At 39.1% G+C, this 128,067-nt stretch overlaps 3 protein-coding genes across 9 annotated transcripts; all 3 read left to right on the top strand.

Annotated features, from left to right (window-relative positions):
• Positions 1 to 41,288: 41,288 nt before the first annotated feature.
• Positions 41,289 to 43,876, top strand: LOC121960019 (transmembrane protein 250). 2 transcript variants are annotated; one of them, XM_042509608.1, is made up of 2 exons: positions 41,289 to 41,450; positions 42,523 to 43,876. In XM_042509608.1, the coding sequence occupies exon 2, from the start codon at positions 42,707 to 42,709 to the stop codon at positions 43,124 to 43,126; it is 420 nt and encodes a 139-aa protein (XP_042365542.1). In that variant the 5' UTR covers positions 41,289 to 41,450; positions 42,523 to 42,706; the 3' UTR covers positions 43,127 to 43,876. The 2 variants fall into 2 exon arrangements, with proteins under 2 accessions (XP_042365542.1, XP_042365541.1); XM_042509607.1 differs by having other exon boundaries at positions 41,289 to 41,479.
• A 4,209-nt stretch (positions 43,877 to 48,085) lies between these two features.
• On the top strand, positions 48,086 to 83,051 carry LOC121959476 (nucleus accumbens-associated protein 2). Of its 5 annotated transcripts, XM_042508761.1 has the most exons (9): positions 48,086 to 48,461; positions 64,326 to 64,348; positions 65,986 to 66,025; positions 71,640 to 71,821; positions 71,935 to 72,702; positions 74,374 to 74,550; positions 76,326 to 76,431; positions 76,655 to 76,752; positions 76,844 to 83,051. In XM_042508761.1, exons 4-9 carry the CDS (start codon positions 71,710 to 71,712, stop codon positions 77,374 to 77,376), a joined length of 1,794 nt encoding a protein of 597 aa, XP_042364695.1. In that variant the 5' UTR covers positions 48,086 to 48,461; positions 64,326 to 64,348; positions 65,986 to 66,025; positions 71,640 to 71,709; the 3' UTR covers positions 77,377 to 83,051. The 5 variants fall into 5 exon arrangements, with proteins under 5 accessions (XP_042364695.1, XP_042364694.1, XP_042364692.1 ...); XM_042508760.1 differs by lacking the exon at positions 65,986 to 66,025; XM_042508758.1 differs by lacking the exons at positions 64,326 to 64,348; positions 65,986 to 66,025.
• A 1,255-nt stretch (positions 83,052 to 84,306) lies between these two features.
• nup214 (nucleoporin 214) lies at positions 84,307 to 121,265 on the top strand. 2 transcript variants are annotated; one of them, XM_042508900.1, is made up of 36 exons: positions 84,307 to 84,477; positions 85,233 to 85,428; positions 85,587 to 85,741; positions 86,309 to 86,507; positions 86,601 to 86,671; positions 86,757 to 86,820; positions 87,015 to 87,118; positions 89,732 to 89,838; positions 89,998 to 90,067; positions 90,621 to 90,744; positions 93,930 to 94,088; positions 95,895 to 96,342; positions 96,446 to 96,582; positions 96,704 to 96,792; positions 98,675 to 98,758; positions 99,496 to 99,645; positions 101,739 to 101,897; positions 102,008 to 102,111; positions 102,203 to 102,382; positions 102,802 to 102,890; positions 102,984 to 103,067; positions 103,540 to 103,848; positions 104,394 to 104,561; positions 104,986 to 105,097; positions 107,164 to 107,227; positions 108,619 to 108,688; positions 108,889 to 108,961; positions 109,518 to 109,570; positions 109,673 to 111,223; positions 112,222 to 112,289; positions 112,429 to 112,603; positions 112,780 to 112,932; positions 115,197 to 115,368; positions 117,657 to 117,805; positions 119,051 to 119,084; positions 120,447 to 121,265. In XM_042508900.1, exons 1-36 carry the CDS (start codon positions 84,436 to 84,438, stop codon positions 120,481 to 120,483), a joined length of 6,003 nt encoding a protein of 2,000 aa, XP_042364834.1. In that variant the 5' UTR covers positions 84,307 to 84,435; the 3' UTR covers positions 120,484 to 121,265. The 2 variants fall into 2 exon arrangements, with proteins under 2 accessions (XP_042364834.1, XP_042364833.1); XM_042508899.1 differs by having other exon boundaries at positions 112,426 to 112,603.
• Positions 121,266 to 128,067: the final 6,802 nt, after the last annotated feature.

Here is a 128,067-nt window from a genome sequence, read left to right as displayed (position 1 = left end):
ATGAAGAAGAAATGACCCAAAAATTAGATTAGTAAAAAGTACAAAAAATGCCTGAAAATTATTTTTTTTTAAAAAAACAATGATGAAACTGAAAAAAAAACCCAAATATGGATATGACCTGAAAAAAGTCCCAAGCTTTTTAAAAATCATTTTCGAAATATACTAATTTCTTGCAAATTAAAATTGCAAAATTTTTTCCCATGTTTTGACAGAAATCACACCAATTTGTTCAGAGTTCAAAGGTTTAAATACTTGTGAAAGACATCTGAAAACAGCATGAGAAAAGCAATGTACCTCTACTATGATACATTTCAAAGTCATTTATAAACTTTTTTTTTCCAGAGCCAAGAAACCTTAGTTAAGTAGTCATCCTTGGCATTTATCTTACATTCATGTATCCTCCTTTACATTTATCTTGCAAATCTATAGCATATCCCAGCTTCCATGGTGAAACCAGAGCAAGCCTGCAGTTCTGCCTGTGTCTGCAAATTGAGTATCTGGCTAACTACCAACACTGTATCAGGGGTTCAACAGCTCTTTAGTGGAGAAATTTGATGCAGACAGAGAGTCAACTCATCAATTCAGAGATTACTGGGTCTTGTTTGCCCAAATGCCCCTATGGGAAAGGAATCTCCAATCCATTAGCCGAGAAGGGATCAAGTGCCCCTTGTGAATTTCCTCATTTGTTTAGTTATTCAAAGTCAGGTTCAATTAAGTAGATTAAACAGTATATGTGTAGGTGAGTGCATGAATGTGTGTGTGTGCGTGTGTGCGCACACGCATTTGCATGTTTATGTGTCTGCTTCTATAAAGGCTTATGATATATTTTTTTAACATTTATTGTGCATTTATTTGTTTGTTTGCTTATTTATTTATTTATTTATTTATTTGTGGAGTGTTTCTAAAGCCAAGACTAAAGACTGCTTGTGGGACTCCATATTTTAATTTCAACTGAATCAGCACAAATATTAGATTGTACTGAGATGACAAAGTCACAGTTTAGCATGAAACCAGAAATGCAAAAAGTGAAATACTGTACAGAGAATATACAGAATTAAATAAGGAAAAAATAGTATGAAGGATAAACAGTAATGTACGTGTACCCTTGATACATACTGTATGAGCACTATGAACAGAATTAACAATCTGTATGAATACACTAAGATACAGAACATGATGGGCAATGCGGGTATAAAAAATAAGTACATATTGTGCAGAGTACACAGTTTTACAGTAATGCGAGTAAGACAAAAAAAAGTAGATCACTTTTCCTTATTTTGACAACCAGAACTGGGAGGTAACTAAGATAGATTAGTGTATTTAAGTGCCATTTTGAACTAACTGACTAAAAAGTATTTAGTTCTATATGCAGCCATAACAAGGAAAACTATATTACTTAGTAGATTAAGATTATACAGACAAAACATATGGTCCACAAAACACACAAGACACATAAAAAGTCATTGGAGTAACCCGATATAGTCCAGCTACAACACGAATATGCTGCTTGCACATCGATGCATCATCTGTTGCATGGGTCTTCAACAAGGGGTCCTTGACCCTTTGGGTCCTGAGAGTTAATACAGGGGGAGTTACCATTTTTGTTTTCAAAACCTAAAATAAGTCTTAAAATACACATAAGATTAGTCCAAAATATCAGTATCAACGAAAAATTGACTTATTCATGGAAAAATAAATTGATTTATAGGACACAACACTGATGATGGGCTTACTGTTTACAATTTAATTATACTCCCCTTTACTCATGCAAAATCAGACAACTGTGTACAAAGTAGCTGATGTGCTCAGAATCATGTTTAGTGTGTTTCTAGACAAAGCACTCAAAGTAAATACTGTTGTGTGCTCACTGTGTTTTTACATGCATGTTTGCCTGCATGACTGTGCAGCTTTTTGTAAGTACAAAAGAAAGTATAATATGTATGAAGGTGATGGCCAGCGTCCTCAAACCTTTTGTTTTGGATTGCAACCTCCAACTTCCTCCTACATTAATGGCTACCTGCACTGCTCCTCAGGTTCCCAGAACAAGAAAAGAAACACCAGACAGGATATCCAGCTGAATCCTTCCAGCTGAGTGGCAGGTATCATTGTTGCCTCGCAAAAGCGACAGGTGTGTAACTCGACCCAAAGAGAGTTTGGCCAAGGCAGTGAGGGGGTGAGAGTGAAGTGTCAAAGGCTGTGTTAATCTCCTAGATACCTGTTTTGGCTAGTTTACTAAACTGTTTGTATTTGGGGTTAGACGGGCTGATTTGTTGCCGACTAAGAGCAAACAGGAAGTACTGCTGTTGATCGTGCATCTGTTCACCTGTCCTGCAATGGGCCACTTATGAAGCTACATGCACTTGCACCTCTTTAAATGTGTTGACTGCTAGGAATTTTTAAAATGCTGCACAGTGGATGACCTCCGTCACACAGCAGGTGTGAGATTTTGGTGACCACTGGATGAACTCTTCTAAACAAATAACTGGGATTAACCCACCGCACTCTTTCAGATTGAGTTAGAAATCCACTGTTTTTCTGTGTAAAGAATTAGATTAAGTTGGGTATGCAATTTGTCAGATGGGTTGCGTAAGACTGGCAGAAGGTGTGAAAAGAAGTTTTCAGCGAGGTGTTAGTGTCACCAGTAGCTTTACAATAATTTAGTAAATGGTGGGAAAACTGTGTGAGAAAAAGGATGCTGACATACAACAAACAATGGCATCAGTTAACGTGTCAAATTCAGTTGCATGTGGAAGTTATTGAAAGCAAATATGAAGGGAGGAAAAACTTTGAGAAAGAAATAAAAAATAAAACAAAGTGCAAAATTTTTTTGATGTGATTATTGTCGTTCTTTAAGGGCCGAGTGCTGCCTGATTTCGAATATGGCATTATTCCTATAAAGAGCACAGCTGTTCTGAGATACTGCACATTACATATATAACGAATAGGGGAAAAATACAGGCAGGATTAAAAAAAAACACTCATGAAAATATGTTTGATTAATCAATTAATTCATACATATGTGATCCACTAAGGTGTTACCTGATTAAAATTACAGAACCTCAGTTTAGGTGAAAAACACAATACGTATGATTTAATATAAACTTATTGTAGTGGTGTGGGTTTTGTGTGTTGTTGTTTTTGTTTTGTTTTTAATTTGTGTGTGCTTTCAGAGTTTGGGCGCGACTTCCTGATGCTGAAGCTCTGCATGCACACCTGTTACTCATTCCACACTCATTAACTCAATATTTAGAGCAAGCACATTTGTCCCCATCAACACAAACATGAAAGTAGCAAAGACATTTACATCATTAATTGACAGGCTATATAAAAATTTTCCAGAATGCAGGAAATTAAGTGTTTGATGCTCATAATTTTCTGGGGGAGGATATCCAAATCCCCCATTTCTTATCTGTTGCCCCCAATGTTGATACAAAACCTACTTCCCTAGTTATTGGCAGCTTACACAAGGATGAAGAGGACAGTTTAGTCCCAGCCTTAATTTTCAACCCCATAATTTACTTATTTTGCATTGCAACTGAATGTGTCACTAAAATTGTTATTAAATATCATATAATGTTGACTTTCATGTCCTCTCATACACAATGTTGCATAAAGAGAAAAAACTCCACAAACACTTTTAGGTTTGCACACATTGTAACTCCGCTTTGAGAAGAAGATTTTGATTGGTCATCAGAGAGACAAGTTTGTGATTTGATTAGCAATAAAAAATGATTGTACTGCGCTGTTCTAAAGGTAGGCCTTTTTATTAAAACAGCTTATTCTCTAATTGTTGAAATAATATGTGGATAACACAATATCAATTGTATAAGCATTTAATTCTAAAGATAAGACGTTTGCTTTAATGTGCAGTGTATTTTAGGTTGATGTAAGATGTAGTAGTAATGTACTGTGAGCTGAGATTGTTTAAAAAATGTTTTATGTAAGCATTTAAATTTTTTTGTGAAATTTAAGATTTTAAGGTACAGTAAGTCATTTGTGTATTCATTGCATTTAAATTCATTACAGTAGTGATTTTTTTGTTTCTAAAATAAAATAAAAGTATAAAATATAGAAATATATTCCTCATAAAATCACTAGTGCTGACAGTGTAACAATTACGCAATATAAACTACAAGGTGTAAATCATGAAATATAAATTCATATTCCAGTGACTGTTAAGGTTGCCTATTGCTTTGCAGTTACTGCTAAACTGTTGCTTTTGACTGTCCTTTCTCTAAAGGACTTTTAGCCTGGCAGCATGCCTGTTGTCTCTCATATGCATGCACGCACTAACACACACACACACACACACACACACACACACACACACACACACACACACAGACAAGCCCCCCCCCCCCCCCCCAGCCCCATGTCAGATGGTGCTGAGTAAATCAGGTCTGACAATAACACCTCCCTTGGGTCCCACACATCACAGCTACAATTCAGACCTAATGGAGCAGCAACGGAGGGGAGGCTGCTTGGTGCGTGCATGTGTGTGAGTGTGTGTGTGTGCAAATGTATGCATGGTAGCAGCGTTTCATTTTGGGACCTCTGGAGGAGGGGAGGGATGTCGAGGAGAGGGGAGGAGGAGGAGGAGCACAGGGGATTATCTGTGCTACAGATATCAATCAATTAAGGCAAATGTGTTAATGAATAAGATCCTGCCGAGGTCGGGGCTTTGTGGTTGTATAGAGGCTGATGTGGAAAAGAAAAAGATGCTGAGAAAACTGAGAGAAAATGTCATTTAGTCATATGTAAACAGGAGATATGATCTGTGATTTGGGTTTTTGTTTTTCCATTAGATTATCAGAAAACAGTTTAATGTACCTAATAACAACAGAAAAATGGAGATGAGTGGGAAGGAAAGCTTATGAGTGGAAGGTGGATATAGGCCTTCTGTGGGCTGAAGAACTGATTGTATCCAGGTGTGCGGTGAGCTGGAAGGCTGGAGAGCTGATGAGCTGACTGTCAGCAGGTGTGTTAGCAAGCTGAGCGCACTAAAGCGGCAGGACAGGAACGAGACTCACACACACACACACACACACACACAAATACAGACACAGACAAAGACAAAGACACAGACACAGACAGACAAACTGGGTATATAGAAGACACAAGAGGAGTGGGGAACACAAGGAAACACAAGTAAAAGCCAAGAGCATTGTTGTTGCTGTGACACAGTGGCACCCCCAGAAATGTTTCACAGGGGTGAGTTGACACACCAAAACCAAAAAGCCATAGCTGAATTTCAGGAATTCTCTTATGCTACTGAAGTATATAAGCCGGTAGAAAAATATGTCAACATGAGAGTTAAGGAATTGTAAACTGATTTACTTTGGTTATTTTGCAGTCAATATGAAGATGAGACAAGACAATTAATCCCACAGAGAAATTCACACATTACAGCAGCTCCAGAGAGTGCTAAAAATGGTTAAAAAATACACAAGAATACAAATCAGATCAAATAAAATAAAATCAAATCTTTTTACACAACATACACCTTTCATTGATAAAGATATTGTATGTCCATGACTTACTGTTGCACAGTATGATATTGATTGATAGTTATTAATTATAGTTACCAGTTATCTGATATGCATAGATTAATATCTATAATTAATATATTAATAAATTAATATGTAATATATACCATAGACTGTAAAAAAAAAAAAAAAAAAAAAAAAAAGACATCGTCACAGTAACGTGATCTTCCATTTTTTTGCCATTTGGCCGTCACCATCTTTTTGGAGTCAGTAGTGACAATATTGGGCGAGAGTGAGGAGCTGTAGAGGAGTGGATCTGAGAACTCAGAGACTCCAAAGACAACCTGTCAAAGCAGCCATGTCCTTAATTATGCATAACTTTAAGCCTTGGTAACATTTAAATGGGTGAGTTTTATAAAAATGCACACCCTGTAAAGTTGTCATGAATGTTAAAATTAGGTATAGAGACCAAAATTGTTTTTTGTACCAGGCTGGAAAGCTGGGCATTTTAAGATGGGGGTACTAGCTCCTGAAGTCAGCCTCAAGTGGCCATTTGAGGAACTACAGTTTTTCGTTCTTCCACATTGGCTTCAGAGGTTCTCTGCATGATATCTACATGTGTTAAGTGTTTCACTGTTCTTCATATATGCTGGTTGGCTTTTTCCTTAAGTAGAAAAATACCTCTTTTCTACCAAAGTTAGTGAGTGTATGCGAGTTGTGTAAACGTGCCATATATTTTCCAATAACCAGTTGACTCCAGCCCTGTACCTGGCTCTGCAGTAGACGAGTATGGCTCTCTGTTGTTTGTTTTAGCACTGCTTAGGCAGAGGCAGCCAGCGATTTGTGGCGGCCCGTCATTGCATCTCACCAGTTATAGGGCTAAAAATAACGTGTCCACCCAGGTATTTCCATCACTGCCAATGAAAGCCAATCGGAGCAGATAAATACTCATGACTACTGCAGAGTTTTTTGACCTGGGTGTGAATGCCAATTGTAACCATTCCCATTAAATAAAGAAGTAAGATCTTATCAGGTGTCAGTGGGTTTGTTGTTTTTTTTTTGTTTTGTTTTTTTAATCAATGCACTACTTCAGTTTGAAGAAGTGCGTTGATTATAAGGAACAAAACATTTATTGGGAAAGGCCTATTCAAGTTTAAAAACATCACATGGAGGCTTCAAAATATTTTTGATTACTTTCAAGGAGGGGAGACCAGCGAGGGTGGCCGTGGCACCCCCTGGCCACCCCTTGGCAGCTCCACTGCTATAACAGCAACAGCATTAAAGCAATCTAACTAATCAACACGGTCATTAGCGTGTGTTTTTACTGACATCTTTAATCAAATCCATCACAGCTCCACCTCTCCATTACCCGCCAGCCGCATAATTATCTCTTCATTTCATTCTTAGACGGGAATGCAATATCTGGTAATCTGTCTCCAATGGCTGACTGAAATGCATTCAGGAACATTCATATTAGAAATGTATTGGTTAATGTATCACTCGGCGCTTCTTCTCACTGCAGGCATTTACTGTGGATGTTTGTCATTTTTTATGCAATCCTCAAGGCACTTCATACAGGCATTAACCCGGGCGTGTGGACATGAGAAGCATACTGATTTTCAGATTGCATGTTTGTTCAAGTATCGTCATTAATAACTGTTTTATGGTTTTATTTTAGCTGTATGTGAGCACAGTTGTATTTACCAAATTACATGCAGAGTTTACTTAATTCTAAAAAAATATTATTTTTATTATCATACTGATCAGTGGAGTTGATGATTTTTCTAAGTTATATTATGAGTTAGCAGAACCCAAAAGGAAATTCTAATTAAAAAAAATGTGTACTTATTTTTACCAACACTCAAAAAAGCATTCTATTTTTTAATAATAGAAAACAAATAAAGCAGCTATTTTGCATTCTGAAGCTGTTTTGACAAATGACTAAAACAAATGCTTGTCCAATCTGGATTTAATTAATTTCCCATGGATCCGCTGAATAATTGAGTAATCATTTTAGCATTAATTGTTTTCTTATAGGTGATAAATCATCCACCTACAAATCTGTTAGTTTACCACAAACTAATTCTGTTGTAGAATATAACAGCAATGATTTAGACTGTTATTTTGGACAAACCTGTGTTTGTTCAGGCACTGGCAGAAATTTTCTGAATAATTTTAAATGGTGTTTCACCATATATCTGTTGAATATTCCCCTCGTATTACTGTTGTCGAGATTCATAAAAGGACGTGTTTATATTTGCCTCACAGTGTGATTATCACCCCTTTTCTCATTAGGAACCTTGGCTCTGAAAAGGGCCATCTTGGGGCCTTTCAGCATCTATGAGGTGTTAACAGCTCCCCACGGGAGGCTGTCTGGCTCTCACATAACCCTCGACCTCCCCGCCCACGAACGCAACACTCACCAAACCACTCAGACTCACAGATGGTCGCTATACCAGCAGCCAGCCATCATGCTTTTCAATTATCGCCCAGGAAAGACCATTGCTCAGCTGTCAGCACTCAGCCAAACAGGGGGCAGGGGTGGAGCCAGAGAGGGCTGGGAGACACAGAATTCCTGCATCTAAAAGTTGGAAAAACACAATATGTGAGGAAACACACACACACGCATGATCATTGCTACCAACAGAAATCTAACCGACAGTAATGCTTGACAGTGATCATCAAAGAGGGTCTTCCTGATACAGAGTCTGATCTGATCTCTGGCTGAAAGAGGCGATAAATCACTTAGTATAATTGTTGTCTTTGAAGCCAGCAGTTGAAGTGGCAGGGAAAGAGAGGCTAGCTGAAGCACTCGCAGCTCACTTTTGTTGCCTGCATGAAATGGAGGGAGGGGAGGAGAGAAAAAGGAGGGCAAACCCTACATGTTTGCTTGTTAGCGTTTTAATTTGAATATTGCTTCACGGTGAGGAAAAGAGGGCAAGATATTGCAGATCTTGAGTGTTACCTCTGGTTGGCTCTTTCTATGGAGGCCAAAGAGAGGAATGTGCTACAACAACCCAAAACATTTTCATAAAGAAAAACATGTTGCACCTTCAGAAACAATGCTAAAAATGCATACACAAATCCAAATCAAATGCAGCAATGAGAATGTGCTGCAAAAAAATGAAAAAAAACTTGCAGCAGCAAGCCAAAACAAATAGGTTGCATTAGCATGCCTGGGATTTCAATGCTAATGCTAGCCTACAAATCTGCTGCTCTTTTATAATGTTATAAACCTAGGCCAAATGTTAAAAAGAAAATGCACCTTTTGTGTTTTCTCTCTGCTCTTCTTCCCTATTTGAAACCAAACACACTCTCTAAAGAGCCCCAGGAATAACGTTTGTCTGCAGGCTGACCAGGAAGTTAGCTTCACCCTGGTTCCCTCTTCAAAAAGGCTATGGGATTTTTCCATTGCATTTTGGATTATTGCAGAAAATAAGATCAATGTTAAACAAACCTTGACGATATTTACACATTTTGTTCAGCAGGATAATCCTCACAAATTAACACCACTTTCAGGATTTTTGAAGCCGTAAAAAACTATCGTTAGGCTAAAATTAACTACACTACAGTCGCATTGCTTCCACTGTAAAGCTTGACATTCTGCAGTCGCATTTAGCCACTTGTTAACCATCTTTTTTCAGACACATAAAAACATAAAAGTTTGCAAGTGGTGTATTTTCTGACATATTTTGTGCTGTAGAACAAAACTTGAAGTCTCTTAAAACAGTGTTAACCACAGACCTTATTTAAGTCTCCTTACTAAAAACCCATTAAAAAAAAACATTGACTTAGATGCCTTGTCCTTCTCCATACAACATGCTATATCACCCCATATTATTGCCAATCATTTGCCAATATCATTAAAATTTATGTGACAAGTGTTACACAGAGTAAATCAAGTTCATGCTTACAGACATTTTCCAAATTAAACTGTCAGTTTTGGATTTTCTTTTCACATTTTCCAACAGCATCTCTTTAGAGTTCACCTTATTCCTCCCCTGTGTATGCACTGGTTTATCCCTGTTAGGTGCTGCATCTGGGAGGCAACAGGTAATCAGTGAGGCCAGAAACGTGGCAGGCATCAGGTATTCTCTCATTAGGCCTGCTAAATCTGTCACATGATGAAGCAACAAGAGTCCTACAGTTTATTTGTGTATACAGATCACAGTTTATGGATTTATCTGTCTGTTTGTGGCAGTTTAAACCATTTTTAGATGGATAATAAGTTTATTTTTTTTACGATCATGTATAATTGCTGCATGATTGTGGTTAATATCCCACTTCATGTTCAATTAATTAGTTCTGATATTTGTATATAGAGTATTTTTATTTTGAATAAAGTGCTTTTGTTGAAGCCATCTAAAAAAACGGCACGTCTGTAAATTCATTTATTTCACCCATCCTGAACATGAGTGCCCAGGTTTCCATTTGACTCTTTCCAGCCGTGCTATTTGTCTTTACCACAGAGAAGAAGTAATCCCGCCTCTGCCGAAGGGGCCCCCAAGGTCGCCGCCATCAGTCGCCAATGCTCAATCCAGGTTGGAACATTTGTTCCATCCCCTCTCTGCCTCAACCCTTGGCTGTTGTTTTCTCTCCTTTTTTTCATAATTCATGTCAAAGCATCTCTGGAGAGATGAGTGAGGGTGGTGTGTTGGGGTGGGAGGGGGGGCGATGGGTGGAGAGGACAGGGGGTGGAGAGGGCACACACTTAATCCCTGGGTCAAGATGTATTTATTGAAGATTAATAACCGTGCAGCAATCTCATCATGCTCTCGATGGATTTTATAATTTGGTTTCTGGGGGTAGGGAGGGTGGGGAGGAGATCGGGGACAAAAGGAAGAGGGAGAAGCTGAACTATTGTTAACACAGGAGCAGAATACAGTACAGTGTATGATTTTCATGTAGTGATTTTAAGCTTAAATATTGTATCTAAAATGTTTTTTTACCTGGAGAGCAGCACACACATTCGTACGGAGCTGATCTTGCACACCAGTCGTAGTGTAGTCTTTTCGAAAGACATCGCCCACCATGCATATTTCAACAGCACTGAAAGGAATCTCTCCCAAAGTCTATTTAAACCAAAGCAACTTCTCATTTGACCTGTTGTAACCAAACCTTAAAGGTGTAGGACAGCATTATGCTCTCAATTTCTGTCCGCTGTTTGAGATGTTATGTCAAACAACTTTACAGATCGTGGATTTTCTGTAACAAGATGGTCATTTTTTTCCTGCCAGTCACCTGGTTGTGTCATTTTTTGAAATATATAAATACTATAAAAGCTATATGTAAATCCAAGCAGACCGTTTTTTAGTATTAATCTAAAACCTACTCATGTTAAGAGCTTTAAAGATTCATTTAAATTTTTTCAGGTATACAGTGTTTCATGCCAGTGTAAAAACAAAAAAAATTAAATTAAATTAAATTAAATTTAAATTAAAAAATTAAATTAAATTAAATTAAATTAAATTAAATCTGGCCAAGAAAAATCACTTTAAATGTAGATAATTTTTTATCTGTTTCATAAATTAAATTAAACAATATTAGTGAAACTGATATTAAACTGATGCATCTGTCTAACTATATACTGGAACAAGACATTTGTCGATAGGGAGACCGTATTTCTGAATATTGCATATGTAGAGTGGCAGCATCCATCTCATTCAGTTAATGGATTTGTTGCACACTTGGGCCAAACACCACAGGAGAGGGAGCGATAGAGAGGTTCGGGAAGAGACACCTTTTGTCACCAAGCAACAGGGTTAAAAATGGTAAAAAGATAAATTTCAGCGCAGGGTAAAGGTTCAGGGTTCAAGGTGCAGTCTCCCATCCAAATTTATTTATTCCCCTAATAATAATGAGTGGATTGAATAGATTGTTCGTCCCTGACCTTGGTGATCAGGCAAACCTTATGCCACTATATCAAAGCAGACAGGCAGACACGTCTGCACGGCGTGACGGCTGCCACTGTTGGCCTGGAGATGGAGGGATGTATGAAGGGAAGGAAAGAAGGGAGGAGAGGTGGAGGAGGAAAGGAGGGAGTATGTAGAGCAGTAGTGATGGGAGGTGAAGGGGCACTGTGTTTGCATTTTGTGCGGAATGAGGAGTGTGTGTGAAGGACACTAAGGAAGGGCAAATGGGATGTGTTTTTATTTTTTTATTTTAGCATACGTGTGTATTTTCGAAAAGGTGTGTGTGTGTGTGTGTGTGTGTGTGTGTGTGTGTGTGTGTGTTTGTGTGATGTGGAGTGATGTTGGATGATGTGACACCTAGGCGAGATGCATGCCAACCTGCAGACCACTCTTCAAGACCAACAACCAACAACACAGTTTTTCCACCTGCTTTTGAGACACCAAATATGGGAGTATTTTAGCGACCTATCGCTGTTTTCCCAGTGGGGACAGTGCCACGAACAGCAGTTGTTTTTACAAAGACATCCCTGTGTGTGGGATTGTGCCCCTAAAATCTATAGTTTTTTTTACTGAGACATCACTGTGTTTCCAGCCAGGATAGTGCCACGGACAGCCGTTGTTTGACAGAGACATACGGGTTTCCAGCCAACATTGCTGCATTTTCAGCCAGGACTGTGCCATAGAAATCGGTTATTTACCTAAACATCACTGTGTTTCCAGCAAAGATAGTGCAACAAATAGCTGTTGTTTTACCAAGATATTGTTGTATTTTCAGCTGCCATTGTGCCACAAAAAAGTGTTTTTTGTTTTGTTTTTTTAAATTTACAGAGCCTTTGTTTTGTTTCCACCAGGGAAAAAAAAGCTGCACGAAAGACAGTTGTTTTTACAAACATATTGCTGAGTTTCCAGCCAGGAAAGTGTCGTGAATGGCCAATATGTAAAGCGAAAACTATAATCTTTTCCTAACCATAGGTGGGGTTTTTCCCAAAAAACTAACCACTTGTTAACCACGGTATTGTTGAAACATGAAGTTTCAACATATCTGCTACATAATAACATACACATGTAACATTTTTTGGAGAAATGCACAGTGCTAACATTTTTGGGGGGAAGATTGGGTTGTTGTAAAAGATGCACAGAGAAGAGGCCTGGTAATTCTTCCACACTGTAAACACTGTATTGTCGACTAATAAGAGATATACAAAGGAAATACCATTCTGTTAATGCAATCCTTTTTTCTTTGTTAAATTACTTTTAAAAAATCAGTATATAGTTTTATGAGGCTAAACAATTTTAGTTAAAATTAAATAAAATACAATATATATTTTCTTACCTTGCTCAGCATACTAGTGAGGTTTTGATAATGGTTCGTTGTAAAACTTATTTATTTTGTGTACACAAGTTGAAAAAAAAGCACTTCTTTTTGCACGGATGAGTACAAATTTCCATTTAGATCAGGCTCTTCTTGCATATATCCCACATGATTTCAGCATCAAAACCATTTTCCAACTTCCTCCCCATACTGACTGAGTTAACCTGCCTCAGCACTTCCCTCCTGAGACAAGACCATCGCTTGAATCTCCGAGCATTAGCCATCAAAGGGCCATCCCAGGATACATTAAATGTATTTAGATCTTACAAAGTGCTCCCCCTTGAATCCATCACTTCTTTCAATGACTTAAGAAGGAAGGGGGAAAAAAGAAGGACAGGGATGAGGGGGAGGCGAACAGGAGAAAAAGGAGCTTGGGGATTTACGGTGACAAAATGCCGGGGTCAGGCAGGGTGTGTGGCGGCGGTATTGATCAGTGAGGCATGCAGCGTACACGTGGCCCGAACCCTGACCCTTAAATAGCGAATGAATCTCAATCCAATAGACTGGAGTGTCTGGTACAGCTTACACACACACACACACACTAACACATAAAAACACACACACCACACAAATATATATGTTCAAATACACTCACGGTCTCGCTCCCATTGCTGCTAAACAGCTCACCACCCCAATCAATACCAGCAGAGCATGATTTCCACATTATGGATTGGCAGTTCCTTAATAACAGAAAAGGTGTGCATCTTTATAAGCCCCAACGTTTACTTGTGTGTGTAGTGTGTGTAGAATATATGCTTTTTTATGTAGAGAGATATTTCCAGTAGCAGCAAGTTTCCGCAACTGCAACTTAATTATAAGGTTTCTTTTTTGGATACATAAGAAAATCCAGAGAGGACACATGGGCACAACAAAATGAAATAAAATTTGTTTTTGCAATCCTGAAATACCTCTTAAATAATAGGCTGCTTCACACACATGGATAGAAAATGGTTAATGGGTAAAAAAAAAAAACAATGCAGAAAAAGATAGAATACTCAACTCAACCTTTAATTACACTAATTGAATGGAATCCACACAAGGACACATATATATGAGAATTATGGCGTAAGCAGAGCAGCATGGAGAGATATTAACATGCAGCCACAAGGACACACAGAGCAATAAAAACACACTGAGAGAGTCATACACATGAATTGTATATGCACTGAATATTGTATTCAGAAAATCTATTTTTGTGAAAAGTTTGCATGGCGCCAACAGAGAAGCTAGTGAAAACAGATTATGTGTAAAATTACAAATAGATGTTTTTGCCTTAATTTCAAAAAATGAAAAAGAAAAGACAAAAAAATCTTGTTGACCATGATTATATTAATTTATATTCTTTTTTGAGTGACAAAATTATTATAACTTTTACATTGATCTTTCACAGCTTGCTTTATTTCAAGACAGTTATTTTAATGTGTGAGAGGGGGAACACATCCCTCAATATTTAGATATTCTAGAAATGTCCCCCACAATATTGATAAAAACTATAGATTTAAAAGGAGTGCCATTCAATAACAATATACCACTGTCAAAATATAATCATTACAATTATTATGTAAAAAGAGACATTTGTTTACTTTTTTTAAAAAAAAAAAAAAAGTGTTCAAGCTGCCTTAAATTTTTAAGTTGACTGAATTTGAGAAAACAAGTTAAGACAATTTTGTCATGATTCAAGTTGTCTTCTCAAATTCTGTCAACTTAAATTTTAAGGCAGGGTCAAATTTAATTTAATTTTCTCTTAAACTATGTTTAAAAAAAGACAAATAAATCTACCTGGTACCTTGTACACTAACATTTTGAATCATAAATTAACTTAAAAGATTGCCAATTTTATTACTACTAGTTCTAGCACTGCGGTGTAGCTTACTGTAGTTTTTGTGTAAACTGTAGTTTTTGTAATGTCTTAATTGTATTATGTTTGTCAGATAGGCCACATAAAGTCTGAAGTGTCGATCATTTATGCTGTGCTGCATGTTTAACTTATTTATACAGAAGTGGCTTTCATTAATTGCATATCCATAACATGTACTGTGTAGATGTACTTGCTTGAGATAAATAAGATAGTACTAAATTACTTTTTTTAAATTTTACATACATTATTTTGTTGGAGGGGGCCTTGACAAATTTGTTTCCCCTAATTTTGGCAATATTGCTACGGCCCTGCTGTATTTACTTTTTTCTTTTTTGGAACCGTGAATATGAAGCATCTTTGTTTTGCTATGACATGCAGTAAATGTCATATATCAAACTGTCAAATAAAAAATCACATAGCATATGATCTATGAGATCTTTATGACAGAATGTAAAACAAAATACAAAAGCATTTTCTTACACAAAACATAAAATGGTACATTTTAGAATACGCATGATTGCATGGGATTACTGTTATATGGAAGTACAGTCTTTAAACACCATAATAAAACATACTTAATAAAATAAAGCATATTTCTAATTTTCATTTATGCTCCTTGTGAGGTTTATGAAAGTTGAGATCAGCATCTGTTTTACTTAGAATATTATAAATTATTGGGGCTCTGACCTTTTCAATTCAGGCCCATACGTAGATTGGTGGCCCACATAAAGTGCACGATCAAATCTCCAAACAAAAAAACAGTTTGGATTATTCTAATGTCAATAAAAGGTTCTCCTCTTTATTTAATGCCTCTACTCACTTTGCATTTCTGCTATCTTGACGCTCACACACACACACACACACGCACACACCCTCGACCCCACACAGTATGCACAGGCATGACACAAACATAAGGCTTTACTTATAATCACTTCTTCTATCTTCTTAAACCCCCAACCACAAACAGTACACGTGCCCACACACACACACACACACATACATATTCCTCCAGCTTTCCAACAAACACAAAACCCTTTTTACGTAATGAAATTACATAGAGTCATATGTTACACCGTCGACTAGAGTTATGGGTACGTTTTACATAAAATTCACATCGGGGGCATTGTCCAGGATGCATGTGTGCATACGGATTTACATTTTAGAGGGTATTAAAGAAATGAGCGGGATGCAGTAAAATAGGAAGGGGGAAAAAAATGAAAAAGCGGCCCAATTTCCTGTTCTATCATCTCAAATCCTGGCAGCCATAAATAACATGAGCACACACCCACATTCTCTCTCGATCAAACACACACACACACACTTGCACAGAAAAATAAAAAAGAATTACAGGCACATACAGTCTGTGTGCAAGGTACAAAAACACATTTGTATTTCTGCTTGGAAAAATGTGCTTTTTTTTATTTAAGTGCTGATATTTGCCAAAATGTAATCACTGCAATTTTTTTTAAAATAAATAAATAAACTTTTTTATTAGCACTGCTTCACCAACACTTATCCAAACTTGTCCTTTTCACACTTCCCTCCCCGTCACTCCGTCCAGAGCCGTGATCACCAGGGGGCTCAGATCCACCGCCTCTGGGCCAGCCTAGGCCACCCTTAATCCAACATGGCTCGCTGGATTCCAACGAGCAAATCTGATATTTCTAAACACTGGATTATGCTTTTCTTTTATTACTGCTGGAGCTGAAGGAGAGTTGTGGGGTTAGGGGGTAAGGCCGAACTGATAGGATTACCAGAAAAGCCTGTCGACTTAAATATGAAGGGAGGAATAATAATAAAAAATCAAAAAATACATATATGTGTTCATTAAGATGATGACCGACTGACAAACCTGAATAAAAGAAGGGCTAAAAATACTGATAAAAGGTAAAAGTAGGTCTGACGGCAAAATAATCCCCAAGATAAGCTCCAAAGCAGTTCAACAATGACACAGAAGACGATTGCATTTGATTACACGCAGAAACTTAGTGCACACACAACTAAGCTCCCCAACAAAGAAATGTGCATATCGGCTGAACCAAAGCAAAAAATGTACACACAAACACAGACACACAGATCATCCCTTGCTTGTGAATGTGGGGCAGATGCGACGAGGCTACAGATAACCTTGTCACCGTGCAGCCCTCTGCTATTCCTACATGTGTATATTTTCTCGATGCTCACACCTTTATGAGCGTAATAACAGCATCGTGCCTCGGTGTCACGGCATGCAAAGAGGAGAAGCTGAGGGAGAGCGACGGTGATGTGTACTGTAAGTTGCAGAGGAAAGGGGTAAAAATGACCTTGCTGGAAATAACAACAGCAACCCTTAATGTGTTGCATTACAAGATATGTGATAAAACACTTTTATGGGGAGGGCTGTAAATGCGGCGGTCTCATCCCACACTGTGCCCACTCAGCGGCCCATTTCGTCTGTGTGTGTGTGTGTGTGTGTGTGTGTGTGTGTGTGTGTGAGTGTGTGTGTATGTGGGGAGGGGTTGGTGTCCAGTGTCCAGATCCAGTGGGGCACAATAGGGTGGGGCAGCAGGACTGACTAATTGTCTTTGTTCTCACCTTGGTTCAGGTTTGCTCTGGGTAAATTAATTTGTTCTCTCTTTTCAGTCATGCAAACACTTATGTTACGTGTGCACCATTACTTTAAGGAGATTTTTCTTAAGGCATTTTAACATAATGAGGGTTTTGTTGTGCTGCTAAGACATGTGATGCATATACTGGTTTCTCAAGCTGGCTTGAAGAGGTGTATTTTCATGTTTTCATGATGTTTTTCTGCTCTGTGTGTGGGCTGATTGAGGAGCACAGAGAATGTGGACTTAAACTCAGCATTGCCCCCTAATGGAATAGTCCCAGAATACCAGTGTCCTATCCCGAGCTACAGTATAATAGGTGTTATATAATTAAAACAGGGCAACTACTCACAGTTATTGTTAATGTTTGTGATTCTGCTGACCATTTTCTTTATTAGAATATTAATTGTTTGTTCTATAAAAAGGCCAAAATTTGTGAAAATCACAATTACAGAATATGAGTAGAACTTTTTTTTCTGCTGGAAAAATGATTACTCAATTAAACTTATGATTGCAAATAAATTTAAATAAAAACTGACAAATTACAACCCAATTGCTAAAAAAATAAATAAAAGGTTGGCAGTCTACATTTCTGCATACCACTGATACATTGTATGGAGCAGAAACATAGAAACTTTAAGTTTCAAAAAGTTTAGGCACCAAAGCCACTTGGTTATGATGAGGAAAGATCCTGTTTAAAATAATAAGCTCAGGAGAACAATCCCAACAGGGAAAACAGCACTGACTCTGTAAAAAAAACTTTTCATTCCACTACCCAGAAGAAAATGCAGTGGGTTTTTTTTAAAAAAAAAAAAAACAGCCATTCTTCCTGGCACTATCCGTGGTGGACTGATGAGTCACTAAAAAACACCCATGTTTGATGCTTTTTAAACAGCAAACTGGCTTTATTGTTTAAAGGTCTCCAACAGTTGTCCGCAGCTTGGCAGGTGTCTCACCTTGAAGTCACGCCATCCGCCATGCCCTCCGCCTCCAGATGATAAAGTCAGATGAGTATTACATTACTTTAAAAATGTTGATATTAAATGTGGAAATTAAACATATTTTTGATTTGCAAAAACCCACAATATCAATGTTTTCTTCTGGCGCCTGGGATGGGTAAATAATTAATCACTTCAATTAAAAACACTTTGTAAGAAACAGACATTGTTTTAAATCACTAATCATTTTTTTAATGCACCTTTTCAAGACTATAAAGCCTCAAAGACTGTGAATGTATGATGGTTTATTTACCCAAGAAGGTGCTACACAACAGTGATTAATTTTATTTTCTTATGGCATTTTGATCATGATACATTTCCACTTCACTAGTTTTAGATAAAGTGTTAGAACAGAATTTAAGAGTCATACGAAGGCTAACAGGGTTTCTGTAGTAAAAGCACAAAGCTTAGTGTTAAACTTATCTCACCTCTGTCCTTCTTTCACTCATTTATACATGATTATGCATATCCTTAAGCTCACTTCCCAGTTAATGTTCTCATGTCATGCATCAGTCTTTTACATGACTTCAGCTACATAATCCATCCTTTTTTCTCCTTTATTTCTGAACATGCTGCATCTTGTCATTCTCATCATGTTTCCAATCTCTGAAAATATGATTTCCGCACTGCCCTCTCTGTGCTTCCATCACCAGTTTCTGTCTCTGTCTGCCACTATCAATCTTTCTCTTTCTGTCACTCTTTTCTTTTTCAACGTTCTTGCCCGTTTGTGGACCCTGACACTCCTTCCGGCCCTCATATCCAGGCAGTGGAGATGTTAGGGCAGGACTTATCGATCAGACTATAAATTACCCATGCATCACCTCTCCTCTCCTCATTGCGTGTCTCACAAGCCGTCTGAGACCTTATAGAGAGAAGAAGAGAGGGGTGGGGATGGGGAGTAGAGCGGGGAGGGAGAGAGAGTCTCCAGCAAATTGTTAATTAAATACGAATCAATCCTCTGCCATTTATCAGGCCATGCATCCAGCTCACCTTTAAGAGGGGGGTTGAGAAAGGTGGGGGGAGAGAGGGACGGGGAAAATCAATAAGGCGGACTGAGGGGAGGGATAAGTGTTTAATCCACCAATCAAACTATATCATGGCCATTATAGAGAGACAACTGGACATTATGGGGTGAACAAGGTGGGTTCACGTTTTAGCATCTTTTGGCCTACGATGGTGTGGTGCATTCAGAAGGTGTTGTCCTAAATTGTGGCAAATCAAATGTAACAAGACATTTCCATTTGAAAGTATTATTCTATATTTTAAGGAACTCTTGGTAATAGTAGAGATAAACTAAAATCCATATGAATGGCACAGTTCAATCAACAAACGTATTTGGACTCCGTTCACTCATTTTTGGCTCTGTTTTTGGTCTCTACCAACTCCTGAGGGAATTATTCAGCTCCTTTAGTTGTTAAATGCTCCATTATGTTCACCAGCTATTTGTTAACTGTGTTTGTCAGCCGTTTGCAACAGGCTCCCACTCCCGAGACATCAAATACAGCAGCACGGCTTCAAATTATGACTCTCTAGATACCCCTCTAGCGTCAGTTTTGGACACTCAGTGACGATGTGTCAATTTCTGCTCATTACATGCATGGTGTCTTTCCAAAATAAACTTCAACATTTACAGAGAATGTGGATTTCAAAACCAAAATTACTTTAGGTTTAGGTGACAAAACTACTTGATTAGGTTTAGAAAAAAAAGATCATGGTTTGGGTTAAAATGAGTACACATAACTTAATTTGTGCAGGCAAGTTACCAAGATGTGACATAGATGACATATGTCATGTGACACATAGGCCTATGTAACAGACACCAGCCTCCTGAGTGAAAGTCTTGTGTTTGTTTGACTCACCATCACTCCTCCCTTCCAGCCTCCAAAAACTTTTTTGCTCTTTTCTTAACTATAGTACACATTAAATTTTGGATTTATTTTAGTCACTTATGTCCCCATACTAATTTGGGTGTTACAGGAAACTGTGGAAAGATGAACCTTTTTGCAAATATTATCCCGCATTATTTTGGACTGAATGTGTTGTATTACATACTGCCATTATTCCTTTCTGAGTAGCAGCATTTGAACTATTATTTTATATATGTATTTTCATGTGTACCTTTAAGTTGCTGTTTATGTCCCCTTAGCCGCAAGTGAGAGTAAGAGTATCATTAGTTCCTACCTGCTGTTGTTTGCGGGGACAGGTGTAAGCGTACCAGACTAGTGGGCATGCACTAGAGATGAGTGAACAGAGCAGCTGGATGTCCAGTGTTTTGCAATATTGGTGTCAATTAAAGAAGATTAAATCAAGAGAAATTGTAGCCTGCTTATTACTCACACACCAAAAGGACTGGAGGACGCTACTGAACAAGAAAGAAGGGTTACACTGTTGTTGCCACAAATGGTTTTACATTGGAGATTACTGAAAACAGTGCATCTCACACAGACTTTCAAAGGTGCTTTGTAAGTCAGAATCACAAGCCAACCGCTACTGTCCAAGCTGCCTTTGACACTCTCTGAATGAGAACAGGTTGCTGTTTGGTGCTCAGCAAATAGACTACAGCAGGGGATTTTTTAGAGCTTTTTGCTAAAAACAGCTGCCTGCATGAACCCAAATAAGTTACCATGGGAGCGGTAAGAGTCATCCAAAACAATCAAGTTGCAGGCTTTATGCTTACTGAATTTTATTGTGATAACTGTCCATGTGTGTGAATTCTCAGCGGTGTGTTAATTATTTCAGTGCTGGCTGACCAAAGAGACTCACCCAAACTCCATAAATCTGAATAGACTGAGAATAACAAGTGATCTGACCTCCCCAGCTGTAAATCTGCAGGGGAGTGCTAAAGTTAGCAGAGACAGGAAAACGATCCTGATAGGAGTTTTTGCACGTTTACATTGACTGAATGTCTTACACAGTAGGTCATTCTGTGGTTAAAAAACAGCCGACTGATGTAAAGTTGGATTTGATGAAGCAGCAGAGAAATTTTTTTCTGACCTGAGCTCCATTGTGACCTTTTCTTGTTCCAACATGAAGATGTACAATGAAAGTTTTGTCCACTGACTTGATTTAATTCAGAAATAAAATGCTAACATTTTGCTAAATGTACAATGCAATACACAGCAATTTTTGGGTATTTGGGATATAACATATCAAATTAAATGTCAAGGGTCCTTATTGTCCTTAACCTATCATGCTTTTCTGTTGTTTTTGCAGTTTGCCATTAAAATAAGGCAGATTAGGTTAAAACAGTGTTTAGCCTTTGAAAAAACATCATGTATAATTTACGGGTGCAAATTCACAGCCAAGCTATCTAGATGCTTTGTGAAGGTTTAGCACAGAGTTTGAGTTGAAGGCTAACATCCAAGCCATGCCAAGATACACGATGATGATACATGATACTGATTGCGTTACATGGACTCAATGCACGAAGCCAATATTTTTCAATTTCCCATTGTGACAGAGACTATAGACTTTGTTGTACTTCTGTTGTTTTATTTTGCGCAAACAAATCTTCATAAATCTTAAAACTTCAAAACTGTAAAAACTCAAGCCTGTCCCTTTTGTTTTGAAAATGTCATCATTCAATCCTTTAAGCAAAGTGCAGACATTCATGTGCATTGCATGTGAATGGGAAACACAGTGAGAGCTGAATGGAGCTATCACTATCTGGTAAAAACCAAGCCTATATTTAAGAGTACTGTCTATGGTAGAGACACTTTACAGATCTAGGGTATTATAACATGTCCGTAGGGGTTGTTACTGATTCTAGTGGTACTATACCCAACGTCTTTGGTGGAAAACGTCGATAAAGATAATGCTAACATCCTGATATTCATCAGCTGGAATGTTTACTGTGTTCACCATCTTACTTTACTGTGTTAGCATGCTTACAAATTGCAATGCTTACAATGCTTGCAAATTACCCCAAACACAACAGCTAAAGCTGATGGCAAAGTCAGTCATTTTGCAGGTTTTTGGTATTGGACAAAATCATTTTGACCTGATGATGGCCTAAAGTTAAGGGAAAGGGGAACTTTAACAGATCAATAAAATTCATACAAGTTATCCTGAGAGCTTTGTGAATTTCATCCAAATTTTATGGAGATTTGTTCAAAAGCTGCCAAAACATATACAAACCACAAAGGTCAAGTTCATGGTGGTGCTGGAGGGACAAAAAAAATCAAGAGATTACCAAAGTTATTAGGTCATATCATCAACAAACCAAATATTAAATGTGCCAAATTTTGTGCCAATCCATGCTGTACTGTTTTTAAGTAACTGAGCCTGAAGGAAGGCCAATATACCAACATTGCTATCCACAGACAGCGCTACCATGGCTAAAAAAGCAGTTAAGTTTGTTGTGACCCCCAAAGACAAGAAATAGCTGCAAAGACCATGACCTCAGTGCCCTCAAAGGGAGATTCAACCCTTCTGTATAAAATTGAAAAATCATTTTTAAAATATTTCCAAAACCAACTTCATCACATGATCTCTGAACAAGCTTTTAATCCACAGAAGACAACACTCCCCAGTATCTATAAACCTTTCATCATACTTAACATGGCTCATAGACAAAGAGCTATTTTAGGACCACAGTCAAAGCATGGGCAAGTCTCACTTCTCCTTCCCTAAGAACCCTGGGAGCTTAACAATCATCCAACATCTGTCTGGAGCCCAGAGAAAGGCAGAGGCCCAGATGTCAGAGAGATTGGTCTTATGGGAGTAGGCTTCATGGCCCCTTCACTGGGCAGCCCAGTTAGTGAACTAGGATTAGAGTTACGACATTTCCTGGAGCCAAACATAGCTGGACAGACTCTACCCTCAGATTTAGAGAATGTAACTGTAAGAAAAACTCTGCTGTTGTTGAAGTTTTTGCTCCTTTGATAAAAACAAGGAAATCTAAAAATCTTTTTTCTTTTTCTTTTTCCTTTTTTTTTTTTGGACAAAATTAAAAATGTCTAAAAGCATCTGGTGAAGTTTTGGCACATTTTTCACTCATTCATGATGATCTACTCATGAATGCGTAGATTATCTCTACTGTTATGTCCAAGGGTGATAGCAGTGGAACAATGTCCTCATAAAAGACAAATGAATAAAGTGTTCCAGATACAAAACAGTCATGGTAATAAATAATGAGCCTGATTTATGATGTGTGCATGAACAAATACTTATCACTTGTCTTCCAAATATTGCTCTTGGCCCATTGCCTCATTGCTGCTGAATCCAAGAATTCTTAAATCCACTTTTAATATATGTATTTTTTTAGTGTGCAGTTTAAGTGCATCTCTCTGTGTCTGTATTTCTTCTGTTTTTTCTTTGCTAATGTGTCTTCCTGGGTGGGTGGCAGAGCTCGTTCCTGGCAGCTGGATTGTCCTCTATTAGTGTTGCTTCTGTTTCGCAGGCGTAATCCTCTCCACTGGAGCCTGGCCTCACTCCTAATCTGAGGCAAAATCTCTCCTGCAGATGGTTCTCTCCTTAAGCACCGCAAAAGAAGTGAGCTCATCCCTATCTCTCCTGTTATCTCTTGACTCTCTCATCCCTTTCTCCCAACATTACTCTCTCATTTCTCATCCTGAGCACTTGATTTTCCCCTGAACCATAAAGCATAGAGCACTTTCAAGTACACCATCAGACGGTGTGAATGTGCCAGCCTTACTTTCTGCAGTTCTTTAAACCCACACAGACTACAAGGGAATAGCAAACCAAATAAACTTCAAAAGAAACTATGTATCAAAGAAAAATGCTGTGGGTCTTATTGTCAGCCTTTCGATTAAGATTCACCAAGTGAAGCTGAGTTCTGGGGATTTGGCATACAGCAAAGTCTAGCAGGACAACAATGCGAGTATTCAGTTGATCAGGCACATTGTAGATAAGCCAACACTTTTTTGAGAATATCTTAACCACTTTATTTGAGGGTAAAACCTCGCCTGGCTGCAGGCATTTGAACTCCATCGAGTTTGAGTTGACTAGAAATTGAGTGTAACGAGTTTGTAATTCTGACTGATATCAGGCAAGGTAAAATAAAAAAGAATACTTGAAATGGATATAATTTGTAACACATGAATTTACTTATGTGACGTCCAAAAGTTTGCATACCCTTGGCTATTCTGTATGTAAGGTACAGATGTACAAAGTGATTAGATTTAAAACATGAAAAAAACATAAGTTTGGCCAGATAACTGTATGTACTATTTAAAACATTCTCATCCCAAGTCGTCACCTGTTGCCACTTTGCAGTGGTCTTTCATGTCTTCATATTACGTTTCAGGTATCCATCTGCATCTGCTGTTGATGTTCAGGGATGCCGCTACCGTGAACAACATATGCACATAGTGGGATGGTTATGTTTAGACAACACAAGCACAGTGCAACTAAAGCCAACCAAAGGCCTACTCAAGGCCAACCCAAGGCCTACCTACATCTTAAAACACACTGATGATAAGAAAAAATGTGAACTGTCCAAAGAATTTGTTGTTAAAGTTGTTGTTAAAAAGCTAAAGTTTTAGTAGCTAGTTTTATAACATATTTTAAAATGTAATTATAATCATTACAAATCTAGTTTTTCCCTGCCTTTTTAAAACATAATTGTCTAAATCTAGTCATTTCCTGCAATTTGTGTAACAGTTCTTGCCATGTTGCTCATTGCCTTTTCTCCCATGACTTAAAAATAAACCACACCAATTTGGTCAGAGTTCAGAGGTCAAATACTTGTGAAAGACATCTAAAGCCAGCACAAGAAAGGTGATGTCGTTCCAGGATTCAAAGGGTTAATCACAAATTTTCCCAAAACTGCATTTTAAAATGACTGTATTTGAAGAATCTGCACAGCATGGCTTTTCTACTACCAAATTTCCGCATCATCCCACTCAATTAGAGAATCAGCCGCCCTCTCCCTGGAGGACTTTTACTTTTTCTTCCACTCCTCCCCCAGCAGCCACACTAATAGTCCACAACTGATAGGTAGTTTTCTCTGAGTGCTGCGCCAGGAGGGGCAAGCCAAAGAAAAGGATAAATGATGAGGGGTGATGAACAATAATCCAAGGCGGGTTTCTATGGCAACAAGGAAATGAGAGGCAGGTATACAATGTGAGCAGAAAGTCAGGAGGCTGGTGCGGTGCAGTGATCATCTGCTGTCAGGATACCAGGGAGCGGGAAATAACGCTGTGGGTGTTGGAAATGGATTGCAGGGTGTGATTCACTGCAGAGAGAGAAGCCCGAAGAGAGACCGAAGAGGGGGAGGGAGGAGGGGAGGAAGGGGAGGCAGTGGAGATGAGAGTTGCGGCACCATTTTTCACAGCAGACAAAAACATTTGCTGGGATATCAATTTGGAGCTACGAAGCAGTCTTCCCCTCCTGCCCCATCATCCATCATCTTTTCGTACAAACCACCACTTGGGCACTCCGCCTCCCCCTCTCTCCTCCACCCTGCAACCACCCACACACATGCACACCCTCTGTTTTCCTCCCACACTCTAAGCCACACATACAAGCACCCTTCATGCAATTACACAAAACATACATGCACAAACACACGCTGGATGCCTGTCTCAAACAGGCCATAAAAGCATGACCTGTAGATGCTGTGTGTGGGAAGAAAATGCAAAGCAGAGCTGAAACGCAGAACTGGGTTGGGGTTGAGAAGGCGGGGCCGAGCGTCCGTCTCCCCTAGTCTTCTCCCATTAGCGCCAGTAGGGGAGACCCCACCCTCCTGCTGCCCCCTTATTGGCACCTTTGCCTGCACCCCATCACTCATCTCCCAGCCATCATCCATCACCCATCGCGATCAATAGTAGGCCACGCATTCATCAGCCCCTGGGTGCTGATGGGAAAGAGGAGGGTCGGCGGGGGGGAGAGAAGGAGTGAGGGATCACATGGTACATAGAGGGAGTGCAAAAAGAGGAGAGAATATTTGAAAGTGGAGAAAAAAGGAGTAAAAGGGGAGAAATGAAGGAGGTGGGCCCATGTACACTGTAAAATCTGACAAGTTGATCTTACTTAAAATAATCTCACAAACCGATTGCCTTGAGAAAGTTATGTAAATATAACTATTAATCTGAATTTGTGTTTACTTTATATCTAATTGTTAAGTTTAATTGGAATGTAGCTGTATTTATTTAATTTTGGGAAGTTGGTGCAACTTAAAAACGACAAATTAAATTACCTTGTTATTGCCAAGTGCTGGCAACTTCGGTAAACCAAGTTACTCTGACTTAATTTGATCATGATAAAGAGGATTTTGCCAATGATGAAGCTGGAAGATCTGCAAATTCTGTTTTGTTAACATGTTTGTCATGATTTTAGGTTTGGAGTTATACTGGGCTTTGTTGTTTTGGGGTTTTATTATATTTTCATGTTACTCATGTTCCTGCCACACCTTTATTTGTTAGCCAATCCCTGCATTTCCCTCCAGTTCCCTGTGTCTACCTACCCTAGCTGTGGGTCTCTGTCTTGATTAGTTCCCTGTGTATAAATACCCGTGTGTTTTCCTTTGTTCTGTGTCAAGTTGTCTGCCATCCTACCCAGTTATCCTTCATGTTCAAAGCTCCCTTTTTGTATACCTGGCGTTGCAATTTTGTTCTGTATATGGGTCCTCATCCTGACTTCACCTGTGACAATGTTTAAGAAAACACTAATATAACTGACTAGCACAGTTAACTTGGTTTACTGAAATTGCTAAAAATTAGAAAGATGGATTTAATTACACCTCTTATTCTTAAGTTGCAACAACTTTACAAATTAAATGTGTTAACAAAATGTTAAGTAAACTTTTAAATTTTGCAAGGCAATTGGTTTCTTAGGTTTTAAGTAAAATCAACTTTTCAGATTTTACAGTGTGAGACTGACACACACACACACACACAGAGACAGTGGTACGCTGATAAAGCAGCAAGATGACAGCAGAATTTAAATTTGTTTATTTGTTGTCATCAAGAGAGAAATTAATATGTTTTGGGGTGTAAGATGTGAAAATGTAAAGAGGTGTATTAAAATGTAAAAAGAAACAATTATATGAGCCTTGGGAAAGGATGAACGCCATTACTGTGCAATGATTAAAGAAGGCTTGTCCAATTTGCTACAGTCACATTCCCAGGTGACAGCGCTGAAGCCATCATAATGATAAGTGGTGGTTGTGTGCATTGCTTCACTACGCAAAGAGTGGCATAAAAAAAAAGATCCTTCAGTGCAAAGAGAGAAACCGAAGGGAGGTTTAATGTGCATGATTATACACACAAGTATCCAAACATGCATACACACACACATCGTGAAACATAATGGCAAAACGTCCCTGTCAGTCATTCAGTGGTTGTCAGTTTCCAGCAAGGCTCTGCACTTTGTGCTGACAGCCCATAAGTTGTGCCAACACACACACACACACACACACACACACACACTCACACACTCACACTGCCTCAGGCCTTTCCCCTCCTGACTGAAGGTGGACCGGAATAGATCGCACTTTAAGATGATGGATGCTCCCTCTGCCCAGAAAGGTTAGGGACAGGGCGATAAGTTACTGAGCACCACGTTCAGGGCGAGTCGTAGAGGTGGCCAACAAATATACAGTAATTGTGATTGCTTGACAGCTGGGACATGAACCTCTGTGGCTGGGCCACACCATGACATACTTGAGTGGGAAATGTAGGAAAAAAAAGGTGCAACTCTGCACTTTTCAAATGCCTTTGTGTATTCATTTATCATACATTTTAATAATTTTCACAACCTATTTACAAAATGTAAAAACAAGCGCATCAGAGCTTAAGGTCCAGATGAAACAGTGCTTCGGGAGTATCTGGCTTCAGTATCCTGACGTATTTCCATGTGAAACATTATAGGCAGGAAGAATGTAACATTGGGAGGACTTTAGGCCACTGTAAAGACAGTATTTTGGGGAAACGAAACGTAAGGTTTGGGGTGCCGAATAATCAAAGACACATCGACATACCATGCTGTTGCTAACTGCAGATTGATGGATTGGTGTCATGACATTATTGGTTGAACTTGGTTGTTACTAGCTTACTTTTTTTTTAAGGATGAGAACATAATTGGATTTTGACCTAAAAATACTAATAAATGTAATTTTTCATATTTTCCTTTAGAATATATTGTTCAATAGGTGCACAATTTGGTTAGAGATGTGATCTTAAATAATTAAAAAGGCATTTTTAAATTTCATCTCGACCTTTGATCTCATCTGTTAGCATTTCGTCTTGCACACACACACACACACACACACACACACACACACATACACACACACACACACACACACACACACACACACAGTAGAGATAAAATATCTAGCCAGACCACAAAAAGAAATCAAAACCAGAACAGAGACTCTCTGCTAGAAATTGGACCCTTCAAGGCCAGGTGAGAGAGTGTGTTTATTCCAACCACTATCCACTCTGCCCCATTTAAGCATCAACAAGGGAGCATAGGCGAGGGGGCAGAGAGAGCTGTGGGTTACGTGACGTGTCCATAAGCCACACCACCACCACCAACCACCTGAAGTCATCCACTCCCCAGGTCCCCTCTGTGTGTATGTGTCAGATGTTGCTCTCAGGTTTCGGACCCCAGGCCTCCATCTACCGGATGCTCTCTTTGGATTATTCAGGAGAGGCTAAACGCTCTTTGTAGCGAGCTGACTGAGACAAAACCCCACCTGGGCGGGATAAGCCACCGCAAGCTGTGAAGAAAGTCTGCTCTTGTAGCATGAAAAGCTTGTTACATGCTGGGAATTGTAGAAAAAAGTAATTATGTGGTTCGGAATCATCTCTTGGTGTGCAAATGCTGATTTTATGAAAGTTCCGATAACTTTTTATAAAGGCACTTTAGGAGTTTACCAGAGTTGGAGTTTTTTTTGCATTTTTTTTTAGTAAGAGAGGAAACGTCCTAAATATTGTGCTAAAGCACATGTGCTAAAAGCTAAGGTTAACATCAGAGACGTCTGCAAGAGAGGACAGGAAGTGAAGGTTGTTCAGTTTTAAGCACATAACGGCAAAGTTTGATGTTACCTGTTTCTTCCTCCTCTCTCTCCCAGCGATGTGACCTCTCACACCTGTGTGCTGCTCTTTCTTAAATATTTCATTGTGAGCCCATCCATTGTCCTTTAAGTTCACACAGACACACCACACAGCCAAACAAAACATGCGTGCACGTGGAGAGGCGGATGCTTGTGTATGTGCGTGCATGTGTGTCTCTGCGTGTGTCCCCATGTAAAGGGAGACCAGTCGCAGATAATAGACGTCTGTGTTTAATATTGGAGGAGTTTGGAGGTAACCGCAAACCTGCAAACCTGGGGTCACCGTGTGTGAAGCTGGACACCCGATCTGCAGCACTGCTGAGCACAGCTATTGTCAAAACAGCAGCGTGGAGGATTGATATCCTTAACCTGATTTTTGTTCCATTTGCTTCACTTATTGATACGTTTTATTTGTATTAGATGGTTGAAATTATGCAACTTTCTTCGAGTCAGAATATTTTGCTATTCACAGCTGTAACTGCTTTTCCTCTTTTGTGGAATATTTGAGTGTAAAAGAGCAAAAATGACAAAAATGCAGCATCGGAGAATGCTAACAAATATGTTATCTCTCTTCTAATAAGAAGCAGGTTGTTCAGGGAGTTCTAGGAATCCCTGTAACACTTTTGACATGGGTAATCTCCAGTCAGATGGCAAAGATATATGAGGCACAAGAATAATCAATCAGATACTTAACCCTTTGAAATCTGGAGCACCATCACTTTTCTTGTGCTGCTTTCAGACAAGTATTTAAACCTCTGAAACCGCAGTAAATGAGTGTGATTTCTTTCAAAAACATAGAAAAAACAGGCAATGAGAAACTTGGTCAGAAATGTTCTACAAATTGGAAAACGTCTGGGTAAAAATTATATTCAAAATGATCATGATGCATATTTAAAATTATGTTACAAAATTATTAGACATTTTAAGCAGCATGTCCAGAAATCAATTTGCTCAGGTCTTTACAGGTTAAATTCCTCTGCTGACGTCTGGACTAAAGGTGGAAAAGAGAAATGTAGGCTAAAAGTGTGGCCAGCTAAACAGGAAATAAATTTGCTGACAGGTGGAGGAATAGTAAAGAAAAAAAGGCCCTAGAATGATTAACACCGTAATTTGATCCAATCTCTGGTTGAAGATTTGGGGGTTTTAGGGATTTTAAAGTTGCTGATCAATGTTTTTATATCAACACTTTGTGTATGAGAAACATGCTGCTCATAGTGTCCAATTCACATATGCAACTCTTCTCAACTATATGCAAATTTAAAGTGTCTTTTAGATCATAGATATTTTGGTTTTATCACCCTTTTTGAATTCACTCTCACTGCTTCCATCAGCGTTTTTTCCACACACAGTGAGAAGCTGTTCTTGAGGAAAAGCTCTGATAAACTCACTGTAGCCTACAAGCCCAGCAACGAGCAGCAGACGCACAAAGTTAGCGCTATAGCTGGTGATCATAGTGGAGCATTTGGCTGCTAAAGAGCCGGATATTTCCCTGAGGAATTTGAGATCAGAGCTAGAAGCAGCAGCAGCAGCAGCAGCAGGGAATATTGGACTTACATTAATCAGATTGACACAAGATGACTCCAAATGAATGCTAATTTTGCTTTGTATTTGCTTGCTGGATGTGTAAATAGGCAACTGTTGCTAACATGTTACCCATATTGACTTTCTAAGATTATAATATAGAAGTTAAAAAACTGTTAATTTGTTTGTTTACAAAAGAACTACATTTCCTATGAAAACTTACAAGTGTACTAGTGTGCATACATCATAACTTTTCTTTCATATCCATGATATCTGCACTTTTCAAATGTCATTTTTCAATAGTGTATTCAGTTTTCTTTTCTATCTAAAGCACCATTCATGAATGTCGGCTCCACAAGGGGGCACCATATTGCAGTCCCCCCCACACACTTCAGTCAGACTTATAGAAAATACTAACCCTTTAAAACCCTTCAAACCCTTTAATACCTGAGCAAATTGACTTGATTTCTTTCAAAAACATGGGAAGAAGGTAATGAGCAAGTTGACACAAAATTACTCAAAATAAATTGCAAGAAATTTGTAAAAAGCTGCAAAAAAAATATACATGAAATTAGCAACAAAAAAATAGAAAATGACCTGGAAAAAGTGTTTAAATAAATCAATTAAACATATATAATCTAATTTTAAATATGATTATAATTATTTCTCCCTCGTCATTTGATAATCATCTTTTTTTTGTTTTAAAAATGCACCTTACTTATTTAGAATTTACATTATGGTATTGACCAAGGATATGTTTCATGTCTGGAAAGTCAATATGATTTTGAATCAGATTTTTTTTGCAGATCCCATAAATTTCCAATTTGACTTTCAGTCTCTATGTAGTCAGATAATTTAAAAAAAGGCAGATTGACAAACAACAAAGGGAGAAATTTAGGTAAAGAAGTTTACTATTTCCCCCTTTTAATCCTTTCATTGCTGTGTCAGTGGCAATGAGGCAATGAGGTGAGGTCACCTGCTTTCCTGACCCTTAACCTTTCGACCCCTGACATCATGTCGCTAGGAGCAGCGTGTGGAGGTATTTCAATCTGGTGGCTCAGGCAGATCTGGATCTGGCAGGTTAAAGGAAGAGTGGTATCCGAGCTGGGGTACTTTTGTACTTGCTGTATCATTAATGGGGCGCCGATAAAGACACGCAGATCCCCTGGCACTTTGCTACAGATTAGGAGACAGGCTTCGAAAACTGATGCGTTTATCTTGTGTTTTCTATCTAGGCCACGTTTTGGTTCAAATCACATGTAGGTCTGGCTTTTTTAAAATTGATTACAGTAATTGATACAATAATGAAAAGACGCAGAGTGACAAAAGTGATGTGTTGTTTATGAAAGAAATCACACAAAACATTGGATTTCTTATTAAGTTCTGGTTTGGAAAAATCCAACACAAACACGCTGTTCAGATGTCAGATCTCACACACTCGTATTTTACCACTGTGCAGTAATTTGGAGCATAAATCTTCCTGCATTAAAAACGTTCTCTTGAGCTGGTCAAGAGGGTTGACGGGGCAGTGCGGTCTCGGCGTAAATCAGCATAAGTGATCGGATAGATTTTTCTGTGTTAATGTAACGTAGCCCTGGTGTGCACAATAACTCAGACGGAGGGAGGGAGAGTGTGTCCAGCTTCCAGTCCTCTGTTTGCCAAACCAATGTGGTCAGGTCATCAAATCGACAATGTGATTGACCCATCAATTGACCCTTGCTGACCTCTCAGGCCAATCAGGCTAATGGTGGCTAGTGGTTGGAGCTTTACCTCACTGGTATCCTTTCACTTGCACTCCTTATTTGTGTGTGCAAACACACACAACATGGACTGACATCCAGTCCTATCTCACACCCGGGGTTTCTAACCCGTCTCAATTTTAACTGCCTGTATCGGCACGCCCTTCACTGAGGGACTCTCGTTAGCATTGACCTTTCTCTCTCTGTATGCTCGTTAAAATCAACACACCTTTGATCATCTCACTTTATGATACAATAACACAAACTGCCTGTTTTGGAGCCACAGCTGACTTTTTCTCAATCTTGTGTAAAATGTACAAAATACTACACTTGGGAGCACTCGCTCATATTAATCATGAAAATGCCGGATCACCATATTCCATCATAACTGCCTCATATGGATCAATATGTTTCTGCAGGCTGAATCTCCATTAATCAATTATATAGTAAAACATTGTAGATGGGAAGTGGCAGTGGGCTTTATTGATCAGATCATCCAGTATTTGCTAACTGTATCATCTTTCCACTTATTTGATGTAATGGTCGTCTATGGATCCGTAATTGACAAGAGGCTTTACATCAGAGGGGTCACTCCAGACAGTGTGAGATGGACAGGCTAAACTCAAGTTAGATAAAAAAAGAAAAAAAAGAAGAAGCTGAAAGTTTAGAAGCCAGACCCTCATGATTTTTAGTGGTCATTGTCACTTCGTAGACATGCTGGAATCACAGCATCATATTATATAATGGTACAGTAGTTTGCTACGTTTCTTGAGCTTTGAATTGTGTCAAGATGCAGCCTGTGTGTGGGATTTACACAGAAACATTTGGCACAGGTGTTTTGCCTTGAGAAATGAATAACTTGCATTCCATAAAACATTAACATTTCCCATCTCTACATTCCAGTATGTCTTTGGAACAGTTAAAAGTAGAAATACCAGGGAAATTTCCCTGATTTTTTATTTTTTTATATTATTTCTCTTCATTTATATATAAAAACATCATAAAGGTTGTTTTTTTTTAACTTTGAACAATAATGGGGCTATATCTGAGTAACCATCTTTTGAGATATGGTCTTGGCACCATATAAAACAAAAACAGCTCCTTCTAAAATAAAAAAATATATATATAATAGTTATAAATAAATATAAAGAAAAGTAACAATTCTGTTTGGTGTGAAAAAAAATGATGGTGGAAAAACAATTTCATGGTGGGAAAAAATGTTTGTTCCCCTGGGAGATTTTTTTTCATAATTTTTTTCCACCGTGTATTTGTCCCTTTAGGGTCTCTGTGTTTCTGTGTCTCAACCTAACCATATGTTAAAGACAGCAACGCTGAAATGTAGAGGTTCAATGTCTCCGCTACATAATAACGTGCAAATGTATGGTGTCCATGGTTTGCAGAAACATACAATGCCAACATTTTTCCCGGCAACTGGAGTGAGCTGAGTGTGCTAAAAACATACTGCAGTGTGCTTGCACTGCACTCAGAATTATCTCATTTCATTTTAATCTAGAGACCACACACAATACTTAAAAAAAGCATGTGCTTCACCTGCATTTCACCGTACAATGAGAATAAAGTTCACCTAACCAGTCTTACAGTAACCTCATCTCAGCCCTCTTTCTCTGCTCTCTCTCTCTCGCCACAATATCAACTGAAATAAATTGCACATCTTTTCCAAACAGAGCAATTTCTCCGCCATCTGTTCACCAACGTAAATCAGGGCTTGTTGATGTAAACCTCCTCCTTCCTCAAACTCCCCCCAGTGAGGACTGAATCAGGCCTAATCCCCCCAGTCTCCCCTGCCCTCTAAATCATCCCTGCATATTAATGGATCTATGCAGATAGAAATAGGTCTATATGCAAAATATGTAAAACACAAAACCCAGGCCCCAGTCTTATTGGGGCTCATGATGAGCAAGGAGAGAAACAGATTTATTTATTTTTTTTAAATTGGCAGTAAAGTTCAGTTAAAAAAAAGACAATAAATATCCTGAAGCAAATATATATTCACAACTGATCTCACACAACACCATTAGCTCTTAAATTTGATTTTTAAAACATGTAGGCTAATATATCACCTTGCTTACAATATTGCAATATACTGAATCATAACCCTTGTATCATGATATATATCGTATTGCCAGATAACTGCCAATACACAGCCCTTAAAACATAGCAGACCTGTTTGAAATGTGGTTGAGATTTTTTTTTTTTTTTTTTTTAATGTTTTCCTCTTTTCCTCTTGACGTATTCAACTTTATTTTTATTTTTTCCAATCCTAGTTTTTAGAATGATGACTAAATTCTGATCTGGTGATGATCTTTACGATTTATGACGTCTTGGAGATTCAAATGTAGTTCCACAGCCCTCTTTCATTCATGCATGCAGATGTTTCCACATCAGTCGATAATCCAGCCTAGCCCCCTTATGCCAAGGATTAACACTAGCCAAACCCAATCCAGCCACATGTGGGGGACAAGAAACAAAGACAAGACAAACCAAAAAGAAAGGATCTGCATTAGCGTGAACTGTTCAACAATTTATTTTATGATTCAGAGGCAAAATCTACAGACACAAATGGCTTTATTGAAAGGAAAATGTTAAAACATTCTCATTATCCAAACTGATGCATTTCTCTGAGGTGTAACTCCTCTCAAAGTACTACAGAAACCCTTTTGGACACATGAACTTTTAACATGTTTGACTTAGCTGTTCAAAGTTGTTGAGGTTTGCGCAAAACAACCCACAAAACTTTGAACCACAGTAGTTCAAAGTAACATCTGGCCAGATGAATGCTTGGGATCTGTGGTGCAACAGGAGCAGGTTTTAATGACAACAGATGGCTTGACAGGATTATGAAACACACACACACACACACACACACACACACACACACACACAGATGCATGCACTTAACTGAAACACATGCACAAGAGATGATGAAGCAACAAGAAGAAAGAAACACTGAGGGAGATTAAAAGTGTTTGAATGTGCTCGGGGCTACTTCCTTAATAATTCAACTTTATATAGCAAAGAAACTTGGAAGCAACTGTGTGACCTGACTGCCTGCATTATAGTTTATTTTAATTAGTTTAATTGGGTACTTAATTTGCTCTCCAAGGCTTGGCATCCTCTGCACACCTAAATGTCCTGCTGGATCGGTGTTCAGCCCTTTTCTCATCTTTTACACTGTAAAATCTGGCAAGCTGATGCTACTTAAAAGAATCTTGGAAACCAATTGCCTTGAAAAATATAAGTAAATACAACCATTAGTCTTAATTTATGTTTACTTTATATCTAATTGTTAGGTTTACCTAAAACTTATTCACTTCATTTGGTGAAGTTGCAACTTAAAAAATGACAAGTGTAATTAAATCAATCTTTTTTAAGTTTTAGCAACTTCAGTAAACCAGGTTTACTGTGCTGTATGTCTGTATTTCTCTGGTTGCCAACTAGTCAGTCATATTTACATTTCATTAAACATTTTACCAAAACAGAACTTGCAGATCTCCTAACTTCATCATCTGCAAAATCCTCTTTGTGATGATCAAGTTAAGTCAGACTAACTTGTTTTACTGACGCTGCTTACATAACAGCAAAGAACAATGTAAATTCAATTGTCATTTTTAAGTTGCAACAACTTCACAACATTAAATAAAAACAGCTAGATTTTCAGTAAACTTAATAATTAGATATAGAGTAAATTAGAGTAATACTTATATGTACTTTATTGTTTCAAAGGCAATCGGTTTCCAAGATTATTTTAAGTAAGATTAACTTGTCAGATTTTACAGTGCCATTAAGTCCAACTAACTTGATTTACTTAAAAAGTTGCAATTACTTACAAAGAACAATTTTATTCATTTGTCATTTTTAAATTGCAACAACTTCACAAAATGAAGTGAATACAACTAAAATGTAAATAAACCTAACACTTAGGTGTGAAATATACACAAATTAAAACTAATAATTCTATTTACTTACCTTTATCAAGCCAACCATTTTTCTAAATATATAAAATTGAGATCCGCTTGTGAGTTTACAGTGCAATTTTATCTATTTTAAGTTTTTAAGTCAACAGAAAACATCAGACACGTGCATTGAGATACAAATGAAGTGGAAGCGACATATGAAAATATATGTGTCTCCCTGTTTTTATGTGCTTATATATGTAGCCAAAGTTTGGTCTGACAGGCCTAATGGATCTTTCTATAGGAGATCCATTGAGCTGCTTCATAACACGGCACAGCCCAAACCTTCCTTTGATTAAACTTTCACTAATTAAAGTCTCCCTCATCTTATTAGCCCGACTAATTGATTTAATTTGTCTTAGCTCAACTATTGGCTGTGACCTCTACTTAGTTAATGAATTAATTGATTTAGCCCAAGTGTATTTGGAGGAGTCAAAGAGGATTTTGACATGTTGCCCCTTTAATCTTGCTTACTCTAGACACTCTTTGGGTCATGATGGCAATGTATTGGCAAAGGTTTGAGGGGGCGGAGGGTGGATTGCAATCGCCACAAGGCTATGAGCACAGAGTAGATTCGGCCTTTTGCAGTTTGTCAGTGAATGAAGACCTTGGCAGTGACATTTTAAAAGCACCATTCTTCAGTTGCTCTCAAACTCGGAGAAAAGAAACTTAAAGCTGCAGAGAATTTGTTCCTCTGACCAGCCTCCACCTTTCGGGAAGATGAGGCAACACTTCAAAGGTCTTCATGTTTTGGAAGGGAAAAATATGAGTCAATAATATTGCCATAATGCATGATTAGAACCAGTATACATCCTTTACAAGGGCAGTTGGATGCCTAAATCACAAGCATCCACTTTATTGACATCGTTTTTCTTGATAATGGTACGAGACAGAGGAGCCTCCTCAGCTTGGATGCAGTTATTAACCAGATGTAGCGGAAAGGCAACATCGAAACTTGGCACTACTTTAGAGGCATTCGCAACTGTAATGCTGCTGCATGTGTCCATTTATCAAAGACAGCAGTAATGTAGGAGCTGGATTTTGTTCAAATATGCCTATATAAGAAGGAGGAGAGATTTTTGGTGTCATGCCCTTGGGTGTGCTGTTACTCATGAGCATTGAATTGGAAAGCACTGTTAGTGAAAGCTGAATAAACAGCTCCCTCCAGTGGTGGGAAATGTTTTCTTTCGTGTGCTCAATCTCCAGGCCAACTTCCAGCAGAAAAACTTCCATCCAAGAGTTTCTCAAGCATAAATGAAAATGCAATTAACTGCCTGAGACAATGGAGATCAATATAAAAAGGAAAACAATGGCTCTTTGACTGACATTTATAGAGATGAATTTTGAAAAACCTGTCTTGGCCCGGGCACAAGCAGATTATATTAAATCTCCAATTGTAAAACATTAATTTGGAACTTGGCATCACAGCTAAATTCAAACTTTGCTTTGTCCTGTTCTGTTCAGTGAGCCTTGTAAATGGGTCAATTCGTGTGATTTAGACTCATTAAAAAGAAACAGCTGATCTTTGTTGGACAAGTAGAGGTCGTGTCCTTGTCAGTTTTGACAGGATATTTTTACAGTATGCTCTAACTTGCGCTTTGACAGTCAAGGTGTAAGCAAATAAACTGCAATATATCCTTTGACATTTATTGGAACCCATTTTATGGAAACAGCTGAAGGAAAGGATTTATGTTTTGTTTCATCATTTGGAGTCATAAATACATATGAATACACATAAAAATGTATGTATGGATATATATATATAGGTGTGAATATGTGCTTGAATGGTTGTCTGCCTCTATGTGTCAGCCCTGTGATAGTCTGGAAGGTCTGGGATAAGTGTTTACCACCAAGACTGTATGAGTGAATGGTAATTATGTAATATATATATCAGATTTTATTTCATGAAATTTTTTTTTCAAATATTTATATCCATTTTGCCACTTAATCACTATTTTGCTTTTTTTTTCTGTTGCTTCTGACTCTTGAGTTGATTATCTTATCTTATCTTACATATTTGCATGTTTTTAATGCTAATGTTTGCTTGTTGGTCAACATAAATGTAAAGTCACGTGGAGATCATTCTGATGCCTTCTCTTTTACCAACCTGAGTCCTTTCCCACTGGGCCAATACTATTTATCCCTGAGAGAGGAAACTAGTTCTTCTCTACCCGACAAGCAAGGATACCCCTCAAGGTATTTTTTTTTTCTAAATGACCACCATTAATCTTCCAACCAGAAAATAGTGCAACCCATTATAAGAACACCTCTCTGGGGAGGTACGGAGGAAGATAGACAGGAAAGTTTTCTCACCAAACTGAATCAACTCACTTTGAACCAAGAAAGTAAAACAACCTGTACAGCAAGTTCTGCTCCCAAATGATCCAAAGATCCAAAAATCCAATTCAGAGCAAAGATAGAAAAAAAAGATTCCTGCTGGGAGAAAGTGTCTGAACTAAATTTCTGACAAACAGGTGTGATAACTCAGTGATTTCCAGTATTTTGTGAGTTTAAAATTACAGGGTTTGACAGAATCAGCCCTGTTAGATATTGAGTTTCAGCTCATCCAATTTAGCAAGTTATATTTGCTTTTTAAAACTAAAACTATTCTGCAGTTCACAAGCACCGACAGAAATGATTTGTGAGGCAGGTTAACTTTTGTACGATGTATGATTAAACCGGTTGTCAGGATAAATGAGCTTTAATGGAATAATACAAAGATGGATTTTTAGACTGTACTTTTGACTGACTAACATTTGTGTGAGGACAAAATGAAAGTTCAAGGTTCCTATGCACTGAAAGCAGCTTTTCCAGTGAATTCAACACATGTGCTGGCCCGACCCTGAGCTGTAAGAACTCTACCAGAAAGCATTCATAGAGAATACTTAAGAAAAATAAGCCATTTAGGTTGATAGATCATGCAAAACTATCGTTGACAACACACTGAATAGGCCTATAGATGGCTAATTTTCAGGTTTTAAAGCTACTGTCAGATTCATCTGGCCAACACATTTTATAGCTTTGATGAGGTGGCAGAAGACACTTCAGACACTTTGTTTTTAATGAGAATCTATATGATGAGCTGATTATTTGTGCAGCTGTAAAGTATTATAAAAGATGTTTAGATTTTGTTGTTAACAGTGAGCGCTCTCTTGTGGTCAAAGAAAACACCCTTCATTTTCATAAATGCACCCTTTTTAATTTGTATGGCCTGAGCTGACTTCAGACTTTGGCTGCCACTCAAATTATTATGCTATGGATTTCATTACTAAACTCAATCATAATGTGGAAGCAAAGTACACAGATTAATATATTCAGTCTGTGTGGCAGCTTTATGTATGTTTGATTAAATAATATAAGGCTTGTTTTCCTAAGTTTGTTTAATACACCTTTAAACTCACAGTAAAGTGATCCAGTGCGCTATTAACAACTGTAATAAACTTTTTTTTTTTTACATAGCATGTATTTATTAAGATTTATCATCACATGCTGCCATCTGGCATGCTGACAGATAGCGGGGTGTAATCATTCGGCCGATACATAAATCTGCGCACTGAAGGTTACTTGATACACTTGAGGCCTCACACACTTCTGTGCATGTAGTCGCTCTGTAACCTTGTGTGTGGTTTATAGACACATGATTACAGTTGCATGCATAACCTTTGTAGTCCAAGTCCTCTTCTTTTTTTTCCTTATAAATAAAGAGGAAATGTTACCACGCCCTCTCCCTCAGAAGTAACAATTTTCTAAAAAAGAAAATATGGAAGAGACATTTCCTCGTATTTAGATTGAATCAGGTGGTGTCTTTTTCTAATCTTCGTGATGTTTTAGTCCCTGAATAAATGTTTTCATATACTGGAAATATAAATAAATGTCTTCTTTTTTTATTCTTTGTTGTATTTCCTTTGTTTTTATTGATTTATTGCATAGGTGTAGATTTCAGTGGAGGGGATACACAAGTATTTTAACATGTGTATATAATACAAATATAGAAGTAGCAGAGGACTTTCATGTCAACGAAATTAAAGTGTTTTACACCATAAAATGATGCAGAAAATAAAATAAATAAATAAATAAATAAAGTCCATAAAAATTAACCAGAATGCAGAATTTTTTCAGGCAGATTCCCTTCTCATATGTGCCCCACGATGAAACATGCGCCTGTGGCATAACGCTTAAATTAGGCCACGGGTCAAGTGTGTGTAAAATTGACCTAATATGAAATTTCTATTTCATATTTCTTCTATTGTAAATTTCTAAATTTCTATTTCATATTTCTTTTATATTTGCTACACGTTAGGCATTCTGTGGACAGCAAAGTAAGAGTTTCATTGTACAGGGAAACATGTTTCCATACTGTGCATAAGACAATAAACACTTCGAATCTTGAATCTTGAATCCTTTGTTTTAGGACAGTATCAAAATGAAGGAAAGTATCACAAATCACTGTTTCCAGTACAGTTTTAGATAGATAGATAGATAGATAGATAGATAGATAGATAGATAGATAGATAGATAGATAGGTACTTTATTGATCCCGAGGGAAATTTAAGATAAAAGTAAAGAGGAGGAAAAGTTGAAAAAATAGCGATGAAAAACACAAGTTTTGAACTTACAAGCAACCTCATATCATCTTCCCAACGTACTTTGACAAAGTTACACACATGCATGCAACATATGAGCCCTGCTTGATATTTGCTGACCATATGGTTGTCAACAGTCAACACCGGCGCGAGCTTGCTTTCTAGGAGCGCTTCCCCTTTAACTCTGCAGCTGTCGTCACAGCGAGATGACTCGTATATTTTGCGACAGGACGGAGGCTACAAGCACCGGCTCGCCGTCGCTGCCTCGTCTCTGCAGCCATAAAATAGCGTTTTGTGGAAGAAAAACAAAACAAATCCTGTGTGTTTATGTCACAGCCAACTGATTATAATGTGATACAATGCTCCAGTCGTCTGAGACTCAAACACCAGCTTTTCTTGGTGAGGAGGAAGACGTCGTAGTGTTGCATGTAAGATTACCATTGGTTCTGCACGATCACTTATTTCGAAGACCAGAATATGGATAAATCGTCCTTTTGGGGCGGCGATACTGCGAGACTGTGAGCTTTACCACAGACATAGGCTTCAACCTGTCTCTAAAAATGTATCCATACCGGTTTTGCAACTTAAGAGAAACCTATAAAGCAGGAATACCCGACTGGCTTTGCTGGGGGCCAGTTTTGCAAAATAACAGAAAGACAGCAACCCCATACATGTTTCTATGATTTTAGGACAGTTCTAGGATTTAGGGCATCTCTAGGATTTTTGGACATTTCTAGTGTTTTAGGACATTTTTATGATTTTAGGATGTTACCAGGAATTTAGGACATTTCTGGGATTTTAGGATGATTCTGGGATTTTAAAATGATTGTAGGATTTGAGGATGTTTCTTTGATTTTAGGACATAGGATATTAGGATGTTTCTAGGATTTTAGCACATTTCTAGGATTGTGAGACATTTCTGGGATTGTAGGACATTTATAGGATTTTAGCACATTTCTAGAATTTGGGGACATTTATAGGATTTGAAGATGTTTCTAGGGTTTTAGGACGTTTCTAGGATATGAGGACATTTATAGGATTTCAAGATATTTACAGGATTTTAGGATGTTTCTTGGATTTTTGGACATTTTTAGGATATTAGGTGCTAAGCTAGGACCTGGGGTGTGGGGGATTCCCAATGGCACTTATTTTTTTAAACAAGCTTTATTTTGATGCTGTTTTATGCACTCTGGCACCTTATGTATACTAAAAGTCCAAAAACAATACCCAGTGTGAATCACTTTATTTTCATTGTGAATTAGAAAACAGTTGGGGAGAGGGTCACCCAGCACCCCATTGGGGACCAGATTCGGCCCACAGGCCGCTGCTAAAAAGCACTAATACTCAACTTACAGCCATAAACACAGCCTTACTTTTTTTTTATTCGATTTGTAACAATGTGTCCATGTGCATTTTAAAAATGTATCATAAAAACATACAGTAACAGTGTCATTTCTTGTTACATTTTAAGGAGAAAACGTTGCTGACTAGAAGTCACCTATCTGCTGCTGCATCTCCTCCCTGGGCTCCTGTAAGAGCCCCTCTCTGCTCCTCAACCAAATGAAGCTATCTGCCTCCTCAGCAGCAGCACTCACAGAGGACTCCACCTGTAACTGGGACTCCCGTGCATTGTTCTGGGCTCCAGTAGCCCACCCATGCCTGTGATCCCCATCCCACGGCGGGTGCGCAGCTTCCATGGCCCCCACACCACCTGCATGCACTCGGCCTGCGGGTCGACACACGCTTCCAAGCTAGTGCGCACCAAGTACAATAACTTTGACCTCTACCTGCGCTCACGCTGCATGTACAGCTTCCTCCGTTTCCTCCTCTACTTTGGCTGCAGCCTGCTGACCTCTCTGCTCTGGGTGGCGCTCTCTGCTCTCTTCTTCCTGCAGTACGTCAGCGTGCGCGTGCTCCTGCGGCTGCAGTACAAGCTGTCTGTCATTCTGCTTTTGTTGGGGCACCGGCGCCTGGACTTTGGGGTTCTGAATGACCTGATCATCTACAGCATGCAGATCACCATGTTTCTGGTGGGGGGGCTTGGCTGGTGCTTCATGGTGTTTGTGGATATGTAGCTGCAATGTGGGCAACACTGAGAATGGGCATCTTTAGCATTTTTTGTAGGACTACCCTGCATCTGTCTCAGCTCTAGTGAAAAAGACTCTTTTGACATCAACTTCAAATCTTATTGGCTTAATTTCAGATCTCATAGAATCCAATAAGAATCTGTGTAACAACTGTGTGTACCGTCCTTTAAAAATGTTGCTCCTGTATATCTCAGAGAGAACCACCTGGTTACGGAATATCAAAAATGATGCATGTAGTCAGTTTGATACTTAGATCATCATGTAGAACTCTAAAGAGACCGATAGGGTCAAAAGGTCTTCAATCTCAATTGTATTTTCATGCCATTTGTAGACTGTTTTCATACGTTTTGAAAGGCATCTTGACTAGACACTCATTTGTTTACAATAATGGAAAATGTGAATGTCAGTGTTGCATGGAAAAGTGACTGAACATATGACTGATGTGCATCAGTGACTGTTTGATGCAAGACAGTCATTTGTGCCAAAACAACACGGGTCCAGACGCAAAAGTGTACCATGATCCCCAGGTGGAGATAATTACGGTTATGTTGTGTGTAAACGTCATGTAAACATACATGTAGCACAGAGACACAGTAACTTATGGTGGATAAAAGTGACCAAAAACAAGTTTTCAACAGTGTGTATGTGTGTGTAATGTGGTTTTGTGGGGAGGCACAATATGAGAAAGGGCATGAAGTGACAACTTTTTTTGTAAAGTTATTAAATGAATTTCCTGTTGATGTTGGTGCTTTCAATGCATGGCTCAGTGAATGTGTTTACTGTGTTGGCTAACACCCATGATGGCATGCCTCGAGCTGTGTCACAAGAGTGTGTGACAGTTCAAATTGAGAACGTCTTTGGGTCAAATGTTCCATCAGTTGCTCTTCACGTTGTTGCAGAGCTGCTCTGACAGACTTCTCTGTTTAGCTTCCCCCAGCACGCAAACACCAGCCACAACTTGTTTCTGCCAAGCATAACAGTGGCAATGGCTGCTTCCCAATCACCTTATATAGCCTCATTTTCACATGGCATGAAGTATGCTTACGGGATCTAAGGAGGGCTGAAGCACCCAAATAGCATTTTACACTCAACCTGTTCTACTTGGGAGGTTAACTCGTGTACAAGCATCAGCTTAGATTTCCATGTTTATCATCTGTTAAATTGAGCAAAAGTGTGTACAAACTGCCATCTTTAGCTATGAACTTTCGACACACAGGCTGGTGGCCTGACTGAGACATGCTTGAGACTGATGTGGGCTTCAGGCTGTAATTGGATAATCAAGGGGCGAACAATAAGCTTTTGTTCTGAGGATCAACACATCATATGCCTCATACTCTGAGCTGGGCCGATCTGACAGCCCAGTTACAACAGAGCACAACTACAGAACTTGAGTTGTCTTGTGATGTTGTGCATTAGGTAGAATTGATGATTAAGCCTACTCATTTTCATTTCTTCTTTTTGTCTGAAAAGCTGTTTGCTTGTGTCTGAATGACTCGTCAGTTTTATTTTTTCTACCATAATTCATTTCAAGTCTGATCTACTGAGTTGTTACTAGACTGCAGTTAACTATTGGATCGAGCTGCCTTTTTATTAGGCTACACTTACAGTTTTATAAGTTGGATGAACAATAAGCCATGATGAAAAATCTTTAATTTCCTTGTAAACATTAATGCAACTGTAGTAATGGCATCAACCTAAGTACAATGAGTTCATTATAAATTGCCACTGAGTACCACAGACACATGATAGTCCCCATAGGAATATTATAGTGGTGCCATACAGTTTATAAATGCCAAGAGGTACAATAAGGGTACTGTAACCTCTATTAAATGGCGTCAGCCCACTGTAAGCTTATAGAGAAATATCACAGGACCGATCAAATGATACCTCATGGTACAAATGATTACATGCTACTTTATTTGATATTTCAAGGAAACTAGGTATCGCATAGAAGTACTTTGACACAGTCTGATGACAGAAGTTAAGAAATAATGTAATTTCGTAGAAAGAAATAAAGATAGTTCAGTGCCACTATGAAATGAATAACCAGTGTCAGATGTAATAATAATGAGAGGAAAGCATATTGGGATATGGCCCATGTCATCGGCTCCCAGCTGATCCAGCCACGGAGTCCAGATTTCTCCTTAATCATTAGTTCAAAGTCCATACATAAAATAAATTGCCACATATCCAGTTTTTTTCACTAAATGCAGGTTGGCTTAGAACACAAAAAAATCATCATGTTGCAAGAATAAACAGAAACTGCACTTCAAAATAAAAGCTCTGCGCTGTAAATTTACAGTTATTAAAAGTTATTAAGTTAATATTGTGTGCTTTTTATAAAAAAATTCAAATTCAGAATGGATCCACAACCTGCTTGTGGACCAAAAAAGCACAGTTTTAGGACGTATATATTTATTTACTTCTCAAGCAGATTTTTTCTAGTTGTAATAAATTACATTTTGTCACTCAACATTTATCTGGTGATAATGAGATAACTAAGTATGATGGATTACAGTTGTTTAACCTGGACCACTTGCAACACTAGCTAGGGTCAGGATCCCTGTAAGGGGTCACAAGATGATTAAAGGTTTACGATGCAGGATTTTCCTAAAAAAAACAAAAAAAAACAATGTATAGCCTCATATGGAAGTACTCCCTCTCAATCATCATTTATGACTCACTCTCAGCTTGTGGTGGTGTATTTTTCTGCTGTGTTCAAGATGTTAATGGGCCTGTACCCCAACAGCGATCAGGTGAGGTTGGAGCTTTTTAAAAATGGACAAGTGAGCTGCCAATAGTAGTATAAGTATAAAACGCAAGTATAGCGACGTGAAATGCAAAATGAGAGAGACCCTGGGGTTGGCTTTTACCTTTACTATCTCTGACGGGTGTGTGTACAAACAGTAACTGACAGTCCTACAAAGTATACTGTACATTTATTATAACAGGAAACATTTAACCTCTTCAGGTCTCTAAAAGTCAACAAATTAACAATGTAAATCAATAAAAATCATTTTTTGCTTGAACAGTTCACTGCTCATATCAATATGTAAACTTTGACTTTGATGTTGTGGTTTGGTTTCAGTTTGTTTTAAAGGGTCTCAAGCCACTTACTGCCTCTCAGGTACATTAAATATAGATTAAAGGTCCAATTTGTAGGATTTAGTAGCATCAAGGTGACGTTGCAGAACTTAAACTTCTTTCTTCAAAGCAGGAGACACGGCGGCTGACGCAAAAACGGGAAAATAGGAATAGCTTTATGTAGAGCCTTTGTTTGATTTGTCCATTCTGGGCTACTGTAGAATAACATGGCGGACTCCATAGAAGAGGAACCACTCTGTACGTACATATAAAATGCTCATTCTGAGGTAACAAAAACACTATATTTATGTTCAAGTGATTATAAACTAATGAAAACATAGCTATGAATATTATGTATTATTTCTGCAGATAAAAGCCCCTAAATCCTGCATTGGCATACGATGCTTCAGCTACAAATGTTTTAGAAATTGCCCCCAATCTAAATAGTAGGCTACATATATTTAAAAAATAAGAACTTGAATAAATGTACTTAGTTACATTCTACCCCAATGCATTTAACTATTTTTCCAATTTTAGTCAATATCTTTTCAATCATGGGAGATGTAAAGAATGCTAACAACAACAAATATTTTTACCTGACATGTTACTAATATTAAAAAATTCAAATTTATCCAAGAATGAAAAATATGGAACAAATTTGCAGTGTATTTAGTTAAATTTTAGATTCATAAAATTGATAAATAATATTTTAAAGAAATTATCCTCATATACCACCATCAAAAAATCAGATCTAGATATAGATATATATAGATATAGAAGTTAAATTTTAGATTCATAAAATTGATAAATAATATTTTAAAGAAATTATCCTCATATACCACCATCAAAAAATCAGATCTAGATATAGATATATCTATATATCTATATGTGTAACATGCAGTGCAATTCTCTCCTGTGCAATATTTTACCACTTTCTGTGCAATAATATTTACTGGCTTTATTTCTATATTTTTTTTATATATACTGCACACCGTGTGTATTTCAGTTATCCCGTGCAACTATCAATCATGTAGCCTACACACAGTATCTGTATAAGTAAAAGGTGTATGTAGTGTATAGAGATTTTATATTATCTTATTTTCTCTTATTTGTATTTGTAATATTGTTGGGGGGATTGTTTGTTTTTTCCATTTAATCACCTTTTTTCTTTGCATTTTCCCTCTGTTTCTGACTCTTAATGTGAAATTCCCCTGTGTGGGATTAATAAAGTCTTCTTGTTTCTTAAATCCTTGTGTGCTCATGCTTGTTTCTCTTTTATTGTATTTTATTTTTGTCTGTATTGTTTGTACCTACTTGTGTATTTTTTTTTTTTCATTTGTATTTTTTGTATTGCCTCATAATTGTTATAAAAAGTTAAAAAAAAAAAAAAAAAAAAAAAAAAAAAAGGAGGGAACAAAAGTAAGCCCATCCTGCCACCCTGAAGTACAGTAGCCCTTGTAGCAGTGATTTAGTGGGCTGTGGCACTGTGATATCGCATGCCTGCAGTAAAGAAAAGTTGACTTGAGGTCACACCGCCAGCAGTTGGCGCTTATAATTTAGCAGAACAGCACACATGCGCATCACGCAGCCTGAGCTGTCATCACATAGGGACACGTGAGGTAACCGCACATGTAAATTTACTTTAGGACCTCAACAAAACACCCCTGTGTGCCACACAGCTGCAAATATGCTTCAATAAGTTGTCTTTCGAGAATATATGACACACAGTGCTAGTGATGGCCTGACTCGCCCTGCGGCTTTGCTCCAGTAGCTGTCTGCACCTTTAAGCCTGCAGAGTGCACCGAGTTCGTGTGTCCGTAAAGGCGCACGATATGAGCGCACACTGCTGACAGTCCATTTGCCGCGTAGACTACAGTAGGACAGTGTACCTACAGTAAACCTGGCAACTAAAATGTCTGCGTCTTTAAAAAGAAACTCTTTACGGAGCGGTGCATGATGTCAGGCTGCTCGCACTGTTCATGTGAGCGCCGTTCACTTCCTGCAAAGGGATAGAAGAGAGAAAGAGAGAGTGGGATAGAGAGATGGGGGACGAGCAGCCAAGATAGGACTGGAGTGATAGAGTGAGCCAGCGGACGAGGGGGAAACCGGGGCCTGTTTTTTCTTCTTTTTTTTTTTTTCTTTCAAACACCCCGCAAACTTTATAGGTTATCCGAAGAGAAAGCCTGCCACATCTGCGCCAGCTGACAGCCGCGGTTTATGGAATAGCGACATACATCGGGTAAATATCTCCCCTTCTGTCTTGGCTTGAGGTTTACGTTGCCTGATTTGTGTGACGCATAGGTTTTTACCATGCATTATTCCCCATTCTTCGCCTTCTTTAAAGGGCACAATAGGCAGCTGATCAGTCTAGAAAATGTGACAGCACGAGAGTTAATTTTGATAAGAGCAAGTTTAGAGTCTCAAACTTTCATCGTGAAATGTGAAAGGTTTCACGCGGAGGATGATAGGTTGGACCACGCGCCGCAGACTGATAGTATTTGTAGTCCGAATATCATTGTAGTTTAATTATAATGGTGGGCACCACTTTTAAACGCAGGAGATAGTGTTGCCAGTAGTTTTTAAGAGTGGAGAAAGTGGTACGATATTATCGGTTTTGCGTCACGATGAAACAAAACACTCACACACAAAAAATCTCCACCCATAATGCATCCATTGTAGTGCTATACGTTGCATGATTGCGCCAAGGAGTGCTTTACACAAAGCTATTGAAGCTGCTGGGGTTGTATGGGGTCATTATTTCACAAGTGGAGTAATGAGTAAAATATAGCAGCTGGCTTCTCAAATCCTAAATTGTAAGAATTGTCCTTGCATTGAATTGCCAGCACTGCTAATTTAAGATTCTTATTTAAATTATGGTTTTGTCTAAAAAAAAAATGCCTTAGTGCAAGTGAAATAGTGTCTATACATAATATAATATATATATATATAATTTAAAAAATGATACAGGGTATAAAACATTTAGGCTGTTTGTGAACCAAAGTGGATTAAAAACATTGAAAAAAAGGGGGGTGGAGTAATTTAGTTTGTTAAATAAGTTTAGCAAAGTCAGAGTGATTGCAACATTACTATTACATTTAAAAATAGTAAACAGGTTTTGAGGATACACTTTACTGTTGCCTGCTGTAGTGTCAGGTCTGTCCGTTGTGGCTCTGTTTACCTTGGCTGAACCCTGCAGGAGTCATCTGACTATACATGCAATACCTCCCCCTTTCTTCTGTGTGTATACATGGGTGCAGTGTGTGTGTGTGTGTGTGTGTGTGTGTGTGTGTGTGTGTGTGGCTAGCCGGCATGTAGCTTGTGGCAATTTTCTTCATTTCCTGTCACTTTCCTTCCCTCTCACATGTGCTCCTTCTCTCTATCACCCTCATCTCATTCTTATTCTGTTTGTTCTCAAGATGACTATGAAAAAAAAATCCCAAATATTTGCAGGTTATGGTCGACATTTTTATCTGACATGTGGCAACAACTCAGAATGAGTGTGTCACTTACAGTGTCTGTGGCATCCCGGTCTCCGACAGGTGTCGCACAGGTTGGACGTTAAAACGACAGCTTGCCTTATAGAGTCATATGAATCATTTAGTGTGAAGTGTGCAGCGTTCCCTCACCATTTTACAGTTTTGAATCCCACTTCAGAGTGTTTGAGCATTTTAGTGCCCATCTGTTTCTGTTTCTTCCATGTAGAAATATCACGGGGGATAACAAGATGTATTATTCTTCTCTTTTGGATAACAGTGTGAATCCATACCTGCCAGCCCTAAGGCAAGACAGCTTTTATCCAGGTAGTTTATGATGTCCCTCCCCTCAATACTTGGAAATCAGTTCGGGGTAAAGTGTGTTGCCAAGTTTCTATCTTCAGTTAGTGTGCAACACAACATACATGGAAAATGTAGGACTTTATTTTTTCTCTTTCTTTCTAAACGGAGGCCTTCCAACACCACTCGTCTTTGACCTGGACTTCTGCCAAAGGGTTGTGATGGCTCTCAACAGCTGTATTTGTCTGCGAGTGCGTGTTTGCGTGTGTCGGTGAGTGTGTTAGCGTGTGTGTGTGTGAGAGAGTGCTCTCGCCGTGTCCCGGGATGCCCTTCCTCCATAGGCCTCACATTATACAGCATTCCACAAGGGGGCCCGGGGCTGTGTACAAGTGGGGAGTGTCAAGGAGAGAGAACGACAACACAGTTTCAAATAGAACTGATGCAGATACCGACAAAGGAGGGTTAAACAGGGAGAAAGTACAAAGTCGATGAGAGACTTGCCTCATTTTGAGTCTTGCCCCATCTCTTGTTAGACCCATATATGAACACGAGTCGATGTTGCCTCAACACAAGGAAAGATAAACTTAAAAAAAGGAGCATATTCAGGTTACAACTTCTATAAAAAAAATCCTATTATAAGAGAAACAAAGTAATATTAACCTAAGGTGATTTCCACTTTTAGACAGCAAATATTTGAGGACAACAATAACACACTTAGAAGACATTTATTGATCCAAAATACATTTAAAAATCGAGTTTTTGTCCCAGTGCTGCTTCTTTTGCACTGTATGTGTCCTCATGCTTGGTGAACTCCTCAGCACTGTACTGTATATGCGTGCATACTCATGCGGGGAGTGTGTTTATGTGTGTTTGATTTTCCTTTCCTGAGACAGTAATGAGTCACTGCTGATGGTATGCGATACAGGGCACTAGTCATACATCATAATCTCATACATTCTTGTATCTTCTGTGTAGCACAGAGCTGCTGGTGGTGTGTTCAGGCTTGTTGGTTGCTGTTAATGGAAATGAATTTCAAACAGTTAAGGTTAACTGTGAAGAGGTGTCTTTTAACTGAATGTAATGTCAGTACAGTTAGTAATGTGAATTTTATATGTGCTGATTCTAATTTTATCCACATTTTCTGGACAGATCAGTTGGTCTGCATCCCAGCATGCTGTAGTTTCTAATTAGTTGTGTAGGTGTCAAGGTGGTTTTCCCTTAAAGTGGCAGCGATTAAAATCTGATTGCAAATTATACTTAACCATTTCCAGGTCTGTATGGCATTGGCACTGTGTGGCTAACATGCAAATGTTTTGTCATGTAGTTTTTCCTGTTGTGGCATTTTACACATGACTCATTAACTATTTAATGTGCCAGAGAGACAGGAAGGTAAGGGGGATAGTGTGGTTCTCTTTCTAGTGTGGTGATAGTGATTCAGTATGAGAGTAGTTTAGTGTAAATGCCTGGCAAGTACATCAATCTGAGATGACATTAAAAGTCCAGTGACTAAGATTTAGGGGCTTCTATTAATATAAATGGCATAACTATGTTTTCATTTGTTTACACTCACTTGGAAATAAGAATTGTTGTGTTTCTGTCACCTTAAAATGAGCAATTTATATCTACAGTTTGTCTCCCAAGGCATCCGCCATGTTGTTCTGGAGTAGCCCAGAATGGACAAACCAAACACTAGCTCTAGATAGAGCAATATCTTTATTTGTATTGGCTACTATAGATCTCTTACACACTTGACACATCGAAGAAGTTTCAGTTCTGCAATTTCACTGCGAAATGCCATTGAAACCTACATACTTGACCATTTAAAGAAATCCCCCAAATGACCATTTGTTGATCAATATCTCACCGTGTCTTATGTTGAATTTCGATGAAAAATTTATCTCATGCCTCCACAATGAGCCAAAAAATCCAAAACAGGAAAAATTCTTGATGAATTAAAGCCATAGGGGTCCATGTTTGATAGCAGCAAAACTGTATCAAAATATCTATTTAAAAACTCGTATACAACTCGTAGTATAATTCAAGTCTAATTTATTAAATTGTATGCTCAGTACTTCCCAAACAGACAGTCCTATTTAACGGGAAACTGAACAGAAAGTGACACTTATCTATAGTCTCTTGTATGCCAGACTCCATTGACAAAAAAAAGTAATTATACCTCACTGAACATGGGAGCTGCTTGTCTACCACTGCCTCAGTCAGTTAGTTTGTTTGTTATTGTGCCGTTTTTGTGTTTTAAAGGGTGAATACAGATTCATCAAAGTCGTACAATAACACAAATTAACAAACTAAACAAGGCACCAGTGGACCAACAACTCCTGTGTTTAGTGAGATAAAATTACAGTTTTTTTTTTTCAATGAGGTTTTGGCTTTGAAGAGAGCAAAGTTAGGTTTCAGTTTTAGCCCACTGCCCTCTCAGAAAGGGCTGTCTGTTTGGAGAGCACTTAGCATGCGACTGGATAAATGAGATTTGGATTATACTGCACAAGTTGTGTGAAAGGTTGTGAAGGGATATTTTAATATAATTTAGCTTTAGTTACTCGTGCACCCCATGAATTCAATTGATCAAGAATATTCTCCATGTGAGCCATGAGAGAAAAACAAAGTTTTCTTCACAAATTCAGCAATACACTGGTTGAATAATTAATTTACAAATGGTCATTTGTGGGGTGAACTATTCATTAAATGTGTGCCAATCAAAGGGTTTAAAAGATATCATGGGAAGGTATCCACTCAACTCCATGTGTAGGTTAGGAGTATAAATCATCGACTTCTGAAATGCAGAAAACAAAGTTAGAGGCCTCAGTGACCTTGCCTTGTCTACATATTTTCTTATCAAAGCCAAAATTCAGTTGGGAGTCACATCAAATCAGATTGACTGCTAAACAGGTGAATCTGGCAGCACTGCTAAAAGATAAATTAACTTAGATAAACTAAATTACGTCCAAATGATCAATGTTCCCCTGCTCTGTCTAACTGATATACAGAGGCTACCCAGCAGGTAACTTCATTAAATCAATAGTAAAAAATGTTTGGGTAAGAAGAGGGAAAATAATCAAAAAAGAGAAATCAGTCTTTGATGATGTATACAGTGTGTGTAAGACATAATCAATAAAGTTGGCAAGAAAAGATTTACCCTGGATGACACTTAGTTTTCAGCCAAACAAGATGTGCATGGCGTAAAAGGTGATTGCTAAAGCCACAGAAGAGGGTTGGGCAGTTCCTCAAATTCACTACTCATTTAATAGGCAATTTAGCAGAACTTTTTCTCTTGGATTTTGCTACTATCTTTTGTCAGTCCCTTGTATTTTCAACCTCCCTCTAGGAAACCACAGATTTGAGGATAAGATAAAACATAGGGAAAATATATGTGGCTTTTTCTGTTTATTTATGCACCCTTAAAATGAATATCTCTTTGCTCCAGTGGTTTGTAGTCCAAATAGACAATAATTTAGCTATGAATCTTAGTTTCTGCTTCCACAAAGTACACATTTTCTTTTTTATTTTCATATTCTGTGTGCAAACACACAGGTACAATCCATTTATGTTGAAATACAGCGAAATAATGAGGGAGCAAGTGAGAGAAAGAGAGGATCAGCAAAAGCCATTAGGAATCTTGAAATGTAACTGATTTGGGCTGCTTTGGCTCGCTGTGTGCTTTTCAGGAAGCCTTCCAAGAATTTAGACAATGAACAGTAAACATGGCATGTTCCTCAGAACAATTCCACATTAGATCTCAAAGATCACGTGGCTCCCTTTTTCTCAGAATCGACTGCCCCCACACCGCACTACATTGCAGATAACTGTAGCAGCTAAATCTCATGTTCCCTGTGTATGTACTGTATTTACACTTGACAAGGAGCTCGCACAAACTGACAAATGTGCAGAACCTCTCTCTCTTTCTCTTTCTCTTTTTTCTTTTTCTCCCTCTCTCTCACTTTCTCTCTCTCTCTGTCTCAGAGATTTCTGGTAAGTGACATGTTTGGCCGTTGGCATAATGCCTAGCAAGATCACATGGCATGAATGTCGTGCCTGTGCTGTGCGAGTGTGTGTCTGTGTGCATGTGTGTGCATTTGTGCCCGAGCAAAAAAAAGAAAAGAAAGGGAGCATGTGCACATTTGATTGTTCCAAGTATTTTTTCAGCATGAATAGGAGCACGTAGCCGTAGCAGACAATTACAGAGTGCTGAGAAGTATGACGAGGATGTGTTTCTGATACAGTCATGAGATTGAATTCTCAAAGTGGATGGAAAATTCGATTTTGCACAATAACACTTCATAGGCGAAGCTATTTTGCCTCATTTTATGGTATTTGTGGCATCAGCACATAAAAAATTCATGAAGGTTATGTCGCCTTATAGAGAGCTCATTTCTGTTGTTATTGCTCTGTGCATTAAGGGCGGGTCTGAAAAGCTTAAAAAAAATCCAACTTGTTTGTACTGACTGTAATCACTCTTAGTATTACCTGGCATTTGATTGCCAGTTCTGGGAACCTTGGTTGAACTTCTGTATTTAATTTATAGTACGACAGAGCTCACATCCAAGAAGTCACTTGCATTCACTTAAATACATATCTCTAGGGAAGAATGTGTGAGCTTAAATCAACTTTTTAACTACCCCTGTCTTTGCAAAGGCATCATTGTAACTGAATACAGTAGCCTGATACATTTTCTCGGATCCTTCGAGTTTCAGCAAGGGGACATTAGACTTACTGTGAAAGTCAAACCTATAATTCGGGGGATGACGCACGCAGACATGCACAAACACACACGTTCACAAACACATAAATAAACCCCACAGAATCATGCAGACGCACACACTCACACAGACAGAGAGAACGAGCACTGTGGATGGCATTTATCCTCGCAGCCCACCTCAATTTTCCATGCTCTTTTGCTGTCTGCTGTACATAATTTTGCTGCAAACTTAAAGCCTCTCTCAAGACTCGTGCCAGTAAACAATGCTTGCTAATTAGTTCATAAGGTAATAGGGAAGCAAACAGGCTGACCCCTGCTCTGCGGTGATGACCTGTCCTGTATGCACTCTTCATGTCCTTACAGCCTGGCAGAATGCTGGTAGGAGCCAGTGGAAAAAGACAGGAATCTGAGGCGGGTAGTTTTCACTACACAGCCCCCCCACCTCCCTCAGCCGCACCATTTCCCCAGCTAACATGCGTTAGCAATTACTGTTAAATCACAGCATTACCTGCCTGATGCTTTCATTACAATTGTTTGCCTGGCAGAAGGTGAAAGCCACTTGAAATTCTTCCCTGACATTATTGGTTTGTAACATGTTTTAAAAGCCAGAATTGTAATTTGTTCATGGTTATTATGATGGCAACAATTAACTTTATTATCCATTGACGTATGTGTGCTTATTTGTTTGGTGTTTTTTTATTGCCGAGAGTTAGATGAGAAGATTGATATCGCTATCATATCTCTCTGTACATTATAAAGCGGCTATAAGATGGTTCTGCTTTGTTTTTTTGCATGGGTCCACACACTGGACTTAAATGACGTCTGATTCTGATTCACATTCTGTCAATATTTCAAATTGGTATCAAAGACCAGTGCTTATAGCAGCTTGGTTTCCATTCCCTGTTCTTACATAAGCCACCTGGCTGCTGGCAGTAATGTCATATTTGTATCAATATTCTCATCAAACTTTTGACAGCAAATATGCATATTTCCCCAAATTTAGAACTTTTGTTCTAACAGGGAAAAAAATTATTTATATATTTTAACTGGTAAATTTGCAGCTACATGAAAAACACTACAGGCCGCATTGTTTTATATCTTCAGTTCATCAACAAATAAAAATGACCTGACCTTAAAAGTAATAAAAACATCCTGATCTTGATCTATGTTTTCATGACGTTATCTCCTCAGGGAAGACTATTATATATCTTTGTACAGGATCACTTAACAGCAGGCACTAACAGTCACACGAGTAGGAATTGCAACAAATCAGCTCCTAGGAACACCAAAGATATCTGTGTCATAAGCTTTTACTCATTTTGTTGGAACTATTACATGTTTTAGCAATAATGATTTACTCATCCTCAACTGACTCACATCTATACAGTATGTACATATAACTGTGAATAATGCGTGGGATTTTCCTGCCGTGTGTGGGTTCTTCCTTTGTCCGTGTTGTTTACTCAAGAGATAAACGGCTCTGCTCGCATAGGTCAGCTCAGGCCCTCTTCAGTGTTTCACCAGTGTGACGAGGTTAACCAAGGTGGCATGTCATTTGAGCACATGTGTGCTAGCTTGGTGTGGTGCTGACTGCAAGACTCTTAGGTCACAGCAATGTGTGTGTATGTGGATGGGGGGGTCTGTTGGGGGGAGGGTGTATGTACTTAAAATAAATGTGTACATATTGCTGTGCACTTCAGCAAACATGATACACTACAGCACTTAGATAACATCAGGGTTTTTGTCATGGGAAATGCTGCATGTCATCATGAGACGTTCTTTTGATTCACCTACCCCGATCATATCAAACAGCATTTCGTTCCCCCCACTGTTTACTTTTTTCTTTTGCATGCAAGAGGATGAATTAAAGCATTCTGTCTGCTCTAATTGAAAAAAATGTACATGGGGCACTCAGTCAACGTGGGCGCTGCTCTCTGTGTATGTCTTTGTGTGGGTGTGTGTTTGTGTATGCCAGTCTGTAGACAGTGGGGCACTGATGCTGAAAGATGTGTCCTCATTTTTGCATTGCACCGGGCTCCTCTGGCGGTCATGTTGGGCTGCTCTGATGTCACGCATGTGTCACTGCAGAACATTCAGCACAGAAACGACAGCGCGGGGTGATCAAAATGGCATGTTCATGCTCGCCATATCTACCTTCTCACTCTACTTCTGTGTCACTCATTCTTCCTGTCACTCATTCTTTGCTGTGTGGAAACTTTAACGTACAGTTTGTCAAGTTTGAAACATTTTTTTTTTGTCATAATGCCCTCTCCTGCTAGAATCCCAAATTTATTTTTCATCCAGAGAGATGCCTCATGAGGGTAAAAAAAAAAAAAGAGGCGGCTTTGCTGGGGAGAAATTAAACACTGCTTTCACACTTAAAGGTGTCACAATCCTGTCAGAGCACAACCTCATTTTATGCTTTTTAAATTCCTCTCACCTCACCTGGCCCCTGTTTGATTGACACTCTCGCTGCAGCTGTTATCCACCATTTTTAATTGTTCTTGGATGCACTGACATAACATGTCACATTCTTCCAACACGTGAATACCTATAGACCTATTCATTGAGATTGCGTTGCAGCAGGTAACAACCTAATGGCTGACATAGAGAGGTTTTTTTTGTCACTGAAATCAGAAAAGTCTAGATCTTGCAAAGCCTTTTAGTCTCATGGATGGAGCTGTGCCTCAGTAACTACAAAGATAGGATTTCGGTACCAGCCCTCCTAACAATGTATGCTATATTTCCAATATTTTTTCTGGATAGCTCATAAAACCTATTTATTTTATCAAAGGCCTTCTTTCAAACTCCCAAAATCTCTGTTAAAGTATAGGCATGTAATGGGAGGTATCACGGTTTTATGGTATACCAGGGTATTTAGAAATCCTGACAGCGTGATTTTAAATACCCTCAAAAATACGTAACCTCATCTGTCGATTAACTTTATACTGGAGAGGCTGTTTTGAGGCTCTTTTTCGCCCTGGCCACACTGCATGCGTGAGCACTTGGCAGCGTTTGTTGTGACAGGGCTACTGCAGAGCTGCCTACAGTTACAGCTACTGTATTTCCACAGTTAAAAGCACATACTCCACTCATTTATGAAGCTGTGCGAGCCACCGCATTGTTAACAACACAGTCCTGCAAATATTGCACAGTAAAATGCCTTGTGTTGACAACTGAAGGGATTCTGATGACAGAAACGTTATCAGATGACTTCTATTTTGAAATACAGTTAAATGAATAAATTTGTATTTCCTAATGTCTGTGAAAGATAAAGACATTGAAACTGAAATTCCAGGACGATATGAAGGTATGAAAAAATATATACCAAACACACCTATTAAAGCGCAGTGACAGTCAGTCAGTTATGTGGAATTGATAAATAACTCACCATCTCTGCTCAGTTTTTTAAAACACTTCTGCAGAACACTCAGCTACTGTTTGAAACCACATTTTATACAAATGCATTTGTTCCTGTTGTTGGCTCGAATCCACCACCACCACCGCCACCACCATCACCAGCAAACATAAAGCTGTTTGAGGTCATAATGTCAGGAACTCCCCACCAGTCAGTAGAAGTTCCTTGGATGAGTCGAAAACAGCACATCTAACTTGCTATAGCTTCTAGATAGCATTTGACCTGGATGACTAAGAACCTATATAGACAAAAATCCCAATGCTGATATAAAGATAAACATCCACCGACCACATGTGCAGACAATAGACATGAAGTGAGAGAGAGGATAGGAAGAAGGATAGGTATGGTAAACACATAAAAATTTAAAATGTTGCCCATAGAATTAATTTTTTGTAAGTGGTGTAGAGCCACTTGTCTGTAATCAGTGTATTACCCACAGCAGATGGCGGTTGGCGTGCCTTTTCTTGTGAGAAACAGACACAAGTACTGCCACACAGGTTGAGCAAGCTGTATAATGGGCCTTATTCCCCAAAAGCCCTCCCTAAAACGTCGCTAAAAATTAGTTCCATATTTAGAATATTTTTACCATTTTTTGCTGTCAACAGCCCTTTCCAACAGGAACTGAGGTTATACCACTCTCTTCAAAGCCAACAGACTCCATGGGAAAAAAAGGTAATTTTACCTCACTGAACACGGGAGCTGCTGGTCTACCCCTTGATTGTTGTGTTTATGTCCAAACTATTCCTTTAAAACACCAAAGCAGCTCAACAACACAAACGAACTAAACAATCAAGGTAGTGGTAGACTAGCAACCCCTTTGTTCAGCGTACTAGAAGACTGATTTTGTCATTGGAGTCTTATGGAAGCCCTAAGCGGTCATACATTCGTAAAATTTTTTTCCTCCATCTTCCCGAGATAACAGGATAATTTTCTTGAGATCTCAAGATAATGAAATTGTGTTTTCTTGAGATAACGACATAATTAATTTGAGATTTCGAGATAGCAAATTAAATGTGATAGGCCTGAAATTTTCGTCAAGTGATATATCATGCCATGTAGACAGATGGATGCCTTGGACGTTAATGTAGATATGGCGTTTTTATTGTGCGTTTATGCTTTCTACTCTAAAATATTTTTGAATTAATATATGGCCGCTTATGGCTTCCATAGAGTCTGGCTTTGAAGAAAGTATAGAGCATAGTTCAGGCCTCTTCAGAAATGCCTTTAAAGGTACCCTTCAGAGTTTTTGACTACTAGCATTATGGAGCAATGTTTTTATGAGTGGGTCCCTGTTTTGCTTGTACCATTCACACAGTCGAGTACGAACATGCAATCCAAGGCCGATCCAATCCCCACTCTTTGCTGGTTTTACACTATTCAACTGAGCAAACATGGCAGTGTGCCAACCAAGGCAATGAAGAAGAAAACTACAAGCTAGCAAGCATGGATGTAAACAACTGAAGATTTGAAACTTGTTTTGAAAAAGCGCAGTCAATTAGTTTATCAGCCTTCAAAGGTTCACACAGTGTGTTATGTTGAGTAACACTGAACTTTTTTTTTTTCAAACGGGCACCTTTAAGTAGGACATTTATGTTATTGATAAATGAAAAAACATTAAACACCAAATTTTTATTGTTGTTTCTAATTAAAAGTCAATTTCAGTAGACAGATTAATAATGAAATACAGCATGTACAATGAAAATTTGTTGTCACCCACTATTTTCACTCGGTGTCTTTTTTCTGTATAGTTTGCGTGTACAGTATCACCACTGATATGCTTTCATTTCATGCTGATTCATCCTATTTCCTCCATTTTTCAGTGTCTTGTGCATCACGCAAATCAAATCATATTTGGAACAAATGCGTTCAGTGTGTCACCACTGATACACATGCACTCGCAAACATACAGACCTCCTGTGAAATCTAACCTAATTGTAGTCCTTGTGTGACAGTCAGTGACACTCAGCAGGCCGTCTCATGGCCCTTGTTGTCCCCAGATGAAGGTCATGCTAGAAAAGATATCATTGGGGTTTTAGGGCCCTGTGCTTTTCAAACAAAGTGCAAGCAAATGCACAAAACGGCTGCATTTTAGCGAACTGGAGTATCAGATGTCTTGTGGCCAGGAGCGCTGGGCCAGCAGTGACACACCTGCTTTGTAATTGTACTTGCAAGAATAAATTATCGAGTAGCTCAAAAGGCAGGCATCAACTACAGCCAATTAGCTCCTTCTTGAACCTGTATACTCCCTGCCATGGCACAATCACAGTTTAGAAATGAGGGAGCACATTCAAGATGCCACAAAAGCTTCTCCAGAGACTAAACTGATGTCCTTGTCAAAACAGAGTCACAAGGCAAGAGTTCAACACCCCTACTGTGATGCCAGGGGCAAATTGCTTGTTTCAACTGGAGTTCATTTTCCTCGAGATGAAAAGTTGTCTGTTCTTACACACCTAACTTTTTACTGTGGAAAAGTTTGATAACTCTCATTCACACTGTTAACACTTAAGCAGGGCTGCCCATAAAGGGAGAAAGGGGGCGGGGGACGGGGGGCTTTGTGCGGCCCATGGGGGGCAGCTGTGAACACTGTTTTTCCCAAAAATAAGAAATAATAGTGACATTTTATTTTGAACCAAAATATTCGCCATTACTTATTTGAATAAATAAAAATTCTATGCATGTATTGCTGCTTTAGAAAAAATGTAGCCTGTTTTGTAATGAAAACTCTTCAGCGAATGGTATCAGTCATGGATATGTAAAGATGTCTGGATACAGTGTTTGTGGCAGAACCCCCTTCATTCCTATGAAAGTTGCTCAGTGGCACATGAAACAAAATTAGTTCAACAGCTGCAAAGAAAGTTGCCCGGATAATGGGTACTGCTTCCGCATCATTTAACCCTTTGAAACCTGGGCAAAATGGCTTGATTTCTCTCAAATACATGGGAAGAGAGTAATGAGTAACTTGACCTAGAAGTTAGTAAAAAGTAAAAGAAAATTACCTGAAAATGATCAAAAATCAAAACATAACCCCCTTTCAAACAAACAACAACAAAAAAACAGGAAAGTAAATATATATATATAAAAACAAAGCAATAAAGTGAAAAAAAGACTGCAAAAAAACCTAATATAATTATGATAATTATAAATATTGTTCTCTTCACTTCTTGCCAAGTTGCTCAGGTTTCAAAGATTGACTTATATTTGCTTTTAGTATTTGTATATATTTATTTTACTTAATACATGTGAAAGGTTCTGAATGCAGCACAAGAAAAGTGATGTTGATCCAGGTTTCAAAGGGTTAAACCCATAGAGCAGACTTTAATGCTCAGCTAACTTCAGTGGGCATAAAATCATTTAATCTTGCAGCTCTTCTAGACTTTCCAAATATTATCAGACTGAATGGATCAAATTCAGTTGTGAATCATTTTGTGGGGGTTGTGCCTCAAAAAATGTGTCCACTGATTTACAGTCATCTCTTTCTCTATGTAAATGCAAGGGGAAAGTCTTCTGGGGCCACATGGCAGAATGGAGGAAGTTGTAATTCTACTGTTTGACCTCTACAAAAATTGGCTTCAAAGCCTGGCGCACTCCTAGGGGCCCTGGGGGCCCATTCACTGGCCCTTTTCAGGGGCCAAGTTACTTCTGTGGGCAGGCATTTTATGTACACCGAATTAATTGAGTCTAGAACAGCTTTGCAATAAACCCTAATTTCATAAAGGTAGGATAAGAAAAACTGTATAACCCTCCCCCTTTTTTAATAGACAGTAATTTTTATACACCCCCTAACTTTGCAGTCAAACTGTACTTAAATGTGCTTACCAAAAGTAACCCCAATATCAGTTTGACCATTTGTTTTCAAATAAGGCCATGACCAAACAGGCAAAGGTGGTAGGAAAAAATCTGCCTGAGCCCATCAAGACAGAAACTTTGCTTGCAGAAGATAAGTGTGCACTAGCATGAAATTAGGGCCCTCAGGCTTATGAAAATTGTACATTTCTATGTTACGCTTTAGAAACCCACCAGTCACATGGCAGCAGGAGGCCAATGCCAATGTATAGGATTTAAGTAAGAAACTGTCCCAAAAAAAGAGATATCACATGGCAGTCATGGTGCAGTATGCTGTATCACTGTGTTACACACACAAATGCTGCTGCTTAACATACACACATTTATTCAATGCTTCCTGAATTGTGTCTTGTGTTGGTGGACTCTCTCTTTCCTCCTTTTCTTTCAGTGCTTCTTGCGTAGCTTCCCTTTAAGTTGGAACTTTTGGGGGAATTTTCGGTCTTGTGTCAGTGTTTGTTCGAAATATCTCAGTCTTGCGTGAGTCCTGGGCCTCAGTTTCCCTGCCGCTCTAACGTCACACTTATGTGTTGCTATAAACTGGAACGACCTGCTGGCCCCCGCAGTTCTGCAATATGAGCTTAGTATTATCGAAAAACCCAACTGTCTTTGTCCTTAAACACTTTCTCCTGATGTTCTCATGTTATACTGTATTCTCTACACTTTTCCCCAGTCATTTTTGTTTCCAAGAAAATGCCAGTTTGGGAAGCCTCTTTGGTGGAGTTGACATTTTGGAGTCAGTAATGTGGAGGTGGAATCTCTTTTGATTAGAACAAAGTGTCAGATTGTTGATATCACTTGGCTTCGTCTGTTGCCTTGCTATGACAAGCAGACACAAAATGCAACTGTCTGAAATGAAATTACACCATATATCAAGTTATGGGACACTGATTCAGTTTTGAATAGTAATATTATTGATACAGCCAGCCAGGACTATTTAGCTATTTGGTATTCAGATTTTTTTTTCTCCACAATTCTTCATCCAGAACTCTTTTTAAGCGTTACCTTTCTGTATCTTGCCGCCTGCGATTTCCCTGTTCCTCTCTAACTCACTTCTCTCTGTGACTGTGCTTTGTCAACTTCTCTCTTGTTCTTTTCTATTTGCATCTTTCACACACACTCCCTCTATCTGTCCTCTCTCCTTTTGTTCGTCTATCTCCTCTATTCCACCCCTCCTTTTTCGCCTCTCTCAGTTTAATCTCCCCTCGTGGACCTTTCAATTTTTCTCCCTCCTCTATCTCTATCTCTTCAGCTCTTCAACTGTATGCCCAAAAGCCATCATGTATATTCAAGGGTACGTGGGTTGATACGTTTGTGTGGATGGGTGTGTGCAGCAATCCCGATGTCCTAGTCACTGGTGTGATGTAGTAGCCGCTGCTACCGTTTGTTTGTTTACCTCCCACAGCCACTTGGAGTTCATTAGCAATGCCTTTGCCTCAGGAGGATCACACACACACACACACACACAAACACACACACACACACACACACACACACACACACACACACACACATACTCTCACAAATGCATACACACAGACGGCCTCTTCCTCAGTCTTTCCCACTGTCTGGTTTCTCTCACACAAATCACATCGACTTACAAGCTAAACTGACAGGTAGCCCACCGTTGCAGGAGTTTTTTGTCACAACTTTGTGTTTAATAATTTCTCCAACCGCTGCGAGAGTGTTACGTACAATAAGAACAGTAAGAAGCGATAGTCATTAACTTGCTGCAGTGCTGTCTTTCTCGATAAAGCTGCTGCATTTTTATGTATATATTTGTGTATACGCGTGTTCCTTATTCCTGCACAAGGTAATGGATGGATGGGTGTTTTTGTTCATTTTGTACAAATGACGATTGAGCCTTTAACAGTTTGATTTTAGGGGAAATAAACCGTGTCCACTAATTACAGTAGCAGCAGGCAATAATACAGCATGCGATAGGTCTTGGCAATAAACCAAATTTATCAAATAACCAAAATTATGAATTTTTTACCAGTCCAAATTTCTAAATGGATTGTCTTCATTAAATAAAATCAAATTGAGAATAGCTGCAAAAACTGGCAGGGTTATCACTTCAGTTTCTTTCTAAATTACCTTGTGGAACTGATGCTCAGTTTATTCGTGGTGCGCCCGCTGCTTCATTTTTAGCCATTTAAAAACCAGAAACAAGCTGTGAGCACAATACCTTTTAGTTGAAAGGGCTTGTTAGCATGCAATTGCCTATTTCCATGTCGAGCAGATTCAGAGTAACGCTAGCATTCATTTGAAGTCGTGTTTCTGGCTACATGGCTATTGTAAGTCCAATATTCACTCTCTTTTTGTTGTTTTTTTCCGTCCATGTTTCCTGAGAAAAAGAAGGGGAAGAAAGTCTACATGAGGTAATAATTTCTTCTTACGTTGCTTCTACGTGCGTTAGGCCCTAACGAACTTTGTCTGTCTGCTTTTCATGGTTGGCAGGCAGGTAGGTCAAAAAAAAAAAAGATTCCATAGGCCATAGGTAATTTTGACAAATTACAGTAGGAGCAACACAGGTGAATATAATGAAATTAATTATGACAGAATTACATTTAGCATCTTTGATTTTCTACAATTCTACAATTCGACAATTTCATTTAGTAGACGCTTTTATCCAAAGCGACGTACAACACAAGCAAGAATTTAGACTTAAAGAAAAAAACCCTTAGTAAGTGCAAAAAGTGCTTCAGGTGCGATTGGTCACAGGTATATTGCCATCTAGTGGCAAGTGCTGCACAGCCCCAACCCCCAACCCCCCCCCCCCCCCCCCCCCCCCCCCCCCCCCCCCCCTTTTTTTTTTTTTTTTTTTTGGAAACCAAAGTAATAACCAATAGCAATCTCAGCATCTGAGATTCAACAATCTCAGTATCACTACTTAATTTTTAGGATCCCTGTATCCTGCATGCTTTCTAACTGTCACTCTCACTGGAGCACTTGAATAGAACAGAGCCATCATTAGTGTTACTGGTAACATTTGTACTTTTCCTCCAATGACAAGTCAAAATTCTGCTGTAAGAAAGCATTATTGTTGTGCAAATATCAATTGTTGGTTTCAGTGACAAGCTAGCAGGCGACTTCAGAATAATTGTCATGGTAATGTTAATTATAACCAGACGTTCAACAAATCAGTCAATTGACGGTCCATTCAGGGTTCACACAGCCATAGAAAACCTAGAAAAGTCATGGAATTAGTAAAAATGACTGAAAACTGAAAAGTCCTGTAATTTTGTTGTGTGTAAAGAAATACAGTAATCTTTTTTGGATAACCTTCCACAAAATGTAACGTGATGGCAAATCTCAATTCCATAGCAGTTGATTATTGATTATTGATTAAGGTTTCTGTAATTATCGTCGATGTGTGCGTTTTCTTTGCCAACACATACGTTCCTTCATTTCTACCCACTTTCAGTTTTTCCCTGCTAGCTGAAATTATGTTGAAAAAAGAGTTTGAATCAGTTTGAAAAACACTGACGAAGTGGGAAAAGAAAAAAAAGGGTCTTTGAAAAGTCATGGAAAAGATGTAATAAGTAACATTTACGCATTAAAATGTGTTAAAATGACTAGACCTACTATAGATTTTGTTGAGTTATGTACTTTCATTATTCCAATGTCTCATCGATGTTCAATGTAATTTTATGTAAGGTAATGGTGCATTTAATTTCATTGCCTATCAATGGTGTCATATCTCCCTTTATGTAAATAGTCAGAGAGTAAGAGAGTAATCCTACAATCTCACAGAATTAAACTCCGTAACAGGATTACAGGTTTTTTTCTGCCACACAGCATACTTTTTTATTGATTGCATGCCACTTTGTAACACAGTTATCTAGTTGAGACCTAATTCATGCATATATTTCAATATCAGTACAGTTTACTAAAATATGCTACCTAAGCGGCTCATGCCAGCCACTGACCTAATGCGTACATTAATGTTATAATCTTACAATATGTTCAACATGCTCATAATCATTACTTTTATTATTCTTTTCCTTTTTTTAAGATTGTGCTGGCCCACCTCACAGTTGAATTTGCCACATAAGGTTAGTTACATTAGCACTATGGGTAGTCTATTGCTAATGGTAAGTTAGCATGTTAACATTATGTTGGCTGACGTTACTTGCAGCTGTTTCATTGGAATTAATGAAATGACATAACATAAATAATTGTGACTATAAAGTTATTTGAACATTTTTTTTAAAATATTATTTCATCTGTTAACATGAATTCTGCCTGAGTCATGTCAGATAGATTTTCCTCTGTTGTTGTTTGACAATTAAGACATCTCCCATGATCCCACACAACTTCACAACATCATCAGTATTTTTTTTTCTAACCCTGTCTAAATTTAGAGACCCTGCAGTGGCAAAAATGACATACTGTGTGTTAAATTAATTGTGACAAAAGGTTTGTGGTCACCTTATCCAGCCCAAGTATGCGATTTTCTCCATAACTTTATTTACACATTGTCATTTTTCTATTGTCACAGACAGCATTGTGGCATTCGTTAAACCTGAAATTCAGCCTTTTTTTTTTCTCCTACTCAGACCACGAGTTACATTATTGCTGCATATTGAGTGAATACAAGTGGAAAGATACCAGACAATATTCAGCCCACAACAAATCATTTCATAGTTGTCTGTTTGTTACATAACTGCATGAATCATAGGGAGATTTTTTTTCTTTTTCTTTTTTTTTTAAAGAAAAGATGATTTTGATCCTGACTATGTGCAGACAACTTCACCCAGCGGGGTCTATACACAGAGAATGATGTTGCATTATAAGCAGTGATAAGCAACCTCTCTCACTCTTTCTCTCTCTCTCTCTCGACATCCCATAATGATACTCAGACAGACTCAGGCAGACACCCGCTCGGTCCCGATTGGTAGAACTGTTGCCAGGGAGCGTTGCCGTCTCAACGTGGATAGAATCTGTTGTCTGGTACACTTTAGACATGAGAACAACTGCAGGATCTGAATATTTATAACGAGGGGACTGTTCATATTGAGATTATATAGAGGCAACATAAGCAAGAGAGGAAGGAGCTGCTCCGATTTAGCTCGCTTAAAAAAAAAAAAATCTTTTAATTTGCATTTATTCGTGGATTAAATTAGATATTAATTATGTTATTACTTTCCGAAATTTGTCTTCTTAGTGTGTGTTTAGATCAATTAGTTTTTTCATATCTGCATCTTGAATAAAAGTTACTGCGACCCCAACTCAACTTTAAGATTCAACTTACGTGAACTGTTTCATAAAGTACTAAAAAACAAATACATGAATCATAATTGCGCATGACTTTTGTTTCATATATTTGAATGTTACCCTATTGTCACTTGGTGGATATCCACAGTATAACTAGTAATTAAATGTGTGTGTGTGTGCGTGTGTGTGTGTGTGTGTGTGTGTGTGTGTGTGTGTATGTGTATGCATGTGTGCCATCTGGCGAATCATTTCATTTCTTCATATTATTCAAATATGCCTGGACCTGCTGCTACAGTTAATAACACTGTGCGTAGGTATGAATCCTTGATTAAAATGGATGTAACACATTCCAACAAAGCAGACAACAGCAATCAGAACAGCATTCAGAGCTCATATCTTGACTCACAAACTACACCGGTGCGCACACCCTCACACATACACACACACACACACAAATGCCTGACATACAGTGCCAAAAGTCACAGCCTAGTATATAACGATGATTATAAAAGCACGCCTTGGTATGTGAGAAACTTTGACATGGTAATGCAAACACAGAAGGAAATGAGGACACAAGTGGCGGAGAGGCACACACACCCACATATATAATCACTCGTTAGTCAAACAAGTTGAGGGAGTTCATGCCTTATATTTTTTTATCACGGATGTGCAAAGTCTATATTTAATGCAGGCAGAAGGAGGTTGCAAATTTCCATGTGGATGTTTGCGCTTTTTATGCATGTGCCCATCCCCGAAATGCACATGCATATTTGTATCAAATTCATCCGTGCATACATTTACATGAACATGCGGCTGTGTGTCTGTGTATATGTGCAGTGTGGCACACCGCCGTCCTGTCTGCCTGACTCAACATATTCTCTGTTCACTCTCCTTTGCTCTTTTTCTCCCCCCCTCCCTCTTCCTCTTTTTCCCTCCCTCCCCTCCTCTCCTCCTCTCCCTCTCCCTCTCGCTCGGCCCGGCTGGCACGTACATGCATGTCTGTAGACTCTGTACTGTGCTTGCTGCCGTGGCACGCGCCAACCTCACTGCAATGCAGCCCTGTGTGCATTAATTGGCAGAGAGACAGTGGGTATGTGGTATGCAGGGCGGGAAGGATAGCGAGAAAAGGGAGCGGGGAGAAGCAAGAGGCAATGTAAGGACACAATAGTGACAATGACTGATGGATGGACCGACGGACAAGCAGTCTGGCAGATTCACAGAGGGACAGACAGACACACAGAATGTGTATTGCTGAGTGTGCACAGGGAGATTACCTGACTGTGTGTTGCAGCGTGTGTAAGAGAACAGGGGAGGGGAGAGTGTGTATATGTCTGTTTGCATTAGTGTGTTTGCGGATTTGTGTCTCTTGCGTTTGACTGTGCTTTTTGTGTGTGCTCACTCATGTGTGCCTATATGTGCCGTGCAGATATCACACTGCTGGGGCAAAGCTCTCTAAACCAAAGTCTGACTCACTGTATTCAACGCTTTGTGATATCCTCCCTTTCGTATTTCCGCTGTGAGTGAAGAGTAAAAGTTTGCTCAATCTAGCACAACTTTCTCCACTTGAGGTTTCTTTGGCAAAAAAAAGAAAAAATGAAGCACAATGTGTCTGGATATTTTCCGGGGACATGCTCTGATATAAAAAAGCTTTGCATCAGCTTTTTTTTTTTTTGAAAAACAGATTGTGTGTTGTGAGGTGAAAAAAAATGAAGATTTGGAAATCACTTGCTGAAATATTTATTGTCTACATGCCTCTGCCACTAAAATGCTGTGCAGAGGTCAGAGAGCTTCCTCTATTGTTTTCCTACTCCGACATGCAAGAATTACACAACATTTACATGTTCATGTGTGCACTGTACAAACGCACTTACTCATCTGTCACAGCAATTGTGAATTCTTATCCTCCCACACACATCTTTCTGGAACTTATCCTGTCTTTTAGCTGTTGCCTTTTATCTTTGCGTCCCTGTCACAGGCTGCGACATCTGGCTCCTGTCCTCCCTTATCCACATCAAGCAACATTTAGGGAGGCCTTCCATGTGCTGGTCAAAAAAAAAAGCAACAACAGAAAACACCGAAATGTCACCTGAATAAGCTGAGCCAGCAAAGTGGAGGCGTGAATTAATCATTTAATTTACCAATTCATGTAGAAATACGAAATAGTCTTAGCGTGAAGACAGAACTTCTCTCCGCTCATGTGTAGGTGTTTGGCAGCGAAGTCCTCGCATGATTCAGAGAAAATACACAACACTTGCTCAAAAAGTAAAACCTCTTTTTTTAACTACTGTCCTCCGAAGATGGTAAGACAATGGGAAATACCTTGAAATGACAGACTGTGTTTTTGATGAACCTTTTTTGAATTCTAAAATTGGAAGGATTAGAGGATTACTGCATCGCTTATAATAAAGCTTCCAGTTTAGTAAAGCTTTGCTTTACCAAGACGTGACGCACTCTCTCCAGACTTGCGTCAAACAGGGATTTCAGAAGTTTCAGTATGTTAAATTAATTAATGGTGACCTCTGTGCGCTTTTCTCATTTCTCTTTTGTCTTAGTCATCCTCTTCTCCTTCTCTTAGACCATATAGGCATCTGTGTCCAGGGGCAAGTGGCAGAAGTTGCTTCAACCTAATTGTCTTTCTCTACTCGTACTGTCCTCAAATGACTTTCTCTCTGTCTCAACTCTCCCCTCCCTCCCTCCTTCGCTTCTCTCTAGCTCTGCCCAGTCTCTGTCTCCGTCTGTAACTGTAGCCTGTGTTTTTCTCTCCCTCCCACTCCCTGCGACGTATAGATACTGCATTGATCAGACACACGCGCGCAGACACATGCACACACACGCACACACTGAGCCTCCCACTCCTTTCATCATTGATTCGCTCTGCTCTGCTCTGCCTCTCTCCCCATTCTCTTTCTCCCTCTCTCACTCTCTCTCTCTCTCTGTACAGCGGCACTTGTTGAATTCAACCCTTGGAGAATAGAGAGAGGGGAGAGAGAAACAGAGAGAGATAATGACAGGGAGGCAGAGGGAAGCTTTGAGACAGCGCTAGAACAGACAGTGAGCAGAGAGAATGGGGCTTTGGAGGATATAGAGATAGAAGATAGGCTGAGGGGGAAGACAGTCAGAGGGAAAAGTCAGTCAGACAGCAGAGAGAATCATCTTTGAGACACCGGGAATGGCACTTTAAGTGAAAGAGAGAGTCCACCAGACGGAGTACATCAGAGTGCTCCCCTTCCATCTCTAACTACTCCTCTCCTGTCCCGACTGCTGCTGCCGCCACTGCTGGTGTGTTAGTGTGTGCTCCGTGGTGTGTTTGAACCCGAAGACTGGCTAACACAGGTCAGAACTGTCTGGGATAACAGTGAGCGCTTTTCTCTGCATTTGTGCATGTGTGAAAGAGAGAGAAAGAGCGGTTAAGTCGTGTGCTGGTTTCTCCAGGTGAGTGCTTGCGTGCCAGAGTACACAGTCATTTCCCTATGCAGCCTGTGCTGTGTGTGTGTTTGTGTTTAGGCGTGCACACTTTTATGTAAGTAAGCCAGAGTGCATGCCTGTCTGTATGGAGTGCATGAAGTGGGAGAGAGAGTGTGTGTGTGTGTGTGTGTGTGTGTGTGTGTGTGTGTGAGTGAGAGAGGCGGTGACATTTTTTTTTTTCAGTTTGTATTCCTGGAAACTGTTCTGCAGCATTGCTTAATAATGAAACCAGTGCGTATATATGTATGTGTGTGTGTGTGTGTGTGGGTTGGTGGGGAGAGAAAAAACAATGACACAGGGTTCAGGGAAGGGAAGAAGGCGCAAATATGCCTGGAGTGCGTAACTGAGAAGGAGAAAAGAGAGCTTTCAAAGTTAATGTGAGATTGTGTGTTTCCAGCCGGAGTTTAGAAATAGGACAAATGCTGACAGCGGCATATAGAGTGGGTGAAATCAAGGAGCATTTCTAAAGTTGGACATGAAAAACTGGTTGTCTTCAGTGTGGTTTCCACCCTCTGAAAAGTTCTTGTCAAGGCTGATTTACAGGTCATTAAAGTCCTTGCTTGATGCATAAAGTGAAATACATGGAGGGAGTCCAAGGTTCCTGGAATTTAAGTCATGCAAAAACAACATAGCCTTAAGGTATTTCACAATGTCCTCATGTACAGTAGGCACGGCATTGCATTGTTTTTTTTTCTTCTTTGTGAACTGACTTGACTCCTCCTTTCTTTCTCCTGCCTCGACTCTCTCACCCACTATCTCCGCATATCCATCTCTCTTTCACACACCTCTCACTTCTCCCTCAACTGTATTCATTTTCTCACTTCATCTCAAACTCTATTTTCATTCTCTTCCCTTTTAAGATCCTCTCAATTTTTCCCTTTTTGCCTCGCTACCTCCCTCTGGCATGTCTTTTCATCTTTCATGCATTGTCTGCCTTCTTTATCACTGTGTTTTCCAATGCATTCTACATATTTTTTTTCTCAACAGATGCCTCTCTCAGCGGCAGAGTCTGCAGTAAATATCTGAAACCCCATCATCCTCTTCTTCTGTGGCCAACATGTCCCAGCTGCTCCATGTGGAGATCCCGAACTTTGGAGCCACGGTTCTGGGCTCCCTTAATGAGCAGCGCCTGCTGGGACACTACTGCGATGTCTCCATCTTGGTCAAAGGTTGGTTTGTTTGAAGATTTTTATTTTAGTTACAGAACTTTGAAGTTACACTAGAGTTTTGTATCAATGTTCTCACCTTTTTTTCCTTGTTCTCTGTTATTTCCATCAACCAGGTCAGGCTTTCAAAGCCCACCGGGCCGTTTTGGCTGCCAGCAGCCTCTACTTTCGTGACCTCTTCAGCAGCTCCACCAAGAGCCAGTTTGAGTTGCCCTCCTCAGTCACACCTGCTTGCTTTGAGCAGATCCTCACTTTCTGCTACACAGGGAAGCTAACAATGGCAGCTAGCGAACAGCTGGTGGTCATGTACACAGCTGGCTACCTCCAGATTCAGCATATAGTTGAAAGAGGCATGGACCTAATGTTCAAAGCAAACTCACCTCACTGTGACTCGCAGACGGCAGGGTCTTTAGAGGAAGCAGGATCCGAGCCGCAGAGTCCTTGTAACAATGGTAACGGCCTAGCGGTGGCTGCCCTTTTGGGAACCCCAGGTTGGTCTTCATCCATACTCATGCCACAACGTAAGATTAAACTAGAAGGGGGAGAGCCAACACCCGTGACAATACCCTCGACGCAAAGCAAGATTTCGTCTTCAGAGTTGGGGAGCCGGCTGGCGCGGGCTAGCTCACTCTTCTACACAACGGCCGGTGGGACCCCCATTCCTGGTATTCCTCCTTTCCAACTCCAGGGAGCCGGTGGGGGTGGAGCAGCAGGAGGAGGAGCAGGAGCTGAAAGGTCCAGTCCTGGAGCATCCAGCCTGCCAACCACTGACAGTCCTACATCCTACCAGAATGAGGATGAGGAGTTTGAGGAAGAGCCCTACGATGGGATGACGGATGATGCTTACAGTCATCTCTATGGACGCTCAGCTAACCCCTACGGGAGTGAGTATGATATTATCGTGATGCTTTTTAGAATCTTTGTGAAGTGTTACAGTGCTTTGGTGTTTTTGTTGGAGAGCACTCATCACTGGAGCTTTACTCTGGAATATTTTTGCATCATTATAAACTTAAAAAAAAAAAACTCAGCATGTTCCTAGTTAAAAACTAATATTACATTTTTTATCATACCACAAACTCAACTCATTTTATTGCAATACGCTTAATTTTATAGTGTTTACTTTAGTGCTTCACTTTAAAGTAAAAAATGGGTCAAATGGGAAAACAAGATAATCTCAATGTCCACCCTGCGTCAATATCCTCTCGTCAATATCTCCAAAATCTTTCTAGTCATGTAAGATCTGACTAAGTGAATTACTTTCTCAGTTGTCCTTGACTCAGATGGAGGAAACACATTTGATATCAGATTGACCTAAAAGTAAAACTAGGCATGACTTGCAGAAATGTACCGATGAAAGCAGGGTTTATGGAACATAGTTTCTCCTTGTGCAGACTTGTAATGTATGGTGCAAAAAGAAAAAAACCCAAAAACTAATGCACATTAATTTCATCCTAGTTACATTATTTAATCTTTCATAAATCATGTATCCTGAGCATCTTTAAAAAGAAAAAAAGCAGGATGTTGTGCCTCCAGTGTGTGTGTGGGTTCTCTCAGCATAAAGATAGCTTTATGGAGTTATGATTGGAGTGCATCGTGACCAACAACGCACTCCTTATCGCAGCTACAACAGCTGGTCTGTTCTGCTTTTTGTTACAGTTTTCATACTGCTGCAGGTTTGTCCACACATGCACGCCTAGATGCTGTATTCACATGGGTTTGCATTCACACATAAATGCACAGAGCTAATGGACGCACTCAGACTCACATGCATACACACACACACACACCTTCAATCATTCTTAGCATCCTGCTGCTCAAAGGCATCACACAGGTTTGTCAAATTCTAGAGTTTCAGATATTTATGAAATCCACTCTATCTGCAATCAGTCAGAGCACCCCAGGGTGACATTGTGGGATATCTGAGAACCATGCGCGTCTTTCCTGTGTGTGCGTGTGTGTGTGTGTGTGTGTGTGTGTGTGTGTGTGCGTGTGTGCGCGCTTGCGTTTGTGTGGGTATAGGTGTAGGTGTGTGTGTGGTCTCAGTGTGAATGCACATGCAAATGCACACTTTTTTGTGCATTATATGTGCGCATGTGTGCAATTAATGGATTTACTTCTCCTGTCCTCTGTGTGTCTGTTTCCATGTGCATGTATGTGCATGAGAGGATTGTGTGTGTATGTGCATCACACTCACACAAGTCATCTCAGAGGTTAGGGGAAACAATTTTGTGAGTAAGAACCTAACACCCTGCTTCAGATCTGTCCCCCTCCAAAACTCAAGTTGCTGATGCAGCATCATGACTTATCTGGGATACATCTGCAATGCTCTAAAACATTTATGAAACACAACAAGCTTGTATGAGATTACACCATCCTGCTTTACTAATTAAATGTGTGTAGTCTCTGTTTATATGGGGGCACAGAGAGGGTATGGATGATGGTTGTCTTTTGTACTTTATAGTCTGATAATTATATGGATGCATACACATTTGTCTGTTTTTTGCTGTGTAATGAAAGGCATCTGAACCCTTTCTGTTCTCGCTTGCTTTCATCAGTCCAGGACAAGCCAGAGATGGCAGCGATGCCCTTGGCCTTGGAGAGCCGCAACTGTGTGCTGATCCGCAGGGACCTGGTGGCACTGCCTGCAAGCCTCATCAGCCAGATAGGCTACCGCTGCCACCCTAAGCTCTACACTGAGGGGGACCCTGGGGAGAAGCTGGAATTAGTAGCTGGTAGGCACGCACACACAAACACATGTATGCACTCACATGCTTTGACTTGCTCACATTTTATCACATGTGCATGTGCAGAGAATAACTTGGACTGTAGAAAGTATTCATACTTCATACCAACCTTTTGCACATTTAGATCATTTAAAATTCAATAGTCGGTCATTTTAACTGAGTCATTATATTTCAACAAATAAAATCAGGGCATCAGAAAACTTTATCTTTTCCATTGTAAAACAAGAAACTTTTAAAGTAGGGCTGCCCAAGATGGGGCCCAGGGGCCAGAGTTGGCATGCCATAAGATTCAGTTTTGTCTTTCAGATGTTTCTATCAACAAGAACAAAATAATTAGATGTAGTTGTTTGGTATAAATGCTCTTTAAATATGTAGAATCCTTAATTGTTTTTAATTATTTTTCATAATCTGGGCACGGTGACACAAAAAAATGTTATTAGCACATAAAAAATAAATAAATAAAAAAAGGGTAACAGGATCCATATGGCATCGTAACAATACAATGTATTGCAAAACAAAAACAAAAGGTGTTTGCTCTAGGCCTATAGCACACCATTAAGATTCAGTTTTGGCCCTCCAAGGGAAAAAGTTTGGGTTCTGCCTTAAAGCCTATCAAGATTTGCATTCAGTGACTGGGCTAAGAAGCCATTGAATGGGGAGATTACCCATAACCCAATGACCCTTACTAATATCCCTTTTATGTAGGAGATGTGTGTATTTAACCTGCATTTGACCCATAGAAAACTGCTGTCAGAGGTTAATCTCTGGTCATAACCCTTCACAGTGACTTTAGCCCACAACTGTAATTTTAGTGCTACACAATACAGTTAAGACATTTTGGTTAAATTTTGTTTCAATATCAACAACATTTAATTCAGTTCTCATCCCTGATGAAAAGACCTGTTCATAAGCGTATCACTGTCATTAAACCAGACTCTGAGTGGTTTTGCGCCAAAAGTTGTGCTGATCTGAAAAAGACAGAACAAAGCTGCAGAGTTTCTCTGCAGAGATGGAGGACCATGACAGAAGGACAACCATCTCTGCAGTACTCATCAATCAGGCCTTTATGGTAGAGTGACTAGACAGAAGTCACTCTGGAGTAAAAAGCATATGACAGCCTGCCGGGAGTTTGCCAAATGGCCCTTACAGGGCTCTGAGAGCATGAGGAAAAAGATTTTTTTTTTTTTTTTTGTATGATGAAACAATAACTGAACTCTTTGGTCTGACTGCCAGACATCGCTCTTGGCAGTAAAGCCAGAGACCTTCAAAGAGAGCAGGTAGCGTTCAACATGTAGCTAATATAATTCCTACAAAGGAGCAGGGCAAAAAGTTTAATCAATTTAGTATTGAATCTTTTCAGACAAAAGAATGGAGTACTTCCCTGTGTACTTTACAGACAGAACACGATGACGCGTGCAGTTGCGTGTAATCAATCAGAAAACTTTCTGGCACAGAGTGAGTTTAGAACAAAAAGGGTTCATAAAGTTACCACATGCTCAGATTCAATCAGATCGGGATGTAATTGAAAACCCACAATGGAACACAGTGGGAACGGGTTATTGGGTTCTGTAGTCTGCATGTAAGATACAGAACACAATGCATGAATGTGAAAGAGATGGTTGTGAAAAGAAAGAAAAAAAACAAGTAATTATAATAGTGTGCTGTTTTGATGGCCTTCAACCGTGATTCCTCTGCCGTTCTGATTCTGCTTTGGACAGCTGAAGCTTTGTTTATTTGAGCAGCTCTCTTTTTCTCCACACCAGGTACACAGGTGTTTATGACTCGAGGACAGCTGATGAACTGTCATCTATGTGCTGGTATCAAACACAAAGTCTTGCTTCGCCGTCTGCTAGCCACGTTCTTTGATAGGTGAGTAGAACAACCAAGCAGAACAGTTTCCATGAGTCTTTAATGGCCAACTGTAAGATTGGAGTTCTGTGTATGACTCCAACACTACCTCTGTTGTCTCAAAGCAACTTTCACACTCCATCTGTGGCCATGTTGTGCAATGCGGTTAGTTGTGTGTGTTCCCATGTTCCTCCACTGTATGTTGCTGATTCTGCCCCCTGGTGTCCACTCTGTATCCCTGCAGAAACACTTTAGCCAATAGCTGTGGGACAGGTATCCGTTCATCTACTAGTGACCCCAGTAGGAAACCCCTGGACAGCAGGGTCCTCAACGCTGTCAAACGTAGGTTTATCATCCAAATTATTAAAGTATATCTGATAGATTTTTTTTTAAAAGCACAATTGTCTACATGGAGTTTTTCTCTCTTTTGCAGTCTACTGTCAAAACTTCAACCCTAACTTCAAAGAGAGTGAAATGAATGTGATTGCTGCTGACATGTGCACAAATGCAAGGCGTGTCCGCAAGCGATGGTTGCCCAAGATCAAGTCCATGTTGCCTGACGGCATGGAGGTGTACCGTGCAGGAATGGGCATGGGTGCTGCTGTGGGTCTGGGCCTGGCGTTGGGTGCCCCTCAACCAGGGATTCCCCTCCCATTCGAGCCTGACTTCAAGGCCCTAGAGCAAAGGTTGTATCCAGACCGCAAGGACCCTCTCAGGACTCACCCACCGCTGACAGAGGGCAGCCCCGGGTCTGGGGCGGCTGGTGCAGAGGTTGAAGGCGAAGGTGAAGGAGTCGTCCAGGAAGAACAGGAGGAAGACGAAGATGAAGCTGCGTTAGACAGCGTAGATGGATCACTGGGGGCGCCAACCATGATCCCAGGAGTTGAGGCGGGCAACTGTGGCGACACGCCGCCTGAGCAGGAAGTGGAAAATTTTGGACAAGGTCTGAGGGTGAACGGACAGTGAATGTCCCTTTGGGCTGCCTCTCACATTGTGAAATCTGTTTAACACCGCATTTTCTTTTGCTTGCTCTCTTACTCTTAACATCTCGTCCACCACTCTTTCTTCTCCTCTGTGCTTCCTCAACGGGAATTATTCAGCACAAAAGGCTGCGCTCGTAGATCTTAACTATACAGGAATTTGTCACACATGCATGCGCACGCGTGTGCTCGTGTACACGTATGCTTACTGATAGTGGAAGTAGATCACTCATAGTAGAAGTAGACACAGGCATGGCATTAGCACATTAAGAAAATCAACCCTTTCTGCTCCACCCTTTTCTTAGTATATTCAGTATTTACTCAGTATTTCAGCACCCGCAGCAATATTACAAAGGCCTGATAGCAGAACAAATGGCTGGAATGATTCATCATTTCAGTGCAATACAAAAGAAACAGCTGCTTTGCTGGCAGTTTATGGAGTGTGGTTTAATGGTTTGTAAAATGATTCCTTTTTCTTGGAAAGCCACATGAAAATAACCCGTGTAACCTTGGGAAAAACAGATCAGAGAAAGAAAGCTCTCTTAAAAAGCAGCTTATCGTCTTTTATGATAAATATATATAAATAAATAACAAAGACTGCATTATGATTTAAGGTCAAGTAGTGCAGAACAGCCATTAAAGAGAACAATTTTCCTTTCTGTTAAAAAATCATGTCATTTTAGGACAAAGACAAGGAAAAGTTTTTCTGCAAAAGCAAAAAAAAATGTATTAGTCAAACAAATCATCTGTCACATGGAGTTGTGTTTTCGTGCACATTTGCCCTCGACATATTGGATTAGATTGTCAATGTGATGCCTGTGTCTGCTCCAGACTGCCCATACCAGCCACACATACAGATCCACACACAAGCATTTCTCACCTTATGATACTTAATATCTGCACCAGTGCATTAAAAATACACTGTCCAGAAAAGAAAATGCTTTTTACCTTTGGAAAATCCCTTTCAATAACATCATGAACATGAGACAGAACATGCACTAAAATCCAAGCTTGCATGCATGAATACAGTGGATACAGAGAATTATTGAAAACAACAACAAAGCCACAAACTTGCATCTGAATAAGAGAACAGCTGCTGTTGCCTCGAGATATGCCGTTAAATGACTTTTTTTACTCCACATCTCACTGGGATCTGACCTCAGTCTGACACATTGGCACATGTTAGAACTGACCTGGGTGTGACCTGGGACTGTGTTTGACACAATACCAATTGGAATTTCTTTTTTTTACTATGGAGCGTGCTGTCACCACAAGTAGAGAAGACTGAATATAAGAGGAAGTGCACTACACTGAGTCTCAGAAGAGAGAAGTGCTGTTTCACCTTGATGTGTTGGTGTGATTGGCACCAAGACTACATAGTCCTGCTTCCATCCTGATTTCTTTTTTTCTTTTTTTCCTGGGAGAGGGGGGGGGGGGTAAATTATTGAATAAAACTTATAAGAGCAATTTCTGCTGGCTTATGCATTTGCACTCAAAAAAAAAAGGTTAAAGGGTGGGAAACTAAGGCGAAAAATGTGACTGTACTAGAGACTGAAAGTGTCCTCCTCATCACTCTGATTGTTTGCTTGATGAGGGGATTAGAAAGCGAAAAACTAGATTTTCTGAAGATAACTGTTCTGTTTATATGTTTTGAAAGAGTGAGGCAGTGTCAAACAGGGACACTGAACCCACATTTGTCATACTCATTTTCTTTTTTGATATCTATTTTCATGCTTTCTGCCACGCATAGGGACGCAGTCCAAACAGCCTTCCTGTTTTGTGCATTTATTTTAAGGATACGCTATCATCTCTTTTTTTGTGTGTTTTTTTCATCAAAGCACATTTAATCATAAGGTCAGACCATCGAATTTAGTAAATAATTGAACCTAGAACCCAATGCAAAAATATATAGCATAAGCCAACTACCACGCAAAAAAAAAAAATACAGTATATGCCCCTGATATATTTGATCTGTTTGATTATGCTTCAGTGCTGTGCCACCTCAAAGGTTGTGTTTACGTGTCTTCGGATTGTTTAGGAGAAGCTTTAAGATGGCCCTGCACAAGAAACACAGGGATGTAATTGCACTAGGTAATATTATTACTGATGATAATAATAATAATAATGACGTTTACAGTATCTTTTGTTTTTATTTTGGTAAGAAATGTGATCCGCCATAAATAAAACAGCTCGCATTGATCGAATGGCTGAGATAATGAATGAATGTAAAATGTAGCACTGCTTTGGCGAGGGGTCCAAGCCTTGATTGAATATGGTCAAATTAGCCTTTTTATATATATATATATATATATATATATATATATATATATATATATATATATATATATTATGACTCACTTTTTCCTCAGTTGTGTACTCTAAATGAAACATGGGCCATAATAGAGGTTAAATTTGACAGTGAGGTTGGGCGATGTTCAAACCTAAAGCTTTAGTGATGTTGTTATTTTTTAATGTGAACAGGTCTTCCAATGTGGTAAACGCCAGTGAGCATTACCCTTATATATAGAAGTACAGGCTTTTATTGCTCTATTGTCCATTTGACAATTATCCCAACAAACTCTTTTTTTTTTAAGATTTTGACATTTATGTGTGTTGAAATGCCACGTGCTCACAAAACAGAGAGATCCTGAAATTTTCTGTGTAAATTTCAAGAATTGATCTCATTTTTAAATTACCAAGATTCAGTTCCTAAAGTTGCTCTTGTATAAATAAAGAATTCAGTAGTGTGTTGATGCCAATAATAACTGGACTTTTTAGAGGGCCATCTGCATTTCTTATTTTGTAAATCATGGTAACAGTCTTCCCAAAATGTATATGATTTTGGACTTCAATTTGCAGTTATAACTTTTGATTGCAAAAAACAGCTCCTGCGGCCCAAAACATTTCAACCTTCCGTATACAGCAGTACACTAAGTGTAATATACAAATTTATTTAATATTTTTATGTTTCCACACACAATAAATTTACAGTTTTGGTTAAATTTTCAACCAGGCAGAGTCTTACATGGTCACTACTTTTATTTCCAGAAATTAATGAATTAATTAATGAAATTATTTCCAATACAAAGGAAACAGTAAATTATAAAGGGTGGGAAACATTGATAAACTCCACTGTGGTGATAAAGGGGTGTGGAGCAGTGCCTTAGACTGTGACTGTATGGGTGTGTATGTTGTCATGTGGACTTTAATGTTCAGAAACAAACAAATCAAAGTAACCCTCAATTTTTTTTTCCTTTACTAAAATTGGCCTCCAACAACCTTTAAAAATGTATTTACTATTTTGTTCACTCGTAATTTTTGCCATCATCTGGCGTCATCTGAAGTTCAACTTAAAACAGATTTACTGTGCAAAGATGCAAGGACTGGGAATCATCATAGGGGCAGTCATCACATTTTTCGATATGCAGAGTATTGTGACAACAAACTACTTACAATATATTGCAAATTTATTACTATTTTTTACCACAAATTATGTCTCCAAGGAAAATCTTTGTCAACATCTGATTTTTCTAATAAGTAAAATTTTTAAGTCATTTTTATTGCAGCAAAATGTATCTAGTGGAGTGAAATAGTAAGATTTTATTCACTTAGTAGACTACCAAAAGTTTATTTTTTGTTTGTTGTATTAAAAATGTATATAATGCAGAAAAAAAATCGATACTTGGCGTCTGTGTATCAATTAAACATTGACACGCAAAATGTTGCGATACTATGCTGTATCCATTTATTCCCAAACCACTATTAGAAGCATTCAACAGCTAATTGGCAACAACCTGGATCCCCTTGATTGATGTCCCCACTTTAATAAAATGATTGACAGATCTCCCAAAAATTTTATAAAACACAATGAGGCTTCACAAATGAGGCTTTTAAGAGGATTTGCTTTTGAATAGTCTTTCTCATAAAACATGACCCTCGATACAGTTATATTTTGGCTATTTCACATTTTGTCTCCCTTAATGCAAAAAATGTCCCACCCAACGAAAAATATCAACTTTTTTTAAGGAAAATTTCTTTGATGCTTAGGCTATATTTTTTCTTGTGCAGGGTAAATTTGAACACGAATTATGTTGCACTATAAACTGAGAAATTCTCAGAGAATGTCATGGCTAACCTTTGGGGAAGATGAGCGTTTTGAGGTGGCTGAAAGAAAACAAAGTTCTGTAAATTGTATGTAATATGTATTTTACATATATGTTTGATTGAAACCAGTGTCTCCTTCACAGCAAACTCTGTAGTTAAGATTTTTTTTGTTGTTTAATGACATAAATGTGTATTTTGCAATCCATTCACCTGGACAACCATTGAAAATAACAAGAAAAGAAATTGAATGGGACTTTTGGTTAAAAAGAACCTGTTTTCACAAACATTTCTTTGCAAATAAATTGCTACTAACTTTCTAAAAACCTTACACAGTGCTCCGTTCATCTCCCATTTCTGTAAAACTGATGAGCGCAAGTTTGTTCTATCGAATGGTTTATCCTGAAAACAACACATTTATATGCAAAGAGACACTTGTATCATAAACTGCATGCCATTCAGACACTCACTCGAACCCGATGAAACCTCTGATCTTTATGCACCATGTATTTTATGCTGAATAACTGTTGTCACTGTTAGCAAACAAAGACTGTGGAGTCTTGCGATGAGTAGGGTTGTATTTTTATCGCACACCCTGGCCTTTTATTGAATGTTTGTGTCAAGTTTAATCTATTATAATAATGACAGTAAAGTAGTAGTGATAAAGAGTGGGAAACACGGCGTAACTACCCAGTTGAGTGTGCATTTCAACCTTCTGCAGACTCAGAAAAAATGCACTAAAAGTTTGTATTTGTGTTTTTGTGTCCTTGAACATAATGCCAGCACTTTAGAACTACTTAGGAAAAATGAATGAGCAAGGGTTCGGCGAATGAGAAGCAAACTTTTAAAGCCATGTGTTCAGAGCGCTGACAATCAGATTAGGGATGAGACCCAAAGTGCATTATGGGAGATCTGACTCGACTTGCTGTGCTCTTGCTATTTGCTTTGTCTTTCTCCAGCTTGCTTTGGTCTGTGCTCGCTTACTTTCCAGAGTGGAGGGACATGGTGATGTGAACTCCAGCCTTCTTGGTTATAAGTGTGTGTCTCTGCAACAAGGACTGACTGATATTTGACTGATAACCTTGGTGCTTCGTGAACAGAGCTGTCCCATGTTGACATGGACCATATCTGTAATGCTCGTGGGCCGGATTTGGGCCTAAGCCTGGGCTTATTGGTAACCTCACTCAATGGACAACAATCCGTACAACAAATGAGGATCTTATCATGCAACCCTACACTTTGATCATGATAACGTTCCTCACTATCAACAGGGCTTGGACCAGGCAAACTGGGATGGGACAATTTCAGTGTTGATACTGCTTTATGTTTCCCAAAAAAAAGAGTTAAAATGTTTATGCGCCTTCTGACTCGAGCATCAATAATATATACAACAGAAATGCAAGTTGCCACTTTTGATGTTGCATAAGAATCTACCTTTCATTCCCATCATGGTATTTGCCATCACCAGTTTCAGTTGTGTAGTCCAAGAGTACCCGATTTCTTTAAATGCAATACAGAAAAAAAAATCTGCTTTCTAATAAAAGTCCTTACTTCACCATATACTGTGCCAATGTTTTATTTCATGCAGAAACTGCTGATTTGCTGACAGGTCTCAGACTTAATCCCATTATTTGCAACAAAAAAAAAAGAATCGCAAACCTGGGAAGATGCAAAGAAAATTGGGTTTCTTAACTTTAATTCAAATCAGTTCAAATAATTTAAGTCTTTTCTGACAAAGTATAAGGGAAAAAAAGAATACATGCACCTTCCAAAATACACAGAGGTATAGGCAGCTGTCTTGTTCTCTCAGTAATGAGCTCTTCAAATGAGCCTCATAAATAAATGTGAAGGCAATAAAGATTTTTCTTTTTATATAGAAATAATCAACTGCTACATTATTGAGGTATATATTTACCAAAATCCATCATCAGATAATATACTTTTAAGGACTTTATTTTAAAAACTTGTATTGTTGCATTGAATTCAGAAATCAAGGAAACAGCAATACTTTTCTAATTTCACAGTGTTGGAAAGGTTACTTTTGAAATGTAATAGGTTACTGATTACTGGTTAGGTTACCTTTACAAATGTAGGCTAAAAAGTAATGTAGCTGTTTTAATTGCTTCATAAAAGTAATATGATAAATACATTAAATTACTTTTTGATTTGATTACCTTTCTAATTAATGTTTTAAACTGGGCAATTAAGCTAAAAAATGTCCAGAAACATGTCATACCACAAGAAGGCATTGCGGCACACGAAAAGATGCAAAGCAACAGAATGATAGTGCTACATATAATATGCTACATATAAACTCTTTTTTAAAAACCAAAAATAATATATTCGGATGTAACCATCTTTGTTATCACCAACAATTTGTTGAGAAACTATAATGAAATATTTTTTTTCTCAGTAGCCTAACTGTACCTTAATAGAATTACATTAATTTTGTAGTTTAATCACATGTAAGTGTTTACTCCCCAACACTGAATTTAAGCTTACACGTGCTATCATTTTTTGTTAGCCTACATGTTTTAAAACGGATCACGTCTTCTGTTGTGTTTATTATTTGTCTAACATCAATCCTAGCAGGATGAAAAAGTGGCGTTCTCATTTACTGTTTTTTTTTCTTAATTGGTAATTGGTATTTCTGCAAATACCTACCATGCATTATTGTATTTTGTTTTGAGCATAACCCTATTATTATTTTCTCCATAAATGAGGTTTAGTTTCTGAACTCAGTGTTCGTCGCTCCGAGGGTGCTCTGCTATCTACTCGTCATCCTACGTAGACACGACGTTTTTCCACGGCAAAATCGCGCGGCGTGTGTTCAGCTGTCCTAAGACTAATGTGGCTCACCAGAAACTTGCCTCATATTCAAACAATAAAGGAATAAACTGACACAACAGCTCATCTGGAAGAGCAACAGCCTCTGTACTTCAACATGAGCGACGACACAGACTCCCCTCCTGAGAGGGAAATGAAGGTAAGTTGTTATCTACAAGTTGTGTTGACAGATTAGCATGTGTAAGCTAATGTTTGCTAGCACTGCGCCAGTTCATTTTCAGTGGTCCTGGCTAGCTTAGCTGGTTGGCTAGCCGGTTGGGTTTAGATTAACTGATTAAACTTTTACCCAGAAAGTATTTACATGGGCAAATTAATAACGGAGACACAATGAACAGTTGCAGGCACCGTTTAACAGTTTAAAAGTCTACCGAGAAAGAGCTGTTACAGCCATTTTTATCGTTTCAGTTTATTACTAGCTAACTAGCAGAGTAGCTGTTAGTCGCATTTCATATTAAATTTCCTCAATTAGAAAATTCTAGTTTGAGATTAGATGAACTAAAACAACTCTGTGTGTAATAAAGACATGAAACAATTGTCACGTTAAATACAAATTGCTATAAAAACACACACATTGCTTAGCATCAATAGCTAACGGGACGTGAGTGCGCAGCATGTTTACCCAAATTTTAACTTTCATTTTGAGACTTTGCGTAACTATGTTGATAAGCTAGTCAAGTTCCAAGTAACCAAATATTTATTAAACGACAAGTATGTCGCATCATGTTTCTAACAGTGAAAAGAAAATGTAACTATTGGATCGTTGTCATGTGTTAACTTCATTTTACCAAGCTTGTTACAGTATATTGTTGTTTTTTTCTTTCTCGAAGGATATAGGGCTTAGTTTAAGTTTACAGTTACCTCCCATTTCACCCAGTGCTTGTTTTTCTTTTTCAGGATTTTCAGTTTCGTCAGATGAAGAAAGCAAGAGTCTTTGACACTTCTGATGATTTGCCAAAAGAAAGAACTAGTCTGCTCACCATCTCAAACAAATTTGGTTTAACTATTGTTGGCCTTGACAGAACATTCAAAGTGTACCAAACTCAAGACATTCTGGCTGCTGATAAAATTGACGGCAACGCAAATGATATAGGTATGAATATCACAGTACAGGTTTGAATTTAAATATTTATCTAGTCAGTTTTGCACATCCTTGTCATTTCAGTTACTGTTAGGAAGAATTCATCATTATTGTAATTGTCTTTAATTTCTCTTGCACTCAATTCACTCCAGTTTTCCGCTTTTCTCTAGTTGATGGGGTAACAGCGCTGGCGGAAGTGACTGTGGAACTGGCCCTGCACCACTTGGCTCTCAGTTGTGATGAACTTACTTTGTCAGTATGTGGCATGTCTGATGAGGCGGGTTTGTCCCTCATGTTCTATGATGTCCGCACCTTCATAAACAAGGTGACTACTTCAGCCTGTGTTTTTAATGTCATTTTGTATTAGAAATGCATCATGCCTATTTCAGGATCTTCTGGTGTTTCTGTACATACAAGCATATGTTTTTGTAACAAATATAGAGAGACACTTGTCCCACAGTAAATAATTGTCCAATGCAGACAACTTTACTGAAATGAAGAATGTCTAGAGGGTAAATTTCTGATCTGTGCTAACAAAAATGTTGTGCACATTTTAATCTTAATCTTTAATCAGCAGACTCGCAGAGTCAGACCTCCCTAACATGAAGAAATCCCTAATATACAGCAGTTATTTCTAACTTAATTTATCATTTGCTCTAAAATTCACCAGAATTGGGCATAGTCTCCTCACAATAAATAGTTAAAATATTAGAAGTAAGTACATAATGGAATAACTTTATGGAAATTAAATCGATTTCCAAATCCACAATTTTCTGTTTAAATGTGATAACATTTCTTGCTCGGATATTCATGTATTGTATCTACTAGATTCAGTAATTTTATGCATTTTACTTGTTGTTTTTTTAAAAAAAACTTTTAAATATTTTTCCAGGCAAGACCGCAGAAGTTACCTTTTGCATCACTTCTGCCAGCAGTACCCTCTGGCACTTTAGTGCAGGACCTGAAGTGGAATCCTGTGCAGGCAACCATGTTGGCCGTCTGTTTGTCTGACGGCCGCATGATGATTTTGGATGTTACTGACAGTGTAAAGGTGCAGAATGAGCTTCCTGCTTCAAGTGGCATCACATGCAGTGAGTGAAACACTGTCCACAATATTTAGGTTTGCTCGTCCTCCATGTTTCCACTGTGGATCAATATTAGTTAATGTACTTTGTTTTGCACAGTTTGCTGGAGTCCAAAAGGAAAACAAGTCGCTGCAGGAAAAATGGATTCCACTGTCAGTCAGTATACACCAGTAAGTGAACCTAATCACAATAATTAATATAACACACATATTCCTCACTCAAAGATGAGTAACTGATTGTCTTCTCTGTAAAAAGGCGTTAGAAGAAAAGAAAGTTATCCAATGTCCAAACTTCTACACCTCTGAGGACCCTGTCAAAGGTAAGGCAAATCCTGTACATATTTTTTTAAAAGGTCTTGTTTGTTCCATGTACTGAGCTGGATTATTAACAGCACACAATGGCCTAATTTAGGTGTAACTACTGGATTACATATTTTACTTTTGCGTTACTTTTCTTTACTGTGTTTAATTCCCATGTGTGGCTAATTCATATCTTTCCTATTCTCTTTCACAGTTCTGGATGTACTGTGGCTGAGAACCTTTGTGTTCGCAGTGGTATATGCTGCTGCAGATGGGTCCCTTGAGACCCCTCCTGAGCTAGTGTTGATCACCCTCCCTGTGAGTATGCCCTACATCCACTGAATTCATGTAATCACATTTGGATTATTGTCAGGTTGCACCCCTCTAGTCCTCAATGCTGTCTTACTCATCACCTCAGCAGATAAATTTGACCATATGTCGATCGGCTGCACCACCCACTTAAACTCTGTCGCAGACCAAATGCACCCCTTAATGGCAACGCCAGTTGCCCGATAGCATCCCCACTATGGATTGGAATTAGCTGTGACCTGTCAAGTCATGTACCCAGGACCTCTGGGATACTGACATGTCTCACGTATGTGCGATAGGATTGGGATTGGGATCTAGTGAAACTGGAGGCAGAGTCGACGCCTAGAGTTCTTTGTCACATTCCAATGGCCATTCCTGAGTAGTTTTTGCAGTGTGACAGGGTGCTTTGTCCTGCTGGAGTGGCCACTGCCATCAGCAGGTGTACTTAGTCTGGAATGGCGTTTGGGTAGCTGGTGTGTGCCAAGTGGCATCCACATGAAACCAGGACCCAAAGTTTCCAAGCAGAACACTATATTTTAATGAGATGATAAGTGTTATTCACTTTACCTGCCAGCAGTTTTAATGTTTTGGCTGATTGGTTAATATTTATTTTGACTATCACATGAACTAAAACACAGCTTTTAGTCTAAAAAACAGCTTCTTTACTAAAGCTGTCACCTACGTGCAATCCCCTTTCCTCCTCCCTCCCTATTATAACTGAAAATACTGACTGCAGAGAGTAGTAATATGCATACACACTTGCACTGGCCTCCTTTTACGGTTATGAGTGTTTTTAGTCTCAAATTCTTTGTATGATCTTGTGTTTTGTTTATGCTGCTGCTGAAGAGTCACCAAACTGACTTTTGTTGTTTTTAACAATAAAGATCTTATCTTATCTCTTATCTTATCTATCTGAATGTTTGATTGAAGGTGTTTGTAATGTTTTCACATTACTAAAACAACAGTGCCTTGCCAGTTTATACACTGCCTGGCCAAAAAAAAAGTCACCACCAAAAAAAAAAGTCATACACTCTAATATTTCGTTGGACCGCCTTTAGCATTGATTACGGCACGCATTCGCTGTGGCATTGTTTCGATAAGCTTCTGCAATGTCATAAGATTTATTTCCATCCAGTGCTGCATTAATTTTTCACCAAGATCTTGCATTGATGATGGTAGAGTCTGACCGCTGCGCAAAGCCTTCTCCAGCACATCCCAAAGATTCTCAATGGGGTTAAGGTCTGGACTCTGTGGTGGCCAACCCATGTGTGAAAATGATGTCTCATGCTCCCTGAACCAGTCTTTCACAATTTGAGCCCGATGAATCCTGGCATTGTCATCTTGGAATATGCCCGTGCCATCAGGGAAGAAAAAATCCATTGATGGAATAACCTGGTCATTCAGTATATTCAGGTAGTCAGCTGATCTCATTCTTTGAGCACATACTGTTGCTGAACCTAGACCTGACCAACTGCAGCAACCCCAGATCATAACACTGCCCTCACAGGCTTGTACAGTAGGCACTAGGCATGATGGGTGCATCACTTCATCTGCCGCTCTTCTTACCCTGATGCACCCATCACTTTGGAACAGGGTAAATCTGGACTCATCAGACCACATGACCTTCTTCCATTGCTCCAGAGTCCAATCTTAATGCTCCCTAGCAAATTGAAGCCTTTTTTTCCGGTTAGCCTCACTGATTAGTGGTTTTCTTAAGGCTACACAGCTGTTCAGTCCCAATCCCTTGAGTTCCCTTCGCATTGTGCGTGTGGAAATGCTCTTACTTTCACTATTAAACATAGCCCTGAGTTCTACTGTTGTTTTTCTTCGATTTGATCTCACCAAACGTTTAAGTGATCGCCGATCACGATCATTCAGGATTTTTTTCCGGCCACATTTCTTCCTCGAAGACGATGGGTCCCCACTATCCTTCCAGTTTTTAATAATGCGTTGGACAGTTCTTAACCCAATTTTAGTAGTTTCTGCAATCTCCTTAGATGTTTTCTCTGCTTGATGCATGCCAATGATTTGACCCTTCTCAAACAGACTAACATCTTTTCCACAATCACAGGATGTGTCTTTCGACATGGTTGTTTAGGAAATGAGAAGCAACTCATTGCACCAGTTGGGGTTAAATAACTTGTTGCCAGCTGAAAGATAATCGCCCATGCAGTAATTATCCAACAGGAGGCTCGTACCTATTTGCTTAGTTAAATCCAGGTGGCAACTGGCCAGGCAGTGTACATTGACGCTCTTAAGGCCACATTCTCATGGTGTTAACCGTGTTGTTTTGTGGTGACTCTGTAGAGGCTCCTACTGCAGCTCCCACACACATCCATTCATATTTTTATTTGAGGAGGATGCTTCATGTAACTGACTACTAATCCATTCAGTACAAGGCTTGTGTTGCTAGTTTTATAGAGCTACTGATGTCACAACCCATCACACATGTCCTTATTCAAATCACCTGTGTTACACATTATGAAAATTTACATCACAGTTGGATGTTGATGGGCTGAAATGTGCTTCTGATGCACAGACATTTCATCAGTTGTTCCATCTTGCTAATGTACCTTAACAAAATGTGTTAAAGTGTGATATACGTTTGGTTTTTTTTTGTAGAAGAAGGATGACAAGGTGGAGACAAAGTATCTGAACTTTAGTGAAACAGTTTACGGCAGCTGCACTGAGCGACAACACCACTACTTCCTCAGCCATGTAGAGGACTGGTAAGAATGATTACAATTTACAGACATAGGTGGTAAATAAGGCACACAAAAGCATGCTGACTGTGTTCTGTATTACTTCAAACTCTAAATCTGTTTTATTTCAATGGTACATTCAATTGGTGTAATGTTTTTCTTTGTCTCATTGTTTATTTCATCCAGGGACCTCATGTTTGCAGCATCAGCAGCTTCTATTGAAGTCAGCGTCATAGCAGCCAGGCCAGAGGACAAGGTAACTAATTAAGTGAAAAGCTGAGGAGCTTAAAGAAGTCATGAGTTTAAATGTCATACAGTTTTGAATATAGATAGAATCAAAGGTATCTCTTGCTATAATGGATTTCCATTTACATTTCAGAAGAGAAACAAAACATCATTGTTGTCTGAAAGAAAAACAAGACATTGTAAGATGCTCTAGGTTTAAAACAAAACCCCCAAACAACACTTTTCTTTAAAATCTTTTATGCAAGCAGAACTTCTCCCATCTAAAGTCAACAAACCCAGTGCCAAATACTTAACTAGCCCTCTTGATGAGAGTTAGGCATGCTTGTGGCTGTACAAAAAGCTGTCAATTACTGTATTAGGTCTCCACTGCCAGACAAATTATGTTATTTTGGGTCTTTAATGTTGAATTAGACATGATTTGATCAAAGCAAAAAACTGATTAAATGAAGTTTTGATGCTCAGTGTTATTTTACATAAACGCAGATTTTGTTGTGATAATTTCATTTCGCTTTAATTTACAGTTTAAATGCTTACTGTGCGGAAAACACACTCACTCTTTTCAGATCTGGGAACTTTGGGTCCTGGAAGATGCGAGTAGGGCTGAGCTTCCAGTGACGGAGACAAATGAAGACACTCTGCCCCTTGGCTTAGCCATAGACTTCACCAGCCAACAGGAGATCCACATCAGTAAGTGAAGCTGTCCTTCTGTGCACGTCATACCAAAGTAAATGCTTTTTGGTAGCGTACGTAATTTGAACTTGTCTGTGCAACACAATGGCGACTGGCTGGTAACAGATGATCCTGTATTACAGTTACACGGTAAGCTAAAATGTATTTCTGTTTTACTGTTTGAAGTTTGGTCAAGTTTGAGAGAGTGAAAGAGTGATGTGCGTCTGTCTCTTGATGCACTTTAATGCTATTTGTGTCCATGGTGGCGGCATGGGTGGCAGAAATATGAAAATGCAGAACAGCCTGTAGTTCAAGCAGCAGCTCGAGAGCCAGAAGAACTTTGCTGGGAGGGGAGCAGGGCACTCGTTAGATGAAGGGAAGTTTACCACTGACACATACTAACCACATTATTATGATAAAAGATGGTTGAAAATCAGTGAAGTATCCCTTATAGGAGTTTGAAGGTCGAATGCTGTTGTCGCAGTTATTTTTGTTTCAGCCAACCTTGTTTTGGTGGGAGAATTCCTATAATGATGTAAGGTGTGGCAGAACACCAGTTAAAAAAAAAAACAGTTGGTTTAATGCTGATGCTGGTGTAAAGTAACTTTGGTGCAGATGAAATTTCCTTTTTCTTTTTTCTATTTGAGCCTGAGGTACATTTTTTTAAATACCACTTCTACTCAGGTGTATAGCAGTGTGAGTGACATCAGTGAGATGAACCTTGATTTGTCATGTATTTAATTAATCAGTCTAGTCAAGACAAGCACTGCCATAAATATGTTTTGTGACCAGACCATTCTTGTGATTGCTATCACAGTAACATTTTACAAATGTTTTCAACCAAATTTTACTGCCATAATCAAGTTGAAATCACGATATTTTCAACAGCCAAAACATGCTTAATTCAGTCTCCTCCACTTGTTTTTGCATATCACTTTTATTCTGACATTGTTATGAGTCAGAAATTATATCGCACATCTGCAGTGAAGCTCATGTTGTTTACTTGGTAGTTAAATGACAGTATGGACATTGGGGAGTGAATTAAACCAGCTGAGGCAGGTTTTTACAACATCTGCCACAAGCGATACTGCCCACCCTGATATACCTGTTTTAGTGAACATGCATGCTTAGAGTATTTCACACCGTCACGGTGTGTATGATGTATGTTTTTATGGTTTAAAAAACTTCAAATCACAGCGGCTTCCTCTGTCTGTCTCCTCAGACTTCTACGCACTAATTACTTTTGTGATATGAAGATTTTTGTCGGCATATTTAAGAATCAAGTGGATTTCTGTCATGTTAAGTCAACTTTAATTTCATGATAGTTAGTGGTGTTATCTTTCAAACTGTATTCTGTTGTCTGTGTTTTAAGCTCCTAAACATTTTATGTCCAGCACTCCCCTAATGATTAGATGAAGCTGAAATCCGTCAGGTTTCTTTGTGCATACAGCATCCACTGCAGTGCTCTATTGCAGCGTGTGTAAAGAATAGTGATAAGCTACCGTCTCAGTGCACTGTTTTATCTTAAATGGCCTAGTCTGCCAGACATTCACGTAGAGCTGCTGTTGCTGTCTAGTCACATCTCTCCTCGCTCACTCCAAGAACTCCCTCCCCAGCAAGAAAAAAAACCTGCAATTTGAGCAACATTTTTGACATGATTGTAGTCTGATCAAAACCTTTATCCGAAGTGAGACATTAGATACGGAAAGCGAAGGGAGAGTAACAAGAGTTATCTGTGGAGAAGAAATGCGCTCATTAAAATGGCTCAGACAAGCTAGAGGACCACAACAAACAACAAAGCCCAGACAATCCTGTTGCAGAATGCTGATGAGGTTATACCGTGTGCCTCTCCCTTCTGTTCACTCTCTTCCACCCATTTTGCTTCTCGCTTTCTTTCAACTATAGTTTCATAACTGAGATTAAACTAAACATTACATGTTGTATTTCAGTTTCTGTTCTCTGTGTTGTATGCTTATTTTGTGTAGAAGTTAGGATCACTTTATGTCTTGAAACATAATACTTGCCATTTTCTGTGTTTGCCCGAATATGTATTTGAATATGTAAATGTATTTTTGTGTGTGGGTGTATGTGTCTGGAGTAGATATAGCTTTCTATGTTATGCAGACAATGAAATATTAATATGCATTTAGAATGTGGGATGCATACACGCAGTGCGTGGATTGAATATACAGTAGATGCAAAATATAGGATCATGGTCAGAGAGGTGATTCAGTGGTAATTAATCAAACAGCTACTGCTGACATCCGCTGATGACAGTGAAAGTTATGCTTGAGGAATAGTTTCAGATATGAGACGGCTGTAAAGGGAACAAAGAGGACACAGTGTACTTTTTTTGACGTATCTGAAATGACTAGTATCAACTCTGACTAATGCATCTTTAATTTGGGCTGCGAATACTTAGTTTCATCATTTAAATGTTGGTGTAGACTGGTTTTGCCTTTTTTTTTTTTGTCTGCAGCCCACAGAGCACTGCATGCTTTTGGAGAGTGCAGGAAAGTGGGTGTGAAGAGCAGGAAAGAGTTTGGGGGTTTGGCAAGAGGAGGAATGCGGTAGAATGTGCTTCACCAAATGAGGCATCTTAGGACAGTTGTCTCTGTACATGGCTACAGTGTGCCTTTTTGAACTGAACACTGGGTGCTTATTGTAACCACTGGAGGGCAGAATGAGCCATGGGTGGTCGATGAGATAAGTACAGCACTAACATAAAGTCTGTGTGCTCAAATGGTGTCAAAGCTTTCATAATTAAAGTGACAAACAGCATTTTTCACCATGAACATAGCAAGCATCGTGAGCATACAACACTTGCTGTTAATCATTTCCATGTGCAGTGGTGTGAGTTGGAAGCACAAAGCTGTGAAGAACGCTAAATAATTGTTTTACAAATGTCTGTTACTTTGCAATGTAGATTGCAAACGCATGTGGCTCTCAATGAATAGCCTCTATACAAAACTCCAAGAGAGCCGCAGAGATTCTCTCTGGCTCTGAACTGTGCAAGGTTACAGAATGTGTCGGAGGAAATGGACTCTGTGTGTGTGGGGGAGTGAGAAACTTTGAGAGTTATGTGTTTGGTATGTTTTATAAAAATATAGTAAACATATTTTTGAGTCTTTTACTGCACTTAATGGAGACTGCAGTATTTCTACATCTAAATGCCTGTATCCAATCTTTCCCCCCTCTCAAAGCTGACGAGAAGACCTTACCCCCAGCGCCTGTTATGCTGATGCTATCCACAGAGGGATTACTCTGTCCATTTGCTCTGCTCAACCTCAACCCTGGGGTTAAACAGCTGGTGTCAGCCCCCTCTGTTCTCACCTTGGAGGGGGAGAGACTGCCCAAGCCAGGTAAGCGAGACCATGAACTTAACAGATGTTTTAAAATGTTGAGAGGGCTGCTCAAATTATTCATAATCACATATCGCAATGGCACATTTCCTCAAGTGATAATCATCTAATGCAGTGATACCAAAGTGTTTGTAAGATTTTCCTTTTCCTGGTGTTTTGCCATCATAGGCTGTTGGAAAACATGAACGAATCATTTGACATGTCACCAAGTGAATTCTAAAGCCCCTTTCCCTCTGCTGAAAAAAAAACCCCAACAACACCCACTAACATCTGGCTGCTGTATTGAATGGTAAAAGGTTACAGCCAGCATTCACTCCCAGGTCAAATGACTACAAATACAACACCCAAGTAGGCATGCTAATTTTAGCCCTTACCGTGCCTGTCCGTCTATGCAGAGCTCTCACATTGTCCCTAATTTAGATGGCACCGTGTTTGACAGAGAGACTGAATTAGTAAGAGACTTAGGTTAATATCTTTATTTTTTTAATTTTATTTTTGGGCATTTTTGCCTTCATTAGACAGGACAGAGTGATAGTTTATAAGAGGGAGAGAAAGGGGATGACATGCACCAAAGGGTCGCCAGCTGGAGCAAACCTGCGGCCGCTGCGGCAAGGACGCTGCCTTCGCACATGGGGTGCCTGCTCCATCCACTGAGCCACCAGACACCCCATAAGTAAATTATTATTATTTTTTTTTTTTTTTTTAAATTACAACAAACATTTTCACTGGCCTCCATGCTGATTTCTTATGTTTACTTTAGATTAGATAGATAGACTTTATTGTCCCAGTGAGTAATTTGCCTTGGACTCCAGTGTCAATGCTTCTCCTTTGCACAATATTTTAATACCTAACACTTGACAGTGCCTGGAAAAAAAGATCAGCTCCAAACATAGCATTTCTGTTTAGTAGGTTACGGTTGCTGTGCAACACCAGGTGAAACCTGCGGCCACGCCCTTGAAAGTTGGCACAAGAGAAGCACCCAGTGCCCGACCTTTCATTTTCAGGTGTTGAAAAAAAGCAGCATGAGTATTAACACTGAAGGGGGCATTTTAGAGTGTAGAGTTTTGTATGACAGCTCAGTTTAACAGCCTGACAGACCTGTCAGTCAAACACACGTCTAAGCAAACCCCTGATCAAGCTTATCATAATGTCTTAAAGGAACAAGGCTTTCATTCTGCATAAATTTTAGTTCTTAAACTTAATTACAAATACGCCAGTGAAGTTTGGAGGTCTTATCGCACTTTACTTCATCAAATAGGGCCTTCAAAGTTTTGAGTGGTGTTAAAGTGTAGTGGAACAGAAAAAAGTAAGCAGAGAACGTTTTTTGTTAATTGCAGGATTATCATTGTCATTTCTCACACATTTTTGCAGCAAAATGTTATTCATAAATGCTGGCAATTATTTTATGTTTTGTTTTGTCTGGGGTTTTTTTGTCACTGGAATGTTGTGAAGTGTTTTTTTGTCTAATAATTTCTTTTCACTTAATATTTACTTACATTTCTTGAATGAGACCAGTTGTTTTGCTCATGTGGGGATCTTTGACTACACTGTGAAGTACTTACTTTTTTATGGAGCTAGTAAACCAGTGCTTTTACACAACCAAACTCCTCGAGGCTTGACTTTTTTTTTTTTTTTTTGCAAACTCCTTTGAAGTCTGACAGAAATGCGGCTTTGAGCATCTAACCATGAAAAATCTGGACTTGTTCTCTCTGAGGCTAATCCAGCTGCTTTAAGAATTAGCAGCCCCTGTTTGTAGACACACATGTGATTAGATCAAATGAAAACAAATTTATTTTCTGTTTACAGGTTCTTTGGCAGCCCAACCACCCAAAATTGCTGCCTCCATCCCATCTGCCCCGGCAGCATTCCCAAGCCTCGGCCTCACATCAGCAGCTGCTTCCACTCCTCCAGCCCCTGCTGCCTCTTCCTCCGCTGCCCCGTTCAGCATTGTTCCCACAGCTCCTGTGTTGGCGGTTACATCATCATCAGGGTTCAGTTTTTCAGTCCCAAGTACATGCTCCATCTCTGCCCCTTCAGCTTTCCCCCTGGTGGTATCCACACCTTTTGGCTCTTCAGGATCCTCAGGCTTCTCATTTGCCTCCAAACCTCCCTCTGACTCTCCCTCAGCACTTTCAGCATTTTCTTTTACTCCTTCCATCAAACCATCAGCGGTGGCAGCTCCAGCTCCAGCTCTGACACCCCAGACTGTTGCTACTGCCTCTCCACCAATGGTGAAACTTAATCTAAATGAGAGGTAAATCATTATTTTTGACTTATTATTTATTAAGTTATTCCAACTGAGACTTTGAGGTTGTATACATGCATACAAAGACTTAAAATGTATGTGTCTTTCCAAGGTTTTCAGCAGTAGAGACCCCTGCACCATCCCCACAGTCTTTCTCTTTCAATCCCTCGCTGCCCAAAACAGTTGTCTCCACCTCCAGTAGTTTGGCCGCCCCTCCACCCTCAGCCACTAAGCCACCAGCTGTACTGGGTGAGCCCACCTCACTTCCTTCACTTAAAGACTTTGCACAAGTGTGTCATTGTTATTGTGTTGTTTTATCAAACATTTATTTGAATCTTAAGTGTACATGGTTTGGTTTGTGTTTTCTCAGCTCCAGTGCGTCCAGTTCAAACCAGCACACCACCCGCAATCATCCAGAAATCTGCTCCTGCTGCCCAGGCTCGTGTCCAAACTCCACAGGTCCTGTCTGTTTATTATGAAGGATTTTTTTCTATTTGTGTATTGGATAGACGTCTTTCAATAGTTGTTAATATTTTGCTGAATAATATGTCAAAAGGTAAACTTATGCATTATAGAAACACACTGAAGGCACAGAACCTCCATCAGTGAACTTTCCTAAAGCCAAAGAAATATTTAGTGAGATTTTTCCCATTTTGATCATCTTAACCCATTTTAGGCAACTTCATAGTAAATATTTTATGTGGAGAATGCCAGTATTAGATGGTAAGATATGATTCTCTTGCCTTTACTACATGTGTAGTTGCACAGTATGTCTATGTTGCTTCAAGTGTATGCTGTGAGCTACACAAACCACCAAAGTTTGAGGACAGCAGTTGTTCATTAAACGTTTTCAAACAACGCTATTGTTGTTAGATAAAAGTAATGTAGGGTTCACGCTAGACACAGAGGAGCTGATTTTCCATGGAGCACAATCCACGTACTCTATTATGAATGATATAAAGGATATATTAGATATGATATGATCATGATAAATGATAAAATAGCCACACAGAGATACACGGATGCACGGACAGAGCTCTCTGTGTGATTAGAAAGGACTAGTGATGGAGAATCACTGCACCCACGCGGAGAAATGCCCTCCTGGTGTGAACAGTCAGGTGACTGCTGACCGGCGGCTGCGCTACAGTTAACACACGAGTGTGAACCTGGCGTTAGGCCAGTTATTGTTAAAATGGATCAGTAAAGTAACAGGACTACTGTCAAATTAGTGACATATTAGTAACTGTATTATGAAACATTATTGTGCCAGTAAAAGAACATTCAGTCTCTATTGCAAGTACACCACAGTAACTAATCTAGTAAACATCCAGTCCACTAGAGCAAACGTAAAAAAAAAAAGGATATACATAACATCACAGTTTAGCTCAAATGTCTCTTAGAATGTTTTGTTTGCAACCATAGACTCCCTCTTAATAAATTTATGAAAAAATATCTGCCATCTTTAGCTGGTGATGTCATTTGGAGCCAGAATTTGTACAGTAGTGATTTGCACAGTATCGAGTTACCACCCATACATCCGTCCGACCAATCACAAGCAGCGCCTTTGATTTGGAGCACACTGATTAGCACACACAGCTCTCAAACATGACATTAAACCCTGTTTTTATAGTGTCATATAACTAATTAAAAGCAAACCCATCAGAAAAACAAACACTTAGATTCATCAGCATGATAAGAACTACCTTAAATGACAAAAAAAATTTTTTGGAAAAAAAAAGTATTCTAAGTGTTCTTTGATTTTTAATTTGTCCCACCCACTAACATGGAGGGGTCAAGTTTATGACCTGTACTGCAGCCAGCCAGCAGGGGGCGATAAAGATGTTTATGCTGCACTTTTGCAGAGCTGTCATGTCATCCATCGTTATTATAAAGCCTACGTTAGCAACACATTAGCCTCAAACTGCTTCTGTAATAGATAATAAAACTAAACTGAAATAAATAAAAAATAAATAATCTGAAATAAATAAAAATAAATAAACTAAATAAATAAACACAGAAATGGAAAAAAGTACTTGATGATAACATTGTCATCATGGTTGTAGATAAAATATGCAACATTTGCATGGTAACACATCTGACAAGATGGTGTATGTAAGTAAAAATGTTAATGAAACTGCTATGGAACTGTACTGTTGGTGGTTGCCAATAGCAACTGAAACCAGCTGTTAGCTGTAGAGAATTACATAATTAAGTTAGCGATTGCAAACATTTTCGCAGTTTTTTTCCCTTCATATTTGTATTGATTGTGTGTATTTATTGATGTGTGTTTCCTACTGACTGAATTATAGGTTCTTAAGTTCTTTAATATTTCTGGATACAGGCAGCTGTCAGTGTGAAGGCCCTGGAAAAGCAGCTACAGCAGAAGAAAGACTCAGATCCCATTATGGCTGGTATACTGGAGGAGGTGAGACATATCATCCAGTCAACACTGGAGTACACTGCACCACTTTTACAGCTTAACGTTAACTATATATTTTAGCTAACCGAACTAGGTTTGCTAACTGATGAAACTAATATTGTGCAAGGTTAATATAATGACCCATTCAGATTGTAGAGTTAGAGAGATAATGGAATATCTGGCCTGACACTTCAGGTCAAAATGGTGTTTAATAATGATGTTAACTGTGTAGACTACATTTCACAACAAGCACAGTAAATTAGCATAATGCTAACATCAGACTAAATGATCCAGTAAAGCTGCTTAGCTTAATTTGCTGTTTCCCATTCACCATTAACTGCATAAATACTACCTCCTTTAAAAAAAACTACATTGCCAGTTAAGTTAAACATATAATTTGGCCTCCTAAGAAGGTTATTTTTGGAAATTCTGTGAAAGCACATGATGCCAAGGGTACTTCCTGTTTACACAGTTTACTGTGCAAATGATGATTACAAATATATGCACATTTTTATTAGCTTAGACATTCCTTGGCTTTTATAGTAAAACCCAAAGTTACTAAATCACGAGTTTTAAACTTGCAACTGTGGTTGTTACAAAGACCTTAGAAAAGGATTATTGAAGAACAGCGGGTGCAACTCAGTTCTGGTAACTGTAAAGAAGATAACATGTCACGTACACCCTGTGTTGAAGTGATTCCTCTGATTGTTTTTGAACTAAGCATGTCTCTGATTTTTCATCAGATTGCACACTTCCAGAAGGAGCTAGATGACCTAAAGGCACGAAGTGCAAGAGCTGACTTCAAGGTTGGGACCAATGAAGAGATGAAGGAGATGAGGAAGGAGTCAGACGACCTCCATATTTTCACCCTGGAGATCAAGGAAACTACAGAGGTGAGATGGCGGCTGGAAAACCAAAACATGTTCAGAGGACTCATTTATAGATCAGTGCTGAGGATTCATACTGAAAGTGTACATACAGTCAAGACTGGCATGCACCAAAAATATTCAGATTCGCAAAACTGTGCACACACCTGTCAGTCTGCAATTTCCTTTTATAAATCCCAAATCAACTAGGGACTGTGCGCACATGGATTCCCCCTCATATGTTGCCCTCTACATGCCCACATTCAACCATAAATAGTCAATGTAAAGCACCTCATTAATGTTAATGACCCAGCAGATCAGTGGATCCTTGCAGTGAGTCATTTCAACAGCTGAGTGTCACTGCAGTTTACAGCCATCACACTGATTGTTTTACAGTTTGCCAAAATGATCGTGATAATCAGTGGTATCCCCGGGCCTGGGAGGTCATTTAAAGATGAAAGTTTGAAAAATGAACACAATGTATTTATTTACGTAAGTTTTGATATAGCTGTCTTGGCCTGCATTATAATCAGGACTCCTGATAAAAAAATGGAGTGTAAGGATTGTGCGAAAGTCTTAACTGGCTTAATTTCCAGACTTCACTTATATGCACAGTCCATATGTGCAGGTAGTGAAAGTGTGCCGGGTGAGGTGACTGGAGAAGGCAGATTGTCACTGACAGTCACCGCAGTGTCTCCAGTGCGTCCTGTGGGGCAGTCATGCTTAATGCAGTCATTTTACACACAAAAATTTAATAAAAAGAGACGATGTAATTGGTTATATTTATTTACAGTATTATAAGATATGATTTAACACTGCTGACACTATATATGTAATGTGCCATATGAGGCAAAATGTAATGTGAAAGGCATCATTATACCTGTAGTGATGCCTCTCACATTAAAATCATACTATCTGGCTTCAGTTCACTACCTCACCATCTGCGTACCAAATTTCCCCTACCTCCAAAATGTGCAGGCGCATGGGTCAGAATTTCCCTACAGGTGTGCACATTCTCCCATCAGTTTGTTTTTTATAGGTCACAACTTTTGCATGGGAAGTGGTTTACACCTCTTTCAGGCCTCGTCGTGTGCGTATGCTATCTTTAGAAATTAGAGCCCAGATATTGCTTGGGTTACACCCAAAGCCTTGCTAGCAAAATTGCACTCACCAGCTAAATCCTACTCCCAACAGCTGCCCCCTCACGAGAATGCAGTAGTTTTAGAATAATAATTACTCTCATAAGTTTATTGTAGTCTGATAAATAGAAACACCAATATATGTACCATCTTTCCCTCTTTGGGCCGTGGGTGATGATGCATAACATTTTGGTATTCAGGTTTTATCTGGGTTTGGGCACTACCAAAAAAAAAAATGTCAAAAGTACATAGCCTATTTTCTGTCTGATTCCCCCCCCTTTACTTTTGATGTTGAAAAATGCACCAAAACACAATTTTTACAGCTGCAATCATTCTATTTTTTCAAAGTTTATATTGACTTGTGTGACTTGTCTTTAAGTATATGTCATTGTTACTCAAATAGGGCACAGAAACCCCTAGAGGTATTTTGGAATACTGCAAGGGGTACGTGACATTTAAAAAAATGTTAATCTAAAAAATATATAATGAATAATTCCATAAATGATCACATCACTAAATTTTAAGTGCAACTTAGCAAAAAGACTCAGTTCAGTGTAACGTTCAATGCTGTCTTAGTGTTATTGCAGGATGACCAAAAATTTGCCATAAATTTGGTGATGTATTCTAAATATTTGAAATTTAGCATTTCAGTATTTTATAGTTAAAAGGTTGTTATTTAGCTGGTCAGGTTTTTCTTTGCTAAAAATATTTCAAACAGGAAAAACACTGGTATATACCATTTATAAACAAGCAATATAAGCAATATATAAACAATTTTATTGTCCCAAAAACAGAGTTTGAAAAAAATGGCAGCACTGCAGGGGACAAAAGCAGCAAAATAATCACCTCCACTCAGCTGCAGCAAATACATTGTAATGCATTTTAGTTGTTCTTTGGATTTAGTGTAGTAGTTGAGGTCTCCTGGTTTAATCAGGGTAATTATAGCATTTCTGTTCTTTTCCAACCTTTTTTTTTCCCCAGTCTCTCCATGGGGACATTGGTACACTGAAGACCACCTTACTCGAGGGCTTTGCCGGGGCAGAAGAAGCCAAGGCCCAGAGTGAGCTGAGCAGAGACAGAAATTACAGACAGCTGCTGTACAAAAAACCTTTAGACCCCCGCAGCGAGGAACAGCTTAAGGTGAAATGTCTGCATAAATAGATACTTTTCACAAAGCATTTAAATGAATCACCAATATATTCATAGCCATGTTTCTTTTTTTCTTTTTTTTTAAATGTTTCCTTCTTCAGGAGATCCGCAGGCTATACCAGTATGTCATGTTTGCTGTGGAAGATGTCAATGATGTGTTGGATGTGGAATGGGAAAAACACCTGGAGAAGAAGAAAAAGCAGAAGTAGGCCCAAAATACCACATATTTGAGTATTTGATACAGAAAATATTTGGGGTTAAATAGAATTTGTTCTGAAATAATTTTTTCTTCACAGACACATGGTTGTGCCTGGGCGTGAGGGTCTGTTCACTACACTGGCCAACAACCTGTACATTATTAACCAGCAGAAGAACAGACTGGACCAGTTGGTTAAGCAACTGACCTCACTGCGCCTCTACAACAAGACTGCTGCTCCAACCATAAACCGCAGCACTGCCACAGCAACGGCTGCTGGGTAAGAGCTGGCTAAGACCAATGAGTTGGGAGGAATGTGAAAATCTCAGGGATAAATAAGTGTTAAATTCTGTAAATTTTGAGTTTGTTGTGAAAGAGGAGACTGTGGAGTGGGTGCGGGATTCAGACACTTCATATTTCAGGTTAACCTTGACTTAAAGGGGCTGCAGTTTGAATCTTAAATAAAGAAAACGGAATAAATTCAGCTCAAAATCTCATTCATTTTCATAACAGGATTACATAAAAGCTAACAATTTATTCACTATAGTCCATGGATAACATAAAGACTGCTGTTTTTTTCACAGTTGAAGCCTTTACAGGATATTAACATTATTTCTAATCATGAAAGTCAGTACGGTGCAAATTGCTTTTAAAAAGATGTTGCTCCCAACTATAACCACTTGTGTCTGTGTTTTTTAGTTTGGAAAGCGAGCTTGAGAGTTTAAGGGATGCACTTCTGAAAGCCAGGCTGGATACCACCCCTCCTAAGACCAAATCCAAATCTCCAGGTATCAGTCTTTATATATTTTTTATATAAAATAATGAAGGATATCACACTTCTTAATTTCAACACAAGGTAACTATAAATGTTTCTCCTGCAGTCAAGATATCGCCAGTGAAACAGTCCCAGCTGCGTAACTTCCTCTCAAAAGGGCAGATGCCTCCTGTCCGCTCAACTGCACCAGGTATCCTGCTCAGACTAACTGTAACAGTGGGCTAGACTAATAATCATGGATTTTTGTTCTGTGAATTTGGTTTATGAACTACAAGTTTGGGGTTGTAAGTTTTAGAATGTAGCTTAGCTTTACCAGAAACTCTCAAAGGGACTCCAATTAGTCAAACAAATAAAAGGTCAAATATGTGTTGAACAAGAGTGGTTTGTCTGCTAATGTGTTAACTCATCAAGCCTCTCCAGTGCCTTCAACTTAGGTTACTTTCAAATTCATATTCAAATGCGAGACCTGGTTTTAAATTTCCAGTAAATTTATAAGAACTACCAATACCTTGTCAAAATTCAGCATTCCTGGAGCTCCATGATATTTGAGCCACTCATGTTTCAATTTTTATTCTGATAACCATGCTTAAAAAATATTACCATGATGCAGCTTTACCACAGTTATTGGCAATCCAGATGTTCTCCATCTTTTTCTCCTCCAGCCAACCTGTCTCGCTCAGCCTTCCTTTCACCCAAATACTATGAGGACCTGGATGATGTGAGCTCTACGTCCTCCCTGTCCCAGTCCCTGGAGCCTCACCCGGCTGATTTGGAGTTAGAGGAAGAGGAACTGCAGCCAGAATCTCTTCCTCTTACTGTCATACCCCCAGCATTGGCCACCCCCCGCCACCCCACAGTCGTGAGGACCCCTTCTATCCAGCCAGGCTTCGGGGCCATTCAGTCCACACCTTTAACTAAAATTCACTCAGTACCGGGAATTGGCTTTGGACTCAGCCCTATTCCCAGCCCTGGTGAGTAAATCAAACCAACATTTGCTACAGAGTTATTTGCGCTCAAAGCCATGAGATGAATGCTTCTAAATACAGGGTTCCTACTGTCATGAAAAACATGGAAAAGTCATGGAGTTTCACAATTATGGGGTTTTTTTTAAGGCTTCGAAAAGTCATGGAATAATTAAAAAATCACTGAAAATTTAGGAAAAATCCGGAATTTTAGTTGTACGTAATGAAATTGTTGCAGAAATCTTGAGTGAATAACCTGCTTATTGAAACATAACAACAAATTTATTTTCAGTAGCTGCTGACGTAGCATAGCTCTAACATGTGACGATATGTGACATTTGCTCCTCGTACATTTTGTCCATTTTCTCCCGTGTTATGTCTCTCCCTTCTTATATATATATATATATATGCCAGTTAGCTGAATTTATGTTTGAATAGAGTTTGATGTCCAAAAAAAAAACAGCGAAATTCTGTGTGGGAACCCTGTAAATGTCACTGCTGAACACTAGTAACCATGCTTTCCATAAATGTTGCTCACTGTATTGATATTTCAGTTCCAACAAACAAGATCAACCTCAGTGGGGCTGAAAGTACTGCTCTTGCCACAAAGACAGTAAAACATGGAGCTCCACCAACTGAGAGGACCGTCCCTGTCACCATCCCCGCCCAGCAGGCTGCAGCCACTGCGGCTCTACGCAGGCAGATGGCCAATCAGAAAACTGGTAGGAAAAAAAATGCAACAGTTACAGACCTTTGATTGCAATTGAAAATAACTATTTATGTATTTTTAAATGGTATTAAAAAGATATATTAAGTCACCTTGCGGAACACTGTTGAATAGAGGCTGCTAGTAAAATATTGTGTTGCTATGCCCCCTGAAATTCACTAGGGGGAGACACAGACTTCCAGACCACAAAATGTGAACCTGGAATCTTATGTCCGAGTGTAATGGGTGCCACATCACATCTGTGAATCACTTGCTAAATGTTTTAAGTATAATTCTAACCAGGCTTAAATCACTATGGGAGCATTAAATTCATTTAAATACACCTGACTGGTATGTTCTTTAAAAAATATAAACTTTGTGTGTCTATTCACATCGTTGTGTGTTAATTGCTCATATATGCATTTGTGTCTGTGTTCCAGTTGTCGTCAGTACCTCTTTGACAGAGTCAACTTTGAAGACTGTTCCTCATGTGGTCAATGTCCAGGAGCTGAAGGAAAAGGGGCCTTCTATGCCGATTTCCAATATTATGAGGTAAAAATCGCAATATATAAAAGATGTAGATTTCTTTTTATGCCATGAAATTTACTTAATTGTAAATGTCATTTAGTTTGGAGAGTAAGGGCAGAGGAGGTTTTGGTCTCAGATTAAAATAGGTAAAAAAAAATATGACAAACTCAGGAATACGTTCAAAAGTTTAACGTGTTTGCTGGAGTTTTCTGGTCTGGAAACAGCTCTTATGATACAATGACCATGACATCACTAAACCTGTTGTAATTTGTAAGCTGTATAGAGAACCGGTCACTAGAACTGATTTAAAAAATGATGGCTGGCAGAAACTACTCTTTTCTTCATCGTATATTGCAGAATAACTGAACAGTTACTCAGTGTTTGTAGTTTTTAGTCACTCGCTGACAACACACTTTAGCTGTTAGCCCCTCGGTCATTGTCTGCCATATGGGCATGCAGTTTGGTTATCACTTGAGTACTTCAAAACTTTAAATTTATAATATTTCTAACTGGTTTTAATGCATTTCACTTTGAATTGCAGACTTTTTGGTCCAGGTCACATTTGAATTGACATGGAAGATAAAGTTAATTAGGATTTTGCAGTTATTCCACTTTGTTTTGTTTCTCAATGGCTTTAGTTAAGTCATGTTTAATCTATTTGTTTTATCTGTCTAATCTTCACTGTAATTCCTGTCTAATTTTAAACAATTTACATAATATTTATGGCGTTAAATGTCTGCATCCATATGGATCTCTTTCAGAGACAATGAGTAGACAGTCTGTCACTCGAGGGGTCCACTGTTTGTTTTTTGTTTGTTTGTTTGTTTGTTTTGCTGAGGGTGTCTCTCCAGATAGATTTATCAGGTCACTGACTTCACCATCTTAGCTATGCACGCGAATGGAAGAGGCCAGCAGTATTTTATCTCTTTCATATTCTCATCATACAATGAGAATTTTTAAATTTAGGGTTACCTTTTTACTGTTCACTTTTGAATTCATTTTTTACATTTTACTTCGCTTTGATTGTCTTGTGTATCATCCTGCCTATGTGACATGCAGTCTGTTATGTATTATAACTGAAATCTGTTTTCTATTGGTATGGCTCTAGTCCAGCACCCTGGATTATTAAATGAAACAATGACTATAAAGTTTAAGTGTTAACTTTCAGCCTTTTTAGGGTTATCTAGTATATGTTTATGTGTGGAATTTATAGGAAGGCCTTTTTACCCTTGTGGGTTGCATTAATAAGGCTGCAGATGAAAGTCAACACTGTAACCTTTATAGTTTACAGTTTCATTTAAAAACATATGCTGGAGCGTTGGGCCAAAACAGTGTGCATACTTAAACTGCACTTTGTGCACACTATTTAATTGTCTCTTTTCGTACCATTATCCCCTTCTCTTCCCTTTCTTCATTTCTTTCATTTGACTCTTTATTCACTCCATTATTCACACTCGCTTGATTTGCCCCCTCCAGTCTCCTGCACCTTACTCTTTCTGCCTCACTGGGCTGTGCTCCATTTTTGTGCTTGATATTTCAGCGGGTCATCCCTCCTTGGGGCTTTTCCCAAATAAAGCCTGCTCACAATAACAAACGAGCAAAGCAAGGCATTGTAAGAGTTAGATGATTATGAAAGTAGGCTTTTACCCGATTTTGTACTAACATACTCTTTATCTCACAGTACAGTAATGGTTTAGACATTTCTTCAATACATTCCCAGCCCAATTATTTAAAATTCCATGTAGAGATCAGATGTGGCTAACGTTTAAATTATCATTAACTTAAACCTGCACTGTGAACTAAGCAATCAGTATAAAAATTGTCCTGAAAAAAATTAGATATAGAGATGATAAGCTATGATATTACATATCATAGCTTTTATATAAATATTACATATATATTACATTTATTGTCCAACCCTACACAAATATTTGATAACCAGGTTTTTAGTTGTGGATACTTAATTTTTATTGAACATGAACACTTCATTTAACGAAGTTGTAAGGTGTTTGTTGTATTTGTATTATGTGGACAGAATTAAAAACAAACCTAAACATTCTCTCCTCTTTTTCTTTTGCTCGTTTTTCCAGCTCATCAGTACCAGATCCAGCTGCTACCGTCTTTGCAACAGTTTCTGCCAACCAGGCCAAACGAGTAAGTACTACATCTGTCCATCACTCACCAAGCTGTCATACAGCTTGTCATATGTTTGCACACCCACACAGTTATATCTCTCATTCAAGTGACACACTATGCTTTAAATAGTCTGTGAAATACATTTTAAATGGCTCAAATGTTAGATATATTTTCAGGAATTGATCAACTCTTGATGAAGCACATGAAAATAAATAACAATGTGAGCATTGTAAAAAAAAAAAAAAAAAACCTAAACAGAGACAAGAACATAATCACTTTTCCCATATTAGACAACTTTACCACATATGCTTAAAAAAACAACCAGTCTGCTTATCTAATAAACACATCAGCTAAAAGAAATGTGACAACATTGATTTGACAATCTATAGAGGTTCACATTTTCAACTGCTTTGTGCAGCCACTCATACGTGTCTTCAATGTATTTACAAGCTGTTACTTGAATAGTCAAAAATGAAACAAATCTCGTGTTAGGATCCCTCTCCCTGCAACTTTAAGGAACATTCAACTCGCGAGAATTCACAGATTGCTGAGAGTTTTGCATGTGAACACAGACCATAAACTGCATGGGTGAGAAATATCCCAGCTCTTTCCAATGTTGATGTTACAAATTGCAGTAGGGTGACAGGGGAACTCCTCGCACAAATCTTCATCGCTGCTCAGGTCCAAGTTCAATTAAATGGAAATGATCCAAACATGCTGATATCCAGCTACATGTGTGCACAAACATGGTGGTTTTTACTCTGCATCTGCCTTAAAAGGACAGTTAACCCCCAAATCGAAAATACATGTTTTCCCTCTTACCTGTCGTGTTATTTATTAATGTAGATTATTTTAGTGTGAATTACAGTGTTAGAGATACAGGCAGCAGAGATGTCTGTCCTCTCTTGAATATAATGGAAGTAGATGACACTCAGTATATATTTGAAAATCTCAACAGCAACATCTCTTTCAAGAAATCACAAACCCCAAGCCATGTGGTATCTAGTTCCTTTGTATTGGAGAGAAGGTGGATTTCTCTACAGCAGATATTTCCAACACTCAGCATCTCACACCAAAATGATCTAGATAAATAAAAAGAACTACGGGTAAGAGGAAAATGTGTTTTGTTTTTTTGAGGGTGAATTGGCCCTTTAGGGCATATGTTAGAGCATCACTCAGCAATTCACACCAAAACAATCCAGACTGATCAATAGCACTTCAGGTAAGAAGACAAATATGTATTTTGATTTTGGTGTTAACTGTCCCTTCAGGATTGCAGCTTAGTTCAAAGGAGCTTGCATAATGATTTTCTTAATCGCATAGACATAATGGATAGTTTTTTTTCCTGTGTTACGGCTTTGCAGAATGAAATGCTAATAGTAAAAGCCTGTTTAAAACTGTCTGTGCAGAATCCTACCCAAGGTGTCCAGAAGATTCCTGCTGAAAGCACAGCTGCCCCACAGACAAGCTTTGTGTTTGGTAAGCATCGGTTAGATATGCTTGTCATACATACCAAAATTTTCTCTTACCTTTTGCCCAGAATTGGTAACACAAAAGTGCCGTCAAGAATATTGTTTATGATTTTTGACCATAAATGTCCAAAATCCTGACATTTCATTTCGCAAGCTGACACCTCATATAATACCTTGTGATTGATTTCACAATCTTCTGTTTTTCAGGTCAGTCATCCAAAACCGATGTTTCAGTGGCCCCTGCTAGCTCAGCAGAGCAAAGCAAAGGTTTCTCTTTTGGGTAAGTCAGCCTATAAAAAATAAAAAAGAATTCGGAATAAAAAAGAACGCCTAATGTCTTTGTATATTTTAATTATTTTATTTATCATAAAGACAAAGTGAAATAAAAAAACATTTTTGAGTATTCATATATCAAATCCCCTCTCTTTTCTCCTCCTGTTGAAATATTGTTGATGTCTTGTCCTGCACCTGGGGATACACATCAAATTATTTAGCCAATCAAATGTAATTTGGGGCAACAAACTTAACACCTTTCATCACATAAAAGAGTAATTGACCCTAACCGTTGTAGCAATATCATGGGTTGTGTACTTTTCCAGAAGAGTTGTTAAGACCTAAATGATCCATATCTCCCTCTGCCCTTGACTCCTAATCTAACCACACACTGTAGGAGGTGATTAGCTTCCTATTGCTGCAGATACTCCTGTGATTTAATCAGATCTGTCTTAAAATCATACCCTGCCCACATATTCTATTTTACTTGGAATTTTGTCATTTTACAGAAGCAAAAAATGCTCTCACTGTTGTTTCATTGTGACTTATGTTTTCATTTGCAGGACCACAGGCTTCAGTTTTACTTCTGTCTCACAGGGAGCTGGAATCTCACAAGGTAAAAACAATACAGCAACTTGGTATCAGATAGTTGGAGGATGATTTCAAATGTTCACGCCCTCATCATTTTCTCGTTTTCCCCCCTTGTGTCTCTCTCCAGCAAAGGATGTGAATAAATTTTCCTTTGGTGGAAATGGCAAAGTGATGTTTGGCCATACTGGAGAGGAGCCATTCTCCCTCACCCCAAAGTCCACCTCCCCTGCTCTTGGCACAGCGTCTCCCACCCCACCTTCAAACATGTCGGGGGACAAAGCAGCCTCCACCACAACTCCCCTCAGGATAGAGCCACAGCCCGTTAAGCCAGGAGGAGAGACTCTGGGCTGTTTCTCTGGATTACGTGTGGGCCACGGAGAAGAGGCAAAAGATTCAGCCACCAAACCTGCTGCTGGCTCATTTACCTTCGGGGAATCTGGTCTTAGTATTGGCAAGGGAGCAGCACAATTTAGCTTTGGTGCAGGTCTCCAAAAGTCTGCAGAAGATTCTGCAGGAGCAGACTTGTCCAAAGGAGCAGTGTCAGGCAGTTTGTTCAAGCCCCCTGAACCAAACCCCAAGCCAGCATTCTCTGTTCCCCAGCCCAGCTCAACTGCCTCAGCGTTACCAACGTCTTTCTGCAGTCTTCTTGCAGCTCCGTCAGAGTCCTCAGAGGAACCAAAAGTTTCCCCAGAACCCTCAGAACCCACTCCACCCCCTGAAAAAGACGCTGAAGCTGCACCCGATACTGAGCGCTTCAGTCCCATCGGAGTTCCTGAGCCTGCAGCGAATGCAGCCGTCACAGAAACCACAGCAGCCACAGTTACAGCACCAACTCCTCCTTTGGCTACAACTGCCCCTACCCCTGACCCTTCCACCTCCATCACAACTGAAGCAACCCCTCCAACACCAGCCAGTACAGCTCCCACAATAGAAGCCACCCCAGACAGCAGCACCACCACTGCTCCTGAGCCCGGTCAAGCTGCTGACGCCGCTGCCTTAGCTCCTGTCTCCCAGGCCGCTCCAACAGCCTTCCAGGTGCCCACTTCTGAAAAACCAGGTTCCATTTTCACTCAGCCTGCTCCTGCGACAACTGACAGCAGTTCCCTCGGAGTTACACCAGTTATCAGCACAGTTGCTGCTGCAGCCACCACTCCCGTCCTGACTGCTGTTAACAGTACAACAACTACTGCTGCTAGCACTGTGTTTGGGCAACCTGCTGCACCTCCAGCCTCCTCAGCCCCCTCAGCTCCCTCAGCCCCTTCAGCCCCCTCAGCCCCTTCAGCCCCGACATCCACAGGATTTGGCTCAACTGCTTTTGGTACATCTACTGGAACTGGTTTTGGTAAATCTGTGTTTGGCCAGGTGAGTGGCTTTGGCCAGCCCGCCACCAACACTGGAACAGCCACTGGCTTTTCTTTTGGTCAGTCAGCATTTGGAGCAAGTTCTAACAGTGCAACTACTGGAGGAGGTCTTTTTGGTGCTGCTACTGCTACCAATGCTAGTTCCTTCTCCTTTGGCACGAGCAGCGCCAACACAGCCAGCAGCACTGGTTCAGGGCTGTTTGGACAAACCACAGCACCAGCATTTGGCCAGAGCTCTGGATTTGGGCAAGGGTCTGTGTTTGGGAGTAACACCACCACATCCTCATCTTCAGGATTCAGCTTTGGACAGCCCGCAGGTGAGTGTGGGTCTGCAGTTACATTTTTACTGCTCATTCAGTGTTTCACGCAGAATCTGATCATGAGTTGGTTTTATTCCTGTGCAGCAGTTTGAGTTGCAGTGTAGATAACTGATCAGTTGATCTGGTCAGAGCTGATTAGATAGATGGATAAGAGGAGGAGCAATGTGAGTGAAAGCAAACTTTTAGACTCAACACAATGAATAGATAAATTTCACTTTCACTGTGCATGAAGTTCTGCTGCTCCGTCTGTGACAACAATTTGCTCTGCGCCCCATGAGTGTGGTGCCATGAATAACCGCACAGCATATATATTTTATTGTTTAACTAGACCAAAGAAGTCGTGTTTTACATCACAATAAGCATTTGGGAAAATTTCTCTCTAAACCGAAGTAATTGATGTTGTTTCATGTTCTCAAGTGACCTTAAAAAAGCTTTAAATCTAACCTACCTTAGACCAAAGGAAACTTAGGGGGTGTACAAAGTTCTCATATTCAAACTTTACGCTTTTTCCATTGTCACTCAATGTGGTGCTATATTTACTAATCAGAACTACAGCTACAAAGTCATATCTGACAATGTTAGATAACATCTAAAAACCTCTTAATTGTATTATGTCTATCAGGGTGGGTATATAAGGGTGTATATTCTCTGTGTGAGTGGGTTGGAGGTGTGGTACCAGCTGTGAGTTTGGGGTGGTGTGGCAGTCTGAGTAAGGAGAGTGGCACAAGGGGAGTTGTCCCATTCCCAAAGATTCTCTAAATTCCCGGCACAGTATGGGAATGTCTGTGTCTCTATGGACAGCTGATGGTTGATGTGTCAGCTCAGCAGTTAGACGCAACTTTATTTTCTTTCAAACATTTGAAGTTGATCATCTGACTTTTTAAACACTTAGCTTTGAATGATTTATTTTAGGTCTAAAACGTGTATGTGGGATCATCTGCTGCATGACATGAATGTCTCAGTGCTGACTGTTTTTCTTTTCCTTCCTGCTACAGCTTTTGGCTGCTCTTCAGCCACCCCTGTGTTCGGCCAACAAGCTAGCAGCGGGAGTGTTTTTGGACAGGTATCATTTTCTATCTCTAAAAAGTGTTTGTTTTTGTTTTTTATTGATAGAGCAAGCTATGAATAGTATTGTCTGACAATTAAATGAAAAATCCCATTCTTCTGGACACATTGTATAAGTATTGTTTCTCTCCCAGCAGCAACCACCATCCGGTGGGACTTTGTTTGGTTCAAATGCAGCCAGTACAGCGGGCTCAGCTGCTGGTGGAGGGTTCTTTTCTGGACTCGGAGGCAAACCTAGCGAAGACGCTGCCAACAAGAACCCGTTCGGCACCACAGCCTCCACAGGAGGGTTTGGACAACCAGCTCAGACAGGTAGGCTACTGTAAGCTATAAAAAAATGAGGATTAATGATTTTTTACATTTTTTATTTTAACTTATTGTTGAATGAATGTTATACCTTTACCACACTGCAACCCAAATGGCAATTATACCAGAAACAAACCCCAATTTTCTTGAAAGATACATTTATCTGCCTGTTTCTCCTCCAGGTACCAACAGTCTGTTTGGGAATAGCGGCGCCAAGTCCTTTGGGTTTGGTCAGTCCTCCTTTGCTGAGCAGAAACCTAGTGGGACCTTCAGTGCTGGTTCAGGGAGTGTAGCATCCCAGGGATTTGGCTCCTTCTCTACTCCGACAAAAGCAGGTACAGATGTCCACATATTGCTTTTTATTTTTCTTACAGTGCTTTCGTTCAGTTCTTATTGTGTAAAATACTTTTTACCACTCCATGATGTTTTCTTGTATTTTTTAAGTAACATTTTATCAGATTTTTTATAGCGCTGGCCCAGCAAAAGTAAATAGTTGTGTTTTTAGATCAAAGATTATTTCATAATTCCACGCTTACACACTTTAATGTGATTGGGCGTGTATTATGATATTTTCTGTTATGTCACATTTTTCGGGGCCTGGTTAACGTGCTCTGGTTCACTGATGTGTGCAGTTCACTGATAATGTGATGGCTGTTATAGAAACCCAGGGCACCTATACATAATCGCATTATACACATCAGCTGTCTCTTGACATTGCATTCTCCTTTATCACCTGAGCTGCAGCAAGTGCCCTTATCTCCTCGCTTCAGCAGAGCAGAAAGTGAGGTAGTCATGTTCCGTCATAACCTGCTAGAATACAGCTGATGCAATGTTACTTCTCAAAACTACAAGTCCCACCAGATATGCACATTTGATACACTAAAAGCTTTAAATTACCTTAAAGAGTCTAATTATATCAAAACTGTCATTTTATCTAAGTGATGTGCATGTATCTTGGCTATTTCTGCAGTGTTATAGGTAAAAATGTGTAGATTAAAGTGAATTTTCATTACTTTTGTTTACTCTACATAGTAGTTGAAATAGTAATATCATTACTGCTGATAATTTATGGTTTTATTTGTTAATGTCAGTCAGAGCCGGGATACATGCCATGTCTTTTAACACCTGGAAACTGTGAGGTTGGGCTCAGAGTGCTACTCTTAAGCCTACTCTGTGCCAACTTTCAAGGGTGTAGAGGCAGGTTGCGCCTGATGTTACTAAGCAACCACAACTAGCATTGTATATCCTACTCACCAGAAATCCCAAGTTTGGGGCTGATTTTGTTTTACAAGTGTGTATTAAAATTTTGTCCATGGGACAGATGTAGAGCTTTGGGTAGCCATGCACTAAAATGATCAGCCACTCCCCGTTTGTTACCACAGACTAATATTTATTGAAGAAAGGAGAGATATCTGCCAACTGAGTTTGGTTTTTTCTCCTGACATGACTCATGGCGTGCGTTGCTGCATTCTGAAAATTTAACTTAGTTTATCTCAGTGTGTAGCCATTGCGGCCTGGAAAATGGGCATGTGTAAATGCTTGCACACTGCTCTCAGATTTGAGCACGCCTTCCTCACATTAACGCGAACAACAATGGATTTGAGGGCACAAAAATAGCTACAGTGTAAAGTCGTGTGGTTTATTTGGGTTATTGTGTCACTGCTGTAAAATTGGTTTGCTGATTCTCATTTATTACTTGTGAAAACAAAAAGAAAAATATTTCTCTTATTTAGATATTTTACATCGTCTAAAGGACTCACTATGCTCATATATTTCCAGGCTCCAAGATTATTTACCAGATTAACTAATTGGAATGAATCAAGTGCAAATTAGATAAGATGCAGAGCAAGTGTAAGCATGAAGAATAAACTATTTTTGATTATTCACAGCTACGTTTAGTACTTTTACTTTTTTACTTTGAGCTTTACTTTTTTTCTCCCTTTTTTGTTTGCGAATCTTGGTTAAAAACAAAACAAAAAACTAAACCTTGGTCATTGCATTAGCAGCCATCCAAGCTATCCCTTTGCTCCGCTGGGATACTGGTACCACTCAGCACACTAATGCCCCATCACTGGCCCATGTACAGGCAATGTAATATTGTTACATTAGCTCAATCAATTATTTATTGGGGCATGCTGGTAGCCAGGCTGTAATTTCAGTCTACCCTTTCTCCCCTGCCGCTCCTACCTCTGAGGCTTTGAGCTGGTGTGAAGTACTCATCCTGTCTTTGAGCTGCCTCTGTGTGTTGTTCCAAAACAAAAATGTACTGAACACAAGACACAATATCGTAATACTGTATTTACAATGGTCAGACATTTACTTATGAGATACAAGAGGGAAAAACATTTTTATCAGAAATATTTATAACAAAATTAACTCATTTTTCTATCCACTTACTTTTGTGCAGGTAATACCCTGTAGGCAATCTCAGCCCTGGTTTAGACCACATGTGGGATGTATGCATAGTCATATTTACACATATTACAGATGTCCAAACAGAACTGCTCAGTACCCCCCACATAGGTGAAATATCCTATGTAAATACACTATAGATACACCATAAAACCTTTTTAGCACTTATCTTTTCTCCCCAATCCAGGTGGATTTGGCAGTGCTCCGGTGTTCGGGAGTCCCCCATCCTTTGGTAGTCCCCCAGCATTTGGTGCAGGAGCAACATTTGGCTCGAGCCCGTCCTTCAGCAGCAACATGGGTCCCTCCGCTGGTAAAGTTTTTGGAGAGGGAACAGCGGCTGCCAACATGGGAGGATTTGGGTAAGATACTTATGTGCTCTGTGAAAGTTTTTTGGGGAAAAAAAGGCTCACTACAAACATATTTCTTGGAATACATACATAGATTGATGTTAGATAATGAGGCACATTTATTGACTTATTATTGTAGTTTGACCAGACACATAATTTATTCAAATTAATTCAAACACAACTCCATCCATCCATCCATTTTCTTCCGCTTATCCGGGGTCAGATCGCGGTTGCAGCAGCCTAAGCAGGGAAGCCCAGATTTCCCTCTCCCCGGCCACTTCGTCCAGCTCTTCCTGGGGGATCCCGAGGCATTCCCAGGCCGGCTGTGAGACATAGTCTCTCCAGCGTGTCCTGGGTCTAACCCTAACCCTAACCCTAACCCTAACCCTAACCCTAACCCTAACCCTAACCCTGGGGCCTCCTACCAGTGGGACGTGCCCTAAACACCTCACCAGGGAGACACAACTCGTGTTGTAAAATGCTACCCCACCCCATCTACAGTGCAGAACCACACCCTTCCACTTACTTCAATTCAGATGATTCGGTGTTGGGATTATCCAGTCAGCACAGCGTTGCTCATTAGTGTCCTCCATTTTTATGTATTGGCTTAGTTAATTGATATGCGTTGGACAAGCTGATTTGGAATTTTTAGAACGTCCTCTGCTGGATTATAAGGCAAACTACTTCAAACTGGTGTTGTCACAGTATTGGCATTTCTACCTTCGATGCAATACCTTCGAGAGTATAGATTTTTGATACAACAGAGAAAAATTGACATTGAGTGCACAAAACTAAATTTTTATTTAAAGATAATTATAATAAGGCTGTAGCATAACAACAATGACTTTTCTTTCTTAGTAGCAGAGAACAGCAGAATGACTTTAGTTAACATTAACAATAAGAGAGTATGAAAGCACAGCTGGTACCAGTGTATCGATACTGTGGAAAATGAGTGTTGAAACCATTGCAGATATTCAGAATTGATGTACACTAAATCAGTTTTTTTATAACGCTACTTCAAACTGTTTGCTATGCTTGTAGAGTAACTTGTGAATTCAGACGGGTCACTACAGTTTGAGTGTTTTATCTGTCACATTTACACAAATGTTCACATTCTCAATAGAAAGCGAAAGCCCTAATATGCAGATGTATCTTTTTTTTGTCTTTGCTTTCAGTCATTCCTGGTAGTCGAGGCAAAATCAGCACGTTTTATTTGGCACAACCTTTTAATAACTAGGTATAGCACATTTAATCAACTATTTAGTTTGAGGACGTCCGTGTCACCAGGCCTATTGTGCAGCACAGAGAGGGGGAGCAGAGCAGCAGGATTTTGCTTGCAGGGTGGATCAGCTTTTTTTGGAATCAGAACATCTGTGCTCTCCTGCTCTGCGCACTATTACAAAGCATAACACATAAAGCAACTGAAGAGCAGCATTCACCAGGTTGTTAAACCCTCTATTAACGTTATAGTGATGACGTGATGAAATAAACCAAATGGAGCGAGTTTTGGAAGCCACAATCAAACCTTGTTCAACTACTATGGGGGGCTGCTTTCCAACTGTAATACCCACAAAGCACTTTTTTCTTTCATCACAACAGATAAGACTTGAGGTGGCAGTTTTAGTTTTGAAAGAATGATCTTAATTTACTGAATTGAAAATTAATTACTTCTGCTATCAAGTCAGTCTGATTTAAACTGAAATTCCATTTTAAGATCCTGGAAAACTGATTATTTGTTCTTTTCCTCCTTCCCATCATTTCCACTCCAGCTTTCTCAACATTGTGCACCCGCAATGTACATGTTTTGTTCCAGAGAGCATGGCTATACGAGCACAAAACTATGGAGCTCTGTGCAGGACTAGATTATTCCCCTCAGATAATCTCACTCCAGGGTCATGCTGCCAGCAGATTAAACTGGCCTGCTCTCTCTCCCCCCCTCTTCTGTTTTGCTTATTCTCCCTGTTCTCTCCCTTGGGAGTCAATGGGAGAGGGATTACCGCTTAAACCCCCATCTCTCAATCCTCACAAACACACACACACCATCTGACAACTTGTAGCATGCTTACATGGGGAGAGTTTAACGAGGGATATATAAAATGAAGTAGTTTATATCCCTTTTTTTCTGTCTTTGCGCAACTAAATTGCTGGTAGAAAGCAGCTGACTGTTAAAGACATCCATGGTTTAGTATAGTCACTCATTTTGTCCTATCAGCCCTGTTCAGTATCAGATATCTGTTTTAATTTAGTCTTTGTAGTATTTGAATCTTCTTCACGTTATATGTGTCTTCTTCCTTTTTCAGGTTTGCCTCACCTCCCAGCGGCCCATCCTTTGGTGCACTAGCCAATCAGAGCGCTCAGCCTTCATTCGGGAGCCTGGCTCAGCAGAGTTCTGGGTTTGGACAGCAGCCTAGCAGTTTCTCAGGCTTTGGACAACAGCCACAGGCAGGAGGTGAGACAACTACTGTAGCTGCCCTTTTTTCCTTCTCTTTTCTTCCTGCATCATCTTCAAACACCCCCTTGCTTACCAGCTGAATATTGCAAGCAGCACAGTCAGTGGCTCAAGTGGAGTAGGTATGCTATTTTTCCAACGTCAGTACAGATGAATAGTAATGACCACAAAGCATCTTTCTATGAGATCAGTACTGTATTTACCTCTCCACATCCTATACACTCATGCGAACAGTGCAAATCACAATTTCCTTTGATCTTATATCTGTGCACTTCAGTGGTTTTAGTAGGTAATATAGAAGTACATTATTTTAGAGCAGACGGAAAAGAAATAAAAACAAACATTTATTCAATTTTTTGTCAATTTTTACTTGCCACTATACAAATTGTTTTACTTAACAGAGGTTATTAGTTAACAACAAAGGCAACGACAACCCAGTTTTATCCGACCTGCCCTGAGTTTTGCCCGCTTCCTCTGATGCCACCCAAATAAAATCCTGTTTCCAGGATAATTTAACTGCTCACTTGGGCTCCAGCTCATAAACTTCGTCTTTCCAGCACAATGTTCTTGCAAGTGCCCGATCAGGACTGTGTATGTGCAAGTCTCAGCCACGATCAGGGGGAAGCGAGATGGTTCACTCCTTAGCTCCTTCCATCATCAGCTCCAAAAAAAAAAAAAAAAAATGTGTTTAATTCTTTTTTACCACTTGCCCAACCAGGAAAATTGGTTGTTAGATTTACAAGCCCAGCGTGACATTTTACTCACCCAGGGCCCAGGCAACACTTATCGTTGAGACCTGGAATATTCAAAAGAACAAATCATGCTTATAAATATGAAAGGCTATGTCCCTTTGTGTGTTTTAAGTTCTCATGCATGACTAACATTTGGTAGCAGATGTAGTTTTCTATCATCATCCCACTTATTTATGAGGTTGTTGTCTTTTGTTTCTCTTCCCTGGTTAAATTGTTCAGTCACCTTTGCTTTTCTGCCTTCAATGGCCATGTCATCATGCATAAACATATTATATATATATATATATATATATACATATATATACATCAGACCATCCTGTTGCTCTTTTCTATATCTTTGCTGTCTGTGGTAGTCCAGAGTAACAAAGCTTTGCCTGTCTCAGGTCATATTCCATACACAGTATGCAGATCTGTTTGCTATAGATACACTAACAGTCATCATTTTATTATTGCTATAATCAACCAATTCATCTTTTTTTTTTTTATTTTGTAGGGTTCTCTGGAAACACCTTTGGGTCTTCAAACCAGTAAGTGTGGCCAACTTGATGGCCAGTCTTGTGTGTGTGAACTAATAAATTTGAAAGACCCACGTTTCTCTGTTCCTCTTTGGCAGCAGCATGTTGTGCCTGCGGTGTTTGAACTCTGCTGAAGCACATCTTTATTCCACAGTACGGTTCCCTTCAGAGCCTTTCAGATTCAATACCACCTCATCTACGCTCATTTATTGCCTTTCGCTGTCTTTTCCCTTCATTTTTGTTTGGCTCGGCTTTATTGTTATTTCACTATATTGAAATACAGAGCGTTCAGTGCTTTCAACCTTTGCTTTAAAAAGTTAGACAATAATGATACAATAAATATGTACAGGGCTGCACATACTACATCCTTGTGACCCCCTGTGGAAAGTCGCTGTCCCTGTGATGGGTGGTGCATGATTGAATGCCCGGGTAGCACTTTCTTACTAATTGCCCTCTTGTGATTACATTTTCATTCCCATCCTACATCCCGCCGTCCCACTTCCAACCTCTCTCTGTCTTATGCTGCTTCTCCCTCCGTTTGCTGCTGCGTGTCACATGGCAGCCAGTGTTCCCCGGGGTGTGTTCCAGTGGAATGCACTCTGAAGTGTGCAGGAGTGTGTGGAGACGAGGCTTAGCCTATTGGACACATTCACAGGCTGTTAATAATCCTCTCTCCGTCTTTTTGGGTCGTTCTTTTGTGACTTCCTCACATAGTGCATTCAGCCTCATGCTTATTGTGTTTCTTTGCTAAGCTGAGCATGTTTATGGGATTGCATCATTATTATTTTCTTGCAAATATGCAGAACAAGCCTCTATAATGAAAACTCTATAATGAAACTCAAGATCAAAATTTTAAAAAGCCTTTCGCATCATAATTTAACAGCTCACCACAAACAAACCAAAAACAAAATTAGAAAACAGATAACAGTCAGTCTGTAAAACTTTCACGTAATCACTGGCTCACAAAATCATTGCATTTATAGCAATATTTGATAAATTACACAAGATGTGAGGTGTCTGTGTTTGTTTTTGATGTGTCTGTCCAGCTTTACTGCTCGCTTGTTTATCCTGGTGAACCCCTTAAAATCCGCAGTTTCCTCTTATCTTCCTCTTTCAAAATAAAACAGCTCCTCAGCATCGCTTAGATTTTCTGTCTAGTCATTGCAATGCTTAATTAAAGCTTTATTATTCTTATGTTGACAGAAATAGTCAAATACATCTTGCAATATGTTAAAAAAAAGCACCATAACATCAAATAGAAAATGTACTGGCGGGAATTCTTCTACTACTAGAACAACCGGTGCTTTTTCAAGCTTTGAACCTCTTTCTCAATAATCTTACCCTGTCTGCTTTGTCTGTCATTTCTTCTTCCAGATCAAGTGCACAAACATTTGCCAGTTGGAGAAGCTAGTTTTATCAAACCTCCACATCACTGCCGCAGTACTTTCTGCAATCAAGCTCTTTGTGCCACATAAGGGGTGAAGGGAAAACACGTGAAGATTGTGTTGCATTTGGGTTTAAAAAAGTGAATTTGAAGATAGATATACTTGCGTTTTGTTTTTAGAAAACTTTTGTATAATTTTTAAAACAAAGTTTTCAAGCAGCCCATAGACATATATATTTGTTTGGCAAGCTTATATCTCGTCCCAGTGTTTTAGGACACAAGAGAATCGAGTCCATGCAAACTGAGGACGGGTTAGTGTGGGGTACCTGGAACAACAGGCTTCCTACAAGCTTTTAGAGCAACATAGAAACTGCAAAGCTCCATAGCCTCCAGAAAATGTAGTACATTGCTCCACATGGATGCAGTTTACAGACTTGACATACTTTGTTATAATATTCAAACTCTGCAGTGATTTTAGCACCTGGGGTCGTTTCATGTCCAAAGTTTTTGTTTCTGCACTTTTATAACAATGAAATGCACAGAAACTTTCATGTCTCTGAACAATTCACTTTTTCACTGAATTGTGAGAAATTGTCCTCTTAGCATGGCTATACAAATCAACATTCAGTCAAGTCATATCTGTCAGTACAATAGCAGATAAATGTCAAGGCTGCACACCCATGTAGAATTTACCAAAAATAAAACAAACCCAATATTTTGAACTGTTATAAAAACCTGTGGTCTGACGTAAACAAAAAGTTATATTTTCTTTTTCAAATGATTTTTGCAGAAAACCCCCGCTTGATGTATATTTTTTACATGAAAAAAAATGGAAATTAATAAAATTTCACAAACTATTTGTCTTTTAAAATGTTTCTATTTCTAAAACCAGTTGAACCAGTTAATGCTAATTCATCATGTTTATTCTCCGTAATGATTATGAAACAGAACAAAGGCAAGCATTAATAATCATAATGTGACCTACTTACTAATGTAGTGCTTTTACATTCTTTGAAGCCAATATAAGCAGTAGTAAAAGAGTTTAAAAAAAGAAAGCTGCATGCTTCTACGATAACTTACAAATTATCTCGCAATGTGAGATGATTTGGTTTAATAACATTTTATTGAGTTTAACATATAGCAAAACTTCTCGACATACATTGTAACAGCTCTAACAGCATTACTGTGTTTCCCTTAATATGGATGAAAATAAAAATCTGAATATTAGCCAAACAAAACTAAACAGTTTAATTCAAGGTGGCATGAAGAATAGCACAGCAGCATGCCCGGGGCTATGTGCACACGCTTCACTAATTGATGCTAAATCCTTGATATGCAGTTCATTCCTCCATCTTCAGTAAGGAATTCACCGACTCGCATACAGAGCTAAATTGGGCTGCGGGAGAATGCTGATGGGGATCTATGGCTCGTACTGAGCCGAGATGTTGTGGCATTTGGCCACCGTCGACAAGAATTACATTCCCGGCTTATAGCTGTGGAGCATGTCACTGTCACTCTGTCCATCCTTATCTCCGGGCCCTCACCAAACGGGTGGCAGAGGTCGTGGTCGCTCTGAAGTGGCACGGGAATGTGAGGGTCATAAAATGTGACCTGAACCCACCCTGCATGCTGAAATGGTCGGATCCACATTCCCCAATAGTCTTTTATAGATGTAGACAGTAGACTGCTGCAGAAAGTCACTGTTTTTTTAGATGTGAAAAAAATAACAAGCTATAAATAAATTATATGTCTTTTTTGTGTGAAGATTCACGCAGGGCTCCCAAGGTCATTGAAAACCTGGAAAAGTCAATCATATTATCCAGTCCTGGAACTAGTGAAAATCATGGAAATGTGTGGTGTGCAATAAGTTATTAAATAAATGTAACGTAACGGTGAATTTATTTTCCGTAGCTGACGACATAACATCGCTCAAATATCCGTCAGCGTGTGACATTTTGGTTAAGTTTCTTCAATTTCTCCCTGCGGTCCGTCTCGGTTCATGTATACCCACTAGGCATGTCAAATCATTTTTAATCACTTTTGCCTCAGGGGGAGGGGCATCCAACTGTAAATGGCTGTATATTTTGTATTTATTTTACCATTGATTTTTAAAGGAAACATGCCCTGAAATGATTGGCGATTTTTTAATTAATTTTTTTTTTAATTTTTTTAAACTTAAAGAATTTTAGAGACTTTTTTAACCAGGCTTCGAGGGCATGTCTTCTTTAAAAAAGGATATATATAGGGTCCTTGGCTCCTTGAAAAGTCAAGGAAATGTTATGATGTTATGAAATTTTATCCATGACAATGTGTGGGAACCCTGCACATGATAAGCTACGTCATATAGATGATCACAAAGACGTTTGATCAGCACCAGCACTATTTGATGTCTCAGGTAAAGAATTACAGTTGGACACATTGGCAGATTACAGAGGCACACGGGCAGTTACAGAGCCCAAAGTCTGTAATGCTTGCAGCTAAAGCGGATGAGCTTATGAGATTTTCAGCACCCACTTCACAACTGGCCTCTATGAAAGCATTAAAGGCAGAGTGGGTTTTTATTATTATTATTATTATTATTATTACACCACAAATAATACAGAAATATTCAGTAGTGACAGCACTTCTTTTTTGTTTCTTGTGTCAATGTTACGGTTGATGGAAAGTCTCACAAACACGCGGGAGGATGGCAGCTGTCTTCATGGAATCCAGATAAAAATAGCTTAGTCAAAACCACCTCGCAACCCTCCCCCAACCCCACCTTCATTCGTTCTCCCAGCCCCCCCACCCCCAACCCAAGTGAGTGATGATTAGCAGCACTTGAGCACATCCTGCCTTCCTTTGCTGACATATTCATCATCTCACAGTGGGTGCATCTCTAAGGTCTTGAGGCACTTCTATAAACAGTGATGAATGCTACTGATTCTGGTCATTCAAGCGAATGACCTAATGTATGTAATGTACTGGCTATTTGCTGGGGTCACACCATTGTTTGAGGTGAGTGTTATCTGGTACATTTGCGAGCATCAACTCCTCTGAAAAAGCATGCTACAATTTTCCCTAATGGGTAATTTTGTCTGCACAGATAATCCAAATCCAATAATCCACTAACAGATCAGGGAGTCCTAGCCCCATGTTTCCTTTCTCTTTGCACACTGTGTTCACACTGTGGTGCCTTTGCCTGTTTGGAGAACAGCGCGGTGGGCACACTGTTGAGAAAGTTTAAAAGATTTCACAAGTTTTTTTTTTTATATATATTTTTACAATAAAAAACACTCAGAAATATGAATGAGGGAGGACATAAAGACAGTGTCTGTTTTTCTTGTTCTGCAGAGCAACAAAATAAGACTAAGACCACTTGTATTCATAACATGACATCAAAGTTATCTGTAACCATATTAGTTAGATTTAGCCAGCATCGCTTCAGAGATGGCAATGTCTGTCTGTTAGCCAATCCACCACTTTGCTCCAGACTGAAATATCCCAACTATTGGATGTATTGCCATGAAATTTGGTGCGAACATTCTTGTTCCCCTCATGATCAGGGACTTTTTTCACCCAGCACCATCCTCAGGTCAAAATACTTTGGTCTATGACCAAATGCCAAGCCCTCAGGGCGGGTTTTGAAGCCAATTTTACATAGTGACCACACAATGAAATCATTTTTATCCCTGTTCAAGTTAGCAGAACACGAAAGCAGAAGTTAGCTGCTTGACCGCCGAATTCTCTGGTGTGCTTGCTCTGTTGGCCCCACAATGCAAAAGATCTGGGTAATTTCATACCATGGAAATCAAGCTTCTCTCTATTTACATCCATGCCAAATACCTGCAAAACAAATTAAATTTCCATCAGTTGTACACTGTTTTGCTTATTGCCAATTAGCAGATGTTGGCATGCTCTAAATATGGATGGTGAATACAGTAAACATTGTAACTGCTTAGCATCAGCTGCGTTATATGTAAACATGCTGACATTAGCATTTAGCTCAAAGTGCTGTTGTGTATCTACTGTATTGCAAAGCTGTTAGCATGACTGTGATTTTGTAGGCCAATGCAGAAGTTAGCGTTGCTCTGGTTCCCTCGACAAATCACCTACAGGATTTTGGATTCTTGATAAAAGTAAGCTCAAGCAAACAAGATAATCAGCAAGATAATCTTCACAAATTAACAACACTTTTCTGATTTTTTTCAGCGTAAATGCAATCGGCAGAAGTAAAAGCTAATGGCTATAAACGATCTAACCTGCAGTCTCGTCACTCAGTGTTGCCATCACAACGAGACTGTAAAGCATATTTGGCATGATGATGTGCTGTAGTCTTGTTCAGCTTCTTGTTAGTAAAAGCATTTTTAAGACACTTAAAGCCTTCAAAATTCACATGTGAAACATTTACTAACATTTTATGTCATAGGAAAAAACGTGAAACCGGGAGTGCAAAAATGCTGACTCATTTTCCTGTGATTTAGGACTCAGTCCTGCAGTACTATGTTGGCTTGCTCCACATCTTTTTCTGTTTGGGGGGGGGCATAATGCGGTATAATTTAATAAATCTGCAAACCAATACTAAAATTCTCCTAGGCCACACATGGTGAAGTTAATTGGATGTATTCTTCACCAAGTTTGGCTTTGGCATATAAAGTATTTTTACCCGATAAAAAGGTAGCCAACAAAAATGGACATTTTCAAAAACGTCCAACTGCAAGTTGATAATATTTGCTTTATACGTTGCTGTAATTTTGCATCCCCATATTTACTCTGAATATTTATTTCAAATATTAAGCTTTGTGTTTGTCCCTTCTTCAACTGCTGTCACAGTCCTGCAAGTACCTCTCAATTTCAGAATATAAGGACGTGATCACTTTGTATGCCAGTAGTTATACTTAAATGTTAAGCACAGCCTTGAGCATTATATCATTACAGACACAAACATCATGCATGATAAATAACACCCCGAGCAGCTATACCAGTAAGTCCACCCCATCCTTACAACCTTTAATTACCTATCTGCCTCATTTCCTCCTCTTTCCCTCTCTGTCTTTAACTGACTCACGGGGATTACGCAGTTCAGTGTCATTACTTATCCTGATACCTCAAAGGAGCTTTATACCCAGAGTTTTAATTTCAATCAAACCTCATTTGGTTTACAAGTATACACAAAGTGTCCACAAAAAGACAGGTCTGTGGAAGAATCCAGCACTCCCTCCACATTTACGTGTGACACAACATATACAGGTGCATGCAACAGTAATTTCAGCACTTACTCATGTGTGCTACGCATGTGAATGGATTAGTGAGAATGGGCTTAAAGTCTTACCTAATGGACCTGATCATGGATGTCAGGCATTATCACAGATGTCAGGGGGACGGCTTTGAGCAACGCCAGAACTGCACAGAGTTGCTGAGCTTTTGGAAGAAAGACATCCCAAATAGACTTTAGCGACACTCAACACATCTACATAGGCAACAACTACTCTTTGAGGTCCTTATTAGAAGCATTTAAAGGATTAATTAAGCACCAAAACGAACACGTGTCTATCACTCACCCCCTGTTATATTGAATTTGTGAAGAAAACAATTTTTCTTGCATGCCTCCACAGTGAATAAAGAATCAAAAAACAGAGAAAATTCCTGATAAATTGAAGACAGTGGTGGCTTTTTAATAACAGAAAAAACATTAAAACACCAAAATCACACGGAAACAAATACAATTTAACTGATAGAGGCAGCAGAAGATGAAGCAGCTCTCATATTCAGCAAGGTAAAATTACTGTTTTTGTCAATGGAGTCTAGCTTTAAGGAGGGCATAGACAAGTTTCACTTTTAGTGTGTTTCCCCCATCAGAAAGAGCTGTTTGGAAAGTACTGAGTCTACGTACAATTGGATAAATAAAACTTGAATTATACTGCGAGTTTGTAAACTAATGTTTTGATATAGTTCTGATGTTGTTAAAGGTGGACTCCTAAGAGTTAAATTCATCAAAAATCAAAAAATATTTTCTTCACAAATTCATTGTTACACTGGGTTAGTAACTGATAAACAAATGGTTATTTGGGAAGTGAAGTATCCCTTGAATATGGTTTATCACAAATTATTCAAATGTGAACATTAGGGAACATTCAAAATGTGACAATGAGCACCACCAGGAGTGGGGTGTGCTTATGAGTATCTGCCAATGTTCTCATTGATTCAAGATTCAAGAAGTTTATTGTCATAAACACACTTCAAACATGGCTATTTACACCATATAATGAGATTCTTAAACTAGCAGTCTGCCTTCACACACAAAATCAGAATAAAAGTTAGATTAAAAAATATGTAAGCACAAACAATAAACTTAGTTAAATCCAGAATATGTGATACATAAATATGCAGATAAAAAGGCAGACCCAGGGAACCTGATCATAATAAGTAAATTACTTAGCATACATCAGCACACCTAGACGACTACGTTTTCTTGTTTCTGAAAGTACGCCTCACTGTCATAAGTAGAGTCCCTTATCACTGAGAGCACATTAACATGCTGCTTGCACCACTGATGTGAGAAATTGTTACTCATTTACACTGAAGTGTACTTGAGGAAAGCCCCTTGCTTTGGTTACAAAAGCCTTTACTGTTTTTTAGTGTAAGACCCAGCATCACCTCTAAATGTCCCACTCAGGTGAGCATTCCCTGTTTCAATAACGCCGACATCCAGTTAGAGCTTGAGCTTAAAGTCTCAGTCACGCAGGTTTCATCCACTTTGTCAAACCCGATCTGAAAAGTAACTGTGTTGTTATCATCCTCAACCTTTTGAAGTGTAATTTTAATATCATTTGTGGAATCGGTTTTGCAGCAGAGGACTTGCACTATTTCATAAATATTCCCTTTGGAAGTATTTCTGTTTGAGCTCTTGAATCTCGGTGAGCACTTAGAGTAGTTAATTCTCTTATTTGCTGAATGTAGGACTTTCTCCTTTTCATCAAGCAAGCATCTTGCATTTGAATGCATACTAAACACTGCTGGTGTCAGCAGATGTGTTGTACTGCCTAAATTTAGGGTACATTAATTAACTAAATCCATATCCGCCCCAAAAATTATTCATTTTTTTCTCTCCCATTTTTGTTCATCAATAAAATATAAAGGTCTGCTTCTAAGATATTAAAATGATTCAGCACAAACTGTATGTTTGTTATACAGCTCTCTGGTCTGTGCCAAAAAAACACCCAATCCACTAGTGTTGTCATGTTTGTTGTAACAGGCATTTGGCAAGACTACCAGTAACCAATGGCTTTATTTCAGATCGGTCAAAGAGGATAGGCATAGGATGTACAGGCCATGTGCTCACTAAGCTTTTACATTAATTACATCCAAACATGTTTGATTGCGGATAACGCCAGAGTGTGCCAGCCAACACAGCCACTGATCCAATCTCTTATTGTTTCTTGGCTTTAACTCAGTTAGTAAAAGCATATAAATGATTCACAGTGAAGCTTCAGCCTTTGCCAGATAGCAATTTACACAGTGTTCTTATGAAATCCCCACCAACAGATAATATGTGTTGTTTTTATTTTTTAGTATATTTGAACAGTCTGACTTCAGGTAACATATTAATTTGTTTACTGCTAGCTTAATGGA

Source organism: Plectropomus leopardus, chromosome 20 (assembly GCF_008729295.1).
Source record: "Plectropomus leopardus isolate mb chromosome 20, YSFRI_Pleo_2.0, whole genome shotgun sequence".
Classification (NCBI taxonomy): Eukaryota; Metazoa; Chordata; class Actinopteri; order Perciformes; family Serranidae; genus Plectropomus; species Plectropomus leopardus.
This window is presented reverse-complemented; position numbering and strand designations above follow the sequence as displayed.

Excerpts from the sequence above, each read along its gene's own strand:
- nup214 (XM_042508899.1), top strand. The coding sequence starts at position 84,436 with ATGAGCGACGACACAGACTCCCCTCCTGAGAGGGAAATGAAG. Across the intron at positions 102,112-102,202 it reads GAGAAGAAGAAAAAGCAGAA|ACACATGGTTGTGCCTGGGC; the intron begins GTAGGCCCAAAA and ends TTTTCTTCACAG. Across the intron at positions 103,849-104,393 it reads CAGCCCTATTCCCAGCCCTG|TTCCAACAAACAAGATCAAC; the intron begins GTGAGTAAATCA and ends TTGATATTTCAG.
- LOC121959476 (XM_042508758.1), top strand. The coding sequence starts at position 71,710 with ATGTCCCAGCTGCTCCATGTGGAGATCCCGAACTTTGGAGCCACGGTT. Across the intron at positions 72,703-74,373 it reads CTCAGCTAACCCCTACGGGA|TCCAGGACAAGCCAGAGATG; the intron begins GTGAGTATGATA and ends TGCTTTCATCAG. Across the intron at positions 76,432-76,654 it reads CTAGCCACGTTCTTTGATAG|AAACACTTTAGCCAATAGCT; the intron begins GTGAGTAGAACA and ends GTATCCCTGCAG.
- LOC121960019 (XM_042509608.1), top strand. The coding sequence starts at position 42,707 with ATGCCTGTGATCCCCATCCCACGGCGGGTGCGCAGCTTCCATGGCCCC.